The sequence below is a fragment of the Gossypium hirsutum genome, chromosome D05, assembly GCF_007990345.1.
Source record: "Gossypium hirsutum isolate 1008001.06 chromosome D05, Gossypium_hirsutum_v2.1, whole genome shotgun sequence".
NCBI classification, from domain to species: Eukaryota; Viridiplantae; Streptophyta; class Magnoliopsida; order Malvales; family Malvaceae; genus Gossypium; species Gossypium hirsutum.
The window spans coordinates 31,739,259-31,883,437 of record NC_053441.1 but is presented as its reverse complement, the minus strand read 5'-3'; the positions used below and the strand labels follow the sequence as shown (position 1 = coordinate 31,883,437).

At 34.2% G+C, this 144,179-nt stretch overlaps 6 protein-coding genes, 2 long non-coding RNA genes, 1 other non-coding gene and 1 pseudogene across 16 annotated transcripts in view; 5 read left to right on the top strand and 5 right to left on the bottom strand.

The window, feature by feature from the left end:
* Positions 1-4,570: 4,570 nt before the first annotated feature.
* On the bottom strand, positions 4,571-8,556 carry LOC107904219 (serine carboxypeptidase-like). The gene is made up of 9 exons (NM_001326932.2): positions 8,184-8,556; positions 7,366-7,534; positions 7,071-7,190; positions 6,805-6,948; positions 6,544-6,694; positions 6,243-6,331; positions 5,444-5,702; positions 5,013-5,146; positions 4,571-4,922 (listed from the first exon to the last, which is right to left on the bottom strand). The coding sequence occupies exons 1-9, from the start codon at positions 8,513-8,515 to the stop codon at positions 4,797-4,799; spliced, it is 1,524 nt and encodes a 507-aa protein (NP_001313861.1). The 5' UTR covers positions 8,516-8,556; the 3' UTR covers positions 4,571-4,796.
* Positions 8,557-9,012: 456 nt separating this feature from the next.
* LOC107902472 (probable protein arginine N-methyltransferase 1) lies at positions 9,013-12,967 on the top strand. Of its 3 annotated transcripts, XM_041094706.1 has the most exons (7): positions 9,013-9,387; positions 9,607-9,847; positions 10,152-10,258; positions 10,681-10,857; positions 11,104-11,436; positions 11,598-11,685; positions 11,847-11,917. In XM_041094706.1, the coding sequence occupies exons 3-6, from the start codon at positions 10,231-10,233 to the stop codon at positions 11,600-11,602; spliced, it is 543 nt and encodes a 180-aa protein (XP_040950640.1). In that variant the 5' UTR covers positions 9,013-9,387; positions 9,607-9,847; positions 10,152-10,230; the 3' UTR covers positions 11,603-11,685; positions 11,847-11,917. The 3 variants fall into 3 exon arrangements, with proteins under 3 accessions (XP_040950640.1, XP_040950639.1, XP_016686002.2); XM_041094705.1 differs by lacking the exons at positions 9,013-9,387; positions 9,607-9,847; positions 10,152-10,258; positions 10,681-10,857 and adding exons at positions 12,105-12,255; positions 12,373-12,967 and having other exon boundaries at positions 11,104-11,385; positions 11,847-11,962; XM_016830513.2 differs by lacking the exons at positions 9,013-9,387; positions 9,607-9,847; positions 10,152-10,258; positions 10,681-10,857 and adding exons at positions 12,105-12,255; positions 12,373-12,967 and having other exon boundaries at positions 11,177-11,394; positions 11,847-11,962.
* Positions 12,968-36,568: 23,601 nt separating this feature from the next.
* Positions 36,569-38,309, top strand: LOC121217948 (uncharacterized). Its single transcript, XR_005914221.1, has 2 exons — positions 36,569-36,695; positions 38,097-38,309. It is a non-coding gene; the product is annotated as an uncharacterized lncRNA (long non-coding RNA).
* A 21,563-nt stretch (positions 38,310-59,872) lies between these two features.
* Positions 59,873-59,946, bottom strand: TRNAN-AUU (transfer RNA asparagine (anticodon AUU)). The gene has a single exon. It is a non-coding gene; the product is annotated as a tRNA-Asn (tRNA).
* Positions 59,947-72,453: 12,507 nt separating this feature from the next.
* Positions 72,454-77,342, bottom strand: LOC107903012 (putative nucleobase-ascorbate transporter 10). Of its 2 annotated transcripts, none has more exons than XM_041094704.1 (13): positions 77,091-77,342; positions 76,315-76,412; positions 76,016-76,192; positions 75,736-75,836; positions 75,582-75,657; positions 75,274-75,333; positions 74,933-75,117; positions 74,598-74,694; positions 74,315-74,401; positions 73,946-74,004; positions 73,772-73,863; positions 73,268-73,500; positions 72,454-73,098 (listed from the first exon to the last, which is right to left on the bottom strand). In XM_041094704.1, the coding sequence occupies exons 1-13, from the start codon at positions 77,146-77,148 to the stop codon at positions 72,880-72,882; spliced, it is 1,542 nt and encodes a 513-aa protein (XP_040950638.1). In that variant the 5' UTR covers positions 77,149-77,342; the 3' UTR covers positions 72,454-72,879. The 2 variants fall into 2 exon arrangements, with proteins under 2 accessions (XP_040950638.1, XP_016684575.1); XM_016829086.2 differs by lacking the exon at positions 77,091-77,342 and adding an exon at positions 76,642-76,804.
* Positions 77,343-88,047: 10,705 nt separating this feature from the next.
* On the top strand, positions 88,048-91,759 carry LOC107904157 (uncharacterized). Of its 2 annotated transcripts, none has more exons than XM_016830427.2 (8): positions 88,048-88,417; positions 88,748-88,821; positions 89,505-89,546; positions 90,237-90,278; positions 90,615-90,698; positions 90,805-90,892; positions 91,247-91,344; positions 91,446-91,759. In XM_016830427.2, exons 1-8 carry the CDS (start codon positions 88,243-88,245, stop codon positions 91,470-91,472), a joined length of 630 nt encoding a protein of 209 aa, XP_016685916.1. In that variant the 5' UTR covers positions 88,048-88,242; the 3' UTR covers positions 91,473-91,759. The 2 variants fall into 2 exon arrangements, 1 of the variants encoding a protein (XP_016685916.1); XR_005914220.1 differs by having other exon boundaries at positions 88,113-88,417; positions 91,045-91,344; positions 91,446-91,561.
* A 910-nt stretch (positions 91,760-92,669) lies between these two features.
* Positions 92,670-94,439, bottom strand: LOC107904156 (U11/U12 small nuclear ribonucleoprotein 31 kDa protein). The gene has a single exon (XM_016830426.2). It carries the CDS (start codon positions 93,804-93,806, stop codon positions 93,039-93,041), a length of 768 nt encoding a protein of 255 aa, XP_016685915.1. The 5' UTR covers positions 93,807-94,439; the 3' UTR covers positions 92,670-93,038.
* A 3,386-nt stretch (positions 94,440-97,825) lies between these two features.
* LOC107902452 (protein FLOWERING LOCUS D-like) lies at positions 97,826-109,732 on the bottom strand (annotated as a pseudogene).
* Positions 109,733-110,279: 547 nt separating this feature from the next.
* LOC107904155 (uncharacterized) lies at positions 110,280-118,422 on the top strand. Of its 4 annotated transcripts, XR_001686143.2 has the most exons (7): positions 110,280-110,514; positions 110,763-110,891; positions 111,606-111,708; positions 112,294-112,424; positions 112,914-112,988; positions 113,631-113,894; positions 113,992-118,040. It is a non-coding gene; the product is annotated as an uncharacterized lncRNA (long non-coding RNA). The 4 variants fall into 4 exon arrangements; XR_005914218.1 differs by lacking the exons at positions 113,631-113,894; positions 113,992-118,040 and adding an exon at positions 118,059-118,422; XR_005914217.1 differs by lacking the exon at positions 113,631-113,894.
* Positions 118,423-140,389: 21,967 nt separating this feature from the next.
* Positions 140,390-144,179, top strand: part of LOC107904154 (uncharacterized) — a 4,285-nt gene continuing 495 nt past the window's right edge. The window contains exons 1-3 of the mRNA XM_016830425.2: positions 140,390-140,761; positions 140,998-141,052; positions 141,513-144,179. The exon at positions 141,513-144,179 is cut by the window's right edge and continues 495 nt beyond it. Of these exons, the coding sequence (XP_016685914.1) occupies positions 141,576-144,179 (2,604 nt within the window). The 5' untranslated portion in view covers positions 140,390-140,761; positions 140,998-141,052; positions 141,513-141,575. The remainder of the gene's footprint in view (positions 140,762-140,997; positions 141,053-141,512) is intronic.

Sequence of the window (144,179 nt, the reverse complement as noted above, 5' to 3'; positions counted from 1 at the left end):
CCCAATATTATTTGTGAGAAAGTGTCAGAATGCATCTAAAGGTTGTAGGTAGAGGATCAAGGCCTCTTTTATGAAGAAATCACAACTGTCGGAGATTCGAAAGTATGAAGGCCCTCATATTTGCACTACGACATGATTGACTGAATATCATTGAAAGTTAGATGTGAAGTTGATTAGTCAATGTATCAAACTTTTGGTCGAGGCAAAACCTACTATTTTGATTGTTGTGTTGGAGGTAGACATGCAAAACCCATTATCGGTACAAGGTTTCATATAGAAAAGCATGGTGTGCTAAACAACTTGCCATGAAGGAGTTGTACGGTGATTGGGATGAATCATACAACGAGCTAGAATAGTGGACGACAACAATGCAGTAGTATGTCCTCAGAATCGTGATTAAGACGTAGATTGTCAACCCGTGCAATCAGGATGGTGAAGTCGTACCAGAGTATCAAATCTTCCATCAACTATTATAGACATTCCAACCTTGTCTTAGGGTTTTCCCCCAATGTAAGCCCATAGTTCAGGTTGACGGTACATGGCTTTACGAAAAATATAAGCAAATATTGCTTATAGCAGTGACACAATATAGGAACTGAAGCGATTTATCGATCGCTTTTGCCATTATAGAAAAAGAAAATATGGAGTTGTGGGAGTTTTTCTTAACCAACCTACTACTATAGGTGCTTAAGGGGCGGGTTCGAGCATGATATTAATATACTTTATGTTTGTCTAAGTCTGGCTCAGCCAAAAATATAAGCCTAAAATTTTGCCTAAGCCCACCCATATTTGCAAAAGACTAACTCAAGCCCATTTTAGCCCCCTCATATTATTTTAATTTTTTAAAATTTTATATTATTTTAATTAAATATTTAATAAATTAAAATTTTTATTCATTTATTTTATAGTCATTTTAACATTATTTTAATGTTTACATTAGAGTAGTATTATATATTTAGTACATGTTTATTTTTTTATGTGTTATAAATTACATAATATATAAAGATAACATAATATAAAGTAGTCCAAGCCTGAGCTCGATCTATATTTTAAACAAGCCTAATTTTTTTGCCCAAACCCATTTTTCGAGCCTAATATTTTTATCCAAACCCTCCCAAATTTTGGGCAAGCCTTCGGGCCTAGGCAGGTAGCCTGACCCATGAATAGGTCTACTTGTAACGCAATATGCCATTTGCTTGATGTCTAATCAAGGAACTAAGATCAAATCGAATATAGACGAGAGGAAGTCAAATGAACCAAAACGATATGGGTTGTGCCGAATGGTTGGTCATAACTCGAATAAGTGCCCACATCATAGTATTAGTATGGGTCAGTCATCGAGGTCCTGATTTTAGTGCTTTTATGTTCTATGTATTAACCATATTCTATCTTAAAAGGCCTTTTGAAATGTTTGAACTATTTACCTGTATAAACTTATTATTGATATTAAATACTGAAGTTATCTTATACCTGTATAAATTGTTTAACACATTTTGCCAAAAATTTTACCTACACATACATATGAAAAAAAATGTTAAATATTAAAGTTAGCCAAAATAATAAGTCAACAATGTATTAACCCTATGTAATAAGTTTTTAAAAATACACATTTCCAAAACCCTAAACATCTACAAATTCCTAAAGATATGATTGAACAACGTCGTGTGAGGTGTAAATCACTATGGAGGCCTTCTTCAACTAGGGGAAGGAGGGTCGTAACAATTAACATGAATATTCTCATCCTCGTTATCCTCCTTTTCTTGAGTGGTCGGTGGTGGTATAACAAATAGATCTTGCTACCCTGATTTGGACCTGTAATCGAAAAAATCGGCTAGGTAATTAAAACTAAGAACTTTATCGAAAGATCCGGTACTAGATCCCAAAGGTGCATCTGTGTTGACTTTGATGCTGTGGACAAGCCTCTGGGTAGTAACTACTAGGCCCCAAATGTTGACTTTGATGCTGTGTTTACTATGATTGTATGAATCAATGGTATTAAGAAAGACATTCTAATAAATGCCCAAGTCCACAGTAATATAATACAACCACTCACTCCTGCATAACAGGATCTCGTTGCTAAGCACATCTCCCGATATAACTATGCCAGAATAACAGATCCCTAGCTATATCCTCCCACAACATATAAGTCATGTAGTAAAAGTAGGTAATGGCAGAAAACTCAATTGCCAGATTTATCTAGCATCAATGTGGTTTCAATGAAACTCAGTATTAATGCTTGGGTAGCATACTATACATCTATATTTGTCACAACCTTCGGCAACGCTTTAGGGAACTGCTCCAACCATGTATGTAGGATGAACTACTCGACACTCTTATCATCCGAAGGAACTGTTCCAAGGTAATCATTGCAAGCATCAATTAAGGGTCGTCCAATACCCTTTACTACAACCAACCCATTAATAGGTAACCCAAGAATAAAAGTGACGTCTTAGAGAGTGATAGTACACTCCCCTAACGGTAGGTGAAAAATATGCTTCTTCGATCACCACCATTCGATCAATGCAAAAATCAACTCTGGGGAAATTGTGCATGGCTTTAGGTTCAATACATACCCGAATTTGAAAAGGTTCATATATTCATGGATTCTATCATCTACCTGCTTTAAATCAATCTGAGTCTGGCTTCGGTTACAGGGGATGCGATCACCATCCTGTCAATTTATTTAGTCAATCAGTCCAATAAAAAATTTAAATATATTTTTAGAATCTTATAACTATAAATTTAAATTTACCGCATTCTACAATTCATCAAACATGTGATCCAATCTAAGCAATATCATACCCAAAGCTTGTTCCGCACAAACCCAACATTTTAGAAATACATTTTCCTTATCCTAAACCCTAAACATATATTTTATAATATTGAATTTCATAACATACTACACATAATAATTACTTAAATATTTACAAATCAAGAATTACTTAAAAATACACATTTTCTATAAAACAATTGTTTATTTAACATAATAAACCTAAACCCTAAACCAAATTTTCTATAACTTTAAAAATTAAATATGAAAAATTATATACCAATAAATTTATTTCAATATTTACTAATGGGAGTATATTAACAATATTTATTTCATTTAAACATATAATAACATAATTCCTACATTATTTACTACTTACTATATACCTATAATAATCCCATTATAAATAACATACAACTTATCATATTTTAAAATAAAATTTAACATATCATTTAATAAAAGTAATTTCTAAATTAAATTGAGATAAATTGTATAGACACTTACCTTATCACTTCAAGATTCTAAACTTGGAAATAAAAATTCAAAACATAATTAAAAAAATAGTTATATGTAAAATAAATTACAACTAAAAAAACCATATTTTTGAACAAAATCTAATCTCTTTTGGGCTTGTAAAAAAAGTTATGTATTTTTTAAGATGATTTTAGGGTTTCTAAAGGTAATTTAAGTTTAGGATTTTTATTATTTTTGGAGTGAAAATGGTTTTGACATTTTTGGATATTTTAAGGGCGGCTATCAATTTGGGGGAAGGGGGAGAGTGAGGGGTTTAGAAAATGATTTGGTGATATGGGGTATCTATAGGGGTTTGGGAGAGTTGACATTCATCAGATTTAATAGTATCTCGAATTACCAAGTCAACAGTTGTCATGTTAGTTTGGGGAACTTTTCCATAACAAAAATTGTGATTCAAGATCCCATTAAATCCAAAATTATTAACTGCATCGATTTCAACCCATTTGGGGTTCAACTTTCATCTTATATTATTTTCGTAAAAAAAACCTAGTAAAAACCTGTTTTGTTCAAGTAAATAACTATTCTTTTAGTATTATCTTTGAAAAAATATCCATTATTTAAACCTTTTAGTTATTTTTAAAATTTATATGTTGAAAATAGTTTAAAATTTTCATTCGAAGAATTGCCCTATCAACAGATGATGGAGCTATTCGTTCACCCTAGTAAACTATAATTGTGTTTATCTTTTATCACTTGTGTTTTATAAAAAAAATCGAGCTTTAACTTGTATTCTTTTATATAAAATATATTAAATAATAAAAATATTGTCAAAATAATATAATTTATTTTATAAAATAAAATATTTCCGTTTTCTTTAATTGAGCTCGATTAATTCATGACATTAACTCAATCAAAAGCTTTATAATAAGTATAGATAAATATTATAATTTTTTTTTTAAATTTGGTTCAATGTCATAAGCAGTGAACAGGACCAACTATATGCTACAAAGTTTGTTGTTGCATGTTCTGCCAATTTCTTTGCCATTGTTCCACCGTGACCAGTAGGAGCTGTGTCAAGGTTTACACATCAGAGCCTTCAGTGGTTCATATTACCAGCAGGGGCAGATAGTAACAACTTATTTAAAATCTGAAACTATTTATTATCCACATTAAATTTAAATTTAAATTTAAATATTAGTGAACCCAAATTAAATGTATTATTTATTGGATATCCGAATTTGTTAAATATCTTAAATATAAAAATTTTAAAAAATAAAGTAATTTTAGATATCCTAATTCATATCCAAATCCGAATTTGTATCCAAATTTATTATCAACAAAAGTTCTTTGATTCATATCAGTAGGTAATGTTCTTTTCAAGGTAAAAACAACAACAACATGATGAACATGAAGACAAGGATTCTATTGCATCCCCATGGAAATATTTACAGGTACTCAAAGAAACTACGCAGAAAGTCCAGATATTTTACACTATGCTTATTCCCATTATAAAGGCCAACAAGATTTGATTCTAGCACTGAAGTAATGGAACTCACATCTCGGCAACCAGTTTCTCTGAATCACTGGCGTCAGATAGTGTACCCTTGGTCCACCTTTTCAGCATCTCCAATGCTGCCTTGGGCTGGTCCATAGGAACCATATGACCCGCATCATGAACCTGTTTGAATATCATGTAGTTATATCAGCACCACTGCAAAGTTGATCGATATAACTATAGATTAAATAGACAGGTTGGTAGAGAGATGACCTTAAGGAAACCAAGAGCTCCATGAGTTTTCAAGACTCCGGCTTCTGCACCATCTACTATGAAAGGAACCTCAGGAGATGCTACAAACTCCTTCTGACCAGACCATTCCATTGCATGAACCCATCTTGAATTGCCTGTTAAAGTAAATTAATATGACCAACTATAAATCACCAAGTAATTTGCTTGATAATATGCTCCTGTGTTGCTCTAACTCTTCGTTTTTCTTGAAATAATTATGTTTGACACTCATATCCAATCCATACAAATAAGGTAAAAGGTATGAGGATATGACCTTTCAAAGACCTTCCAAATACACGAAAAAACTTGTGGAAAAAATAGTCATATGAGACACTCATATCTAACATTTCGACCTGAATCCAAATAACGTAGATATGCTCTTAACCCTAGAACATGAAACAGAAAATACTTACCAAGCCAGTTGCAGATGAGATCATATTCCCCAGCATACACGAGAAGCTTGATTCCGTCCTCGAGGAGAACAGGAATGCCAACTTCGAGATTCCTCATCCAGTCAACCAGCATGGCCTGATACACAGTAGGGCTGCAGGACACGAAATCTATATTCCCAACACCAAGGGCATCCCTAACAGATTTCTTGTTCAGAAATGACTCCATGTTTGAGAAGTCATAGCAAAGGCTCCCTTCACATTTCTTTCTAACGTCATAGTACTGCAGATGGAAAAGATTAGTGCATCTCAAATTTCACTCAAAGAATCACATCAGCAACTCATAATAGGTATGTTTAACAATGGGAAGAATTGCTGAGGAATCCTTTGCATGGAAATTTAGAGAAAAGCATAACATCAATGACATAAAGATCAATATCAGGCCCTACTCTATCACTAATAAAACTGTTCTCTTGTTTTTCTTTTTTTCTTTTCCCATCAGGCAAATTCTATTGTTTACAGAAAAACATTTCTCTAGACATTTTATACAAAGGATAGTTCAATACTGCTAGGAAATGAAGCATGATCTACTTTACAAGAATTATAACCAAGACAAGAATGAGCACAAACCATATATGCAGATATTTCATAATATCAATGTGTTTCTAACTGTTAAAAGGTAATTTTTATGTGTCACCTGAGCAAAGCAAATAACTGAATAAAATAATAATATTGTAAAAAAGATGACAAGCCATGGTTCCTTGCCTCCTCCCCAATCAAGACACCAAATCAAATTTTAAAAAAGGAAATTCATGTCTCTTACATTTGTATCGCCAGCAAGTGCCATGATGCCATTGAATATGTTATTGCAGACAAAATATGAAGCCATGCAAGAGATTGTTCCATCAGTGCCTGAAAATTTTTTCATTTCCGAAAAGGAAAAAGTGTTCAGGAGATAAGCAGCAATGGTTTAAGCTGAGATATATATTCATAAGTTAGAATAAAAGGTTGAAAAAACGTTAACAAACTATCAACTGCTATATCCAAGCTATAAGTTTGAAACAACAGGGCTAACATTAGAGAATGTTCTAGGCAAGACAAAGCCCTTTCAGATGCAAAATTACCGCAAAGCTTTATTGCCATTTCACAAACTGGGACCAGCTTGTTGATACGATCATGGTCAGACTTCTTAATTACCCCCATATCTAAAGCATAATCTGTGTAAGCTTTATACTGGATTGCAGGGTCAGTCAGGCCATTACCAATAGCAAATCCCTGTTAACCACATTGTAGTTTAAGTAAGCAAAAAGAAATAATTCCACACAAATTGTAGATTCAAGAAATTAGAAAGTAACATGTAAAAGATCATATAATTAGTAACATGCCTTAAGATTTATATGAATTCCCTCCTTGGCTTTGTTTCCTCGGTGGACTCGAGCAGCAAAAGCTGGAATGTAATGCCCAGCATATGATTCTCCAGTTATAAAAAAGTCATTCTTTGCAAACTCAGGGTGCTCCGCAAAGAATGCCTAACATAATAAAAGAAAGAAAAAGCCCAGTCAAAACAACAAATTTTCACACTATTGACTATAAATAATTCAGTAGATAGCTAACACTTAAGCTAAAATCATATTCCAAGATAAACAGACACCTGCAAGAAATCATATAGGTCATTGCTAACTTCATCTTCATTATGACGAATGTCCCTTTGGTCTGAACTGTAACTAAAGCCAGTACCAATAGGTTGGTCCACATACAGAAGGTTAGAAGCCTGCAATACAAAATGGAAAATAGGAGAAATAAGGGAAAGAAAAGGTTCATCACTCATTAGTATCTCGAAGTTAAAGCTTTTTAATATTACATTAATATCAGAAAGATTAGAAATTAATCATTAATTGCGCAAATACCAAATGCTAGAGAGAGAAAAATATCAAGAAGAAAAGTACCTTGTCCCAACCATATTCATTCCAAACAAGAGACATGTTATCAGCAATGGTGAAAGGGCCATTTTCATAAAACAAAGCCAATTCACTGCTACAACCTGGCCCTCCAGTCAACCAGATTACAACAGGGTCCTTTTTGCTATTGCGTGATTCGAAGAAGAAGTAGAACATTCTGTCAAAAACAAGATGTTAACCCACTACAAAGGTAGTTAATTAATGCTATGATTAGGAAGATGAAATTGAAGATTTGGATTTCGATGTCATTTGCTATATACATTTATGAGAAAGATCAGCATAAATAAAATAGTTGAGATTCAATATGATTATATTTGAAAAGTATAAAAACTTGAACTTCAAATCGCCAAATATCTAAAAGAATTTCAAACTAGTCACTAAATAAGCATCTAAAAATTCCATGAATTTGAGAAATAATCATGGATATTATGTTTATGTGTTTTATCAGACACATTATTTTCAAAAATCCAGATCCATCTTTTGAAATCAAAGTTCCCCAATCCTACCTAGTATTTTCCTCTTTAACTGGAAACACAATAATAAAAAAGTCATTGACTGGATAAAGTATAAACTCATAATAGAACATTAAATAAAGAATGCAAGTGCAGTTTTAAAGTTTAATTAGCAACATCAGAAGGGAGCTGAAATCTGGAAAACATTGTGATCGTGCACTTCATTGAGTTCACTAATTAAGATACCAAAATAACTAGAACTCAACGGCCTCCGAACTCCCCACCCAATGAAACAGAAAGACACTGAGAAAATGACCCAAATGAAAGAAATGGTATTTCTTCTTCTTCTTTTACCTGGCATCATGAGAATTAGGAAGCTTGTAATACCCAGCATGGTGACCCAAATCCTCAAAGGAAACTCCACCGGGCACTTCCAAAGTTGGGAACTTGAACCGCTTCTCCACCAGTTTGGGACCCTCCGGCAACGAAACCCGGTGTTCGTCAACGACATTGACTTCCCCTTTAGGAAACAAATTCAACTCCCTAATCAGCTTCTTCGCATGAACCGACGGGAAACTGGAATCGGTGAGACGTAAGTCGGCTGTGATGGAGGAATCGGCGGCGGAAAAAGAAATGAGACAGAGAAGGGAAAAGGAAAATAGAAATAAAAGTTGGGGTTTCGCCATTTTTCTGGTTTTTCCTCTTCTTTTCTTTTAGAGAGAGAAGTGAGGAGAAAGTAGCAAGGGAAATGGGAATATATAAGAAAAGAATGGGGTAACTGACAGTCTCACTTTGAACTTAACGGGGAATGGTAGTTTTCCTTCTTTTTCTTTTGGGGGTGATATTTGATATTTCATTTTCTTTTATATCTATATCATATATTTATACCTCTGGAATGTTTTAAAAAATTGAAAGTACAAGTGTTAATACTCCTGATGAAACTACTTCATACCTCTGGAAACATTTGTATCAAGTATTTACTTATATCTCTAGAAATACTTGTATTAAGAGTTAGATTGTATTTTGTTAAGCATTTTATTTAAAATTTTATTCATTTATACAATTAAAACAATAACACTATGTTTGGTTGGGTGTATTGGCTAATCCAATACACCCCTAATCGGTGGCCCCACCCAATCCCCCCTCATTCCTATGTTTGGTTCATACTATTGCCTAATACAGGCCTATTACATTACGCCCCTAATCCCCGAAATTCTTTGTTTTGTAATCCCTGCCTCCTCCTCAGATTACATCCGTTTTACATCTCACGCCCTGATTTGCCCTCCCAACTCGAAATCCACCTCCAGCCTCTCCCTCCCAACATCAAACAGCAGCTGCGAGCGAAGTCACCTCCACCCGACTCCACCGTCTCAGGTCTCCGGCCCCATTGTTTCGGTAAGTGCTTTTTCACTGTATCTTTCCATCCTCTTGTTCTGGGGTGTTTTTACTGTATTTCCCGTTGTGGGTTGTGATGTTCATGGCTGCTTTCTTTGGGTTTTTTGGCTATGCTCTTCAATGGCTTGTTATCAAACAAATCATTTCCCTGCCTTATTTCCTGGTTAGTTCTCCATCTTTATAGACTCTTTCATGGTATTAGTAACTTTGATAGACTTAAATTGCCTGGTTTCTCTTCTTCCTGGGATTTCTAATCTGTTCTATTTTTTTACTGAATTTTGCAGTTTTTTTTCCTTCCATTTTCTTTAAATTATTTATTCTATTTTCAGAATTTGCTGCTTTTGTAAGTTTAATTTTTTTTTATCTTCGTTTCCATGGGTAGGTTGGGGGGTTAGTGGAATAATTATATACTGAACCTCAATCCATACAAAATCAAACATTAGAACACAATGTAAAGAGATTGTAAAGGAAGAAGCGCCATCGTCCTCCTCCGGTGTCGTTCCTGCGGAAAGCCGTCCTTTTGGTAGCCTGAGAGGCGTTCAATGGCGTATCAATCTTGGGATTCTACCTCCTTCTTCTTCAATTGATGATCTTCGTAGGGTAACTGCTGATTTTCGCAGAAGGTAACCATTTCATCTTTACCTTTTCCTTTTTTTTTTAAATCCTAAGAAAAATTTAGCATCAGAGTGTGAATTTTTAAATTACAGCTTCTTTTTTTATTGTACGGATTACCTAAACTTGATTTAATTTTTTTTTTCTAATTTTATATCCATTTTGTTCATATTTTTATAAAGCATTTCAGCTAATTCTAGCTTAAATTTTATTTAAAATTGATAACTTTGTATCTCTCTTAGATTGTTTCAAAGAACATTGTTTTCCTTAATTAAATTACAATTTTTTTTTTGTAAACTAACTTCATGAATTTAGATATGCTGGTTTGAGAAGGCAACTGTTAGTGGATCCACATGTTCCCAAGGATGGAGCAACCAATTCCCTTGATCTTGTTATGGATAATCCACTTTCACAAAACCCAGGTAATTGTAATGTTTATGCTTTCTTTTTTGCTGTATTGCTTCGATTTTTAGTTCATTATTGATTAAATTAAACAATTTGCATTGTTGATCCATCAGCTTTTGTTTTAACTAGTATTGTTGTTTACTCCTTGTTATGTTATCTTGATTAATGTTGAATTCATATGGACAGTGATTATGGGTCCAATGTCTGTTTCGATTTCATAAAATGGAGAATCTCTTTTCCTGGATTTACACCTTATCATGGTTAGTTGGCTTTTTCGAGCCAGGAATTGTAACTGAACTTTGTCAATGGAAAATTAGATCGCCCTGAATGCTTGGAATATTTCTTCTATGAGCAAATTTACTATGGTTTCGACGTATTTTATGATTTTAGGTGTTTTTTGCTTGATCTATAGTTAAACCATAGTGAATTCTTCATGCAGACAGCACCTGGAGTCAATACTTTCGGAATGCTGAGCTGGAGAAAATGGTTAACCAGGATTTATCACGATTATATCCGGAGCATGAAAGCTACTTCCATACTCCTGGATGCCAGGGTATGTTGAGGCGCATACTATTGCTGTGGTGTCTTCGACACCCGGACTGTGGTTACAGACAAGGTATTTTTCTTAACTATTCTGCATGCATGTGTTATATAATTTCATGCTATCTCGCTGTAGGTTTTGGAAAGCTAAATCAGCAATGCCTTGCAATTCTAAATATTGACTGTGTTTTCACGATTTTGAATCTGAATGCTTTTAGGGTAATTGGAGTTGGTAATTCAAATTTTATTCCATAGTATGGAATGAAAAACTTGAGGCGTCAAGCTGGCACTTTATCTGTTTCCCTTACTTGTTTATTTGTAGGAATGCATGAACTCTTGGCTCCTCTTTTGTATGTTCTTCATGTTGATGTCGAGCGACTGTTGGAAGTGCGGAAGCTATATGAAGACCTCTTCATTGACAAATTCGATGGATTTTCATTTGAAGAAAATGGTGTCGCTTACAATTTTGATTTTAAGAAGTTCGCAGATTCCGTGGAAGATGAGATTGAATCTCAGGGCAATTCAAAGCAAGTTATGAGTCTTTATGAGCTTGATCCTGAGTTACAAGCGGTTGTATTGCTAAGTGATGCTTACGGAGCTGAAGGTGAACTCGGTATTGTCTTGTCTGAGAAATTTATGGAACATGATGCCTACTGTATGTTTGATGCTCTGATGATTGGGGCACATGGTTCAGATGCTTACGGGCTGGGCCTTTTAAATTTATTTTTACTCTTGCTCATCAAAGCAAAACTTTTGTTGGGTTCTTATAAGCTACATTCTTTACAATCAAAGTTCTTATTCCTTCGCCCGTGTCAGGTTGATGATGGAGTTGTGCTACCAGATGAAGCTTCTCTTTACTTGACAGCAATTGAGGATGCCGAGTACAAAGACGACAAGATCGAATGTGAGTATAACAGACTGCTAAATTGATATAAATCTAGGTATTCATGTTCATATGTATTTGTATAACTTTCAACGAGTTTTTCTATTGTGTTTCATTGCAATTCAACTTTTTGTATTCTTATATATACCCCATCTTTTCTACATGGCATCATCTTGCTACAGTTTGGAATAATGTTTATGGCTTTGACATGAGTTGTATAAAAAAGCAAGCTATGATGGAACCTCTTGTTGACACGGTTGACCAGAAACAAATTGTAACAAATTGCCACCTTCTCAAGGTGAGAAAATACACAAGCATATTCCTGTATGTATGTATATATCATTGGGTATCTATATATATGAACACTTATTGGAAATTATTTTACAAAATAATGTGTTTGGAGTACAACTGAATTATTTATTTTGGTTTTCTGGTTTCAGACAATGGATATTTCTAAGATGGTTCTTGGGGATGCTTCTTTCACTGCACCTTTCAAGCTTATTGCAGAGCGTGATGATTACATCCATGCTTTCGTTGCATATTTTGATGTTTCGTTTACCAAATGCCACAAATTGATGGGTTTCTCTACAGGTTTGTATCTACATCAAAATTCTCCATCCTTTGTCCTTTCCATTTTATCTACGAATAGAAATCAGCAAGCCAGCCTAGAAGAACTTTGCCTTGGCTAATGGCAAATACAAAATGCAGGAACAAGATCGCGAGCTACCCATTGGAAGCAAACAGTCCTATATCTAGAGGATGTGTTAACCATCTGTGAAGGGGAGACAATAATTGGGAGCATGACTGTTGCACCAAACAAGAAGAATCCCCGAGACGTTGATATAATGGTTAAATATTCATTGAGCGGACGACGTTGTGTGGTTTCGAGAGTTCAATTCTATAAGATGCGCTGATTTTGTTGCAGAGTATTTCATCACCACTACTAGCTGTAGGATATCTTGTTTGCATGTTCCTCAAATGTTTCACCAACATTTTTTTAATTCCTTTTCTACTTTCTTTTTTCTCGAAAGGTTTTCCCTGAGAAAGAAAAACACATAAGATGCATGTACTTCATTAACTCAATCCAACTGTTTTCTTCTTATGTATGCTTCATATTGAGTCTTGTGTTTTGTGCTGATGTGAGGGAGCATATATACAAATGACATTGGATGTATGACATAGGACTAAATAGATTTTGAGCTTTGACAAGCTGCTTATAAGCATTGTTTCTTATAGAAGAAACACATTATTGGAGAAAGCTTTTGAATCTCCCAACTATTGGATTTGGGTTTCTTTTTGACAATTTGTTTATTGTGCTTTTGTTTAGATGATGAGAAAGGAAAGTCAAGAATTATATTTACTCGTTAAGTTAAATGAAGATATTTGTAATTTAAAAAAATAAAAATTCAATATAAATTTAAAATAAGAGTTTAACTAAAAAATAAGAGTTAGTGGCAAAAATTAATAAAATTTAAATTTTAGTGGTAAAATTCAATAACATAAAAATTAAGTTACAAATTTACTCATTTTTTAAAAAAATAACGGCAAATATAAATAAAAATAAAGTACAGTGACAAATTTCAATATTTATCTATAGTATGATGATAAATTATATATTTTTATTAACTTATATTTAATAATAATTATGTTAAATTATATTTTATAGTATTATATATTATGATTTTAGAAAATTCATATAAGAATATTTAATATTAAGAATTTTATTAAATCATATATTTTAATTAAAATATATTTAATATTAATTATTTCAAATTATATTTTATAGTATCATATATTATGATTTGAGTAAATTTATATAAGAATATTGATTATTAAGAATTTTATTATAAATTATATATTTTAATTAAAATATATTTAATAATAATTATGTTAAAATATGATTAAATTATTTATTACTGATAATAATAATCTTATTAAAATTTAAATAACAATAACAATAATCATTTACCAAAACAATTTTATGCTAAGGGTATTCTAGTCATTTTAGTTTTTTCCATTATGCTATTACACCTCTATTCCATTCAACCAAACACAAGATTACTATTACGCCTCTATTCCATTACATTCAACCAAACAGTAGATTAGCTATTACACCTCTAATCCAATACACCTCTAATCCCAATACACCTCTAATCCAATACAGCGAACCAAACGCACCCTAAGTTCTCATATATTAATATGAGGTACATATAATACGTCATAAATTACCATTGGGTTAATCCGTCAACTATGTCAATTTTAAAAAAATAAAAATAAAATATTTATGGGACTCGGCCGATTGAATGAAAAGTTTTTTAAAAGTTATAATTTCTGAATTTGATATTTTATTTTAAAATTGGACAGCATAAATCACACAAACCTGAAAGTGTGAGAAGGAAGGTTGCGTTGCTTTTGTATAAAGAAAACAGAAAAAGATTTGTGCTGTGTTGCTTTGGATTGTAGGATAAACGGAAAAGGAAAGGTGGAGATTTCGTGTAATGATGTCCACCGTTAAAGCAAACACTACACGACACATTCTTCTCATTTTCTTATTTCCTTTTCTCTCATTTGACTCCAATTTTAAATATCAAATTTGAAGTTAGGTCAATTTAAACTTTCTTTTCTTATTATTTTTTAATAAAATTATATAAATAGTCTTAAATGTAAACAAATGAATAATCTACTTTGATTATTTCACTATTAATCAAGTATAATGATAATTTTAACTTATACTATGTGTGTGTGTTTTTTTTGTTAATTTGACCCATATTCTTTTTAGATCCTTCAATTTTCAAAAATTAATTAAGTAATATTTTTTTACACGAAAATATGACTATCTTATTAAAATTTTAACAATATTAATGTGATAACCTAAGTAACAGTCCCCTTATACTTCACAAAAATTTTAAAATATATATATTAAACATTGAACTAGCTTCAAAAGAAGTTCATAATTTTTTTTTAAAAAAATCTACATATGCAATAAAGTACAAGTTAACTATCATGTGGCTTATCATATTAATACAATTAAATTTTAACATTACGTTTGGTTCGCTGTATTGGATTAGAGGTGTATTGGATTAGAGGTGTAATGGAATAGAGGTGTAATAGCAAATCAATTGTTTGGTTGAATGTAATGGAATAGAGGCGTAATAGTAAAACTGTGTTTGGTTGAATGTAATAGAGGTGTAATAGCATAATGGAGAAAACTAAAATGACCAGAATACCCTTAGCATAAATTTGTTTTGGTAAATGATTATTGTTATTGTTATTTAAATTTTAATAAGATTATTTATTATCAAAAATAAATAATTTAATCATATTTAAACATAATAATTATTAAATATATTAAATATATTATAATTAAAATATATAATTTAATAAAATTCTTAGTAATTAATATTCTTATATGAATTTACTCAAATCATAATATATGATACTATAAAAGATAATTTGAAATGATTAATATTAAATATATTTTAATTAAAATATATGATTTAATAAAATTTAAAATAATTATAACTAATAAATTATCTTATATGAATTTGTATAATTTAAAATAATTATTATTACATATAATTTAATAAGATATAATTTCATAAAATTATTGATAATAAATTTTCTTATATGAATTTATATAATTTAAAATAATTTATATAATAAATCTATTGTATAACTTTCTCAAAGAGGTTCTTTCATCGTCGGGCATGGGTGTTGAAACCAAATACTTTAAGAAAAATGAATACTCTGACAGGGGTATAAAAAAGGGATACTTCAAGCAAAATGAAGAGTCGGAGAAACATAGCTCTGTATATTCTCTCAGTTGCTATATTTTTTGGTTTTCTTACCTTATTCTCTGAATTTTCTTCCTCAATGAGGTTCTTTTTTATTTTTTGATTTTAGCTTTGCCCCTATGGCATGAACCTTGTGATGAATTAAAAAATTAAAGAAATATATAAAAATGGGTAAATTTACAATGAATCATTACTCCAAAGTTATAAACTAGTTATTCTAATATGATATTAAAATGCCAAGAGTGCAAAACAAATAATTTTCCAAGGATACCAAATCAGAAGGGACTTAAAAGGCCAACTAGACAGAGAAATTCAAGCAGATGCATCGCCGTATTTCATCATTGATATGTTGCATTTTGGATCATAATTCAAATTCAACTACAAATTATAGGTTAATGGGTTTGAAGCAGCACCAACAACTGTAGCCATGGGATTCGACAAATTGGGAGCAGCAAGAATTGCAGTAGTGGTGTTTGATGGAACTGTAGTTCCTACATTCAAACAAGTTTAGTCAGTTAAGTATCTAGCATTTCAATATGATTCAACAAGCATACAATTCAATGTTATAAGAGGTAAAAGCATAACATTTGCCACTCTAAGTCATGTCAATTGCCGGAAGGTAAATGAGCAGAACTGCTAAAAGCTGGTGACCTTTAAAGCCATTATCAAGCCCAAAAGAACAGCAAAATAAAATAATTCGTTGTACATATCAGATATAGATTTTAAACATCCGACCCCAGCCTCTCTCAAAACCTTCCCTCTTCTATCTCGATGAGGAAATTACACAAAAAAGGGAATGGAAAAAAGAAACAATGTAAAATCCTAACAGCTATAATTCCTTAAAAGTTACACCAAGGAGTATAACTGCACCGCATCACATGATCAACCAGCACCGTTTCTATTGAAGTTAATATATTGAAAACGGAAATATAACTACACTGCACCACACGATCACCCAGCATCATTTCTCTTGAAGTTAATACAATACTGTTTTCAACAAAGTTATAAGCTAGTTAGGGGTCACCACTTCTAAACGCATAATAGTAGCATAGGAGATACATGTTTATGTTTGACCCGTTCTAAGCCAACACCCTTGACTTTGAAAATTGGAGAATCTCTATGGTTCCTTTTCCTTTTCAATGCCTGGCCCTTTGGCTAACTTGAGCTTTTCTCTTTATCGTTTACCATTCTAATACATTTTATATTTCTTTTCTCTTAATACTCATATTTGGTTTGCCATTTCCAAGATTCACGACGGTAGTTATACAAAGATGAATAGGCATATTCCTGGACATATATGACAGTTTTAAGTAAAACTGCTTTGCTATTTATAGATCAATGATTTAGGCTTGATTTATAAATTACTCGGGCGCATGCACATCTCATAATCCTTCGTATTCACCAGTGTGCATCAAAGACCATCTAATAAGATAAATCCCAGAATCAGCCATATGACCTCACCTAAGAATGAAGAGCTCGATCAGACAAACAAAACCTACGGAGCATTTTAATTGCTCTCATTTCCCGTATCACTTACATGAATAACAATAGTTTTGGTTAATTTCATTTCCAAGTCAAATTACATCAGATGTTCACTAGAAAGAATCAGAAGAGTAAATTTGTTAATCACATCAAAGCAGTGCTTGAATATTCATACACAGATGACCACATAATTCTCTAAAAAGGACTTCTTGAAAGCTTCTATTGCAATCTCGCTAATGACCAAAGCAAATAGATAAGACTTTAATTAAAACAAAGACAACAACCTAAAGTAGCAAAGGAAACTAAAAAACTATTGGAAACAACCACACGATTATTGAGGCAATGAGGTCTAATTTTTCTACAGAATCATATGCCTATTTCATGCATAAATGACTGCATAAGTCTACGCAAAGGATATCTTTAGTTTCAAGTTCAATACTGCTAATGACCAATGTATATGAACAAGTCAACACCATAATTAAACAAGATGACAAAATGAGATACTCCATCCATTCGTGGCCCAATGAAGTTGCTAAAAAAAATAGAATACCATTGAAAAAATCAGAGGCATATATTTTTACTCAAGCAAAAGCTTGTACCATGATGCTGTCTTGGATCATAAATCACCATCTGAGATGTATCTGGACGAAGGACTTTAAGAGAAGCAGTCGGAACACCTGATGGTGCTGATGTACTCTTATCTGCACAAATGAAAACAAAAATTAGCCCAATGAGTATTAATAGTAACCTGGAACAAGAAACGGTGTACCTGTCATTGCAGATCCATTAGAGAGAGCTGACTTATCCACCTTCTTACCAATGTTTTTAGAGAGCCACTGAAGAGAATATCAATGAGTTCAAAAATTAGCAAATGCAATTTCAATGATTCAAACATAGAGGTACAGAAGCAATTTTAAGAGTTATACTTACAGTTTTCAAAGGAAAAAGAAATTACACATAAACAAGTCCCAAATTTTTTCATATCTATTGCTGAGACATGAGCAACAAATTTGCGGTTTTATGAAAGAACAATAAAGCATGTTCAAGCTTAAAGCATCTAAAAAGTAGGTGTTAATCATGTTATCCGGACAGGTTTCAATAATCTAGGGCAAGAAAAGATCATAACATTTCATTTTGACTCGAGGTTCCAAAGGCAGATGTGCATCCGGTACAATCAGAAACTCTAAAAGGAGCCAAATTATGCATCGGCCTTTGCAATGACATTACAATGACCATAACAAACACCAAGGTTATGACTAAAATAAAAGAATAACAGCCCTAGTTGCTGATACGTTATAGAAAAAGTTGGAAATGCTACATGGTTATCTTGACATGGAAATTTCCGACCTCATTACATCACTGAACTTCAAAATTTCCCATCAGTTGTAAACATAGCATATTACTTTTATTTACGACATACTTCTCAAATACATCAGATCAACCTAAATAGTCATCAATTGTATAACACTCACTGCCACCCTCAAGATATTGATAGATATCTCTACAACTATCTTTATCATGGAAGATTAAGAAGAAGGCCCTTGTTGCAAGACCAAGTACCAAATAAGGCTACACAGCTATGGCTCATTCTTCTGTGGACTTATTTGGCTAAGATACTTGCTAGAGGAACTTCATTCTTCTTCTTAGGTTTGCACCTACACGATGTGTGTGTATGTGTTTATCTTTGTCCCCTTCTAAAATTTTCAATACTACTCAAAACTGCTACCAAGCATAAAGCCTCCATTCTTTTGGCTACTAGCTTCAACATAGATGCCAAAATGCTGCTTGCAAAAACAGGCATAAACCAAAATCAGGTAATCATCAAAATCCCCACCTAAAGAGCAAATCACCATTCACAGACCAGGGCGGCACCAAACATACAACTAATACAGTTTTCTTAATACTATTAACCCTACATCCAATTTTTAAGAAGTCTTACTAACAAATATTTCTACCTTCTTGCACACAAATAGTTATTAGTCCTAAGCCAATGTTTAATGAATGTCCTAGTCAGACCCTCCTGCAGTCATAATCGAAAGTTGTACTGCTTAACCATCCTCTTTATTACCAAAAATTACTACTCTCAGAGGGTATCACCAAACATAGTTCCTGTTCTAACTAATAGTCTGCATTATGTCACAAGTTTTCTCCCTCAAGATTTCTAAGATTAACCCAGTTAAATATGCAAACCAACAACCTTAGTAATTTTCCTTCTCATGCAACTGATTTCTCTTTTCCATTTTCTGATTGAAATGTTCCATTTATGAGAAGTGTGAAATCGAAAGAAAGAGAAGAAAGAGGGGCTGCTGCTGGTTACTGTTTTGGCTGCTGCTGCTGCTAGAATTTCCAATTTTGTGAATATATTGAAGAGAAAAAGAGAGGGTTTTGGTGTGCGGAGCAGATAGTGTTGGGAGGAAATGGGGAAGGGAAATTTGATGCCGAGACGAGAAGAAACGATGACGACAGATTAATCAACGGAATCAGTGGGAAATGGGAGGAGAAAATGATTAGGACGGAAGAGGAGAGGGTCGGGTAGGGAGGGAGGGTAAAACAGAGAGATGGGGAGGGAGGCCGGGCGTAATGGCTAATACAACGATTTGGGAACGGATTGTAAAACACGGGAATTTGGGGATTAGGGGCGTAATGTAATACGCGCGTAATGGCTAATACAGCGAACCAAACGCCAGATTAGGGGCGTAATGTAATACGCGCGTAATCGAGGCGTAATGGATTGGGTAATACGGCGAACCAAACACGCTGTAAATGATTCAATCAACGTTTCCATAAATCCTTATTGGTTAATAATTAAAGTAGAAATAAATCAACCAACCAACTAATATATATAAACATAATTACAAATAAAAAAATTAAATCAAATTCACATATTCTAAAAAAATAAAGTAATTTATATGGGCCAAATCCTCAATATAATTGTAACACCCCAAAATTTAAGAGTTTAATTATGAGAATTTATAGTAATTAGATTCTTGTATCTGTGGTCCTGTGTTTTGTTTTTGTGTTTAAGGTCTGGAGTTTGAGTTGTGCTACTAAAAGTTTTGTTATTTTTAAAACAACCCTTATCCATATGTTAGGTGGTTAAGTGCAATTCTGAGTAAATCAATGTCAAGAATGAGTTTACTAGTTTGTTGGTTAAGCATATGTTTGTATTTTGTTTGGTTTTGAGTTCGAACCTCCTTGTATGCATTAAAAAAATACATTTTTGCAGATGTCGGAAGGGGTGGTAGTTATTTTAAAACATTCTAAGAAAATGTTATTGTTCTTTTTTATTTTTCAAAAAATTTTAGTTCTTTGTTTTTTTTTCCTGCCCTTCCTTTTATTTTTCTTCTTTTCTGCAATTGATTTTATGTGAATTGGGAAGTCTTGTTGCCTGTAAGGTCGATATTGAGTAAGTTCCGCTGTGATTTTTCTTTCGTTTGCAATTTCTGTTGTGTTAGTACTTTTCTGTCAAAACAGGATTTTACTCGTTTACTTGACGTTCTGCTAAACACTCGATTGGTTACTTTGTTTAGGGAAAGATATTGCAAGAGACGTTAATCCACCGTGTTAGTCTGATTTCTCCTATTTCGTGTGTGAGGTGAGTGTGCAAACTGAGTTGGAATTGCGTCAAACCTTTCGACATAATCTTAACAGTGGGTTGATTTTGCTAAATATTGAAATTGATGGTGTAATTGGTTGTTGAATGATTAATTAGGTTTCGGGTAGTCTCTGTGTTGTTTCCCCGTTAAAACGAAACCAGGTGCATAACGAAAATCTTAATTTTACAAGTTTCAGGTTGCCGAAAATGGTGGCTGTTGACGCCACACAACCAGACACAGGGGCGTGCGACCAGGCCGTGTGAGCCACACGAGCGTGTAACTCATTGTTTATTGAATTGGGGCCACAAGGGCTAACATACGGGCGTGTGTCTAAGCTGTGTGTGGCGATGTTAGTGCAGAGTTCACACGGACAACGGACACGGGCATGTGTCTAGGCCTTCTAACTCACTGTTTGTGGTATAAAAGCCACATGAGCAAGGACATAGGCATATACCCAGGTCGTGTGAGTCATACAGGCGTGTGTCCAGGCCGTGTAACTCACTATTTATGCTTAAAAACCACACGACCAAGGCACACGGGCGTGTGACCCAACCGTGTAGCAGCTTATTGGGCCCGAGAACTGTCTTTTGAGTCTGAGAATGTTACTTAACCATGATATTGGTTTCCTTAATGTACGAATAACTGAATTTGATTATATGAGAACTGTTTAATACACTGAGACTGATCTGTGAGCAACATAATTATAGGTGCACTGTAATACCTACTCTGTTATTGAATTGTCTTATTTAATTGTATACTAAATTGGTATGACTAAACATATGTTACGGGTAATTGTGTTATGTATTGGCATATGGTGGGATAATGTGAAGGGGGAAGGAGTCTGTTCCGAAATCATGGCTACGCCACAATGAGTATTACTCTGATTCTAGCGCTTGTCGCATAATAATCTAACAGCTACGCTACATTTCTGTGAAAGTGTCAATGAACACTTTAAAGGTGTGCAGGGATGGCTGGGCACTAAATGCCCATAGTGGTGTGTTGGAATGGTCGAAGATGGTGTGTAGCAGACGTAAATAGGAATATATCATCTGAATCTGATCTGAACCATATTTGAACTGAAATTGAATATATGTACATATATGTAACACCTTTGAATCTGGATTGAATATGTTTCTATATGAAATCAAATTTCTGAATTGGAATTTCTTTATAAAAAACTATTGTTGAATTAGATTCCTTTTATGCACTGAGTTCACAACTCACCCTTTTTATTGATTGGATTTTAGGTGGTCCCCAATCTTGATCGGGTTGGTGTCGCAGGAGCTCGGTCAAACTTCTATATTTTCGTTTAAGCATTACTATTAGGGATTTATGTTCTATGATGTTATGGAATTTATGAAGATTATATGTTTTAAATTATCATTGTCCCGAATGTTACGTAATGAATGGTTTAGTTCGACTATGTTATGATAGTATGAATTTTAGTGCAGATGACGTAACTCTCTAAACTTGGTCTAGACGTCTAGGCCGAGTTTAGGGTGTTACAATAATATGTTTTAGTTAGTACTATAGAAGCATTTATATTAAAATTCAGATTGTATTTTGTTTCCTTTATTCAAGAAATGAGCAAATTAATCTCAGTATATTAAATCAAAGAGCAAATCGATCCTTCTGTTAAAAATTCTATCCATTTCTACTATTAAAAACTGATCATTATACGTCAGCATGAGGTACATGTGGCTCGCCACATGTAACTGTTTGATTATTTCGTCAGTCATGCCAGTCTTTAACAATAGAAATTGATGAAACTTTTAACAAAAAGATAAATTTACTATTTATCTAATGTATAGGAATTAATTTATCTATTTTTAAAGTAAAAAGGATAACATATAATTTGACACTTAGTACATAATACTTTTACTAAATTATAAATTGATAATGAATTACTCTCGCAATGAATTAAAGAAGGCGTAGGTGCAATAAGTGAAAATAATATTAAATCTCATTAAGTAGGGGCGGTTTTTTATTTAAATTTGATTTGAGTTAATTTTTTTAATTTATTTATTATTTAAAAATAAAATAAATATATTAATATTTATATATTTTTAATTAAATTTAAGTAAAAAGACGAGTAAGGTTGGAACACTCCAAATTATTTTTAGATTTGTCTAGTGATAACAATAATTATATATTAAAATCAAATGAACCGGATTAAATTTGGATCAAATTATTTTATATTAAAAAATAATATGCAGGATTTTATCTATTCGCCAAAGTATAAGCTTCTTTATAAAAAAAAAAAATAAATCCAGCCAAAATGTAAAGAGAATAACAAAAATGAAAACGTATAAATGAAGGTTGAAACAACGTGGCTTGAACGTTTAGAGTTTGTTTGTTGCTGGGGATGACATGGCTTATTCCATATTTAGAACATAAATTGCGCAGCGTATGGACATTAAAAATATGTCATCAAATTAATCATTGCAACTGTTTCTTGCACTGCTTCCCCTCTCGGCAACACCAACCTTGCTAATAATAACGCAATTGAAATGAGGTGTACTTGTATGGTTATTATTGGAATGTAATATATTTGGTTGAAATGTAAAATTTTATTATTTGATTGATAAAATATAAAATTATTTAAAAATAAATTTTATTAACTTATCGCTTCTTCTTTTCTTGATTGTTTCTACACAAAAGTTGAGACTTATAATCTTTTATCTTTTTACGAATATATTTCTTTATTGAATTAATTTCATATCTCTTTTATTAAATAAATAAACTGGAATTTAGAGATGAATAATAAACAACTATAGCTTCCTTTTTAATCAAACAGACAGGGAAATGATAAAAAGGAAAATATGTATTTTTTTTATTAAAACATGTTATTTATTATGGCTTAAGGACAGTTTTGACCAAAATGATTAAAATAAAAGGTACGTTATTATAGAAGTAATATTTCGACTTGAATGTAATAGGTAGAGGTGTCCATGGGCCGGGCCGGGTTGGGCCCAAAAAAATTTCGGCCCGGGCCCAGCCCGAAATATGGCCTGAAATTTTGTCCAGGCCCGGCTCGGGAAAAAATTCCTAAGCTCGAGCCTGGCCCAACCCACTTTTTAATAAACACCAAAAATTTATTTTAAAAATATTTTAAAAATAAAAAATATATTTATTATATTCGGGCCGGGACGGCCGGGCCCGGGCCAAAAAAGTGGTGCCCGAGGCCCGGCCCGTTTTTTAAACAGGCCTCATTTTTTTGTCCAAACCCATATTTCGAGCCTATATTTTTACTCGAACCCTTCCATATTTCAGGCGGGCCGTCGGGCCGGGCCGGGCAGCCCAACCCATGGACACCTCTAGTAATAGGCAAAATGTTATTTATTAAAATATGTATTTTCTCTTCCGTTTAAAAAAAACCGACTAAAGACTCTCTCACACTAAACTAAACCAACCCTACCAACTGTCGTTCAAAGTTGCTTGGGTTCGATTCTAATAACAAACAAAACATCTTTCTCTCTTCTCCTTTCTTATGACTAACTTAACTCTAAATGACAAAAATCCCTTTCAAGTTTAACCCTTAAATGGAAAAAAAAGTAAAACCTTACGATTTCCTATCATGCTTGTTAGATCAAGCTTTGATTCAGACTATGTTTCGGCTCAAATCTCTCCCTCTTTTCACTGTTGGATTCCTAAACAAAGGTACGTAACATCAAAACCCAAGAAGGCAAAAATGATTAATTTGAGTTTATCTTTATCCCCCATTTTTAATTTTTTCTTGTTGCATTTGTTGGATCATTTGGTAGGTTTTACTTTTTCACTTCAAAGTTGAAAAGGATTCTTTATTATTATTATTTGGTTTCTTTCTTTTCTTTGTATGCCCTTCTTGTATGATTGTCGAGCTTGAGTTGGTTTCGAGTGTAAAGAAGGGTTGTGGGTTGAGGGGGGATGAGCTGAATAGTAGAAAAGTTTGATGGGGCTAGATTTCCAACATTGGAGATGGTTGATATATGTGGTTCTAGTGTTTGACGAATGAGGATTTGCTCTTTCACTTCAAAGTCAAGTAGGTTTTTTTTTTGTTTCTTTCTTTTCTTTTTATGTACTTCTTGTATGATTTTCGAGCTTGAGTTGGTTTCGAGTGTAAAGAAGGATTGTGTGTTGAGGGGGGATAGTGGTTACTGAATATTAGAAGAGTTTGATGGGGGATAGAGTCCTAACATTGGGGATAGTTGGTATATGTGGTTCTAGTGGTTTGAAATATGAGGATTTGGTCAGGTTTTAGGTATGGATATGGTTTTGAGTAGCTAATTGTAACACCCCAAAATTGAGCTTAAAAGTTTCAAGGGTATTTTAGAAATTTTAACTTATATGTCCTCGGAATTTCATAAGGTTGGTAATTGATAATGTTTTCAACAATGACTATTAGGAAATTAAGTTAATTTCTGAAAATGAGTTTTAAATACATTTAATTTTGAAAATAGGATTGGTTTGTAAAAGAGTCAAAACTGATAATTTTATGAAGCAATTTACCTAGAATTTTAAAATCAACCTAAAAACTTCACTTTTCTCCAAATTGTTCACAATAAAACTCCTTACAAAAGCTCTTATCGTCCCTTTTGTTTTCTCTTGATATTTCATTCTATTTTGATTTCCAAATCCTAGTTACTCTTGATTCCCAACATTCGTTGAATCATAAATCTCCATTAGAACCAAGAAAACACCCCAAAACCTCATTAATTCCATAATCTTCTTCACTTGTGGGTTTTTGGGATTTGCATCGAAAACTCATTTATTCTTCCATTGAAGGTAACGGTTAAACTTCAAAATAGTTTTAAATGTTAATTAGTTATTTAAATTGAATTTTTAGTCATTAAAACACATGTTTTAAATAAAAGTCGAAAATTTGGTTGTTAATGGTGGATTTCGGGATTGTGGATTAAAACATTGTTTCAAAGTGTTTTTCAATTTATTTTAACATGATTAGAAGGTTTCTAAGGTTACATTGAAGTTCTGTTAAGAATTTATCAAGTTTTAATGAATTTTCGTCATAACGGCCAAAACTTGTCGAAAAATGTTGACACCTTGAAACATGTAGTTTCGTGTAGCTTAAAGGTTGGGAATTAGTCATAGATAATTATGTAGATAAATGGAATTTGTTTCGTGCGAAAAGATTAAGTGTAGGTCGAGATATTCAAATTTAAAGTTTCTATATCGAAGGTTTTGGTTAAAAGAGAATGTAGCTTAAACTATTATTTTTGATTGCTGAAGATGAGTTAATAACTGATTATTGATTGTATGTTTGTGTGGTTTATCTTGTCGAAGTGTCGGAGTCTATAGGACCTTCAATAAGTAGAGACAAAGGCAAAGAAAAGCTTGTCTGAGCTTTCAGCTTTTCGATGAAAGCATACTTTGATGAGTGTTTTGGAAATCGTTGTTCATAGATTATTCATTATGTAATTGGGAATTTAGAGGTAGCCTAAACCCCTACTCTAAATTTCGAGTGTAAGTGTTCTCAAACCTATGATTAAATGTGATATATGTTTGCTTGTGCAATTGTGAAAATATGAACATATATGAGATGCTATGACATGTGTCATAAGCTTGAGATAACTGTAGTAAAAGAGATTATGTGGGAATGTTATTCATGCCATGTGACAGTAAATATGTGGGTATTTTTCATACTATGTGACATTAATTATAATGTGCTAACGATGTGAATATGCAGTAAATATGTGAGAAAAATCAGTAAGTAAATATGTGATAATAATGTGGATATTTTGGCCTTGTGATATTATGAGACCATTGGATATAGTTGGCATGCCATATGATTGTGAGTATTCAGCTTTGTGATGTGATTTTTGGGGCGTTGAGGCCCAGTGACAGTTCTCAGAGAGATAAGAGAATTTGAGCTAAGCTCCATTCACCGGGATATGTGTGTTTGGCATGTTGAAGAGTGTTAATTATATGCTTAACTTATGGGAAATGTTCGACTCTATGAGTCATTTTGGTGTGTTGGAGATCCGTGTATCCGATGTGTGGTGATAGAATCCACTTTATGTTTCATAACCACATGAGCCAAACTATCATAAAATGTGATTGAATGTGATTAAATGTGATTGATATGTACTATGATATATGTTTAAATAATCCTGTGGCTAATGTAATAAATGCGTAATAGTATAAATGGAAGATGATTAAACGTGTGAAATATGATATTAGAGTTAAATATGTATGAATATGTGACATGTCTGCTTGGTCGGTGTATAATGACTTGTTTGCGTAGTTGTTGTTCTGAGCATTCACTGAGTTTGTTAAGCTTACCCAGTCCTTTTTAACCATTGTAGATAAGTAGTACTGGTGTGAGCAGTGTGGTCTCGAAGGGTGATCCAAGGCAGAAACTTTAGTTGCTATTAGTAGGTGTTCTTTTATTTATTTGTGTTTTGGGAATAAAAGGTAATGTGGTAGATGTTATGTTGGCTTTTCCATGATTTTTAGTTGTTTGCATGTCTATTATACTTAGAAATTGTTAACTTTAAATATGGTGTTTAGGATTGTTATTTGAGACATTTCGGTGTTTATTTTATGAGAAAATTGATGCATGATGTTTAGAACCTATTTGGAATGATCTAAGTGATGACATATGCTATGTTTTTATGGTCTGGAATAAAGGTATCGATATTCGAGTTTTAAAATGATACCTCTGCAATTTTCAAAGTGTAGGAAGTCATTTTCGCTAGTTGGTATCGATATTTTGCCACGAGTATCAATACTCAAGGTAAAGTTATCAATACTTTTTCAGTGGTATTGATAATTTTCGAAAATTGAGTTTTGGAGACGAGAAATAGTAAGCTATTTGGGTATCAATTTTCCAAGCGATATTGATACCACTTGAGAGAATTATCGATACCATTCTACCAGTATTGATACCTACGTAACGGTTTTAAGCTCTTTTGCTAAGTGATCCTAATGCTTGTTTAGTGCTTATTTTATGATTGTACAATGTCTGTTAGCACATTTTATACACCCTAGAGTAAGTATGACTACAACTTGTATGAATGCCATAATAATAAAGGAAGCAAAAAGATGATGTTTAATAATGTGTCGACTTATGATGTATGAGATGTAAGACGGTGGTTCAGCATCCTGTTCTCAAGCTCGGTGACTGGGTCGGGTATAGGGTGTTACATTTGGTGGTATCAAAGCCTAGGTTCATAAACATTCGGACTTAGGTGATTATTGATGATATGTTGATTGGGGTTTCACAACCCATGAGTTTAGAAATTCAAATGATTAGATTATTCTGATTGCTTGAATTGCATGTGATATCTCTTGTTTGTAATGCATTTGGGGTATGAATGGGAACACATTACCTTTAAATCCTAAAGTCAACGAGACTTGGATCATTTCCTCTGCCATTCACACCTTTTTATTTGTTTATGTATGTTAGACTAGTTCGATATTCCTCCTATATATGTGAATTAGAGGGCTAATACTCAAGGTAAAATTATTGATACTTTTTCGGTGGTATCAATATTTTCTTTAAATTGGGTTTTTGGGACAAGACACAGTAAGCTATTTTGGTATCGATTTTCCTAGCAGTATTGATACCACTTAAAAGAATTATCGATACCACTGTACCAGTATCGATACCTATGTAACAGTTTTAAGATATTTTGCTAAGTGATCTTAATGCTTTTTTAGTGCTTATTTTATGATTGTAGAATGTATGTTAGCAAATTTTATATGCCGTAGAGTAAGTATGACTACAACTCGTATGAATGCCATAATAATAAAGAAAGCAAAAATATGTATGTTTAATAATGTGTTGACTTATGATGTATGCGATATGAGACGGTGGTGTAGCATCCTGTTCTCGGGCCAGGTATAGGGTGTAACACTAATGGTGGACATGCCTTGAGTTAGGAAGGTGATTGATGTATACACGGATGAGGTGAAACTTATTCAATTAAGTTCAATATAGTTGATTTTTTTCAGGTTTAGAAGATTTGCTGACTTGTGATACTTTTTTTAGATAGGATTCATTCATTTCTAGGTTGAGATGTCATCATGCAAATCAAAGAATTGTCTTTTAGTTTTGAAATGCACTTTGAAGCACCTTATTTTAAGTTTGAGAGATCAAGTTATGTTACAAGTTTTAAAATTTGGTTTATCTTTAAATTATATTGGGTTTAATTTTAATGTTTAATTTTGATAAGCCTAATCATGTATTTTAAAGGTCTTATATTTTAAGGATTCATTTACTATGAATTTTAGATTGTTTCTAGATTACTTCTTGTACAAGAATGGCTTTGGTTGCACAAGCAATTTTTTTAGGACTTTCTATCAACTTAGGATTTCTAACGTTTATTTCACATGCCTATATGAAGATTCCGTAACCACTATTATTTTTATATTGTGTAATCTTTTATTTTTGAATTAATAAAACACTCTAAGGGAGTTCTTTTCTTATAAGAATATAACTTTTTGTTATTTTCTTGATAATCTTTTGCTTAAATTCTTTAAGGATTGTTGAGGAAGTTTACCATAAATTCAATTTTCCTTATTCTAGTTGATTAGGAGGGTTGATCAAAAGCCATTATAGTTCTTTGTTAGTACTTGTTCATGGAAGCCAACTATTTTTGTTTCTTAACCTACCATATGTAACACCCTCACCCGACCCGATCGCTGAATTCAGGTACGGGGTGCGACAAATGAACACACAAATTCTTAACTTAACACATTTAAAGACTAGTTGTATCTCTTCTTCAGAGTAGTCAAAGAAGAAGATAGAGAAGAGAGGAAAATGAAATAGAATTAAATAGAAATATCTATAGGAAGTCACTTCTCAGCTATTTATAACTCTTTACGCACGGTCTTAAACTGTATAAAAACCATCTATTTACAATTATTTTGAATGACCTTCAACTTGTTCTTTTCTCTAATTGGAGAATCTTCACCCTCATTTATTACACTAGTTCTTCTTTATTTTCATTTGAATAAGAAAAGTTTTCTATGCACACCTCCCTCACCTTATCATCATAAAATCTTTATGCCTCCTAGTACCCAAATCACTTACAAGCTAGACAACCTTATTGCTAGATATTTGTCCTTTAAATTCGAGTATAGCATAACACCTAAGTTCAAAGTTTTTCTCAAAGGGCTCTTCTAATGATGGAACTATATGAAAATCATCTTCAAAAGTAGCCAAAACATTCTTTATATCACACTCAACATACATTACTAGTTAACCGTAGATCTGGGCAATTTTAGTCTTATGCTTCACCCATAATGTCTTATAAGTGACAATGATAAGTACTTATCATATCTATATTTTTAGGCCCTTTTCATTTTGTTTTTTTTATTTGATTCTTGAATGATATGTTGTGCATTTGAAGTTAATGATAGTTTTCATCATTTTTATTTATTTTGTACTATTTTCATTTTCTTTTATTTTTTGTTATATTTTAAGTGTTTTAAGTATTTAGAATTTAACAAGTGTTGTATGGCATTTTGTAGGTTAAATCAAGATTGGGGCATGGGATTGAGCATGAATGAAGGCAAAAAAGGAAGCAAAAACAAAGAAAAAATGGACTAATGGCAAATGAAGAAGGCATCACAGCGGTGAAGGGATGTGTCTTGCAGTGGCGAAGGCATGTGCATCGCAACGGTAAAGGCATGTGCTAGGGTTACTGTGATGGTCAATTTTAGCCCAATTTTTCTTATTTCTAATGCTTTTTTGAATCTTTGGAATTAAGAGCAAGTTGTAACTGTTACACACTGAAATTGGGCTTGGAAGAATTAAGGTTTGCAAGTGAGTCATTGGTTACTAGTAGACTTTTATGTTCTCTTTTGTGTTTGAGAGATAATGATGAGCCTAATGGTTTAGTGGTTTAGCGTTAGTTTTTCCCCTTAAGTTTTGGGTTCGAGTCCTCGTGTGAGCTTAGAGGGGGTTCATTTTTTTTATTTTGTTACTTTAATTCTGTTATATATATTTGGATAATAAATTCTAATAGGTTAGTTTTATCTTATTTGTCATATCTCCTAATTCTAATCACGTCGTTCCCTTTCATTTTTTTTGTTTTTTTTGCAAACTTGGTTTTGACTTTTTTAGTTCCTGCACTTTTCTTTTCAACGTCATCAACTCCTTTCCTTTTTGTTCTTTAATTTTTGTTTTTGATTTCAACATTGTTATCGTGGATACTTGCTGTTTTCAAAGTCTTTGTTGTGCTTTTATTCTTTGCTTAATCGAACATCAAATGGGGTCAATAGAGTATATGCGAGGCTATTAATTCTTAGTTCTTTAGGAATGTCTATCATGTGTGTTTATGAAACTAATGTAATTAGGGGTCGGATTGATGATGAATTTCAGGAGTTTTAATCAATTTTTGGGTGGTTTACGAACCACACAGGTAATCACATGGGTGTGTGCTGCACATGGGTAGTTCACACGGCCGTATGCTGATTAGTGATTAGGTAAATTTGTAAGTCATACGACCTGGGGTGTGTAACACGGGTAGGCCACATGGCTGTGTGACCCTTGTAGGAAAAAAATTGTCAATCGTGCACGGGCGTGTCTTCCAGTCACACGGTCGTGTGCCTTTGTCACACGGGCGTGTTATTCAGCCACACGGCTGTGTCTCCGCTACTCCTAAATTATGAAGTTTTAACACATAGGGTCAGAGAGCTACACGGTCTGACTACACGGCCATGTACCTCGGTCACACGAGCATTTCTCTCAGCCACATCATTGTGTCCCTCAATCACGCAGGTGTGTGCCCCAGTCACACGATCGTGTATTCCTGTCACACGGTCTGGACCCTCCCACACGGCCTGGCCACATGGCCGTGTGGCTCTGTTTTGTAGTTTTGACACGGTTTTTGCAAACTGATTCATTTTAGTCCCTGGTTGATTTTTTGCATGTTTAAGCCTTTGTAGACATGTTTGGAACACCCTTACGACTTGAATCGATTTATGTATGTCTGCTTATAAGATTAAATTTTATTGTTTGCTCAAGTATTTATATGATGTGTGTCAAAACTATTTTTTGAAATCTACTTTTATTTAAAAACGAAAATGGGAGTTGCCACCAATCCTTTTTCATGAGGTGTGATCGGATCACCTCGTAAATTGATCGTTTTTAATAAATTACTTGATTTACTAAAACAATGATTTTGGTCTACAAAATTAAGGAAATGGGTTTGGGAGTCAGTTACGTACGAGGAAGGATTAGCGCCCTCATAAGACCCAAAATTCGTACCAAATTGATTAATTAATGTCTTAATATCGAAAGTTCAAAACTCAAAAAGAAATTAAAATACGATCCCTTTTTGTATTAATGTATATATATTTTTTAAGTAAAATCCCTTAAATAGATCAAAACGCATGTAAAAGGCTTTCTTATCTTAAGGTAACAAAAGGTCGCATCCCGTAAGTTAGAACACGACGTCTCTAATTCTCGAAAATAAGCTTGCCCTTTATTTTTTATATTAAATCTCACGTATTTTAATTTTAAAAAGATATTTGATCATTTAGATTCAACGAGAAAATAGAAAATCCCGTAAGTTAGGGCATGACTCCTTGAATCTCCAAATATGAAATATTGCCTATTTTTAAAATTTCCCCTTTTTTTTATAATAACATATGTACAATTTAAAACGATGGGTATTTATCTTATTTGGGGGTATAGTATAAAAACAACTTTGGGTAAATATGTTTAAATGTGATTCATGACATGGTTTTAATGAAATAAGATAAAATGGTAATGTAGAAAATGGAACGATGATATACGAATAAAATGTCGCGCTAATAAATGAAAATAATATGAATATACTAATAAAACAATTCATAATACATATAATGGCGATAATCACATAATATATACTACTTTAATACTAATATGAACAATCAAAGGAAAAAATAAATAATAAAATAAATAATAGCAATGATAATAATAATAGTGACAAAATATGCACATAAAAAAAAAGAAGACAATACCTATTTTAATATAATAAGGACAAGGAAATAAATAAATAAAGAGGAAAATAGTTTATAAAATATTGAAAATAAAGGACCAAATTAAAATGTAAATGAAATTAAGGGTGCAATTTGTAATAAAATAGATAATGATAATAACAATAGATAAAATAATAACAATAGTGAGAAAAAAATGGAAAAAACACAAAAATAAAAAAAGAAATAAATAGATAAATGTATAAATAAATACAAAGGAAAATAAAATATAAAAGATCGAAAGTAAGGGACTAAATCAGGATCTAAACAAAATTTAAAGTAAAATTTCATAATAAAATAAATAAATTAAACAATAAAATAAGGCAAGGGATTAAAATCAAATGCGCGAAGGAAAGACAGGGATCAATTAGGGAATAATCCTTTTCTCTCTTAAACGCAGCATTCCCTAGAGACTAAATAGTCGGAGGACGAAAATAAAAAATAACAAAATCAAATGGGTAAATTTAAAAAAGGAAAAAGCTAAAATAAGGACTAGACTGAAAGAGAGTCCAAAAGCGGAAGGACTAAATCAGTAAATAGACCCTTAGTCCAAAAACATACGGATCGTGGCTCTCGGGTCAGATCGGACGCGGGTCGTGTCAAAACGACGTCGTTTTGGCGTCTGAAATGAAAATCCAAAACAACTCCTTTTTTTAGATAAAACCTAGATCTAAGGCTAAAATGCCCAAAAAAACCTCAAAATTCAAAAAGAAATGAAAGAGCCTTTTGGTTCTACCTTCCTCTTTCACGACCCTTCGGCGAACCCCCAAGGGTTCGTCGGTCTTCCAAAATGGAGGGAGAGGCAACGGCGTTAAAGGTAAGATTTTGTTTTTGTTTTTTATTTTTATTTTATATTTTTCGAAGATAAAAGATGAAAAAACGGAAGTAAAAATCACCTTTCTTTTTTTGAATCTGTCTAATTACAAATTTTTGTATTCGGTTTTCTCTGTCCAAAATTACAAGCTATTTTCGTGGCTTTTATAGCCATGATTACACTATTCATCTATGTTTTACTACTGTTTATTGCCATTCTTGTCTGCTTTGGCTTTCCTTTTTTGTCCTCTTTTTTGCAAGCACTGATAGTCAATGAAGGCAGAGGTTTGCTATTTTGGTGCAAAGCAGCAGGCACGCACCAGGCCTCAGGACGAGGTGCACTGACGTAGGACAAGCGGAGGGAGGGGTGCGGCGCATAGAACAATAGGGTTTCAGGGTTTTCTGAATTAGTTTAGGTTTTTGGTCCAATTGGCTTCTTTTGTATTTGGGTTAGGGTTTGGGCTAATGTAATTGGACTTGTAATTTTATTTTTTAATTTATTTCTTGGTTTATTTTTTATGGGCCTGGGAAAATTTGGGCATTTAGAATGTGATAAATGGAAAATTTTGTATATTGTTGTTACCGCTATTTAGTGATTAAATATGAGCTTGTCTGATTCTGATATCAGTTAAACGAAACTGGCTATGAATATGTGTATTGAATTTTGGAAATCGAAAGTGAGCGTGTCTGATTCTGTCTATCTGAATGCAAAATACTATTTGTATTTGCATTTTTGGTTGGGGTTTGGTTACGAAGAGAAGGAAGTTTGATTCGGCAGTTAAACTACATTATAATTTCTTTAGCAGCTTGAATGCATAATTATAACGAGGCAAATGACCTCTTTGTGGTGTGAATTGTTGGATGGGTCCACCATAATCCGATAGTGGTGTGTAGAGATTGGAAAGGGTCTATTATACCCTTAATGGCGTGTGTGTTGGTATTTTTGGGAGATGGTGTGTAGAAGTTGGATAGGTTGGCTTTGGTATTGGTTTCATTTGAGCATGGATTGCATTAACATAGTCTGATTTGGTTGTGATGATTTATTTGATATGATTAGACAATAACTTTGTTTCTGAACATTCGTCAGAATGATAATGTTTTATGATGCTCTACTCTGAATTGATAACCAACTATGATACAGATTTGGTTTTTGTATTTTTTTGTTTAATTATTATAAAACTTCATATTTACATTTGTTTAATACTCACATTGAGCTTTCGTAGCTCACACCCCTAGTTTCTCCTTTTCAGGTAACCCTCGTGTTTAGGTGTTGGACTTGGCGGATCGGAGATCTTAAATTTTCTTATCTCGGTTTGATTTTAATAAGTTTTCATAAAATATAATTAGTGGTTTTTATTTGGGTTTTGAAAAATTTTATATGATGTGTGGTATGAATTTTGCCTTTGGACTTCGTTAAGCTTTGGGTTTTTGGTTTTTGAACTAAAATTGTAATTTTCATGTAAATTTTTTTAGTGATCATTTATGGTTTTCTATTAAAAAGTAAGATAGATTTTCCGCTGCTACAGAAATTTTGAAATTTTGATTTCCAATTAGCAAAATTGAAGTGTTTGCAAACCAAATGATAGACATCAAATTGGCTTTACTTTAAGCTTGTAAAAGATTTACTCACTATTCTTCGAAGCATAAAATAAGTTTTAACTGAATTTTATTAAGCTTAAGGAGGAAATGATTTTCGACAAGGAATTTAGTAATTTTAACAATATTTTGTTTTGAGTCGTTTCCGTGGCCAATGTAACCTCGAAATCCTGTCGAAACTTTTGGGCCGAATTTTTGGGTGTTACATTTAGTGATATCAGAGCCAGGTTTGCAAAAACTCGATCAGTGTTTTTAATGTTTTTGCATGCATGGATTTTGAAAGAGTTCTTTATCCTTGAAATTTGTAAGTTGACATGCCAGTACCATGTGCTTGTGAATGGTAAGTCCTGTAGAATAGACCAGTATCAACGGTGAATACTGCAATCTTGAAACGAAGATTGATAATGACATAAGATGCTTTAGTGATCTTGGTTTAAGCTATAAGGGGCCGTGATGGGTTATAAATACGAGTGGCATACTGTTCTTTTGTGTCTACCCAACCATTATCGGTTCCTACTAGAATGTATGCCTTCCCAGTTTGCTTGTAAAACCTGGGGATGAAGGAACTCTCACACTTGCCAAATAAAGGAAGCAGAGATGGCCAAAAAATAATATTAATAATAAAAGAAAAAGAGCAATCTCTGTAACACCCCAAACTCGACCTAAGCGTTACAACAAGATTATGAAAGTTACATCGATTCATAAAACCTTGACCATTTATTTTCGTGCAAACTTAAGTTTAAGTCAAAAGTAAATAAATTAAGTTAATTTAACGATAAACATAAATACCAGAATTTTGTATGAGTGCCCTTTTAAGAAAACCTTGTTTTGTTAATTATTTAAAAACAAGCTTATTCACTTTAACTCGATTTGAAAAATAACATTTTCAATTTCAAAACTTTGCACTGGAAAATACTTTAGATTTTTTAATTTTTAGAAAACATGGTGTTTCATCAGTTATGTCGTCTTTTCTAAAAATACCAATTAAAATTTATATGTTTGCAAAATAAAAACCAAAACCAAAAATAAATGTCCTAAAACAAATTAAAAGTTCGAAAGTTCGTAAAGTCCAAAATAAGCCCAATCACACTTAAAGATAGAAATGTTTGAACTGATCTACGGAATCGCCACAAAATCCTAAGTTTGAGGATCACCTGAAAAGTATCAAACAAACAAGTGAGCTAAAAGCCCAGTGTGTGACTTGACCTATATATAGAGTTTTATTTATAATATGAAAATATCATAACATACATAACAAATTTTCATATATTCAGAAGTAGATATCATAACAGAATAAATCCTACCTCCATCTGTTACACTCCAACTCCGTCCAACCAATCTTACCAAATAGGACTACAAGAGTCATTCCAACCAATCACACTGGTACATAGTGGTATGTAGAGGTGATCATGGGCCGGGCGGCCCGGCCCGGCTCGATGGTCCGCTCAAAAAATGGGAGGGTTTGGGCAAAAATATAGGCCCGAAATATTTGTTTGGGAAAAAAACATTGCCCGTTTAGAAAATGGGCTGGGCCTCGAGTAAAATATTTTTGGCCTGGGCCCGGCCTGATTTATATATTAAATGTATATTTTTTATTTTTAAAATATACTACTTTTTGTTTAATTGTTTTTAACTTTTGTTTCACTTCTAAATATCCAAAATCCCTAACTCAGACGTGCCCTCTTTTTTTTTCCCAATTCCAAAAGCAATCTTCACCTCCACCGACCCACCTCCGGTCGTCCACCCAATTCCAGAATCAGAGGTTAGAGCAGACGTATTTAAGGTAAATGAAGCTCTATTTCAAACTTATTTATATAAACTTATCAGAGGACAGAGGTTAGGGCCCTCACGCGAAGAGAACTGGAGACGTTGCAGTTGCAGACATGTCCTTTTTCTGATGAACTTTTAATGGAAGTAGGGATTTATAACTAATTCTTAGGCTATCCCTTCGGGGATGTAGCATAGTTCTCCTAGTCCGAAATCGAATCTATAATCTGTCTTGAGCCTTTGTTCGAGCGATGGAAAATACCAGTCTTGATATCTTACAAGTTTTCCAAAATTTGAGAGGATTTCTCTTTTATTTTAGCATTAAAAGACATGTGTACCTTCGAATCTCGACTTCTTAATCATTAAAGTATTTAACATTTCGTATCAACAGTACCTTAGAAATAACACTTTATCTTTTATTTACCTTAAAATATATCATGTGAACAAAGGAGACATGAATTACCTCGGTAGAGATATGGTAGTACAGTCCAATGGTGATGGCAATTGTTATTTGGTGGGGTATGCCGTTGACGAGAAGTAATTGTAGGGCGCCCCACCCTGGACTATGTGGGTATATATGATAAGTTCAGAACCTATGATGGCGTGAAAAAAGTAAATAGCTAATGCTTACTAATAAGAAGAAAAACAATATGAATGTGTGACCTTTTTTATCTTAATGCCGATTTTCATCATTATCAAAGATTGTTATAGAAATATGGATGTCATTGTCTTTGTAAAAACATTATTGTTTATCATGATTAAAAAACCAGTTACGATGTGAACGCTATAAGGACTGTTGACCCCTTTCGTGTGTGTGTGCATGTTTTTGGCAAGTTTATGGGTTGAGCCTAGTGTTGAGCCTAGTGTTGTAACTTTGTCCACTTTGATTAATGTGATTTGTAGGCAAAGTAAGATTTCTCAGGCTAAATGGTTGAAAAAGGTTATCAACTTAATTTAATTGTTTATAGTACAATACTGAATGGGTTGTGTAAAACCGGGTCTAGAATACTGATCGAGCTGTTAGGTTTCTAAGAATGATGGAAGAAAGAGGTTTTGAACCCAATATTGTAGCATATAACACTTTCATTGGCTATTTTTGTAAGAAGGGATCACTAAATGAGGCTCTTGATCTCTTTTCTCATGTGACGGTTAATGGCATTAGACCAAATACCTTTACTTACAATTGCTTAATTCATGCTATGTGTAATTCGGGGCAGCAGAGGGAGGCAACAAGGTTTTTGAATAATTAAGCAGCAAACCATTTGTTTATATGTTTATATCTGGAAATGAAGTTCTCAGAATTTTGAAATTGCATCGAATTCGAGTTGAATGTAATTATTATTATGTTTACTGATATCACAAGCTTAGTTTCTTCATTTAATCTCATCTTTTGTGTTTTTGCTTTGTTTTATTGCAGAAACAAGCTACATTGAAATCGATTTGGCTTACCTTAGCTTCCTTTCCCGTAAGCTTTCATTTACATTTTCTTTTTAGAATTTAATTTAATTTAATTTGATTTTCTTTTATTTTACTTTGTACAAAATTTTACAATTAAATGCAGGATTAGCGGATTTTCTAGATGATAATTTGTTTTCTGATTAAAATTGATTGATTTATTTTTTATAGAGCATGTACTTTGCATTTAATTGATGTTTGGATGAAATTAGCCCTAAAGAGGAGCTCTTAAACTTTAAATATCGAATTAAAATAATCATTTTATGTACCACCTTTTACTAAAAAATGTCCATAATATATTTTTATACAATTTTGGTGTTTACTAAAAAAAATGGGCCGGCCGGGCTCGGGCTTAGGAATTTTTTCTCGGGCTGGGCTTGGACAAATTTCTAGGTTCATATCTCGTGTCAGGCCGAGCTCGAGCCTAGAAAATAGGCTTAAATTTTTTTCTGGGCCCGGCACGGCCCATGATCACCTCTAGAGGTATGCCACTCAAAAAGGTACAACTGAGCGACTAGACTGATATTATGGTTAAACCGCCAAAAAATGCAGTAAAACTGCCAGAATACACTTCTTCTATCACATATCAAATCCCACTCCAATGCACATGCAAAATCATGCTACCATATAATCATATCAATTAGGATGTATGACATGCATACTTAAACGTTTTCTTATAGATCATATCATATCATATTGCTTATACAGAATTTATCATACCAAACATACTTCCTAACATACTAACATATAACATACCAATATATGATTTTATAACCTTACAAAATAGCCACAGATCCGACTTTAGAGTTTCCTAATCGGTCCCAAATTGGGCCTACAATTTGACCAAATTGGGCCGAAACGTCTGTGTGGTCCACACACCAGCTTGTGTGGCCCACACAGCTTACTTGTTTTGCCCATCTAATCGCACACGCCCGTGTGGTGCACACAGCCAGCCACACGATCCTGTTATGCCCAACAATTTCGAAAACAACCCCTATTTTCCAGATTTTTTGAGTTCTAATCGAGTTTTCGGGTTAGATTCACTCATCTGATGATATTTCAGATTAACCACACAATAGTGCACTCCAAATCCTACATACGATATTAGATCGCATCGATTAACAAGTAATTATCAACACTGAACTTGAATTCCTTAGTTAAAACTTAATACCTAAATCCCCAAATCTGATATTCGAATGCTTACGTCGTAAAAATAGTGGCCAACAGTAACTAATCCGCTGGATGGTTGGCCATTCCACAATCAACACCTAAACAATTCCAACAAAACTATGATTAAAAACCCAATCTCAATCCCAAATCGCCACTTATCCACTTACCTTCCCATGAATAGCATAACAACACCAAAAGCTTACAGAAATATTACTATCACTTACTCATAACAACATGACAAAAAGGTGAAAATTTGACAACACAACTAGTTGAAGAATCATAGAAGAATGGGAAGAACAATAGAGGCGTAACGACAAGGAAAGAAGAAGCAATTTGACAGAAACTACAAAGCAAAATGATAGAAAGGAGTAGTGGGGAAAGAAACAAAAGAAAGAAAAAGTGAACAAGGGAGTGGAAAATATTAGACGGTGAAAGACAGAGAGGTTTTAGGGATCAATTGTTATATTTTTTTTCAAAAAGAACAAATAATAACAAATAAGATATTAACTAACCAAATATGACCAACAAATATCCTATATACAACTAATAAGAGTCCAAATTCCACCAACATTCTGCTACTAAGAACGACACAACTAGAGGACAAAAGTAAATTTTGTTTGACACATATTAAGACTCAAACACAGGACCAAAGTATAAGCTAAAGCCTTACCACTAAATCAACAAGCTCATTCTTGTCAGTAAACTCACGAAATCATAAGATAGGCCCAAAGACTCAAGTTGGGCATAATTCAAAATTAATAGGGAAAATCGAAAATAGGGGAATTGAACTCAAGACCTAAAGCAAACATCCAAGGCATTCAACCACCATACCAAATTAAGTTATTCAACATAATTTAACAATCCAAACTTAAGAAAATTTTGGAGTTACAATGTCAAAACAGTAAAGTAGGCCTAAATTAGAAATAAAATTAACTTCGTTAGAAGGATTGTGAACCGACGTTCCAATAACAAGTATTTGTGAAGGTAAGGCCTGGAAAATAAACCAACATTAGCGGTGAATATTTTGTGGTTGAGATAGGTTTTTAATACTAATGTCATACCATTTTTCTGTGTCTACTTGCCTATTCTAGGTTCTTACTATGATGTCGGCCTACCTACTTTGCTTGTAAAACTTAGAGGAGGAACTGTTACGCTTGAAAAATAAATGGAAAAAAGAAAAATAATATTAAAAATGTGACACTCCAAACCCGACTGGGACGGACTGGCCCGAGTTTAGAGCTTTACATTAGCCACCGAAGTGACTCTCCAGCCAAAGACCACCTTACGCACACCCCAACCTTATAACACCTCATTTATGACTAGTTAACTATCATTTATTAATGCAGAAGCAATTTGTGAACCATTTTAAAGCTTTTTCTATGTATTTAAACCTAAGGGTATTTTGATTATTTTACCACCTAAGGTTAAACTATCCTAATTTTATTTCTAAATAGTTACCGACCTTCTTTTAGTCAAATTATGCAAGACTTAAAAATTTTAGCTTAATTCGAGTTCATTTACTATGTCTAATTCAAGTTTTATTATTAGGGACTAAATCGTAACTTTTACAAACTTTTAGTATAGTTTCCAAATTAAAAATTAAGGGTGTTTCTACCAAATATTAGCAGTACAAGTCTAATCCTGAAATATTACCAAGTTTCCATATCATTAAAGGCTTCAGCTAATCTAATCAAGTTTTAAGACTAAATTATAAATTAAGCAAATTAGAATACTAGATTATAAAAACCAAACCCTTAAAAACCCACACACCCGTGTGAAAAGACACATGCCAGTGTGCAAACCACTACACCTATTTTGTCAAAAAAAATCATTTTAATTTCCTTATATTACATATTTTATTTACCCATTAAACTTGAAATAGCTACAATTAATTACCATAAACATCCACACATCTCAAATTTAATTTATTTACAAAAAATATGCAACAATTAATAAAAACTTTAACACCCAAGTACACACTCAGCAAACACCAATTAATTCACACAAGCTACATGCCTTAGTTGCAAGCAATCCACTCCATGGTAAGCTTTAATTAAACATTATTAGTATAAAATACATGTTTCATACACCGTGTTATCAATCACCATACGAACACTCAACAACATACCATAAATCAAACATCAATTAAACATAAAATAATGTATTAAAGCAATTATAAAATCACCAAAATTAAAGTCCAAAATTTAATGTCCAATGTCCATTACAAGTAAAATAACACTAGTCTCAAAAGCATCATAAGGCCCCTATATAGTCTCTAAAGTAAATTTTTTAAGCCACTATCAAGCCTTATTCTTGGATTGCCCTTGCACTCGCTTCTCGACTCCTTACACTCGAAAATTCTCTACACGAAATGTGAGGGTGTGAGCTTAAAAAGCTCAATGAATGATAGTGAAAACATCAAGTAACTAGCACTTAATCATGCATAAATCAAAGCAATTAAGCATTAAATTTTCACTCACAACCTGTTAACATTTCACCATAACATCACATGTTATTTCAAGTATTAAGAATCAATTTTTCCATGGCATGTAAAATAATCTTTCAACACATAAATATTCAATTATATTGGCATAATCAATCGATTATATTAGCATAATACATCGATGGCAATAAGTAAATGTGTGATCATACAATTGATAAACGGATCTCTGAACTCCCACAAATCAAATACAGTTGTCCTAATTGAGCGAGCCGAAGGCACACGCTCCCTTATAGTGCCTCATAGAACCTAATAAGTGGAGACTTAAGCTCAACACTCCCTTATCTACTTCAAACAAATCAGTACACCAAGAGCCATATGCTTACAATATCACAAATAATGGCGAGTACTCACAAATCCTATGGCATGCCAAATATATCCAATTGATCCACATGCAATGTTGTAACACTCCAAACCTAGCTTAGACGTTATGGCCGAATTTGGGAATGTTATGAACAAGGGTTTTGAAATCAATCTTAAGTTGAAATTTCTCGTGTTAATTGTTATTATTGGAGTCCACATTTTAGGAAAACGTATTATTAAACTTTTTTATAAAATCGTCAATTGTTTGTCTTTTTAAGTAAAATGTAACATTTGTAGTGGAATTATTTTTGAAATTTGAACTTGTATTTTCGAAAAAACCTGTTGCGTAAAACCATTTTTGCCAAATGTAGCAGTTTAAAACTCAAAATGCATCCAAAACCAAAATTATAAACAAACAATCCAGAAAATCCCAAAATTACAAAACTCTCTGAAAAACTCGACAATTAAAAAAATTACTAGTTAAAAATGATGTCCGGACTACTGGTCACTGCTGAGCTTCTGTCGCACCGACCCACCTATGCCTGAGGATTACCTAAACAGAACAGACAAACAGATGTGAGTTATCAAAAACTCAAGGTGTAGTTTACAGAGACATGCATGCACACAAACTTAGATTTCTCAATATATCATAACAGAAGCGCACATAAGTTCTTAACATAATTAGATCATATCATAATCGAATTATCGGGACATACAAATATGCAAAATCCTACCCCCATCCTCTATACACCATCTTCGACCATCCCAACACACCATGAGGGGTTTAAAACACCCACCCATCCCAACACACCACATAGTTTCTTTACGACACTTATCAAAATAATTAAAGTGAAGCTGCCAATATATCGGTGAAATGTCGCCTCATAGAACACTTCCTCCACATATACAAATCCCACCACATAGATAGATACGAAAAATAGATAACCGATATAACAAAATTAACATGTCTCGCATGCTTATATATAGATAACATACATAATATTACGAATCATTCAAATCATACATATCAATTTCTAAATGCTCAAATCAGTCTATCAGAATTGCAGATATAATGCATTAGGGTTTGTTTTGCCCTTACCGACCCTACGGAAGGCCTACAGTCGATCAAAACGACATATGTAACCCTAGGGAAAATTTTAGAATTTTGGGCCAACATGCCCAAATAGGCCTAGCCCGTGTAACCCACATTGCCACACTCTCGCCCGTCACACGGTCGTGTGATGTCTAAAGGCCACTTTTTCAACTTTTGTCGAAACTTGATTTCTCGTGTTTTCATTACACACCTATTTCATTTTCGATACAAAATTAACCCCGAGACCATCGAACCCTAAAAACAGTATTTGAACGACCAATTTCAGTAAACATTTACGAAACTCAAACAAAATTATTCCAAAAAAAGCCTCGAAATAAAATCTAATCGTATTGGCACACTTACCGCCGACAAACAGGAAATAACTATCACGGATTAGGCTGTTAGAGCGTAATTCTCTGCTTCACAACTTGCTCCTAAAGGCAAAACCCACTAATTAAAAACTACAAAAACATTGCTAGCAACCTAAAATACTGATCGTTAAAGATAAGTAAAGCTCTACTTACCAAGCTGATTGAAGAACCAAAAAATCCAAGTTGCAACGATTGAACAGATGATTCGCAAATAGAATCAAAGAAGAAGAAAACGAATTTTGTAGAGAAAAAGGAAAAACGTTAGAAGATGGAAAGAACATAGAAGAAAAAAAAGTCAAAACAATGGGAGGAGTATTTTGGGGAAATTATTATTATTTAATTCAAAAAAAAATAAAATCCTATTAACATCCTAACTCCCCACTAACCAACCACAATCCCATAGAATCTAACCCACTAACCTCATCCAACTACCACAGACTTTTAGTCCCACCGAACCTCTTATCAGCCAACCGAAGCAAAAATTATCATCCACACTCACGCAGGAATTTGAACACGAGGCCCTCGACAAGCTAACACCTTACCACTTGAATGAGCATGCTCATTTTGATATGAGCTTACCAAAAATATAACATAAGCCCACTTAGGAGAGATAAGGCTAAGACCAAAAATAACATATTTTTCAAAAGTGAGACTTGCACTAAAGACCTGAAACACAAACACAGAACACTTAGCCACTGAAGCAGAAGATACTCACTTATGACAAAATTCACAAAAAAATTTTAAATAATTTAGGGCATTAAAACTCTACTCCTCTAAAAGAAATTTCAGCCTCAAAATTTACCTGATTCGAACAGATGAAGATATTGCTGACGCATTAAGTCCTCAAGTTTCCATGTGGTTTCTCCAATGCCATGATTCTTCTATAGGACCTTAACTAACGGAATAGCTTCCTCTTTAGAATCATTAACTCTCGATCCAAAATATGAATCGACTCCTTCTCAAATGTCAAATCTGGTCTAACCTCAATCTCTTCAACAAAAACAATGTGAGATGGATTAGTCTGGTACCGCCTCAACATAGAGACATAGAATACATCATGGATATGTTCTAACTCTAGAGGTAGCACTAATTGATAAGCGACCGGTCCCACACACCTCAGAATCCGACACGGCCCAATGAACCTAGGGCTAAACCTGCCCTTACGTCCGAACCGTAGAACTTTCTTCCATGGTGATACCTTAAGAAAGACAAAGTCACCCACAGAGTACTCGATATCCCTCCTTTTCAGATATGCATAGGACTTCTGTCGATTAGAAGCTTCCTTAAGATGATCTCGAATTAACCTAACTTTGTCCTCAGTCTCGAAAACCAACTCAGGAACCAAAACCTGTCGTGCACCCAACTCAATCCAACACAGTAGAGTACGACACTTATTACCATACAGAGCTTCGTAAGGTACCATCTAGATGCTAGACTAGAAACTATTGTTGCAGGCAAACTCACCTAAAGGCAAAAAATCCTCCCAACTCCATCGAAAATCAATAACATAACTCTGAAGTGTATCCTCTAGTATCTAAATCATCCTCCCAGATTGACCATCGGTCTGAGGATGGAACGCAGTACTGAAGTCCAATCTCGAACCCAGAGCTTTATGAAGTCTCTTTCAAAATCGAGAAGTGAAGCGAGGATCTCTATCGAAAATATTTAAACCGAAACCCCGTGAAGTCTCACAATATCAGAAATGTAGAGCTTGACCAACTTCTGCAGAGAATAATTTGTCTGAACCAGAATGAAATGGGCGGACTTGGTCAAACGATCTACAATGACCCAAACAGGATCCTTCTTAGTAGGCGTTAAAGGCCACCCACTAACGAAGTCCATAGTAACACGTTCCCATTTCCATAAGGGAATCTTAACGAGTTGGGGCAAACCTGAAGGCAACTGGTGCTCAGTTTTAACTAACTGGCACGTCAGACATCAAACAACAAAATCTGTTACCTCTAGTTTCAAACCTAGCCACCAGTACAGTTCACGGAGATCTCGATACATCTTATTTCCACCAGGATGCATAGCATAAGGGCTAATATGTGCTTCCCTTAGAATCGACTGTTTCATATCAAAATTGTTCAGTACACAAACCTGTCCTTGAAAACACAGAACCTCATCATTATTCAGCCCAAAATCAGACGTACTGCTACTCTCAACCTGACGAAAAGGCAGAACCAGAGAATCATTCCCCAATTGCTTTTCTCGAATCTTATCAAACCAAGTCGGCTTAACTTGCAGCTCAGCTAATAGACTCCCATCCTCAAATAGACTTAGGTGAGCAAATATCACACTGAAATCAGTCATTGCTCTACGATTAAGAGCATCAGCCACCACATTGGCCTTACCGGGATGACACTTTATCATGCAGTCGTAATTTTTAAGTAGCTCAATCCATCTACGCTGCCCAAGATTTAACTCCTTTTGAGTAAGGAGGTACTTGAGGCTCTTGTGACCGGTGTAGATGATGCACCTCTCACCATACAAATAGTGCCTCCAGATCTTTAAAGTAAAAACCACGGTAGCCAACTCGAGATCATGTGTTAGATAATTTCCCTCGTGTGACTTAAGCTATCGGGACGCATAAGCCACAACCTTATCTGTAACACCCCTAACCCGTATCCGATGCCGGAACAGGGTTGTAGAGCATTACCAGACTTATACCTCAATCATTCAAACATTTCATGTACAATTCTTATTCAAATCAAAAACCATTCATAAGGTCTCTAATACGAGCCCTTGAGGCCCAAAATAAACATTAAAAATGGTTTAGGACTGAACCGAGTACTCAAGAAATTTTTAGGAAAATATTGAAATTTTTTAAAGTACAAGAAACACACGGCCATGTGGCCAGACCGTATGGGCATTCGACATGGGGACACATGGCCATGTCCCAACCCGTGTTTGACCCTATGTAACTCACTGACATAGGTCACACGGCCAACCCACGCGCCCACGTGCCAGGCTATGTACCCTTTGAAATGGCCTCACACGCCCGTGTGCTAGGCTGTGTTCTAGGCCATGTGAAGCTACTGACTTGGTTTCTAAAGAAGTATCAGGGGACATACGATCATGTCACCTGGTCGTGTGTCACACACGGCTGAGACACACGCCCGTGTCTTTGCCTATATGGATAAAATAGGTCATTTTCCAAGCCACATTTCTCACTGAAATTGGCATCAAACTAACCATAACCATATGCATACAACCATGGCATAATTAGTCATTCAAACCAACCAACATCAAGCTTATAGTATGTAATATCCACACATAACAACATGATGCCCATAAGCACCCAAATTGACCACTTATAATCAAGCAAACTATGTATCTCAAACATACCTAAATGGTCAAATACATATATGACTCATTGTGCTTAAAGCTTAACATGTATGTCACTTACAAAACCAACCATTTGATACTCAAAACACCAATTCACAAACAAGGTATTAATATGACAACCATACACCACATATAATAAGGCCATTTACACATATATACATACACAATATACCTCAAATATAAGCCAAATCAAATGGCTACAAACATAACAAAACATGTAGCCTATCATTAGCCAAAATGACCTATACATGCTATTATAACCAAAATTATAAAACTATAAATACCAAAATAGTCGATAGATAGTGTGATGAAATCTCCACAAACTTTTAACCCGAACGAGCTTCTGATATCTAAGTAAACAAAGAAACTAACACAAAGTAAACATGTAATGCTTAATAAGTTCGTTATTCAAAAATAAAGCTTACCACTTCAATTTATAAGCATAATCCACTTTAGTCAGTCCAACATATATTGGCCTTAGCTTAAACAACATTAGCCTCTCAATTTTAATTATCACATAAAATAACAATTTATCTCAAAATATTATGACATAAATACACACTACTTATGTGCATTTATAATTCAAACATATGGCTAAACATATATCAATCATCCAAATTAACCATGTATTCATATAAAAACCAAGAATCACGTATGAAATCAACAATTATCAAATTTCATGTACATGTAGCATCTATACTGTATATTTGTATATCGTATATCGTATATGAACCATTTCCATGTAAATACCTGTAACACCCCAAACTCAGCCTAGATGTTATGACCGAATCTTGCGATGTCACATGGAAAGGGATTTGAAGACAAGATTGTCGAGTTTAAAAAATGTTACAGTAAGTTAGCTTTTATTTAATTTTAAAAAAAACTAGTTCATTTGCTTTAAAATTTGTCTCTTAGCGGAAGCTTTTGTAACCAATTAATTTAGGGAAAATCGTTTCTATTTACGAAAAGCCTTAGTTGTTAGAAAAAAAATCGTGTTTTGTGGAGTTGCAATTTAAAAAAAATCCATAAAAAATAGTATAAAGTCCCAAATTTAAAGTCAATTAGTCTATAGTCCAGAAGATACATCAAAAACCCCAAATAAGTAATAAATTTTAGGAATTAACAGAAAACAATCTAAAATTTACGTGTGGCCACCGTCAAGTCCTCCGCTGCACCGACTCGTCAAGTTTGGGGATTACCTGTACAGATTAAATAGAGAAAAGGTGAGCTTTCGCAAACTTAGTGTGTAATCCCTACAGAAAACATGCATACAGATAATCAACAGAATTCAGTTAGATACAGCCTGGGGCTTGTGCCCATCACAAAATCAGTATGGGCCTTACCCCGTTCAGATACAGTCTCAGAAATACATTAGGGTCTTAGCCCATATCAGATACAGAATGTAGATACAGTAAATCAAAATCCTACCCGCCAGCCTCTACACACCATCTCCGTCCAACTTTACATACCATGTGGGGATTAAATCAACCCAGCCATCCCTACACACCATGCTGTACCGAAATGCGACACATAATCAGAAGGTTACAGCTGAGCTGCCAGATAACAGGCTTAATAGCCTTTCAAACACTTCATCCAAATATCATCAATCCACCCCAATACAATGCAACATACAAAATATGTCATGCCATTATGCAATTAATAGTACATACATTCAGATATCATAAGTCATGCTCGGTATAGAAATCAGACAGACAGATCACACATATAGGGGTCTAAGTAAAGCTTACTGACCCTACAATAGGTCCACAGTCGACTTGGGCGACCCGTGCAACCTTACAGAACTTTTCAAAAAAATGGGCTCACATGCCCATGTGGCCCACTCGGCCTAAATTGGCCTTTGCCATATGATCCATTTTTAATGTAAACCGTGCTATTTAATTATTCATATATGTTTTCACTATTTACTTATATGTTCCTTCAAAGTTGTCTACTTGAGTCACTATTACAAAATTATTTATACCTTGAGCTATAGAATTTTGAATTAAGATCCGCTTGATGTCTTTGAAACTAGGCTCAAATACCTTTCTACCATACAATTTTCAGAATTTTTGGTTCAACCAATAAGTATAGTAAAATCTTCAAACTTACCCCTGTTATAGTAAAATCTTCAAACTTACCCCTGCTCTGCTGTCTAACAACTTTGACCCTTCTTTGCTAAAAATTAATTATCTCTTAGTACAAAATTTGGATGATGTTTCCATTTTATTCTATTGAAAATAAACTCATTAGTAATTTAAATATGTAAATTTTAACCCCTAATTATTTTTCTCCAATTTTTGATGATTTTCCAAAATCAGAACAATGGAACCCAAATTCATTCTGACCTTGTCTCACAAAGTTTATTATACCTCACGATTTACAATTCCATTACTTACACCGTTTCTTCTATTAGAAACTAGACTCAATAAGATTTAATTTCATATTTTTTTCATCCTCCAATTTGATTTCCACAATTTATTATAATTTTTCAAAGCTAGCCTACTGCTGCTGTCCAAACAACAAAAAAATTTGGCTTTTCGTCGAATCTTTTTTTTTTTACGTTTCAAGAACACACCTAGTTTTTTTTTATGCTAAAACAGTCTCCGAGCACTCCAAATCCTATAATCAAGATACTCAACATCAATTTGATAGATTTACAAGTGAATTGGCAACCAAGAACGAACAGAAACCCAACTTACCACCAACGATAACCCTCAATTTAACTATTGTTAAGATGAGAACACTGAATTCACCAGTCCGAGCCTCCCCCTATGCCCAAATCGCAGAGAAAAAACAGTACCAGTTCAATTGCTAAGATATTCAAGACAGAAACGAAGAGAAACATTTACCAAAACTAAGCAAGCACCAACTGCGTGCGAAAACGAAGGAAAATAAATAAATTAGGGAAAAATAAAGAAGAAAAAAAGAAGAAGAGGATGGAAAAACTCAGAGAATTTTGGCAAGAGGAGAAGAAGAAGAATAGACGGCATAATTTTTTTGGAAAAGAGAGTCAAAAGTTGGTTATGGGAAAAAATAAAAATAAAATCCTAATAACCCCCAAAATCCCTTAATCTTCTCCCCTAATTCCCACTACACATCCATTACTCAGAATCCCCCTATTACACAACTCTCTCCCAAAATCTGAGCAAAAAAAAATACCCTTGCCTGCATAGGGATTCAAACACAAGACCTCCACCATAATAACACACCATTTAACCACCAGACCAACAGGCCCATTCTGATGTAATTTACCCAACAATCAAATAAAAGCCTACTAAACAAGAGTAAGGCCCAGTTCATTCAAAATACCAAAATTTGCCCAAGCGAAGGCTCGAACTTGGGACATCCCAAACACACCCAGAACACATAACCACTAAAGTTGACAGATATTTGTATCATATTTTCACAATATCGAAATTAAAAATTTTAGGGCGTTACAATACCTATACTAGTTCGTATTGAACTTGTATAACCATGTATCATCATTGTGTCCGTTAAACCACTTGGAATACTATCAGATACTCGGGTATCTCGTACACTAAGTGCCAATACGTAGTCAAAACCACCTCTATCACATAACTCATATCGAAGGTCACTCTCGAGCCATAACTGGGTCTGCTCACACAAGCTGTCAGTCAAGACGTGGCTACATGGTGCTGCTCACACAAGCTGTAAAGTAACTGCAACACATACCGAAAACTCAGCCACTGGTAGGGCATACGAGACCAACACCCAAAACACGGTAACCCCTAATGACATGTCATTTGTATCCTATCTATTCCTAAGGTTCAACCAGGATTCAATCCATAAATCGTCTAATCTTCGTTGAGTATTTTCGCAGAGTCATATCATTACAATTATAATAAATCATTTAAAAATGTATAATTTAATTCTTATTAACATACGAACTTACCTCAAACTCGTACGACGAAAAACGATCGTTTAATCGATAACTTTTTCTTTCCCTCGATCTAATTTTGTACGTCATTTTTCTTGATCTATATAATCAAATTTACCTCATTTAATCATTATTCTATTCAATTCAATCCAATTTCATGTTATGACAAAATTACCATTTTGCCCCTAAATATTTGACTTCTTTACAATTTAGTCCCTAGGCTCGTAAAATGAAATTCATGCAATTTCACTACACCCAAGCCTAGTTGAATTTTATATGTGCTTATTGTAGCCCATATATTCCACAAATTCACACATTTAACACATAATTCTCATATTTCTCAATTAAACCCCTAATTAACAATTTCATCAAAACTCACTTAACAAAAGTTGTTTATTTAACAACAATGGTTCATTCTCTTCCATTAAACTTCAAGAAAAACTAAAATGCTCTCATGTAAAAGTCCTAGACTTTCCATCATATCACAAATTAGTTCCCTATTTAGCTAGATTAAGCTACAACGATTTCGAAAACATAAAAATCATCAAAAATGGGCTTAAAAATCACTTACATGCAAGAGATTTATTAACCAAAAGTTTCAAGCTCCCAAAGCCTTCTTTGTTGCTATAAATTTTGGTTGGGGAATATGAATAAAGATGGTAGCTTTAAATTTTTTTGTTTATTTACCAAATTAAGTTTTTTGTTGCTATAAATCCCAAAGCATTCTTTTTACCAAATTACCCTTACCTAACTTTAATAATTTAATATTTACCAAACCATGCACATCCACTAACTCATTTAATGGTCTAATTACCATATAAGAACCTCCACTTTAAAGTTCTATAGCTATTTAATACCCTTAGCTAATAGAACACAACTTTCTCACTTTATGCGATTTAGTCTTTTTTCACAAATTGAGCATGTAAACGTTAAAATTTCTTAGCGAAATTTTTATACTATCGTATTATCATGTTGTAGATATTAAAATAATATTAAAATAAAATTTTCTACTTCAGATTTGTGGTCTCGAAACTACTATTTTGATTTCACTGAAAACAGATCGTTACATTATCATCTTGCATCAGTAAACATCCCAAATCGATGTGCGACGCATCACTATAAACCACAAAATTCTTACTAGGTTTAGGCTATACCAGAAAAGGAGCCTGAGTCAAAATAGATTTGAGCTTCTCAAAACTCGATTGTTACGCATCAGTCTAGACAAAAGGAACATTCTTGTGTAGAAACTTAGTTAGAGTAGCTGCAATTAACTAAAACCCCTTAACAAACCTCCGATAATAAAACTCAAGACCCAGAAAACTGTGGATTTCAAAAACATTCTTAGGTTGTTTCCAATCAAGTACAACCTCAATCTTTCTAGGATCAACTCGGATCCCCTTAGCAGAAACCACGTGCCCAAGAAAAGTTACTTCCCGTAACCAAAACTCACCCTTGCTTAACTTAGCATAAAGTTGTTTCTCACACAGTGTCTGAAGCACTAGTCTAAGATGCTCATCATGCTCATCCTCAGTCTTAAAGTATACCAGAATATCATCGATAAAGACTACGACGAACTGATCCAAATACGACTAGAAAACCCAATTCAGCATATCCATGAATGCAGCCGGAGTATTCGTCAAACCAAAGAGCATGAGTAGGAACTCATAGTGCCCATAACGAGTCCTAAAATATTTTTATGAATATCAACATCCTTAACCTTATGTTGATGATACCCGGAACAGAAATCTATCTTTGAGAATATTGAAGCCCGGCGAAACTGATCAAACAGATAGTTGATACTCGAAAGTGGGTACTTATTCTCCATGGTTAACTTGTTCAACTATCAGTAGTCAATACACATTCTCATGGTACCATCTTTTTTCTTCACAAACAAAACCGGTGCCCCCACAGAGACACACTAGGATGAATGAACCCACAATCTAGAAGCTCTTGAAGCTGAGTCGTAAGTTCCATAAGCTCCTTCGGTGCCATTCAACAAGGAGCGATGGACACTGGAGCTATACCGGGTAGAAGCTCAATGCCAATATCAACTTCTCGATTCGAAGGTAAACCCGATAACTCAATAAAAAATATATCCAAAAATTCCCTCACAGTTCTGATACTCTTGAAAGAAGAGCCCCCGGCCACTAAAACACTTACGAAGGCTAGATACGTTTCACAACTTCCACATCGTCCTCGTTTCTTAGAACTACCCTTTTAGTTGTGCAATCCAAACTAACTCGGTCCTCTACCAGTCAATCCATTCCCAGAATCATATCGAATTCCCCAAATGATAACTCCATCAGATTTACCGGAAACACAACCCCTTGAACTTCCAGCAGTACATTCCTATACAGTCTATTTACTCGAACAGATTGACCCAATAGACTTAGTACAAAAATCTCACCAGAAGTTTTCTCAACAGTAATCCCCAAGTTTTTAGAGATAGAACTAGCTACATACGGGTGTGTTGGCCATATATCTATCAAAGCAGTATAAAGGGCATCAAAAATAAGGAATGTACCTGGAATCACATCAGGGGCATCTCTATCCTCTCGGCGTCAAGCAGAATAAACTAGTGCAGGTTGCATCACCTCAATCTAATTTGCACCTTTGCCCAGTGCTCTCTGTCTTCTGCCTAAACCATTACCACCCCTGGTCAGACCACGACCCTAAGCGGCTGCTGTACTGCCCACTGTGGTTGAACAAAACCCAAAACTAAAGCTTACATCTGATCAGAATGTTGTGGGCACTCACTAATACAATGCTCAATTGACCCACAATGCAAACATTCCATCAATCTCCTCCAACACTCGCCCGCATGGCAACTACCACAGTCGTTGCATGGTTGAACCCCAATAGGAGCAATTAAGACTCTCACTCCAATAGGCCCATCAGGTCTGACCAGTTCCTTAGGCCTTTGACTAGAATTAGAGGGCTCCAAATCCCTCATATTATTTCTTCTCTCATGATCCTTATTCTACCGCTCCACACGCTTAACCTTTTCGGTGAACTCTCACTCCATCTACGGAGCAATCAAATCCCTCAAATTGTCCCTCAAACCATCCTCAAAACAGACACACTTTTTGTACTCAGATGCCACCACCCCTCGAGCATAGCGGATCAATCTCAAAAATTCAGCCTCATACTCGGCCATAGTCCTATCCTATTGCGTGAGATTCATGAACTCACATTTGCGAGCATCCATATAAATAACAACCACATACTTCCTTTGGAAGGCAGTCTTAAAATACTCCCAACTAAGATGATCCGGTTAAGTACCATCCTCAACCACTAACCACCATTAGTATGCCTCATCGTGAATCAAAGAAACTGCACCCTTCAGTTTCTGCTCAGAAGTGTAGTCGATGTCATTCATTATTCTCTCGATGGCCTCCAAATAGTAATCAGCAACGGTAGGGGTGACTCCAGTGACAACCTTAAACAATTCAGCTTTATTGGACCAAATTCGTTCAGCTACCGACCCACGGCCCTTAGATCCATAATGGGGTCCAGCGATACTTTCGAAAACTCTCAACATGGCTTGGGACAGTATGTCGTCCCAAGTTGAACGGCTTTGAGATCCAGTCTTAGTAGTAGGTGAAACTAGTGTCTCGCTTGTACCCAAATTTGGCATATTGTCTAAATAGGAAGATTCTGCTCGAGTCCCCTTACGGCTCCCACCACGACCACACGTTCCACGAGCGCTCATTATTTCAAAGTTTTATCTACATTTCAAAATTTTATGCATCAGTTCTAGTGTTTATTAGCAGATGTTTTATGCTTGAGAATTTTATCAGAAGTTTCAGAAATCTTTCAGAATTTTTAGTCTCTAACTAACTCAGTATAATTTCAGACAATTTTAACTACAACATTTCTAAGTTCAAAAGTACTTACAGGATCAACGTCAGAGACTCGGTGTACCACATACTTTACTCCTAAAAAACTATCTTGTTTGAAATCGTTTACAAATTCAATTTTGAACCCAAAATTCACAGCCTGAGTTTTGTAACTTGACTCTAATACCACTAAATGTAACACCCTAAACCCGGCCTAGACGTTCTGGCTGAATTTGGGAATGTTACGAAGAAGGGTTTTGAAATCAATCTTAGGTTGAAATTTCTTGTGTTAATTGTTACTATAGAAGTCCACATTTTAGGAAAATGTATTATTAAACTCTTTTATAAAATCGTCAATTGTTTGTCTTTTTAAGTAAAACGTAGCATTCGCAGCAGAAGTTTGAAAGTTGTTATTTTTTAAATCCGAACTTGTATTTTCAATAACATTTGTTGCGTAAAAATGTTGTTTGCGAAACGTAGCAGTTTAAAAAATTCAAAATGCATCCAAAACCAAAATTATAAAAAAACAATCCAGAGAGTCCCAAAATTACAAACCTCTTAGAAAAACCTAATAATTCAAAATTTTACTAGTTAAAAATGATTTTCAAACTAGTGGTCACCGTTGAACCTCCGTTGCATCGACCCGCCAATGCTTAAGGATTACCTAAACAGAAAAGAAAAATAGATGTGATTTTTTAAAAACTCAGTGTGTAACTTAACAGAGACATTCATGCACACAAACTTAGATTTCTCAATATATCAAAATAGAAGAGGACATAAGTCCTTAACAGAATCAGATCATATCAGAATCGAATTATCGGAACTTAAAGATATAAAAAATCCTACCCCCATCCTCTACACACCATCTCTGACCATCCCAACACACCATGTGGGGTTTAAAATACCCACCCATCCCAACACACCACATAGTGTCTTTACGACACTTATCAAAATAGTTGCAGTCAAGCTGCCAATATATCGGTGAAATGTTGCCTCATAGAACACTTCCTCCACATATACAAATCCTACCCCATACATAGATACGAATAACATATAACCGATATAACAGTAACATGTCCCGCATCCTTATATACAAATAACATACATGATATTACGAATCAGTCAAATCATACATATCAATTTATAAATGCTCAAATCAGTCTATCAGAATTGCAGATATCATGCATTAGGGTTTGTTTTACCCTTATCGGCCCTATGGAAGGCCCACAGACGATCGAAACAACATATGTGACCCTAGGAAAAATTTCAAAATTTTGGGCCACACGCCTGTGTAGTTGTCCCGTGTGTGGCCCACATGCCCAAATCAGCCTAGCCCGTGTAACCCACATGGCCACACACTCACCCGTCACACGACCGTGTAGTGTCGATAGGCCACTTTTTCAGCTTTCATCAAAACTCAATTTCTCGTGTTTTTGTTACACACCTGGTTCGTTTTTATACAAAATCAACCCTAAGAGCACCGAACCCTGAAAACAGCATTCCAACGACCAATTTCAGTAAACATTTACGAAACTCAAACAAAATTATTCCAAAACGATGCCTCGAGATAAAATCCAATCGTTTTAGGCTGACAAATAGAAAACCAATATCACAGATTAGGCTATTGGACCATAATTCCTTGCTTCACAACCTTCTAAACGCAGAACCCACTTATTAAAGGCTACAAAAACATTGCTAGCAACCCAAAATACTGATCGTTAAAGATAAGCGAAGCTCTACTTACCAAGCCGATTGAAGAACCCGAAAATCCAAGTTACAACGATTGATCAGATGATTCGCAAATAGAATCAAAGAACAATAAAAGGAATTTTGTAGAGAAGAGGGAAAGAACAGAGAAGAAAAAAGTCAAAACAAGAGGAGTACTTTTGGGAAATTAAAAATAAAAATTGTTTAATTCAAAAAAAATAAAATCCTATTAACATCCCAACTCCCCACTAACCAACCATAATCCCATAGAATCTAACCCACTAACCTCATCCAACTACCACAGACTTTCAGTCTCACCGAACCTCTTATCAGCCAATCGAAGCAAAATTTACCATCTACACTCACGTAAGAATTCGAAGACGAGACCCTCAACAAGCTAACACCTTACCACTCGAACCAACAGGCTCATTTTGAGATGAGCTTACCAAAAATATAACATAAGCCCACTTAAGAGGGATAAGGTTAAGACCAACAATAACATATTTTTCAAAAGTAAGACTTGAACCTAAGACCTCAAATACACATACAAAACACTTAGCCACTGAAGCAAATACTCACTTATGACAAAATTTAAAAAAACAAAGTTAAATAATTCAGGGCGTTACAAATGTTGTCAATATAATCATACATGCAAGGCATAAAATTTGTTGTTTAATCACTTAATTTAGGATGTTAAAATGCAAGTAAAAGCATGTTGCTAAGTAATTTTAACATCAATAAAATTAAGCATAACAAATATCATTTTCCTAACATTCATATACCAATTAGAACACCTTTATAAAATTGTCAACAAAACAACAATTCATGCTCCAAATATCAATTTATTCCATACAATTTAATCATGCTAAAGACATAATACACAACTTACCAAACCAATTGTCATCTTGCTCTTTTATAAAAATAAACCTATTTTTGCAAATCCAACCATACAATATGCAATTAAGTCATTAATAACACCAATTAAACCTTTAATTTAACACATAATCAGGCCAATTTACCAAATTGCACTTTAAATCACTCACATTCACACTTAACTCCTTAAGCAAAAACATGTTTAAACAAGCAACTTTGAGTTTCAATTCTAATTTGCACATTCCTCTTGTTGATGTGGAGCTTTAACAGAGACAAAGTATGCATTACAAACTGACAATAGCAACAAGAAGTACATAATTTGATAAAGTATACGAATCTAAACCATTGCTCTAAACTACCTTACCGATGTTGCACAACTAAGCTGAAATATGGAATTCCTCAACTAATCTCCCTTTTCAGCACCTCAAACCACTTTTAGTATTCATTCCTAGTCCAATAACATGTGTTCTAAGTGTTAATTTCATCATTTAATCCCTTTCATAATTTTCTAGAAAATCATCCATGCTCTTGATCAAATTCAAATTTCTCAAAATTGATCCACAAAACGTGTTTGATCTTTTGGTTTAATATTGAAAACCTCTTATTAGACCTATTTTGAGCTTAGACATCCATTAATATTTGGATTCCAACTCAAAATTAAAGATCCACCATTGTTGATCCTCAAGTTCAAGAAAGAAGAAATTAAAGTTGAAAATCCATTATAATCACTTTAATTAACAAATTATGATTGAAATCAACACAAAAATAGGTTTAGAGATGGGATTACCTTCAATTGAACTCAAATAATTGATTTGGAAGTTTAAATCAAAATGCTTGAAGAAATTTGGATGACTTTTTGCCCAACTTTGAAAATTATTTCGAGAGATTTTAGAGAGAATTTTAGGAGAGAAAATGTTTAGATATGTTCTCTGATATTTGTTTTATGAACAAAAAAAAAGAGAGAAAAAGCTCTCAAATCAGGAGAAAAATGAATGAAAAGTGAGGTGGTTGCAGAGTTTTTAAAACTGAAAACCCCCACTTGATTTTCAATTTTTGGGGAATTTTCCATCAGGCCACTCACCCTTTTCCCTTATTTTACAATTTTCTCATTTCCCTTCGAAATTCCGAAAATATGATTTATTTGCTATAAAACCTCTTGCATATTTTCCCTTTTTTCTTTAAATTAGTCTCATTTAATTAATATTTTACATCTCCCAATTAAACCTCCATTTTAAATTATTTTTTAAGTTCCAATTTAGCCCAAAATATTTATTTTTACCCAAAAATTATTTAAAACCATAAAACTAATTTTTTTAAAAATTTTTATTTTCCAGATACTATTTACCGATTTTTTAGATGAAATTAAGCTAACTAATTAAGAATATAAATCGCTAATTAACCCGATTAATTCCCAATTTTCACTCAGAACCCGGTAAACTTACCTGAAACTACTAGACCTATTTTCATGGCCTTACAAAAAATAAAAGAGAAATAGCAATACCAAAATACTAAAGAGGGTTCAAATTAAAAATAAAAATTAATTTTGCTAGAAAGAGGGCAAAAAATAAAAACAATATTAATAATAAAAGTGAAAGAAAGAGCAACCTTGAAACACTAAAGAGGGTTCAAATTAGAAATAAAATTAATTTTGCTAGAAAGAGGGTTTCAACCTCCAATGTTGTGGTTAATAGCCACATGCTCTAAGAAACTAAGATATTCTAGCATATTATAATGTTTAATAATTAAATTTATAAAGCATATTGACAGCGCCCCAACGTGCGTGTGCCAAGGCTATGAACCAACACAAATACAATTATAACATTAAAACGGACAAAATTTCAAAACAGTAAAAGAAGTTCAAATTAGAAATAAAATAAATTTCGCTAGAAAGATTGTGAATCAACATGCCAATAACAAGTACTTGTGAAGGTAAGACTTACAAAATAAACCAACATCGACAGTGACTATAGTGTGGTGGAGATGGATTATCAATACTAATGTCACATCCTTTTTCTGTGTTTACCCGACCATTATAGGTTCCTACTATGATGTTTACCTTCCTTTTTTACTTGTAAACCTGAAGAATGAGGAATTGTTATACTTGCAAAATGAAAGGGAAAATAAATGACCAAAAAATATTAAAATAAAAGAGAAAAGGCAATGTGAAATAGTAAATAAAGTTCAAATTAGAAATAAAATTGATTTTGCTAGAAGGATTGTGAACCGACATACTAATAACAAGTACTTGTGAAGATAAGGCCTACAGAATAGACCCACATTGACTATGAATATTGTGTGGTTGAGAGGGGTTATAAATACTAATGTCACATCATTATTTTGTGTCTACTCGACCATTATAGGTTCCTACTACGATGTCTGCCTTCCTATTTTTCTTGTGAACCTGGGGAAGGAACTACTATACTTGCAAAAATAAAGGAAAAATAAATGGCCAAAAATTATTATTAAAAATAAAAGAGAAATAGCAACACCAAAACATTAAAAAGGGTACAAATTAGAAATAATTTTTAATTTTCTAGAAAGAGGGAAAAAATTAAAAATAATATTAACAATAAAAGTGAAAAAAAGAGCAACGTTGAAACACTAAAGAGGAATAAAATCAAAAATAAAATTAATTTCGCTAGAAGGAGGGTTTGAACCTCCAACCTTGTGGTTAATAGCCACATGCTCTAACTAACTGTGCTATTCTAGCATATTATAATGTTTAAAAATTAAATTTATAAATCATATTAATGGCACCCTAGTGTGCATTCGTCAAGGCTATGAATCAACACAAATATAATTATAAATATAGAGGTTTATGCTTGTGTATTTTTTTAGTGTTAGAATGGAACACTTCGAGTATTCCAAGTATCAAACCCAAAAGAGTTCTGGTGATAAGGTGATTAACAATAAAGATGCATGCAAACAAGAAGTCTAGCTAACTACTCACTAAATATTATAGTACGAAAATTCATATTCAAGGGGTGATTACACTATTTAACTATCTAACAATAAAAATGACTAAATTTCAAAACACTAAAGAAAGTTCAAATTACAAATAAAATTGATTTCACTAGAAGGATTGTGAACTGAGATGCCAATAACAAGTACTTGTAAAGGTAAGACCTACAAAATATACCAATATCGGCGGTGCATATCATGTGGTGGAGATGGGTTATCCATGCTAATGTCACATCATTCTTGTCTATCTACACGACCATTATAGGTTTCTACTATGATGTTTGCCTCCTTACTTTGCTTGTAAATAATCTATCGTAATTAGGTGTAGTAGATTAAACTAATTTCGCAATTCAGGAGCTTGAAAATAAGCATTATCATTAGGTTTTAATTATGTTGTAGTAAAGTTTAATTAAATTCAATAAAATTTTCAAATTGAGTCTTTTATTGACCTTAGGGGCTGAAGGAGGCCTAAAGGTGAGCTAATGAACTTTGTTAGTGTGCAGGAGACCATTAGAGTGCGTACTAAATTGATACTAATCACTATGTCACAACACGGAGGGTTTGATGTCGCAACATAGGGAGCAGAATGGAGAATTTCTGAGATTGCCTTCAATGTCGCGACATACCCCTGAAGACATCCCAAAGAAGAGTATACTGACTTCTATGTCGAGACACAAGTCCTAATGTGTCTCGACATCGATACTAGACGAGAATTAAATGAGCCAGAGGGCATTTTGGTCCGTACAGTCCAACTTAAAGCTCGAGAACGTCAGCTAACCTAGGGTTAAGGATGATGGCCACGTCAAATATATAAATAAGCTCATTTAGCACATGTTATGGACACCGATTACTTAGCTTAGAATCTTTCTTTTTAATTTGAGTTTAGTATTTCTCTTTTCTTAGGTTTTAGATTTATTTTAGTACTGTTCTTTGTTTTATCTTCGGGAGATCTGGTTTGTAGATGCGATTAAACTTTATGGGTTCATTCTTCTTCATAATACAAATCAAGCTTTTTCTTAAACTTTATACTTTCGATTCAATTATCATGTTTACACTTTATATCGATTTTATATTGTTTACAAAAACCATGAGGAACTAATCCCTTCATGGGGGATTAGCGAGTGGAGGCATGATTTATTAATTGTTTTGTAGGGTTATTCAACGAATCAACTGTGTGGGAAAGGAAGAACCTCAACCCTAGGCTTGACGACCTTAGGAAGTTATCAAGTTGAGAATTAACCCAATATTGGTATGACCTATTCGTGAACACCTTAACCCCAAATTGGTTTGGACTGTGAGGTTAGAAGATAAGTAGTCATGGCTGACTCGTTATACTAGTGGATGTATCGGAAGATCCTGCTAGGATCTGACAAGGAACTCGAAGTGATAGTTGATAAAGGTTACCGAAGCAAGCTAGTCACCCATAATCAGATTTGATCAATTTCACCTTTTAATTTCTCAATACATATTTATTATTACTATTATTATAAAAAAAACTCTAAAAATATTGATTAGCTATTTTTTCGAAATATAACCTATTTCAAGTACTAATTAGATCTTTTGGTGTTAAGGTTGAGATTGATCTAGTACTAGCCTCATTTGGGTACGATCCTCGGAGTACTAATTATAACCTAACCCGTATACATCCAAACACCATCTTTTTATATTTATATTTTGTTGCAGTATTCATACTCTGCATGTTAGTACGTCCAGAGGCGATCAAGTTGTTGGCGTCGTTTCAGGGAAGGCAATGTCACTAGTTCAATTTTAATTTTTGCATGTCAGTGAGAATAATTAGGAAAATTTTAGGCTATAGATACAATTCTAATTTTATCTTTTTGGGCTAGTGTATGACTCAAAGTAGGGGGATACCTATAAAGCCAGCCACAAATCTAGATAGAATAATTTGAAGAAATCATCGACAATAATAGCAACAACAATAGTAGATGCAAGATCCACCACCACCTTCTATAGGTAACATACCACGTGAGAATTCGATATTTGACGAGGTTAACAATTTAGAAAATCCACTACCACCACTACCACAATTGCCCACAAATCTAAATATGGCACATAACGAAAGGACTCTGAAGGAGTACACACTACCAAATCTGGATATGGAAGTTTCAAGCAGAGAAGAAACAGTATTCGGTTTCTTTTAGAGAAAAGAAGCAAAACTAAAGCTGAAAAGGAGAGACCAAACGGCAACATACAAAAGAGCCAACCAAGGAAACCACACTGGCACTTCGGATCTACCTAACAAAAGCCCCTAGCCGAATTTCCAAGAGCAATAAACCTATTTCGGCACAACTCTCAAGCCTTCAAACTCCTTGAAAATCTCCACCCCCTCTCCTTGATTTTCTCCTATTATCCCTCATTGATATCCTCCACATCAAACTCACAAGACCAATTCAAACTCTCCAACAACAGAGTTCAAATCCAACACCAACTCTTGCCTCCTCATGAACAAAATATATAATCTCATTTGTATACAGTGAGACTCGAACTCCAATCCCCTACCAGAAACAGCATGCCACCTTGCCACTAGACCATCCCCTCTCTTTGTGTCATAAAACAACCACAAATAATTATAAATCCTGTAAGCTAACATCCAAGTTCCCTTAAGAGCCCAAAAATTAAAATTTTACCAAAGGCCAGACTTGAGCCCAGGCTTCTCAAGCACTCCCAAATACGCTCAAATCACTTAGTCACTCAATCAAACATGTAATTTGTGTTACTCACTTGCACAACTAAAATATCTAAGAGCAGTCTCCTATCTGCTTCCAAGCTCAAGGCCCAATCCTTCTAGGCCCAAAATTTGGGGCGTTACAACTCTACCCCCTTAAAAAAATTTCGTCCTTGTAATTTCTGGCTATCAGAATAGTCACACATCCTAGCCTAGCATACTACGCTCTCGTTACACACTCTGATTCTAGTAATACAAGTACGTACCACACCATCTATCCATCGAAGCGGATGGATACCACACACATATCATTTCCAGAATACACATAGAATAAATACCAACTCTAACTTTAAGTTTAGCAATACAGTCTAATATCTATCTACTACTTTTCAATGAAAACAAACAACAGTTTTAGAAACTTACGGATTCGATGTCGGAGACTCGGTGTGCCACACTTTTCAGAAAAATACCTTAAAACACTTCACATATTTGAAACCAACCTCTTGTAGTACAAAATTTTGAAAACCCATTCCACAGCCGAGTTTTACAACTCAGCTTTGATACCACTAAATGTAACACCTCAAACCTAGCATAGACGTTATGGTCGTATCTGGTGTGTCACGTTGAAATTTTAAACTTCTTTCCATTTAAAACTTGTATAAAACCTTAGTTTGCGTTTGTTTATTTCCAATCGAGGTTTATTAAAAAGTTATTACCTTCAAAACCTTATTTTTAAAGAAAGCTTAATTTAAAGCAAATGATTTACAAGAATGTGATATTTAAAAATTGAGGTGCGAAAACATAATGTTAGAAAATAGTTATTGTTTGGAAAACCGTGTTCTACTTCTAGCAGATATAAATCACAATCACATCAAATCCCAAATTTAAAATCCAGAAATTATAGAGGCCCTATTACAACCCGAATCAAAATCAAATTACTTAAGTAAATGAGCAAAACAGAATAAAACATGTGCAGTTCTGTGGCCCTCCCTAAGTCCCTTACAGCTACGAATCGTCTAACGCTAAGGATTACTTGAAAGGTTAAAAATGGGGTGAGTTTATGAAAACTCAGTATGTAATCCCCTTATTAAAGAAACAAAATCAGTCTAGGCCCGAGCCCTTAATAGTAACAGTATCAGTGTGGATCATAGCCCATTACGGTATCAAAATCAGAAACAGAATACATGTGGACCTAAGCCCAATACAGTGACAGAACCAGTAACAGAAATGCAACAATGCAATCATGCAACCCATCCCAATCCAGCCAACACACCACCCGTACCAACCAACACACCATGTAAGGATAAAATCGACCTACCCAGCCAATACACCAATATCAGCACCGGTTGCGGCACTAATCAGTATCGCAGTAAAGCTGCCAGTAACCAGAATGGCTAAGAGTCATGAATAGGATAGCTATAAGCTATAAACAGAATGGCTACAAACCATAAGTACTGTAATATTATTGGCACAAAGCCATCAATAGCAGTGATATGATCGGCATAAAACCATCAGTAACGGTAATATGATCGGCACAAAGCCATCAATAACGGTAATATGACCAACACAAAGCCATCAGTAACGGTAATATGATCGATACAAATCCATCAATAGCATCGTAGCAAAGCTGCCAGTAACAGTATCGTAGCAAAGCTGCCCGTAAAAGTATATGTGGCCAAGCCACCAGTAACAGTGATTGTGGCCGAACCACTAGTACAATACTTCCTCCATAACAATATCCCAACCCCATACAGTATGTCGTATATGCAGAATGCCATGCTCAAAATCAGTCATACAAATCAGTTATACCAATCGCAGACAAATCAGTCATTTAAATCACAGACAAATCAGACATTTACATTACGGACAAATCAATCATTTACACTCGTGGGGCAAAATAGTCATTTACCCTTTAGGAGTATTACAGCCAATTTACCTTACAGGGGTATTTCGGTTATTTAACCCTATGGGAGTATTACGTTCATTTTACCCTACAGGGGCATTACGATCATTTTACCCATGGGGGTTTTTCTGTCATTTTATCCTACAGGGGTATTACGGTCATTTTACCTTATAGGGACATTACGGTTATTTTACCCTATGAGGGTCTCGGTACTTATTACGACCTCCTAAAATGTCTATTGTTGCTTTGAGCAAATCAGATAGCCTACACGGCCAGAACAGTGCATATGGTCCCAAAACCCGCTATTGGCCCATTTAGTCCAAATTCACATACAACATCGCGAACCTCATAAACTAACCTATCAATGATCACTTACCAAGAATTTTACTCGTGTAGGTCCATAAACCCATTGGGCCCATCCAGCCCATTTCGACCCATTGAGGCCCATAACAGCCCAAGACCACGAGAGCGCTTGTGGTGGCCTCTACAGACTAACGTCCATGTTCGTGAGCTTGGTTCACCACACGCACGATCACACGCTCATGTGACATCATAGCCATATTTTTAACTTTTTGATATTTTACCGATCTACAGTCATAGCAGTGTAACAACACATACTTTCGGCTTTTCAGCTGATCATCGAATACCGCATACAAATACACACTTGATTGCAACAACGAAAAGTGCAAATAATCTGGAGCACAAAACCTATAACCAACACAACACAAGATTAACGCATACTCTTAATCTATAAACTTTATTTACTAGACCACAAACACTCACATTGCTAGATCTAACTGATACTAGCACCTCACTACTGATCAAGGGCGAATCCTCCTCCTAACATGATTCGGTAGATCAAAAGTTGTTAGAAAAAAACCATACATTTGAACCCCAAGAGATAGAAAAGGGAAAACCGAAACTTGTTAATAGAGCCAAAAGAAATTTGACTAAAAATGAAATAATAAAGTGGTTGTAACACCCCCTTACCAATAAAATAAACGTATTTTGGCAATAGTCAGTCAGGAAGATTCGACCCGAAATAAGAAGAACAAAGAGATTTAAGAGGGAGAGAGTATGAGAATTCGGCCTAACAGAAAAAGGAAACACGAAATTGGAAAAGAAGTAGATATGAAAGTAAAATAAATGGTTGGCCATAGCAGAAAATGATTAAAGAAGAGATGAGTAGGAAGTTTCAAGCAGAGAAGAAATAGTATTCGGTTTCTTTTAGAGAAAAGAAGCAAAACTAAAGCTGAAAAGGAGAGACCAAACGGCAACATACCTATTTCGGCACAACTTCTCAAGCCTTCAAACTCCTTGAAAATCTCCACCCCCTTTTCTTGATTTTCTCCCATTATCCCTCATTGATATCCTCTACAACCAACTCACAAGACCAATTCAAACTCTCCAACAATAGAGTTCAAATCCAACACCAACTCCTGCCTCCTTATGAACAAAAAATATAATCCCATTTGTATACAGTGAGACTCAAACTTTAGTCCCCTACTAGAAATAGCACGCCACCTTGCCACTAGACCATCCCCTTTCTTTGTGTCATAAAACAACCACAAATAATTATAAATCCTGTAAGCTAACATCCAAGTTCCTTTAAGAGCCCAAAACTTTAAAATTTGCCAAAAGCCAGACTTGAGCCTAGGCTTCTCAAGCACTCTCAAATACACTCAAATCTCTTAGCCACTCAACCAAAAATGCAATTTGTGTTGCTCACTTGCACAACTAAAATATCTAAGAGTATTCTCCTATCCACTTCCAAGCTCAAGGCCTAATACTTCTAGGCCCAAAATTTGGGGCGTTACATTATGGCCAAATCTGGGAATGTTACGAAGAAGGGTTTTGAAATCACTCTTAAGTTGAAATTTCTCATGTTAATTATTACTATTGGAGTCTACGTTTTAGGAAATCACATTATTAAACTCTTTTAGAAAACCTTCAATTGTTTGTCTTTTTAAGTAAAACGTAACATTTGAAGTAGAATTTTGAAAGTCGTTGTTTTTGAAATCTGAACTTGTATTTTCAAAAACATTTGTTGCGTAAAACCATTGTTTCCCAAACGTAGCAGTTTAAAAGTCAAAACGCATCCAAAATAAAAATTATAAACAAACAGTCCAAAGAGTCCCAAAATTACAAAACTTTCAGAAAATCCTAATAATTAAAAAATTTACTAGTTAAAAATGATTTCTAGACTAGTGGTAACCGTTGAGCCTCCGTCGCACCGACCCGCTTATGCCTGAGGATTAACTAAACAGAACAGACAAACATATGTGATTTTTTAAAAACTCAGTGTGTAACTTAACAGAGACATTTGTGTACACAAACTTAGATTTCTCAATATATCATAACAGAAGCAGACATAACTCCTTAACAGAATCAGATCATATCAGAATCAAATTATCAGAACATACAGATATGCAAAATCCTACCCTCATCCTCTACACACCATCACCGACCATCCCAACACACCATGTAGGGTTTAAAACACCCACCCATCCCAACACACTACATAGTGTCTTTACGACACTTATCAGAATAGTTGCAGTCAAGCTACCAATATATCAGCGAAATGTCGTCTCACAGAACACTTCCTCCACATATACAAATCTCACATCATACACAGATACGAATAATAGATAAGCGATATAACAGAATTAACATGTCACGTATGTTTATATACATATAATATACATGATATTATGAATCAGTCAAATCAAACATATCAATTTCTAAACGCCCAAATTAGTCTACCAGAATTGCAAATATCATACATTGGGGTTTTTTTTTGCCCTTACCGACCCTACGAAAGGCCCACAGTCGATTGGAATGACATATGTGACCCTCGAGAAAATTTTAGAATTTTGGGCTCACATGCTTGTGTGGCTTGCCTGTGTTAGAATGGAACACTTCCAATATTCCAAGGATCAAACCCAAGAGAGTTCGGGTGATAAAGTGATTAACAATGAAGATACATGCAAACAAGAAGCCTAGCTAGCTACTCACTAAATATTATAGTACGGAAATTTATATTCAAGGGGTGATTACACTAATTAACTATCTAGCACAAAAAAAAAGAGACTAAATTTCAAAATTGTAAAGAATCTTAAAATTAGAAATAAAATTTATTTCGCTAGAATGATTGGAACCGACATGCCAATAACCAATACTTGTAAAGGTAAGGCCTATAGAATATACCAATATTGGCAGTGAATATTGTGTGGTGGAGATGGGTTATCAATACTGATGTCACATCATTCTTCTATGTGTACCCGACCATTATAGGTTTCCAATATGATGTTTGCCTTCCTACATTGCTTGTAAACTTGGAGAAAAAGAAATTGCTATATTTTCAAAACAAAGGGAAAATAAATGGCCATAAAATATTACTAAAAATAAAAAGAGAAATAGCAACACCAAAACATTAAAGAAGGTTCAAATTATAAAAGAAAAAATATTTTTTCTAGTAAAAGGGCCAAAAATAAAAATATTATTAATAATAAAAGTGAGAAAAAGAGAAAAGTTAAAACACTAAAGAGTGTCCAATTTAAAAATAAAATTAATTTCACTAGAAGAAGGGTTTGAACCTTCAAACTTGTGGTTAACAGCCACACACTCTAACCAACTAAGCTATTCTAGCATATTATAACATTTAAAATTTTAATTAATTAACAAAGGATATTGATCGCACCCCACCGTGCTTGCGTCGAGACTATGAATCAACACAATTATAAATGTAGTGGTGTCTGCTAGTGTGAAAAGTAATAATTTTTATTGTTAGAATGGAACACTTCGAGTATTCCAATGATCTAACCCAAAAGAGTTCGGGTGATAAGGTGATTAACAATGAAAATGCATGTAAACAAGAAGTCTAGCTAGCTACTCACTACATATTACAGTACGTCAATTAATATTTGAGGGGTGATTACACTATTTAACTATATAATACTAAAAGGGACTAAATTTCAAAATAGTAAAGAAACTTCAAATTAGAAATAAAATTGATTTCGCTAGAAGGATTGCTAACCGATGTGCCAATAACAAGTACTTTTGAAGGTAAGGCCTATTGAATAGACCAACATCGGCGGTGAATATTGTGTGGTGAAGATGGGTTATCAATTCTAATGTCACATCATTCTTCTATGTCTACCCAACCATTATAGGTTCCTAATATGATGTTTGCCTACTTACTTTACTTGTAAAACCTGTAGAAGAAGGAACTGCTATACTTGAAAAATAAAAGGAAAATAAATAGAATAAAATAATATTAAAAATAAAATAGAGTTACACGGCCTGGCAAACGGGCATGTGGCTTGGCCATGTGAACCAAGTCAGAGAGTTACACGGGCCGGGACACGGTCGTGTGTCCCTACTTCGAATGTCCACATGGCCTAAGACACTTACGTGTGTCTCAGCCATGTTACCCTTGCAGTGTGAATTTTTCCATCTTTTCCCATGAAGTTTTAAATGTTTTTGATTTAGTCTCAAATCATTTCTAAAGTGTTTTTAAGGCCTCAAGAGCTCGAAAAATGGACATTATGCATGTGTTTGAATGGAATATGATGTGTTTTATAAAATGATTGTAATTGAATGTTTTAAGTTAAAAGTTTTTGGTAATGCTTCGTAACTCTATTCCAGCGATGGATACAGGTTAGGGGTGTTACACTTCTTTTCTTTGTTTTTTTTTGTATTTTGCTTCATTCTTTGCTTGTCATCTTGCTATCGATTCTTGTTCATCTTTCTTACGAGCATGTTGTGGCGATATTAGTTTTGAGCGTAAGTAATTTGGTGTAAGTATTTTTGTTTTGTCTTTGGTGATAAAGGTTTTTGGCACTCAGTTCGCATTTTACTGTGTTACGGATTTCGTGTTTGACAGTTTTTACATTCTGATAGGAGGGGAATGTGTGGCGTTAGAAGAACTTTTGGCAAATTAAGTACTTTGAACGACTTTGGTTGTTGTTAGTTTTGTGGTAAGTGTTCACATGTTTATTTAAGGACTGTTTTTCCTTTAGAAAATGGGTAAATTTTGGGTTATTTAGTGTTGGTAATCGATTTGATTTGGTTTCGTGTGTAGGATTCAGAGTGCGCTATTGTGTGGTTTGTCAAAAATAACATCAGGTGTGTGTGTTTCTAACCCAAAACGTTGTTTAGAACTCAAAAATTCTGGGAAAACAGAGGTTTTTGAAACTGCTCTACGTCAAACGGTCGTGTGTTAGGCCGTGTGCACCACACGGGCGTGTGGTCGGTCGTGTGTCAGGCCGTGTGGAGCACACATGCGTGTGAGATTACACGGGCAATTTGGGTAAGCCGTGTGGGACACACGGGCGTGTGTGATCATGTGGACAGATTAGGTAGGTCGTGTGCACCCAATTTTCAGAAATGTTCACTTAGGCACGTTTGACTCAAAAATTCGTAATTAAACCTTCTGTGGGGTATGTTTGGCTTAATTAAGACTCGAAATGTGGCATATGTTAATATGTGACAGTATGTGATATGATTAAAGTATGTGAAAAACTTATGTACGATTTGTGTTCTAATATCTTTAAAAGCATAATTACGTGTAAGAACATGCATGACACCTGTATCTAGAATAACTGTTAGTATAAGCAATATGATATGTTATGATTTGTAAAAATATATTTAGGTATGCATGCCATACCATTCATGTGATATGTACGTATGTTATTATGATTATGCATGTGCATTGGGGTGGGTTTGATATGATGGAGGAAGTGTTTTTTGGCAATATTACTGCAATTTTTGCAATTTCAGTGGTTAAACCGCAATATATATCTGGCAGCTCAGCTGCACCATTATGAGTGGCATACCACCATGACTTAGTGTGATTGGATGGACAAACTCTTGTAGTCCTATTTGGTGTGATTAGTTGGACAAAGTTGATGTGTAGTGGATGGGGGTAGGATTTGTTCTGATTTGATATGACATCCTGATATGATATATGCATTTGGAAATATGACATTCTGATCTGATATATGTTTTTGGTAATATGAAATTCTGATATGATATTTGTATAAGTGCATGTTAGAAGTAAACATTATGTTTGTGGACTGACTCACACATTGGGCTTCTAGCTCACCCGTTTGTTTAATACGTTTTAGGTGATCTTTAGACTTAAGACCGAACGGCGTGCAGGAGCTCGGATTGATTTTCCACATAAGATGGTTTGAATTGTTTTAATTAATATCTCTGGACTTTTGATTTTTGGACTAAGTTTTCAGGTTTGGTTTTGTTTTTAGGTTTTGATATATTTGTCGATTTTTGGGTGTTCTTAAACATAAAACTACAAAATCATATGAATTTGACAAATTGGAATTTGGTTTTCAAAACTTAAAAACTCTAAAAATATCCACTGCAAAATTAAGTATCAAACTAAATGTTTTTCCGTAACATGAGTAAGTCCCGTGCATGAGTTTTTCTAAATAACAATGCAAAAGTTTTTCCAAAAATTAATATTTTCAAATCATGTGATTCCTAAAGTTGGAGTGAAATTTCTGAAAGTTTCTGCTGTTTTTTATAAATAAATGTTTAAGGGATCATGCTATGAAATAGGTATTTTCAAACTTGAGAATTTCTTCAAACTCATATGAGCTTAGTTAAATTTAAGATTTCAGGTCACACGATTTATAAGCTAGATTTTAAATTAGTTTTTCAAACGAGTTGATTTAACTTCTCCAGATTCGGCCATAACATCTAAGTTGGATATGAGGTGTTACTTACCTTGCTTGTAAACTTGGAGGAGGAGGAATTGCTATACGTGCAAAATAAAGGGAAAATAAATGGCCAAAAAAATATGAGAAATAAAAGAGAAAGAGCAACGACATAAATAGAGTGATAACTTATAAAAAAAGCCCTTATCATCCTAAAGTTTATGTCAAGTTGACTTGTGATTCTACCTCAACCAACGACATTATATATATACACATGATGTGGGTGAATTTTGTATAAAATATTAAAATTTATTTTAAAAAATTGGTTAAAGCAGTAGTGTTGAGGTTTTATAGATGTTGATTCATGGGCTCAAACTTCAAATCTTAGCATATGCAAGTTTTTTTTATTGATTTTATTTAAAATATAAGAAATGAAAATACTCTTATAATAATAATAATTTATTTTAGTTGAAGAAATGTGTTTTAATTATTTTTCCAATTGAGTTAGTATCCAATTAATTTGCAACAGCAACTTGATCAGAAGTTTAAAGTTAATAAAGATTGTATATTTAGCTTATTAACACATGGCTAGGCTTATGAATTTATCGATACAAATATCATAGCAGCCTTATACCATATGCAACATTGCATTTTAGTCTTTTTATTGAAAAATAAATAAATTTGTCCTTATATATTAGATAAAAGATCAAAATAGTCAATTTATTAAAATTGTGCTATTAAATAAATATAAGAATAATAAAAATTTTAACCCTTAACTTTTACATATTTATTCAATTTAAACCCTACTCTTTTACTTTTATTCATACAACATTAGCTCCCAATCTTATCCTTGCTAATGCAATATTATTTGGTTTTATGTTATATCAAACATATATCAACAATTATAAAAAAAATTCAGAAAACTATAAATAAAAATTATAATTCTAAAAATTAAGAAAAATGCCTCTTCAAAATTAAAAAAAAATAAAGTTAAAAAATCTTAAAAAAATGATAATTCCTTTTTCAAATTTACAATTAAAAAAAACCATCTACCCTCAGTGAACTGTTAAAATTCTAACATAATATCCCCACAAACCCTATGATAAGTCTAGCCATGTTATCCTTAAGACAAGCGAAGGTCAATTACAAAACAAAACTATGTCACCATATTATGATCGAAAGCCAGTTGCCCCCAGACCTCAACTTCTTTTATACAAAAAGAAAAATGAAAACACAGATAGATAAAGGAAAAAGAAGAGAGAGTGTAACATGAGGTAAAAGCAGCTGCTAGATTAGCCAAGGTGACTCAAAAACAGCTTATTGAATAAAGGTGCAGGATGAAAAGGAAAATTAGGAAGATAAATCTAACTTGGAAAGCATATAATTTGTCACAGTAAATATTTATTTTTCAAAAGGTTAAATTGATGGGAAAAGCTTGTTAAGCCTGAAGGGTAGTGCATAGAATTCATCATTCCTAACATCTGATTTGTAAAAGCTAAACTTCTCCCACCAGTTCAATCCAATGTCCTTTCTGCTTTCATCATTTTCTCGACAGAGTGTTAAATCAAAGAATAAAGCAACCAAAGCAGCAACTGTTGTATGAGACATGAAGATCACAACCACTATGTCACTGAACTGCAATTCATTAGGAAAAAAAGAAAGAAAGAAAATTGTTCAGTTGCTAATAAACAGGGAGTGATTAATTTATTAGAAAATTGTTCAATTTGGAGCATCATATCTCTATTTAAACCTAGGTTGGCATGAGTCCAAAAATTTCAGACATGGATATTTCAAGGAATCTTACCAAACCAGTAGGGTGGGCTGATCTCCAACCACCATGAAAATATTCTCTGAAGTACTGTGGAACTGATAAACCCATGAAGAAAGAGAAGCCTAAAATGAATTTTGTTTTGAAACTATTCAAGTTACAGAATTGGAGAAAGCTAAGACCAGCAGAAGAGACAAAGCTGAAGAGAACGCAATATACTGCTGCCACAATTGGTAATGGTACAGAAGCGAAAAAGGCTCCAAATTTTGCTGGAAAAGTTCATAAGAGAGAACAGATGAGTAATCATTAAAAGAAAGAAATTATAGTGCTGCATCTATGGAAAAAATATGAAATGAAAACGTACTTAAAGCTCCTGTTTTTGACATGGAGTGAAATGGAAAATAACATTGAGTTTTGGTAGGGAGAAAAATGCAGTAAATGAAAAGGATGGACAAGATGGTAATTTTTCCATCCATTTACTTCCTTCCTTCCATTTTCTCTCCTACCAAACAGTGTTAGCGTTGAGCTTTGTGGGCTTACCAAATATAGAAAAGAAAATCATAAATCCAGCTGATATTTGAATTACTCTGCGGCTTCCAACTCTTGTCAATGCCAACAGGCCTACATTTTCACTATTGAAGAGCAAAGTATAGAGGTCAGCCTAACAGAACCAAATTTCAATTATGTTTAATGATAAGTTTCAAGTTTTATTACACTGATGCAGTATTGCCTGTAACAGAGCCAAGACAACCATTGAGCAATACCCCAATTCCCTGAAAAAAAAATAAGAGGAAAAATTGCATTGAATGTACAAAACAGGAAAAGTCTAGTTTGATTACGTAATGACCTGGCTTTCAGGGTGTCTCCCCCGCATCGCTTATGCACCGGTACCTCAATGGGAGACCTTTTCAAAACACAAGCAACTTTGATGACAAAGTCTTGAGGAACCGACAAGTACTCAAAGAGGACAATACATCTAATGGAAGAGCATTCGAGGCAATGGATAACTCACGGTGCGTAAGAGGAGGCAGAGGAGAAGTCCCAGAACACCAGTCATTACCACATTTAAGAAACAAACCGTACCAGCCAACCAGCACCTCGACTAATAACAGAAGGTGGGACAGGTGTAGCACTACCATATCTTGCAGCTGCAAAGAATGTACCAGTTGACTGTGCAAATAAGAACATGATGATCAGTGAAATCTAAATATTTTCACTCTTGAGATCAAATCCACAACTTATGTTATTCAGACTCTGCATTTCATGTTCACTACATACTTCAGTAAAATTAAGTTATGACCCTCCAAATATATTAAAGAACTTAAAATGGAAAATTGTGAGTGAGACTTTGAAGGATTGCTCAAACCTCAAATAGAGAAACAAAAGCAGGAGCCATCATAACAATGGCATCTCCAGCATTAAAGGTGGGGCTTCCCCATTGAAAAGGATAAGGTAAATATATCCTGCAGTTAAGGACATAATTTGGGAGAAAGACCAAGTCAGAAAATAAAAATTAACATATAAAAGAATATTTAATCTTTGACAGGTTCAAGTATCCATATTCAACATATTCGGATATTAGAAAATGGGTATGGAGATGTAATTCTCCAAATATATGGTAAAGTTTTTAAAAAAAATTGGGCATACTTTTGACAGACACATAACCGTATCCGACACTCAATATGAGTCAAAATTACATACCAAGGAGCTGTGCTAATGAGTCCAGCACGATCAGTTCGACAGCTAATCTGGGTGTTCTCAGGTTTGTGCTTGTATACAGTAGTTGAGGTTAAAAGTTGAGCAAATAACCACGTAATTGAGACTGAGAAAAGGATTGAAAATCTGCCACAGAGGGAGCGCTTTGATTCTAAATAACGAGGAAGAAACTGCAAAATCATGAGAAATTCAGTGAAATGGAAATATCAACAGTAAAACAGTATAAACATTTGGATTATTTGGTTAACTATGAAGCTTAAGAGGGAATTTGTAAAGCTTTTAGTTCTTTAGTGTTTGACAAATTGTTTTCTAAAGAATAAACATACCTGTGAAATAAAAACCATGAGAATAATCCCTGGAAGGCCAACTTCTACACACTTTGCGAGCTTAATTAAATGGGGGAAAAGAAAGGAATCAGCTAAAATCATATAGCAAGAGATGGCTGCAGTAGCACTGAAATTATCAACAACTGAGAACAAAACAATGAAGGATTTTAACAATACAGTTTTAAGATATTTTCCATGTGCTATCATAGATACTGAGATTTGATCGCCAACCTTGCGCAAGTTTACATCAAAAGTAAATGTAAAGATGTCACAGAACCTGGTCATTACAAGGATATAGAAGAACTTACCATGGGGAAGCCAAGATGATAAAGTCCAAGCCCAGTAAAAGTCACGTATGGAACAACAGACAGAGGGCTAAGAAATCTGTAGAAGAGATAAAGTAGTGAGGATGATATATGCCAAACAATACAAGAATTAACCTAAATACTTTGAAGAGCTAACCTCACAGCATTTCTCCATAATCCCAAAAATCCTATCGTACACTGGAAAAATGCAGCACCTATGAGTGCACCCTGAATCCCTCTCATTGTTCGAACGAACCTCTGTAAAATGATCCAATTTATATGAAATTGAATTTCAAGGCTCCTAAAGTAAGAAGGTAAAAAGCTAGCTGCACTTTTAAGTAAGGTTACTCGAACTCGCTGTATGTGTTCAATACGGGAACATATCTACTTGAAGAAGAAAATTAAGAGGTGGTTAAAATGATGCAGTTGAAAAGAACCTCATAAGGATCTGAATAAGAAGTGTATCTGCTTGCTTGGATAATGGAAGTTACAGGAATCAAATAAGCATATGAACCCACTACTACTATGGGGAGTCGGGTTCCGAAAAATGACTGGAAAAGTGTGCTTAGCCCTGAAACAAAGAGTAAGTTCTGGATCACTGCTGCCTTCTCAGTCTGTGTTTAAAAAAAGAAAAAAGGGGTGGGGGTTTAGCTAGATTTAAATCACTTGCATAACATATCAAACAAAGAATAAAAAAAGGAAGAATCAAGCAAGATAAAACCAATTAAATCCTCACATTTCCACCGCCCATTTGAGGAACAATTATGCTTGGAATCAAAACAGTGATGCCAAGAGTGAGTAGATAATGCTGGAACCCCAATATAATTGCTTCGGCTGCATAAAATATTGAAAATATAAAGCAAAGAAGAGGTTCAATCAATTCAAAGTTTTTTCAGGTGATTCAATTCTATGTTTAGGTTCTAAAAGAAAAACCAAGGGACATTGCATGAAAATCATAAACTGTGACCAGAAGCCATTAGAACTAATCTAGTAAAAAATAACAAATGAAACTAGAGTCTGCAGATAGAAAAATAATTAGATGTATGAGATAGTTTCTAGATACGCCATGAAGGAGAGCTGTTGATGCAATATTGAATTCCGGGCAATTGCTCCTTCACTGAATGCGGTTGTGGCGCCTCAAACTTCTTACTATAGGTGGCAGCTCCGCCACCATCGTTACCATCGCCACCATTTTGGGCCATGTTTGCAAATGCGAATGAAACGAGGCATTGCTTAAAAGGGAATGGAAAGGCTAACGTTACATAGTTTATAAAAATTAAATATTTATGGGAGATTTAAATGTTTGTAGCCTACATTCAATTTAAATCATTCTAATTTGACTGTAATGAATACGTTTTAATTGTAATTGTTCTAATAATTCAACCGTCATGTTGATTTTGAAATTTATTAGGCGTTAAAATTTTATAATTGTGAAATAGTAAAAAGTAGAGAAACATTCTAATTAGTATGAAAGAAATGAAATGAAACATTTATTAGCAAAAAGAATCTTACTAATAGCCAACTTCGTCCAGTTTCGGACCCTCCGACAGCAACGAAACCAAGTCTTCATCAACTTCAAGTCCCTTATCAACTTCTTAGCATGCACCGACGGACAACTCTATCCGCCGAGAAGAAGGACGTCTGTAACGGAGGAAGTGGTGGCGGACAACGAAATCAGACAGAGAAGGGAAAAGAAAAATAGACATAGAAGTTTCAATTTCTCCATTTTTCTGGGTTTCTTTTTCTTTTCCTGAGAGAGGGAAGTGAGGGGAACGTACAAAAGAAATAAACATACACAGCATGAATGAGAAAGTTATAAGGAAAAAATTAGTTAATTGACAGTGTCACATAACGATAAATGGCAGTTTTGAAAATTTTGTATAATAGATCTCTAATATAATAATACTAGATTTAGAGGAGTAAAACTTCACTCAGTTTCGAAAAAATTAAAAAAAAATTAATTTTAACTTAATCAAATTAAGTTATTTGAGTTATTCGAATTGTCATAGTATCTCGAATAACTTATTCGAGTTTGAGTTGAGTTAAATTTTACAATTTAAATAATTCAAATAACAGATTAATGTAAATATTTTTTTGGTTTCTGTAAACTTTGAAAATGAACAAATTGATCACTCTCCCAACTAAAATTCAAAATATTTTCAAAATTCAAAATATTTATAAAAATTTCAAAAATTATATATATTTTAAAAGAATATATAATAAAATTTAAATTTTAAAAATATATTAAAATAATAATTTTAGAGACTTAAATAAATTAATTAATGATTCAAGTTTATCATACTAAAAGTATTTTTTTTTCTTTGAAAATTTTGTAATTATATATAATTTTAAATTTATATACTTTAACATGAAATTAGTTATATTATAACAATATAATGTTAGTTGTTAAGGATTTAAATCCAGGCATAAAAGCTGAACAAACCAGCAAAGCAAAATACTGTGATATTTGGCTTTCATCTACTGAGCAAATCATTAAGTAAACTACCAATAACTTCGGTACCGTTGGACATAGCTTAGAGAAACATTTTGGATGTATTTTGATGCATCGTTTAGCGTTTATAGCTACTTTCTAAATATTTTCTATACATTGATTTATAGACTAATTTCAATCTTCTTCTTTTTTAATTTTTAATCGGTGATCATCTTTTATTTCTAAATATAATTTTAATTTAAAATATTAAAAAAATCAATACACACCATATAATTGTTCAATACCGAAAGTTTTTTTTAAGAGCACAAATATAATATATAATTTGCATTCAAATTATTACAAACAAAATTATTCAAAATTAATCATTACAAAACATAATTATAATTTAAACCAAAATAAGTTTGGACAATAGCAATTCAAATTGAGGCACTTAAAATCTCATTCTAAGCATAGCATTTTTTTCATCCTGGAACATGTTTGTACTGACAGTACCGACCAGATTGGATCAAAAACTTCACTAATAGTTTTCATTTGTTATCTTCAATCTAAATAAACTCAAGGGCAATGTTCTCAACGATTTTAAATTAACTTTATGATATTTTACAATTTATGTAACCGTTTAATTAAACTAAAGATAAAATTAATGTTATGTCAAAAATTCACAACTTATCTTATTTAATGTAATTACGAATCATATTAAATAAAAATTATCAAGAAAAATGTTAAAACTCAACCATTTTCTCCTAATTCATAACAAATCAACATTGCACAATTCCCCACCATATCAATGATCAAATTCAATCCCAAATCTTACTTTTAATTAATATTACTAATTATAATCATACCTTTAAACAATGAATATTTTGTTACCATTATCACGATAGAATTCAATCCCAAATCTTACCAATCACTATTTGCATCCATACCTTTAAACAATGCACAATTCGTTACCATTATGATGATCAAATTCAATCTCAAATCACACTTTTGAACAATATAACTTATCACAATCGTATTTCTAAAAACTACACAATTTATTACCATTGTCAGAATCAAAATCAAATCTAAATCACCCTTTTAAACAATATAACTAATCACAATCATACTTTTAAACAATCAACCCATTGCCACCATTATCACAGTCAAATTCAAGCCTCAATCATAATCATGCTTCTAAATAATATAACTAAATTATCACAATCAAATTGGAGGTCAAATATGCTTAAACAATGTCCGTAATCACAATCACAATCATACTTTTCAACAATGCACAATTTGCGACCATTATCACAATCAAATTCGAGCTAGAATCTTACTTAATATAATCAGATAATCTAACACTAAATGCATATCTCAAACTCAAATTTATCTGACGTCAAATTTTACCCCCAACAAATTAATGTCATTTCCCTCATTAAATCACCCTTCCTAATCACTGATCAGAAAAAATTAAGCAAATATCCACACTAAAGATACAATAAATACACTGAAAATTAAGCGACGTCCATTATCAACGGCGATGGAAGCGCTGAGGGTTCTACCGTTGAGTATTTTCTTGTGCATAACACTCATCGCGGATAGCGCGTCCTCGCGGGAAACAAACTGGACAAAGGCGACCCCCTTTGAATTCCTTGTGGCGCGGTCTTTGAGGACTGTTACGCAGGCAATTTTGCCAAAGGTGGAGAAAAGAGTGTGAAGGTCGGAGTTTCTGAGGGAGTAGTCGAGGTTGGAGACGTAAAGGGTTGGCTTCGATTAGGGAAGGCTTTTTTAGAAAAGTGACCCTTTAATTTTAAAAAATTATAAAAATGACTCAACTTCGAGATTAATTATGGGAATGACTTAGAATCTATAGTGGACACTAGTGCTGCTACTTCCCAAGGTGGCACCACCCAAAAATTTCACTCAATCATCAGTCAATCATTCAATTACTAGTTACATTTAAAAAAATAATATATTTTTATGGTGCCGCCACTTTCCCAAGCGGCACTCGTATGTATTTTTTGAAATATCCGTATCTTTACGAGTATTCCCGAAATAGAAAAAAAATTAATTTTGGTGACAGCTCCAAATGTGGTGGCACCAGTGTCAATAAAGTTTTTATTATTTTTGGATGTCGCCTCTTTATGTGGAGTCACCAAAATTTATAAAATAAAAAGTTCTTGGTCCCAGCTCCAAATGTGGCGGCACTGATATTTTTTTTACTTTTTCGGTGCTATCTTTTCATGTGGAGACACCAAAATCTATAAAGAATACTTTATTTTTCTAGTGCCAACTCCAAATGTGGCGACACCAGCAATTTTAATTTAAAATTTTTCGATGTCACATTTTCATGTAGAGGCACCAAAACCAATAAAAAATTCCCCCTAGTGCCAACTCCAAATGTAGCGGCAGCAACATTTTTTTTTTTTGAATTTTTCAATGCTCTCTTCATGTGGAGGCACTAAATTCAATAAAAAAAATTTTGGTGCCAACTCCAAATGTGATGGCACTAGGTAAATTTTTTTAAAAATTTTAGGTGTTGCCTATAAATATGGCAGCAGCAAAATCAATATGTTTATATAATCTCCCATCTTAGGCAGAATTCATTTATCTTTGTTTGTTTTGTCACATTTATTGCTAATTGTTGAAGAGAGGAGAAAAAAAAGGCAAGTCTTTTTTTATATAGAAAAGAGAAGGCACAAAGAGCCTTAAATCAACATATTACATGTGGAAATTCCTAATTTATCTTCTAGAATCAACTTCCTAACAAAAAATATAGGAAAATCAATGATTTCAAGTTCAGTCTCACTAGACGGACAAGTTCACGCCAGCCAATCAACCACTATGTTACCACCTTCCCTAGGGATGTACTGAAATGTAACTGCTTGGAAATAACAACACATCATTTTAACCTTTTGAGCAATAGTCAGGGTCTCCTTCAATATTTCAGTAGCCATTCGACAATCACTTTCAGTAATAACTTTAGTATACTTCTTGAGCCGAGCAACTTCTAATCCATAGAGAATTGCCAAAGTTCAAAGTTTAAAGTGGAGCCTCTACCAAGGACTCCTCTAAATCCTTCCACCCAATTACCACGAGTCATGAACCACCCCACCAACAACAGACCAATTTTCATTCCTACTTGTCGCACCATCAATGTTGATTTTTATCCAATCACAGTCAGGTGGTTACCATCTTCTCCATTCAATCTGATCACTTCTTTTTTTGTTTTGATTAATTACCATATTATAGGCATTAGTAACTAAACATTCAGATCTTTTAATCAATTCATCTATTGTACTAAATACTTGTTGGAAAATGAAGGTGTTTTTATTCTTCCACAACAGCCAACACAAGGTCGCAAAAAAAATTTGAGGATTTAATTCTCCTACTTTAAGTTTAAATTTATCTCTCAAATTGGCCATCACCCAATCAATTAAATCCAAGTCTATGAACCGCGAAAAATTATTAATCAGCACCACCTTCTGCCAACGTTCAATCGCAGTCCTATAGTCCCTTAATACATGTCAATTTGTTTCTTAGACACCACCACAAATCAAGCAACCAGGATCATTCGACAGCCATATTTTAACCCTTTCAACATTCGTAAGTAATCTTCAATGCATAACCAACCATAGAAAATGTTTAATCCTTGGTGGTAAGTCATTCCCCCAAACCTCTTTCCAAGCAAAATTATTTTCGGTATCATAAATTTTGACTAAACTTTTATAAGCTTCCTTAATAGAAAACTTACTAGAAGCATTATATCTCTAACAACATTTGTCCTCTCCCAACTTATCACATGGTGGATGACACGTCACTAGGGGTGAGCAAAACTCGATTTGACACGAAAAATTCGAAAATAAATTCAAATTTCTAGTTAAAAGATTCGAGTTATTTGAGTTAACTCAATTTTTTTTTTGAATTTTGAGTTCAAATCGATTTTATTTTTCAAATTCGAATAATTCGAATAAACTGAATATCAAATTATAATATTTTACATTTTTACCTCAAACCCCCAAACCTTTTTACTTTTCCCCCAAAACTTACTCCTTCCCACTTTCCCCCAAAACTTTTACTTCCCTCTAGAGGTGTTCATGGGCCGGGCCGAGCCCATAAAAAATTTGGCCCAAGTCCTAGGCCCGGGCTCGGCCCAAAATATGGGCCTGGAATTTTGTCCAAGCCTGGCCCAGGGAAAAATTCCTAAGCCTGGGCCCGACCCGGCCCATTTTTTAAATAAACACAAAAAAATTTAGAAAATTAAAAAAAGTATTTTAAAAATATTTTAAAAATAAAAAATTATTTTAAAATATTTTTAAAAATAAAAAATATATATTTATTATATTCGGGCCGGGCCAGGCCCGGGCCAAAAAGTAGTGCGGGCCTGGCCCGTTTTCTAAACGGGCCTCATTTTTTTGCCCAAGCCCATATTTCGGGCCTATATTTTTACCTAAACCCTTCCATATTCGGGCGGACCGTCGGGCCGCCTGGCCCATGAACACCTCTACTTCCCTCCCCTCCCAACCCTCTATCTACTCCAAAGCTATTTCCCACCAATTTTTTTTAATATTTTCCCTCCAAAATTGTACTCTCCTCATTTACTTTTCCCCAAAATTTTACTCCAAAAAACCCTTAAAAGTTTTTATTTTCCCCAAAAAAACTTTTACTTTCCTCCCATCCCACCCCCCATCTATCCCAAACACATCCCCTCCCCCATTTGTTTTTTTAAATATTTTCCCTCCAAAATTTTTCTTCCCCAAAACTTTTTATTTTCCCCTTAAACTTTTACTTCTCACCATTTACTCCCAAATAAAAAATCAAAATCATTCAAAAAAATCTCTAAACCTAAATAGTAATAATTTTATTTATATATACTATTTATATTATTAAATTAAATTTTACATTTTGTATTATTTATATTATTGAATTATTTAATCAATTGAATTAGTAATGATGTCATAAAATTTTCGTGTTAAAATTTTACGTTGGTATCAATTTCACATTTATCTTTAAAATAACTTTTATTAAAAAAATCACATTTTTACATTTAATCTATTTTTTAATTTCAAAATACATAGTGACAAGAATCAGAAGATAATTGAAGCAACTAAGCAAGCAAAAAAATTAATAAATAAATTATGAGGTGATGAAAGTTAATAACAAATTTGATTATGATGGACAAATTTGATACGGTAAGTGACAGTGGTTACAAGGACCCAAAATTATTTTTTTTTAAATTGAACTCGAACAAATATATTCGTTCTATTCAAATTTCATCTCACTCAACTCGATTCGAGAAAATTTCAAATCGAGTTAGGATGATAAAATATGATCCGTCAACTTGATTAACTCGAAATTTTTTCATTCGATTTGATCGAATGCTCACCTCTACACGCCACTATGTATTCCAAAACCTCCATGCTAAAAAATCGATGCAAGTCTATCCATTTCCATTTACCATCAGTATCCACAAAATTGGTCACTTTCGCTTGTGTAGGAATGTTTGGTACATTAAGCAAACGGTTACTAAGCAACCCCAAATTAGAGATCAAAACATCGTGAATGAGACTAACAGATTGGCCATCGCCTATACTCCAACAAAGATTTTCCCTAAACCATTCCCAAATTTTAGACAACAACCGCCACACATAAGAGCTGTTAGTCCTGTGAATTGAAACCGGACAAATCTCACACATCCTGTACTTACTTCGCAAAACTTTAACCCATAATGTTTCAAGGTTAGTCACTAATTGATACGCTAGCTTCATAAGGAATGAAACAATCTGAGTAACCACTCTTCTCAAACCAAGCCCCCCAAACTTTATCAATTGACAGCAAATGTCCCATCTGACCAGGGGCAGCTTCCTTTCATCATTTGTAGATCCCCAAATAAAATTCCTCACAATTTGTTCAATCCTCTCACATAAACCAATTGGAATCATTGTCCATTGCATGAAATAGCTTGGAATAGCCAAAAGAACTAACTTAGCCAAAGTCACTCTTCCAGCTAGGTATAAAAGTTTGGCATTGAATCCATTTAACACCTTGTTAATTACAAATTGAAATGTACTTTTAGTAATTCTTCTGTGAAATAGAGGAATTCCTAAATAGATACCCAAATCTTCCACCTCTTGAAAATTCAAGACTCTCCTAATGAACCTCTTAACTGAAGCTTCCGTGTTAGCCGAATAATAAATCTTTGACTTACCGACATTCGTTTTTTGGCTTGAATATTCGCAAAACTGTTCAAGAATCTTCTTCATAGTTTCAGCATTATCCAGACTGGCCTCTCCAAATGAAACTAAATCATTAACGAAGAAGAGGTGGGAAAGGTTTGGGCCCCCTTTCCCCAAATTTATAGGTCTCCACATCCTATTAGAAACAAAGCAGTCTTTTTTTTTAGTTGGAGTATAAAACATAAAAATTTTTATTGAAGATTAATAATCAAATCCTCATTTATGTTCATTTTGACGGGGCCATTTTACAAAGGCCGATTTGAATCTCGACAAAAGGTTAGAATGAGGTTAGATAAAAATGTAAGTGTGCTAGAAATGAAAGAAATGATTGGTACCACAATAGCTTGACGTTGTAGGAGGAAAATGTCTAGACTATTCTACAGATTTTCAATTTCTTTCAATCCATCGAAATTTCAGCAAATGAAACTTGTAGGCAAAGAACACTTGGGCTAATGGCGGGAATTTATTGCTCAAATGGGGATGACAACACTGAACCAATTCAATTGCTGAGTTAGTCAATCCCGAGCCTATTAAAAATGTCACTCTATTAAGTCAACAATACGAGTTTGACTTTGATCTTAATGTCAGATGGACAGAATAATCATGTTATAGAGGGCCATCAATAGGGGCTGAAAATACACAGCATAGGTCGATAACGTATAATAACCCAATTCTAGTCCGTAATTTAAAGATACGTCCTAAAGTGAGGGGCACCGATGCAAACGGTGAATGATGGCCCTATAATGATAGTCATTCTCACCATGATGGTGAAGAATATGGTGACCCCGACCAAGATGAAGTCTCAGATGATATCGACGATGAAGGTGTGAAGGAGGGTGAAAATGTACACCCCCTTTGGTCGAGCACCCAAGTCGTAGGATTATTATACAAAATGATCCTGGGGCAGACATGTTGAGTGTAGACCCCGATGCAACACATGCACCTGAGTTCCTTGAATATAAAGATATACTACCTGCTCATCGATTGATGGCATATTTGAAAACGGAAGATTTGTTCGAAAAATTCAAAAAAAATATTACTGGTGTCACCACATTTGGAGTTGGGACTAGAGAACTAAATTGTTTTTATAGATTTTGGTGCCCTACATGAAGAGGCGACACTAAAAAGTAAAAAAAAAACATGGGACTAGAGAACTGAATCGATTGTTGGGGATGTTAGTGGTGCATTGGATATATGGTCGTTAGGTTGCATTGTGGTTCAAATGATTATAGGAAAATTACCATGGGACACTCATGATCAAGATGAATTAAGGGACAAGCTTTTGAGGGGAGAATCACCCAATATCCCTAAAAACATGTCGGAGCTAGGAAAGAGTTTCTTAAGAAAATGCTTTACCATTGACCCAAACAAAAGGTGGAATGCCAGCGACCGACTATATCACCAATAATCTTCACTATGTTTTCAAATGCAAAAAGTATTATAGTTTCGAGATATTCTACCATCTCCAGGTTTTACCATTCCTAATAAAGTCTTGTTAAGTTCTTAGAGGAAAAAAAATTAAGAAAGAAGATGGGTTCCTATCAAAACAAAGTGACGGGGTAGTATTTATGCTTTCTTTTGATTTAAAAATCAATGTGGAAATTTCATCAATTCTGAACTATGGTTAACATGGATTAGATTTTTCCTCTTGTATTACATTATACTTGAAAAAGAAAAACTATATTTCACGTGATATGTTTTGTATGGGCTTTTCATTACTTCAAATTATTATTATATATCATATATTTAGTTTTTAAATTTAACTCGAACAATTTTATTTAATTCGAAAAAAATTTCAATTCAAATTTGGATGATAAAATAGGACTCGTGAACTTGATTAATTCGAAAATTTTTACTTGATTCGATCAAGCGCTCATCCCTAACTAAATTTATGTGAAAATTTTATATAACAAATATATTTATTATTTTTCTTATAAAATTATAAACTACGCTAAAAGCAAAAGTTTTATACCTATGATATTATATATATATATATCTCAATGTGGATAAACTTTTATTGATTTATAAAAATATTAAAAGATAAAAACACTCTCCTAATCATATAATTTATTTTTTGATAATTCTCTAATTGAGCTAAATCCTGTTGATGGATGATCCCAATTCAATAAAAAAACTTTATAAATAGTATACATAAATTTGGAATCATGGCTCTCCAACTATTTTTTGAGTTGTGTCTAGTTCTTTTTGTTCAACTCATTTTTTGATTTGTTCTCATATTATGAGTTTAACTTTTTTGGTCTAAGCTAACTTCTAAAATTAACAATTATTCTCACATTAAAGCTTGAATTTAAGATTTTGAAAAAAAATATCAGAAAATAACTTCAAAAAAAAAATTCAAATCTCAATATATAAACAATTACCGAGTTGAAACCTAAAAAATTATACTAACTTATTCATTTTCCTCTTGTACTTTGTTTTCTTTGATTTTAACTCTATTGTTTGTTATATGCATAAATTATTTCATAATTGTGTTGATTTAAAATAATCATCTCGTGTCAAGTAAAAAATCCTAATTTTATTTCTCCAAATTGTTTGCTTCTTTTTGTTTTTGCCTAGCGATGGTGTTAGTCTCCGGGTTAGTTATCGCCCACCTTTTTCTCTTGCCCATTAACCCTCTTTTTCTTTCGTCTTCTCATTCACTCCATACGTTTTCTCTCTTTTTGGTTTACAGATCTATTTTGTGAGTATTTTTGTTGTCTTCACAAGTTTCTTTTAAAAAGTGGGTAACTCTTCATTGGCTTCTTAATCTGTTTCTATTTTGAGAGTTTTAGAATAATAAATGATTTCATGAGTCGGTTTGGACTCGTGTTATCTTAAATTTTATATGTTTTTTGTTTGTTTTTTCATTGTTTAATAAGTTTTCACTTTTAGAAGTTTTTGTCTACTCTTGTAGTACGCTTTTTAGTCTTGCTTATACATGTAGTCTTGCTTTTACGAGTAATTTTTGGGTTGATTTTGTTGTCATCCCCTCTAGTTTGGTAGATGCTCAATTCTTTTGTCGATTTATACCCGCCACTTTAGACCATCTGGGGTTGATTTCCTTACTGTTTAAGTAATTACAATCAATTTTGATATGTTGAACTTGAGGTGTGACAGAACCGATTGTTAACGTGCCATAATATTTAATTGATGCTAAAGCTGAAGCTTTTATTATGTTGATGAAGATTGTCATTTAGCGCGTATAACGGATGTTTGTTATTTCCTCTTAAATCATATAATTTTGTTCATTGAATGAATTAATAAATTTCTCTTAAAAAAACTATATCGTTTATTTGCTCTTTCAAATTTTAACTTAGATTGTGAGGGAAATGAGCATAGGTTTCAATTTTGGACACCTCCGTTGCAAATACGAGATTGTGAAGTTTGATGTATTTTATCGACACTTGTTTATTTTTTTTCTATGTATTTATCAAGTAAATTTATGAACTGTTGAACGAATGAGCTGTTCAATAGTACCACATGTTTATAATATTCTTGGAAAGAGATTTTTTTGTTACCTTTCATTTATTAATATTCTATTTTACTTCTCTATAACTATAACCAACATAATCTATATTCTTACATTATTATTAAACTAGATCATTTTAAAATAATTTTGAGTTGGAGTGGGGTTAACCCAATTTATTCATTTTATTATTTAACAATAAAAATATTAAATATATAATTTTATATTAACATTTTTATAATTTAAATTTAAATACAATATATGGACTTACTGTATCGTAATTCTATTCACATCTTGTACGCATTAATCCTCTCCAAGTTATTAAAAAAATAATTCGGGCTTTTGCTCGGGCCGACACAGGACCGGTCTAAGATTGGGTACTATTTTGGTTTTCACGTGTTGATAGGTGGGTGATTTGATTAGAATGGTGGCCACTCAAACGGCTTATCAACTGAAACAGAACGCTATCAAGAAAATTGAGAGCCAAAGTTTCTGAACCCTGAAAAGAACTGAGGCAAATTAAATTAAAAGATGGCTTTTAGTGTTGGGTTTCGTTTCAATCTTCTGGGAAAGCCTCAATCTTCGCTGATTCCTTCAGTTTCTTCAATTTCTTTTGCGGTTTCTTCATTTTCAGCTAATAATGTTGTCTTTGATGGCTTCAAGAAACAGAACAACTCCATTACACAAACAAGAGCATCAGCTGAAGGTTTGCTTATCCTTTGAGACTCCATATCTGCTTTTCTTTTTTGGCTTTAATGAAACACTCTTTTGGTTTAAAATGGGTACCCATTATTTTGAACTTTGGTTAAGGCTATTGATTTCTTCTTTCTTGTTTTATTGGTGTTAATTATCATGAATTTTGGACATTACAAGAGTTACATAGAGGAAATTTGGTCCACCGATACTTGTTTTCGAGTCTGAGTAACATAGACTGAGTCAATTCAATGTAATTTGTTAATTTGTATGCAAATTTCTTATGCTTAAGAGTTCTTCTTTGATGTGTACGTGTCGATATTCATATATTCGTGCTTTGCAGGACTTCCCAGTGAATTAGCCGAGGATTCGAAGTTCGTTCCATTGAATGCCGATGATCCCACATATGGTCCACCTGTAAGTTCCGGTCAGTTTCTTACCTCATTCTTGAGTGAATCTTTGCACTAAAAGTGTCAAATAATAACCATTCTCAAGAGGAACCATTTACACTTTGGCTCCGAGCGTAACTGTTGGATATTTATATGCATCTTATATAAGCTTTTTCTAAAAATAATTCTATTTTTTCTCATTTTTGGAGTCTTTAGAGGTTCATTTTCCAATATATGTTCTGCTTATAACTTCAAACCTTTTAACTCCAAAAGCACTTTTGAAGTTATAAGTAATGTTAAACAGATAATTTTTGGAATCAAAAATGTTTTTGGACCTAATTGCAAAAACGCTTTTTCACAGCATTTTTAAAAAACAATGTTAAATTAGCCCAATAGTCAAAGTAACATAAAATTTGTTATGGAGAAAAATCCTTGTAACCATTCTCATCAAGCCTCATGAACATAGCCTATGTTGCTTATACTTGGGTACAAGTGTGTCTGATATTTGTACGTATCTAAAAAGGGCATGTTCTTTTTTTTTCTAAAGTTTCTCGCATATTTGAAGTCTATCTAATATACATATTCATATATATGTCAGCATCCTTAAAAGAAAATGAAGAGTTTGAGTAATATAAAATGTAGAACATAGATTATAAATACATTGTCTGAACCCATTTAACATTTGGGATTTTAATCTTTATTTGCTTGTAGGCTTTATTGTTGCTCGGATTTGAAGTCGGTGAGGCAGAGAAGGTAATGTTTGGTAACTTTTTACTTGTCTTTTTGGATGAAACTTCATTATCTGTGGTACATTGTTTCCAGAGCTTGAATAGGTTATATGCACAATGTGAACAACATAGATTGTTGCATCCAAAATTTCATTAGGGTTTTCATAATCTTATAAAGGGAAAACTAATGGAGGATAAATTTTCTTTCCCCCATTTCTTGGTGTGGTTTAATACTAAGTTATTCAGACATCAATTCTTGCAATTTTTTTTTCTATGTATTTAGAGGATTGTACTTCCATACCTACGTCTGGATACGTGTCGGACACAAGCATTCAAGGAAAATAAAGAGTCGAATTAAGGTTTGAGGAAGGTTGAACATGAATTTACAACCCCTTTCTTGGAAGTTGGAGGGGGCCTGCAAGGGGGAACAGGTGTTGGATTACATCCTTTTCAAGAATTTATTTGGAGTCACCTTCTATTATATACTGTGAGTAGTACATTAGCTCTAAATCAACCTAGATCTCATTTAGTGTTGTGGGCGTGTCTGTGCCTAAGGTAATATAAGGGTCCTAGCGTCTACAATTCACCCTGCGTCCTTGACAACAGTCGCATTTGTAAATAGTTGTTTTGCAGCTTAATGTGTGTTTGTGTTGGACTAATTCTTAGAATGACGGCCTTACTCGCCTTGCAAATTCTCCATGTCTTCTTTGAACAGATACGACAGTTCTTGAAAGAATTGGACGGTGACTTCATGGAGGTAATACTTATTTACTTTTGTTGTTTTGACTCTTTATTTCCTTAAAAGTGTTCCTTTTTTACGTCAATATCCAACAAAATGTGCAATGTGCCCGATACGGGTATGTTCAACTTTTTCAAGATTTCTGTGTATGTGAAGGGTTTCTTTTAGTACCATATCCCATTTTTTTTTTCTGTTGATAAAAACCATATCCCATATTTATGTCCGAATATATGGTGTACATTTCTTCTACTTTAACATAAAAGAAAAGGGTGACATAAATTAAGATTGCTGCTTCACATATCCTTTGAACATGTTGCAATATAATTTATCTCATTTGAATGGTTATATGTTCAGATTATTTATTGTACTGAAGACATGATTAATGGTTCTCTTTGGGAGGCCGTGAATACAAGGCAACCTAACTTGGAACAAGTGAAGGTTGATTTCTTACCATCTTTTTTTACATTCAAGTCACTTTCCTTCCTTCATCATCATAAGCATGCCAATCATGTTTAAATGTGATTTACACCATTACATTCTGCAGATTGCAAAATCACTGCCAAGGATCTGTTTTTTCTCTGGTCTTAGTGGGGAGGAGATGATGATGTTCATTGATGCTTTCCCTGAGACTGGTATCCTACACTTTTACCCCTATTGAAGTCTTATGTTTCCAATTCCCCCCCCCCCTAAAGTTCCTCTGTCCAGTATATATATTCGGATATAGCTATGGGGGTATGATCCTCCAAATGTTTGAGAAAACTAATAAAAGTTTAAACATGTGCAGGATACATAGCGTATCCGACACTCACCTCGAGTCTAAGCAACATAAGTTACAGTTGAATTCTATATTACACGGTCACATATTTGGACTGATATGAAAGTATAATTCTCCAAATACCGGAGAAAACTTGAAAGAAATTTGAGCATGTTAAGATCCAGGACTGAAATTATCAGACATTGCAATGGTTGCTTATATTTGCATGCAGGATTAGAGCCAGCTGTATTTGCTGCACTAGTTCCCAACAGTGCTGATAAACCGGTAGCGGAGTTGATAGATGAAATTATGGGAGATCATGAAATTCTGGTGAGTTGGTGTTTCCCTAGTTACCTTTTCTACATTTACACCCAAATCCGAATAATATTATCCAGCAGCATACCTTACGCTTTTAAATGTCTTTAATGCAGACTGCACAACAATCAGGGTCAACATAACACGTTGACCACTGCAACCGCAATGTTGGTTCTTAAGGATTTAAATCAAATCCCCTGATTCAGGCATAAAAGCTGAACAAACCAGCAAAGAAAAATACTGTGATATTTGGCTTTCATCTGCTGATCAATCCATTTGGTAAATTACTAGTCACTAGGGTACCGTTGGACATACCTTAGAGATGCATTTTGGATGTATTTTGATGGATCGTTTAGAGTTTATAGCTATTTTCTGTATATTGATTTATAGACTAATTTCAATCTTTTCTTTAATCAGTAACTTAATTTAATGATCATCTTTTATTTCTAAATATAATTGTAAACAAAATAAAAATGATCAAAATAGAAAAAGGAAACATTGAAAATTAATTTAAAATATAAAAAAAAATCAGTACATACCAATATAACTGTCCAATACCAAAACCTAATAAATTGGTACAGGTTCTTTTTAAGTGAACAAGTACGACATATGATTTGCAATCAAATTACTACAAGCAAGCATGATTATGTTCTAAACCAAAATACCTTTGATTCAAAACTTCACTAATTGTTTTCGTTTGTTATCTTCAATATAAATAAACTCAAGTGCAACACTCTCAACAATTTTAAATTAACTTTATGATATTTTACAATTTATGTAAAGATAAGATCAATGCTATGTCAAGAATTCACAGCTTATCTTGTTGAGTGCAAATACGAATGGTATTAAATAAAAAAATATATATCAAGATGAATGCTAAAACTCAGCCATTTTCTCCTGCTTCATAACGAATCAACAATGCACAATTCGCCACCATATCAATGATCATATTCAATCCCAAATCTTACTTTTAAACAATATAACTAATCACAACCATGCCTTCAAACAATGCATAATTTGCTACCATTATCATGTTCGAATTCAATCCCAAATCGTACCAATCACTATTTGCATCCATACCTTTAAATAATGCACAATTCGCTACCATTATCATGATTGAATTCAATCCCCAATCGTACTTTTAAACAATATAACTGATCACAGTCACACTTTTAAACACTGCACAATTTACTACCACTGTCACAATCAAATTTGAGTCTAAATCACACTTTTAAACAATATACTAATCACAATCATACTTTTAAACGATGAACACATTGCCACCATTATCACAATCAAATTCAAGCCCTAATCACAATCATACTTCTAAACAATACAGCTAATCACAACCATACTTTCATTCGCCACCATCATTATCACAATCAAATTCGAGCTCGAATCTTACTTAATATAATCAGATAATCTAACACTAAATGCATGTCTCAAACTCAAATTTATCTAACATCAGATTTTACCCCAACAAAGCAACAACATCTCCCTCCCCAAATCACCCTTCCTAATCACTCATCCGAAAAAATTAAGCAAATATCCCACACTAATGATACAATAATACACAAGTGCAAGAACTGTTACAATCTATTCAAGCTTAAAGTCATAACAATAGTATAATGTACCTCAAATTTCAAATGATTCCAGGTTAAATTTGGGTGTGAAAAAGCAACCCCCTTTTCTCCATTTCCACCATTGAATCATTCTTCCTCATCACTCTCGTCACTAAAATAACTGGCTTTTCTTGTCATCTTCTTCTTCTTTTCCTCCGCCATCTCCGATTTCCTCAACCTCTCCTCCGCCGCCCCATCCACCACTGACGCCCAATTCTCCTCTTCAAACCCCTCTCCACCCTCTGATTCTTCCTCTCCCCAATCCCCACCATCCTCCCTCTTCTCTCCAACGCCGCCACCTCTCCGCCCTTTCTTTGGCACCGGTCTCTCCCTTGGCCCCAACTGATTCTTTGGACACTCATAAGATAAATGCCCACCAGCCCCACATTCATAACATCTAGACTTATCCTTATAAACCCTTTTCTTAATAAACTCCGGGGCTCGTCCATTATCGACGGCGATGGAAGCGCTGAGGGTTCTGCCGTTGAGTATTTTCCCGTGCATAACACTCGCCGCGGATAGCGCGTCCTCGCGGGAAACAAACTGGACGAAGGCGACCCCCTTTGAATTCCTTGTGGCGCGGTCTTTGAGGACTGTTACGCGGGCGATTTTGCCGAAGGTGGAGAAGAGAGTGTGGAGGTCGGAGTTTGTGAGGGAGTAGTCGAGGTTGGAGACGTAAAGGGTTGATTTCGATGGGGCTAGACCGCCGGACCCGCCGCCACCGCCGGTGGATTTGGAGGTGGCTAGATTGGGATTAGAGGAGGAGGACGAGGGTGGGGCGACGGCGGAGGAGTAGCGGAAATAAAAGGTTTCGTCTTCGTCACTATCGCTGTTTTTGGTGGATTTTCTTTTCATTTTCTTTAATTTGGAAATTCTAAAGGGCAAAGCTGTGAGTATAAAGACGGGTAAATGCACATTTACTCAATCATCCTTCAACTTTAAGTCGCATATTATTTAGATCCAAAATTCAAAATTACCTTATTTTCCTCTTCTTTTTTTGAAATTAAAAATACAATATTTTCTAAACACGTTATAGCAATTCAATAATTAATTCAGAATAATTAGAGAATTGAATAAAAATAATAATGAAATTGCAACACACAATTGAATCATACAAACAACACAAAACAAATGTCATTTGTGCAAATTAAATCACCCACACATTCTATGCAAAACATATAAATTTCAATCATTTAAACATAAATATGCTAAAAATCATTGTCATATTAAATATTTTTTTATTGCATTGCAGATGACGTCATGGTTATACCTTTGCAGCAATCTCCTCTCCCCTGCAACATGTGGTTGGAACTCAAGGGACCTCAAAGCAACATGTTGTCATAATAATACTTGACTTTTGATGGGAATTATGAAGGGGGGGAACTGGGTATTTATTCAAGCTAAGTCGAACCAGAAAGTGGAGTTCCATTCATGAAGAAGACAAAAGGAGAAGAAATGGATAGAAGAGTGTAAGGATTGAGTGTTCACCGCAAGTAACAAGTTTTTATGAAACTAGTTTTAGAGAAATTGAGGTTAGGAATTTCGTTATTTTCTTGTGAAGGAAGATACTTTGATTGGATTGAATGAGTTCTTTTCCTAACACACTGCCACATGCTAACTGGGGATTGGGCTACGCGTCAAGTGAGGTTAGAATTTAACATTGTCAATGAGTGTAACAAAAATAGCAAATTGAGAGTACTATGTACTACATTCACCATTATTATTCAGCATGTATTTACACCCACTGTAATTGAATCATATGAAACTTTCCAAAAATAAATTCCTTAAGCCTAACCTTTTTTTGTTAATCAAACCTTATTATATCAACAAAAACGACACTCTTACCCATGGAAACAGGAAGAAGTATAATTTTGCATTAAAACTTACATGTTGGTATTCATCACAAATGAACCAACCTGCATTTTGAATAAAGAATTTATGCTACTATTCCTATACAATGAACGGTTTAGATTAACAGTTAATTTCACCTTCTTCAATCTCTTCATCACGTGTTTGATGAACAACCCCAGTCCCAGGCGATGAAGAAGATCCAATCAGAATCTCAAATTCCCTCTCAGCTTCCCAATTGATCTCAATCCCAGCCGTGTTTTTCATGTTCTGTAATGCAATCCCAGCGGCTTTTCTGTCTCTTTCCCGTTGCCTTTTTAACTCCAACAACTCAGCTTCCAGCACCGACTTTTCGTCAACTAGTCTTCGTTCGAATCTTTCCTTTTCTTGTTTCAACTTTCTGGGATCAGCATTCTCGCCTTCACCCTTCATCTTCTGCTGAGCTTTGAAGATGGTGTCTGCAAAACGACACTTCAGCATTGCCGCCCGTAGGGCCTTGGGTTTTGATGTTGTAAACCCTAGACCTTCGCCCTCTGCTTTGGCTGCAACATCTGTTGAAAACCTCAGGCCTTTTTCCGTTTTCGGTCTCTTCTCCGACGGAATACGGGTGACGACCGCCGTCTCTGCAATATCATCGATAAGGGTTAGATCATATAATATGTGAAATTTCAAAATCCAAGAGGTTATCAAAAACTCCTCGACGTACCTAGGGTTGGATGTTGCATGAGGGCTTTCACTACGGCCGAACACTGCGGACGGTCCACTACCGTCTTCGGCCTCTTCTCGGGCCGGCCACCTTCTAAAACCTCCGCTTCGAATCGGCGCTTGGAAGCAATTGGCGCTGAATTCTCTTTTGAAAATCGGAACTTGAGAGAGTGTTTTACTGGAATCATCTCCGTCCTGATTTCTTGATTCCAGAAAAGCTGAAAGCTTGATGAGGTGTGTAGTTGGAATGGGTTCTCCGACGAAAAGAACTAAAATTGCATGTGAATGGAAGTAGAAGAAGCAGGAAATAAAAGAGAGTAATGAGCAAGAATGTTAATCACTACTTACTGAGACGTTCTAATTTGGGTAAGTCTGTCTTGATTTATATATATATATATTTAAAAAAAGAAAAATAAAAGAAATAAAATGAGAGGAAAATAATGTTGTAAAATAGAAAGCGGATAAAGGAATGAAAATAATTTTATTTTAAGTGAAAAAGGTTAAATTACTAATTCAGTCTTAATAGTATGTGGTGTTTGTAAAAACAAACATTAAAATAACTCAAAAAAGTTATTAAAATCTAAAAGATATTTAAAATTGTAAAGAAGAAAATCTAAAAAAAAAAAAGACTTCCATTATCGGGATTGTCATCATCATCTAACCCAAACCAAAGTTTCTACTTCCTAAATCTTCAATTATAGTCTCCATTTTTGCCCATCATTTTAGTTCCTTACATCTAAAATTTTGATCCTACAAGGAGTCAAATGGCGTCAAGAACAAGTGCTTAAGATACGATCAGTGAGCAAGATTTTGTGTAGCAGTAGAAATAGGGTCGTAATGGTGGTCATGACCAAGTCAGCCAACCGTTGATGTCCTCCAGAGGTGGAATTTCAGACATGTTTTACAATAGGTATAATTAATGTTTGTTAAATTGGATATAATCCCTGGTGTGGATGGTTGTTGATTTCTAATGAACTTGGTTTATCCCTTCTGGCAGAGTTTAGTTATATATCTGTTATTCAATTTCCATTTTTCACATTCTTTAAAAAAACCATATAATTTTTAATGTATTTATGCTTTTTTATTTTGATTATATTTTGTATTTATATTTAATCATTTCGTCATTACTGTCAACAAAATTTTGGCCCATTCTAGAATATTAATTCATGTTTAAGTGCTTAAATCCGCAAGTACCAATTATAATTATACATAGTTGAAGTCATAAGTTTCCTCGACTAGGTAAGTGAGAATACAACTACTCATGCCTCGGATCATTCATCCAAGTTCGAAGCCTCGTCCGAATAATGGGATGTTTGAACAAAAAATTACGAAGCTCAAAAAATGGACTTTGATCAAATTTAAAGCCCATTTTCTATACCAATCGAGTCTTGGCCAAGAATTTTTGTCCCAATCTAGGCTCAAATATAGTAATTATATATTTATATTTATATTTATATTTATATTTATATTAAATCACTAACCCAACAATAATTAAACACTTTTCTCGAAACCTAAAAAAAAAACTTATCCAACTAAATAATCCAACCCAATATATAAAATTTTAAAAAATATATTTAACACGATAGAACATCTATTATATTTATTTGTGTTTTTTTTAATATAATAAAACATTTATTATATTTGTGGTAGTGTTTTTTTATGTAAATTTTTTAATGGGTCAAAAAACTTTTATTTTAGCGCTTTTTAATATATTTAGTGTAATATTTTTTTAAAAATAATCTGAAAAAATCAAATATGGGTGGATCAAGGCGATTATAAATTATTATCTTAATATAATTCAAAATTTCACCTGCATCATTCTTTGTAGGTATGCTTCAAGCAAAATTATTATCTCAAAAATTCTAAAATCGATTATAAAAAACTATATAAAGTTAACATTTAGGTTTTGAAAATATTCATTATGACAAATTTACAAATCTTAAAGCCATATAAAAATAATTCAACATCTCGTTGAGTTAAGATTTCATAAAACTATATGCATCATGCAAAACTGAAAATAAAATAAAATATCCAAAATTTGAAAAAAAAGATAACTAGAAAAATTCATCTAAACTAAATTGAATGAACTCTCCCAAACTTAAATCAAACATTATCCTCAATGTTCCAAAAATAAATGAAGAATTAAAACTTATTGTTAAAGTGCTCAAAAAATATATCGAAGTTAACTCATCATTTGCTCTTTTTGAAGCACCAACAACTCGTATTGTTAAGGTGTGGTGATACTTATGACACAAAATCAAATAAAAAATTAAAAATAATAAAAGCAACTAAAAAAAATTTAAGTGAGGGTAGACCAAGAATTAATTTCATAATCGTATCTATCTTTTGTCCACGTGTTCATCAAACAAGTCCAACAAAAATGAGAAAAAATCACATAACAAATAAAAACGGTCTTACCAAATGTTCGAAGTCACTCCCTTTATGTACATTCGAAATTGTTCTTCTATTGTGATTGGTTTTGAAGAAAAATAGAAAAGCAACTAAAGTGAGTAAAACGGATATAAAATTTTGAAATACCAAAATATCCTTAAAATGTTCGGGGTGTCCACTCCACCAAAAAAACACTAAAAAGATTGAGCTAGGAGGGTTTTCGTCGGCACTACGGCGCCGGATAGAGGCCGAGTTTCGAAGTTTGTGGCGTAGGGGCAACGACGTACCATCCTACAGTCGCGCACTAGGCGTTAACTCCGAAGCTAGGGCACTTTGTTTTGATGATTATACAAAATCTGAAAAACAGTAAGTGCACCAAATAACATACCATGTACATGTATATGTATATGTATATTATATATATATATACGTACGTGTATGTGTAAAGAGCTTACAAATTTCTCGCCAAGGAGGTGGCTGCAATTCACCACGGGTAGACAGTTGACAAACCTACGAGTCATTGTATGGTCTTCCTTCGCATTTACACTATTTTTTTCTCAGCCAAATATAATTATATTAATAAACCCAGGAAGGGTGAAAAACTAACCAAAAGGTTAGTAAACAAGATAAGCTAAATACAAACACCTTTGAAGAAATCAACATCACTGCATCAAGGACACAACGGTACACCTAAATGAAGGACACTCCTAAAAACACCCAAGACACTCTTACGAGCATCCACATAAAACAGCAGTGTCTCCAAAAAATCAACAAAATTGTGCGGCAATGGCCACCTTAATAGATTGTGAAGGCATAAAGAAAACATCAAAATACAAGCTGCGTTGGAAGTCATTGATCAAACAAATTAAAGCCATCCATGTGATCTTAAAGACAAAATACCAAATAATGAGAGTCAAAGCACCATTTAGACAAATATTTAAAGAATTAAATTACCACCCTGAGTAATTACCAATACCAACTCCTAGGCCATAGTCTCTTCACCTAAACCATACCCTTTGGACAAAGGTGAAGCCTTCAAATCACTCTTTTGTTCAATGTGACTCAATCAACTTCAACAAAATGGAGCCTCAAGCTGCTCTCACAACTCATCTCGGACCAGAGATTTGAGTGAAATCCAGCTAATTTTTAAGGTAGTCTCGGACTAAAGCTAAAAAGCATCCTTGTTCTTTCCAATGACAGCATCAGTGGTTGAAGCCCCTCATCTTAGTTGGAATAAGTAGCTGCTCACTTTGTCTGTCGTGGTGAGGATGACTGTAAATCCTATAAAAAAAATTGATGTATGTTTTCCTTCTCAGTGTCTAACCAGAAAGCCTTAGTCACAGAAGAACATTTTCCTCCATTTAATTTTCCATCGCGACCGGCTTCACAATTGAAAAACAGTTTGCCTCCTATCACAAGCTTCGGAATTGCTGATGTTAGTGAGGAGATTCAGAAAATCAAGTTAGCGGCAGAGAGTGGCAGGTACATCTTCAACAAGGATATTAATGAGTGCATCTCAAGACCATTGACAGCATCTGCCTCTTGCTCAATGTACATCATTTTTAACCTTTCAGAAGAAAGGCAAACTGTGGAAGGACATCTTTACGGTGATAATGATCGAGCCAACAGTACAATAACCTAATGGTGGGAATAGCTATTTTGCTCCAATTCTTCATTTTTTTCAAGCAACCATATGTATCCAATGCATATATGGACGTAGGTACAAGGATAGGACTCTCCAAGAATCCTCCAAATACATTATGTTTTTAATAAAATAAAAAAATTTAAAAATCCCTATAGGCTGCATAGCTGTATCTGATCCAAATCAAAGTAATATAGGGGAATAGAAAACATTTGATTCCACCTTGTGTAGCAACACTTTGAAGAACTCAGATAGAAGCTCCAACTATTTAAAGGGCATTTGCAGAATATTCTGACTTAGTCAATGTCGCTGAACTGTGTAATGTTGCAGGTCAAATTTTATATGGTTTTGTGTTTGAGGATAGTAAATGGGATTGGTATGTCAGTATAGATTGTTAACATTGGGCTGTCTGGTACCCAAGTGTTGGGGGTCATTAGGCAGGCCTTAAATGGCATATTTGGAATTACATTAGCACAATATTATACGGGAAATGAGAAGTGGTGGCTGGGCAGGGTACCGAAAATTACAAAGAAAAACTTCCTCTCTAATATTCTATTTTCTCTCTAACATTTGTTCTTCTGTTTCTAATTCTTTTTTTTTTTCTGCTTCTATTCTTAAATCACTTTATTACTCGGATATTGGGCACGCATCATGTAACTCTTATTAGACCTTCAGTTTACATAATCAATACACCCACATATCCTTAGTTTTTTTGCCCTGTGAAATGGAAGATTTTTTCCTATATTTAGGTTCCCCCTTTGAAAAATATTAACATCTTCTACAACAACAGATGGATATAAGTGCATTTTGATAAAATTCATTATCTTGGTTTTGTTGGGTATGGGTCCCACTATGTGGGAAACCCATATTTTATGCTATAATGTTTTGTCCCTTCTTTGGTTTTGTCAAAAAGCCACTTTGGGGGTTTTTTTAACGGGTGTTGGGCAAAAATTTTAGCAGAGAGCTAAAGAAAAAATAGAGAGAAAGAGAATAGAAAAAATCAGATTTTCAAGCTTGGTGCAGCAGTGATCAACTCTTCGATCGAAGGTCCATCCGTGGTTCGATTGAGCTGATTTTTGGACAGCAGCTAGGTGATAAGGTGTTCTTGACTTTGTACAGTCGGATTTTTCATCCGAGTCTTGTAGCGTCGGAAATACCCATTTTTCAGCAGCTACGTTTTTGGTGATGTTCTCTCATTTTTCTCTCTTTTGCTAAAGATTACATGTTGTTAGCCTTGTCGGAGTTGAATGCTTGTTGTAGGCTTGATATTGTGATCTTGTAGTTGAACATTTGATGATAGTGGAGCTCTTTATCGGACTCTAAAGTCCCGTGGTTTTTACCCTTAATTTAGAGGGGTTTTCCACGTAAAAATATTGGTGTCTCTATTTATTTTTGTACTGGTTGCATTAGTTGATTTGTGGTTGATTAAGGTTGCTAGAGAACATATCTTGTGCTATTGTGCTTGCCATAATTTTTACAGGAGTTATAAGGAGAGAAAGAACACCGGTTGTGCTTTCGCTTTGTTTCGGTTGTTCGGTTTCTTCCCAACAAACTGGTATCAGAGCTTGGTTATTGTGTCAGATAATTATGGAAATTAATACGAGCAAGATGATTATGTTGAATGGCACAAATTATCAACTTTGGCGGAATAAAATGAAGGACTTGTTGTTTGTGAAGGCTTTGCATCTTCCGGTCTTTACTACTCAAAAACCCGATTCGAAAAGTGATGAAGAATGGGAATTTGAGCATCAACAAGTGTGTGGCTTTATTCGGCAATTTGTTGAAGAAAATGTTTACAATCACATTGATCAGGAGACACATGCTCGAACATTGTGGGAGAAGCTTGAAAGCTTGTATGCTTCGAGGTCGGGCAATAACAAGTTATTTTTGCTGAAGAAAATGATGGCGCTGAAATATAAAGAAGGAATGTCTATAGCTGACCATGTTAGTGAATTTCAGAGTATGATGAATCAGTTGCTTGGTATGGGTGTCAAATTTGATGACGAGATTTTAGGACTTTGGTTGCTTGCTACTCTACCAGACTCTTGGGAGACCTTTCGAGTCTCACTCATTAATTCTGCCCCACAGGGTATTATTACTTTGAATTTGGCTAAGAGTGGTGTGTTGAATGAAGAGGTTAGAAGAAGATCTCAGGGTTCTACATCACAGTCCGAGGTGTTGGTTATCGAGAACAGGGGGAGAAACAGAGACAAAGATGGAAAGGGTAGAGATAAAAGCCGAAGCAAGTCAAGATCGAGATACAAGAATCTTGAGTGTCATCATTGTGGTAAGAAAGGTCATATCAAGAAATATTGCTTCAAGTGGAAGAAAGAGAACAAAGGTGGTGGTGATAAACACGACCGGAATGACGATGAAAAATTCGAGCGTGTTGCTACTGTTACTCGTGAAGATTTGTTAGTTATTTGTGATCAGAATTTGGTCAACCTAGCATGCGACGAGACTAGTTGGGTGATTGATACTGGTGCATCACTTCATGTCACGTCGAGGAAGGAATTCTTTACATCTTATACTCCTGGTGATTTTGGGGTATTGAAGATGGGTAATGATGGTTTGGTTTCGGTTATTGGTATGGGAGATGTTAGCTTGGTAAGTAACAATGGAACAAAGTTAACTCTCAAGGATGTCAGACATGTACCGGATGTCCGTTTGAATTTGATTTCTGCAGGAAAACTTGATGATGAGGGATTCTGTAACACTTTCAGTGAAGGGCAGTGGAAGCTGACTAAAGGCTCCTTGGTTGTGGCTCGAGGAAAGAAGAGCTCAAATTTGTACTTGATGCAAGCTTTGACTTCTCGAGAGACGGTGAATGTGACACTGAATGACAACTCAACTGAGTTGTGGCATAAACGACTCAGTCACATGAGTGAGAAGGGGCTTAGCTGTTTAGCGAAGAAGAATCAACTTTCGGGTTTAAAGAATGCTACACTGAAGAATTGTGCTCATTGTCTAGCAGGAAAGCAGAAAAGAGTTTCATTTAGAAGCCATCCTCCTCATAGGAAATCAGAGTTGCTAGAGTTGGTCCATTCAGATGTTTGTGGTCCGATAAAAGTAAGATCACATGGTGGTGCACTTTACTTTGTGACTTTCATTGATGATTGTTCAAGAAAGCTATGGGTTTACACTTTGAAGTCTAAAAATCAAGTCTTTGAGGTGTTTAAACAGTTTCAAGCATCAGTTGAAAGGGAAACTGGGAAGAAGTTGAAGTGCATTCGTACTGATAATGGTGGCGAGTACACAGGGTCGTTTCATGAGTATTGTCTGCGACAGGGAATCAGACATCAGAGAACACCACCAAAGACTCCACAGTTAAATGGGTTAGCTGAAAGAATGAACCGAACATTGATTGAGAGAGTCAGATGTTTGTTGTCAGATGCAAAGTTACCAAGATCGTTTTGGGCTGAAGCTTTGAATACAGTGACACATGTGATAAATCTGTCTCCTAGTGTTCCTTTGAAAGGTGATGTGCCAGATAGAGTTTGGTTTGGTAAAGACGTGTCATATGATCACCTACGTGTGTTCGGTTGTAAAGCATTTGTTCATGTTCCAAAGGATGAAAGATCCAAGTTGGATGCCAAGGCTCGACAATGCATTTTTATTGGTTATGGTCTAGATGGTGAGTTTGGTTATAGACTCTATGATCCAGTTCAGAAGAAACTCGTGAGAAGCAGAGATGTTGTCTTCATTGAGGATCAGACCATTGATGACATTGATAAGACGGAGAAAGTGGATTCACAAGGTAGTGGTGACTTGATCGATGTGAATCCGGTTCCCCTAGACTCTTCACCAGATCCTATCCAGGATGATGTGCATGGTGATGTTAGTGGTGACCATCAGACTATAGGTGACTTTGATACTCCCATGGATGATGTTGTGAATGATCAACAACAAGCACCTATAGCTCCACCAGCAGTTCCACTTCGAAGGTCTTCCAGAGATCGACGATCTTCTGTCAGGTATTCTCCTGATGAATATGTTCTTTTGACTGACGGGGGAGAACCTGAATGTTATGAAGAGGCTATGGAGAGTGAATGCAAAGATCAGTGGGTTGAAGCGATGAAAGACGAACTTCAATCCTTGCATGAGAACCATACTTTTGAATTGGTGAAACTGCCTAAAGGCAAAAGAGCTTTGAATAATCGGTGGGTTTACAGGTTGAAGCAAGAAGAGAAGTCTTCATCTCCACGATACAAAGCTAGATTGGTCGTTAAGGGTTATACTCAGAAAAAAGGGGTTGATTTTGAAGAAATATTTTCTCCGGTTGTGAAGATGTCCTCTATCAGAACTATACTGAGTTTGGTAGCTTGTTATGACCTAGAGGTTGAACAAATGGATGTGAAAACTGCTTTTCTTCATGGTGACTTGGAAGAAGAGCTTTACATGGAGCAGCCAGAGGGTTTTGTTGCACAAGGGAAAGAGGACTATGTGTGCAGATTGAAGAAGAGCTTGTATGGTTTGAAGCAAGCTCCAAGGCAATGGTACAAGAAGTTTGAGTCTGTTATGGGGGAGCAAGGCTACAAGAAGACTACTTCTGATCATTGTGTGTTTGTTAAGAGATTCTCTGGTGATGATTTTATTATTCTTTTGCTCTATGTTGATGATATGCTTATTGTTGGTCAGAATGCTTCTAGAATTGAGAAGTTGAAACAAGAGTTGAGTAAATCCTTTGCAATGAAGGATTTGGGGCCAGCAAAGCAAATTCTTGGCATAAGACTGACACGTGATAGAAAGGCCAAGAAATTATGGTTATCACAAGAGAGGTACATTGAGAAAGTACTTCAAAGGTTTAGTATGGACAAAGCTAAAGCGGTGAATACTCCCTTTGCTATGCACTTTAGATTGAGTGTTAAGCATAGTCCTTCCACAGAAAAGGAGAAGGAAGAGATGCAGAAAATTCCTTACTCTTCAGCCGTGGGTAGTTTGATGTACGCAATGGTTTGCACGAGACCAGACTTGGCTTATGCCGTTGGTACAGTTAGTCGGTTTCTTTCTAATCCAGGCAGAGAGCATTGGAATGCAGTGAAGTGGATTATGAGATATCTTCGTGGCACTTCCAACATGAAACTTTGTTTCGGCAATGAGAAACCTGTTCTTGTTGGGTATACAGATTCAGACATGGCCGGAGACATTGACTCGAGGAGATCTACTTCAGGTTACTTAATCACTTATGCAGGGGGAGCTGTGGCATGGCAATCGAGACTGCAAAAGTGTGTTGCATTGTCCACCACCGAATCAGAGTTCATTGCAGCAACCGAAGCGTGTAAGGAGATGCTTTGGATGAAGAATTTTGTGCATGAGCTTGGTTTTACTCAGGAGAAGTATGTCCTGTACTGTGATAGCCAGAGTGCTATTCATCTTGGTAAGAACTCAACTTTTCATGCTAGATCTAAGCATATTGATGTGAGGTACCATTGGATACGAGATGTTCTTGAAGCTAAGCTGTTAGAGCTTGAGAAGATACACACTAATGATAATGGTGCTGATATGTTGACGAAGGCCTTACCAAGAGGAAAGTTTGAAGCATGTTGTTTGACCTCCGGTATGGAGGCATTCCCCACATAGTTGGAGGGGGAGATTTGTTGGTAACCCATATTTTATGCTATAATGTTTTGTCCCTTCTTTGGTTTTGTCAAAAAGCCACTTTGGGGGTTTTTTTAACGGGTGTTGGGCAAAAATTTTAGCAGAGAGCTAAAGAAAAAATAGAGAGAAAGAGAATAGAAAAAATCAGATTTTCAAGCTTGGTGCAGCAGTGATCAACTCTTCGATCGAAGGTCCATCCGTGGTTCGATTGAGCTGATTTTTAGACAACAGCTAGGTGATAAGGTGTTCTTGACTTTGTACGGTCGGATTTTTCATCCGAGTCTTGTAGCGTCGGAAATACCCATTTTTCAGCAGCTACGTTTTTGGTGATGTTCTCTCATTTTTCTCTCTTTTGCTAAAGATTACATGTTGTTAGCCTTGTCGGAGTTGAATGCTTGTTGTAGGCTTGATATTGTGATCTTGTAGTTGAACATTTGATGATAGTGGAGCTCTTTATCGGACTCTAAAGTCCCGTGGTTTTTACCCTTAATTTAGAGGGGTTTTCCACGTAAAAATATTGGTGTCTCTATTTATTTTTGTACTGGTTGCATTAGTTGATTTGTGGTTGATTAAGGTTGCTAGAGAACATATCTTGTGCTATTGTGCTTGCCATAATTTTTACAGGAGTTATAAGGAGAGAAAGAACACCGGTTGTGCTTTCGCTTTGTTTCGGTTGTTCGGTTTCTTCCCAACAGGTTTTTCCATCACAATGCAATTCAAATCAAGAACAAACAAGTGCCAATAGCAACAGCTCCCCCATAATTTTTATAAGGAGAAAAAGACCTCTAACGGTATGTTCGGAAACATGTGTTTGAAAATTCGGATTTGGATTTCACTTGTTTCATAAATTATGAGAACGAAAAGTATACATTATATATAAATTAGTAATGGTTCAATGCGAATATACATGAAAGGTATAAACTATGAATTTCAAATTCACAAAAAATCTATAGGTATTTTAAGTTCAATACTAAATAGGCATTTACCCGATTTATGAGTTCGTGTTCCATTCACACAAGTTTTATTACACCATTACACTATTTTCGAAATTCAAAAGTTCCTAAACTAACTTAAATGAACTAGGGAAAGAATTTTGTTTTATTTTTTTAAACCTAGAGATTCAGGAAAGATGGAACAAAGGCAAAATTAGAACAATTAAGACATTTCACAGGAAAACAGTTGATATTACTTTAGGCATAGAGCATACAATATTATAATAATAATAATAATAATAATAATAATAAAACTACAGAAACAATTGACCGCATAACATAGAACTGCACCAACAAATTGTAGCTATAGAAGGAAACTAGAAAACTTCAGACATACCTGAACTAGAAGAGTCAGGAGGAGCTTGCTTTATCAGTTTTATTTCCTCTGACAGATTGCCATTCGCCGCTTTCACAACCGGAGGAATCAACCCTTTAGTTTTGCGCGCTATCTTGGCCTTTCTGTGAAAAATAATGACAAATAATGGGAAAGAAGGATCAAGTAATATTCCTCCACTAATCACATGGAGATCTTTAACATATATAAGAATAAAATTAAATGTTTTGGCTCTTAAGTCTTACCTGATGAACTTTTGCTTTAAAGTGCCAGTTTTCAGCATTGATGTCCCTTTTACCAAACCATAGGAATATTATTTCATGTGCAAATTTCATCTTTTGGGATAAAGATATAATAAAGGAATATCTTATAACTCTCACCTGATTTTGGAGCCAAAGGAGTTGAAGAAGGTTTTCGAACGCCCCTTTGTGCTTTAATAGAAGCAATGATGGAATCGGCAGTAGGTCCCAAACCCTTCCGTCCCACCAGCTTAATTCCCAGCTTTTCGCACAGATAGTTCAACCTCATCTCATCACCACCTCTCACTTCTCTCAGCTCAAATGCCTGTTTCTTTGATAACAATGTATAAACATGCGACTGTTGTTGCTGATTAAAATGTGATTGGAGCTGCTGAAAAAGCACCTTATTCGAATGTTGCAGATCCGTCTTTGAGCTTTCCAGATTCTTCTTTCGGGGCTCACTAATTGTCACCCTTAGAATGGCTGGTGACTTCGGATTAGCATTCTTTTGACAAAAAATAACAGAAAAACTCCCAAATTCCAGATCAGGCTCTCTGAATAAATCCATAAGGGCAGAAGCATAAGAATGAGCATTACTTGATGGACTCCTGTTGATCTTTTTCTTTGCAGTCCGAGACTTTGCATATTGAGCCATATTTGCAGCTTCCCGAAGTCCAGTAAGAAAAGCTCCATACATGGTAGCAGGGTATCGCCTTGTAGTGGCCTCCCCTGCAAAGAAAAGTCTTCCGTCCCCCACACTTTCAGCTAATATATCATAGTCATCTCCGGATGCTCCCACTGCAACATTAGAGTATGAACCTAGGCTGAAGGGATCACCACCCCATCTGGTACAGACAGTTTGGAGGGGCTCGGGGACAGTGATACCTTGTGGTTCATATATACCTGTATGCAAAAATACACAAAGCACCAGGATTGTTTCACACAACCAACAATGCTTAAATTTTGTCATACTAGATGCGAACCATTGGCGGTTAACAATTATACGACCAAATCCAAAACAAGTTAAAAATGAACATAAAGTTTACTACATTAACGAGTTCACTTGATTGGTTCACATACAAAGGACACTTTGCTCTTTCTTTATATACTATGCACATCAAACAATGAGACAATCTGTGCTGTTATTTAATACTCAAGAAAGTTGCAACTAAAATGAAGCCCCTGCAGGCAATACATATAAAAGATACAAAAAAAGTTATCATAATGCCAGCCCTCTCTTTATAGCATGTGCATATAAAACCAATTAGAAAGTGCCTGGCTTATCAACTATTCAAGGAGGTTGCAATTAATTGAGCCATACGAGTAACCAATACATAAAGAAGATAAAAACGCATTGTTGCAGCTAATAAATGTATTTAGTTTCAAGCTTAGATTAAAAAAGAAGCTGAATAGATAAAGCATGCTAAGTGTTGACACATAAAATCGAATTAAATACCCTTGAGAATTCGGAGAACCTGGGCCACAACATCTATAGGAGGCAGAGTCTCAAACCTGTGTGCAGCTTCTCCTGCTACTAAAGCAAGCAATAGAGGACCACCGGAAACTGTTGCATAGCTATAGAACAGAAAAAACTCCCCTCGACTGCTTGGATCATTAGTAAGATGCCCAAAGGTATCAAAGTCTGTACCCCAAAATACATAAGGAAAAAGCATTCCAACCTTATTCAATAACCCAAATCCCAACCTCTTTATTCCATCAAGCTTCCTCTGAGGCAACTCTGGGACAAACTTGATTGACCCACTCTTCAGAACTCCGAGAGGTACCGTACATAATGCCATATCACCTTCATACACCTGACTTCCTGTCATAACCTGCACTCCATCATTGCCATAATTGATAGTATGCACAGTTTTCTCGTACAAAATAGGCACATTCTCGGCCAGAGCTTGAACCAACCTTCCATTTCCTCCAGGCAAGAAACAATGATCCCCTCCCATATCATATGGATCATCTTGGTCCCAAAATGCAAGTGAAAGCTTTGAAACCAATCCGGCATTTGCATATTCTAAATTTGCAAGATGCCAATTGAACAAATTAATCTCTTCTTCAGTCACTGCATCCCTATAAACCTCTCTAAATGTCTCTAATGCGGCCCCAAGTGAAACATCCGTAGAAACCTCCCCATCAACTGCCTAAGCTCGCTAGCTTTATCCAAAAGCCTATTAAAGGCCATCTCCACCTTCATATCCATATCCGGATCCACCGGACTCCCATCTGTCCAGTAAAGTGGACATTTATCCCTCACCTTAAAAAGAGAAGAACCCAATTGTTTCGCCAGAATCCCTAACGGATTCCCCAAGGTACCCGTTAACACACTCCCACCTAAATCAGCAGCTGCACTCACTCTATTCCCTCCCTCCATCTTCTTCGTATAAACCCTCCCGCCGGCTCGTTTCCTTCCTTCCAGAACTGTCACCTTAAACCCAAACCTCATTAACTGTCTAGCCGTAGCCAGTCCTGCTAACCCGGCACCAACAATAACCACATTACTTCTACTCGGTTCCGCAGGAAATTTTTCCTTAATTGCAGGGGCAATCCCAAAATTTATATATCCATACGTAACTAAATAATTATATGCAGAATTTAAAATCGTGCTACAATGTTTCGGTATAGAATCAACAAACATGTCTTTAGTCACCCAATTGGATGGATTTTCGCGCCATTTTGCAATAATGTGATTTCGAATGAGAATATAATTTACCTGCTCGATGCCACCAATGGAGGAAATGACGCCGAAATCAATTTTTTTCCTCGGTGAGGGAATCTGCAGGGAATCCAGCAGAAAGAGCGGTGAGAGCCTCTGCCGTTGATTCCTTACTGATCACAATGATCTCGTCGTCAGTTTTGGGTTGTGTAGTTTGTTCCGTTGCCGCTGATGATGAGGGTATTGAATTAAGGTCAAGGTTAGGATTAGAGTTCGGGAGGTTGGGGCTGAAGGAGCCATTGGTGAAGGTAAGGAACTGATACGCCGACGTCGCGCCACTGCGTTGAGGTCGGCCGCGTCGTCGTTTTTGGGGTTGGAAAGGAAATTAGATGATCATTGAGAGGAGGAGCGGCATTCGGGTTAAGGATTGGGATTGGATGGAAATTAGGATTAGAGGTAGGATTTGGTAAGGGAGGAGTGAGAGTAAAATGGGGAAGAGGGAATTGAGAGAAATCATCCGGGGTTTGATTTGGTGGATTCATCGAGAGTTTTCTTTCACACTAGTTAATGTGAGAAGAGGAGTGGGAGAACAGGGTGGCAATGGCGGAAGAAAAGACGGTGTTTGTTTCCTGAGAAAACAAAGAATTACAGAAACAATTTTGATTATTGAGTCGCAATTCAAAACGGGCCGTCAGTCACGGAAAAAAAATTGTTAAAATTAGAAATAATAAGATCACTCCTTCTTGATACTAAACAGCCCGTATAACTAAAACGAAACTCACCGTTTTGACCCCTTTTAATTCCCCTAATAAACGCAGCGTAATAACAGTAACATACTATTTCAACGGCTATAACTGAATTTCAAAAACAAACAGAAATAAAAGGTTCCTAACATTCTTTCACTGATTCACAGTTCCAATTCTCTTCTTTTTCTTGTTCGTTCTTGATTTATAGATTTTATTTACTTTTCATAAAATGATTTGATCTCTTTTAGTTCTTTGAATCACATAATTTTCCGTGTTGAAATTTCAACTTTCTTTCGATTTCTTCTATTTATTCGGTGATTTTAATCAAACTTCGCATTGCTTGATATTTCGTCTGTTCTGGTGTTCTGCGTGCTGGATCTGAACTCGTTTCTCTTGATTTTAGGTTTTTAGTTAACTAATTTTCTGCCTGTTGTTTGGTCACCTGTATAATAATGGAAATTGATTGGAAAGGAATTTCTGAAGTTTATAATTTTCTTTTCAGTAATTCCTTATCGTTATTAGTAGCATAAAAAATTCATCCCAACTGTTCTCTTTCTTGCACTGAGCTCTAAGAACGTAGCTGGAAATGATAAAATGTTTACTTATTTTTAGGCGATTTTTATTTATTTTTGTTCGGATTTTTCTTTTCAGGTGGATTAGAGGTTTTGTTGCCATTAGTTGTGTTCACGCTGTTCTTCGGAGGGGTTTTAGCGTGGGAGAAATGAAAGGCTTTTTGTGATGGGGATTTTTGATGGATTTCCAATTCATCCAGATAAATAAGTAAGCTTAATTCACTCTTCTTCTGGTCCTCAGAGTTTAAGCTTAATTCCTATACCAATGTCCGAATATGTGTTGGACACTAATACTTCCACAAATTGAATCCAGAAAGTTTTAAGAGTATGAGCAACATAGGTTGTTGCTTTACTACTTTGTTTTTGCTATTGCTTGTGAAAGTTGTTGCTTTACTACTTTGTTTTTGCTATTGCTTGTGAAAGATTACCGACAAGCAGAATTCTGATTAGTTAGCCATGAATAAATGACCACAAAATAACATAATTCTAATATAGATTTTCTATATACATGTAAATGTCATGTGATTTGTTCTTGAGGAAAAAATGCACTAGTAGTATAATATATAGTTATTCTTGAAAGCAACACTCTTCTCATATTCAAACAATTTTTTTTTTTTTTTTTTGCGTTTAGAAATAAAAACCAAGTAATAAAAGTAACAGCAAAATGGGGTCATTATTATTGCAAAATTTGGCAATCATCTTGAGGCTGGTGGAGTTGGAACAGTATTCTGATTGTTGCTATGGTTTAGATTAGGATGCTTTACTTAGATGGTAATATTTTTTTGATTGGTAGGCAGCTTCATTTGCTGTTATCAAGCACCTGCTTTTGGTGAAGAACAGTATTCTTAGATTGCCCTATGTGTTTCAGACTTTCAGTATATTTTTCATGGTTCTTCTTCTGATTTCTTACGATTAATTGCAGCACTTAAGGGATGAACTTTGTAGAATAGATGAGAGTTGGGCAACTGCACGTTTTGATTCACTACCTAATGTTGTCCGTATCCTGACATCAAAAGATGGTGAAGGTGAGGTCCAGTTTTTAAAGGAACAAAGTGATGTTGTAGATGAAGTTGTGCATGCTTATCACGGGGGATTCAACAAAGCAATTCAATATTACTCTACAAACAGATGTTTCATTGTGTCGTAATTTATTGTTCAAGAGGGATTCTTGCTGAGTTAGAAATGGATAGGGTCAAACATATGTTTCAGAGAATTTCGTATTAATTTTTCTTGCCTTGTTTTTTAATCTTTTCGTATTAATTTATTGTTCAAAAATCACATGGGAAAACACCAAACGCTATCCAAATATAGTAGTTTAGGAGTTTTTTAGTATTAGCCTTTTTTTTTTTTAATCCAATTTGTTTGATCCAGCAAGCAGTTCGAGTAGGAGAATTTTGTTATGCTGATTGAATTTTTTCTCTCTCTATATATATTGCTTTTTCTTTGCAGTAGCCATTCATTATTTCTTTCTTTAAGTGTGGTGGTTGGAAACTTTTGTTTTCATTTCCTTGTTGGGTTGCAAATTTTGTAGGTGTAACTACTTTGACATGTTCAATTTGTTAATGGTCTCCTTATCAACATATATTGTTGTATGCATGTCTACCATATAGGTGTTGATCTCATTCGCCAAGGATGGAATAAGAAAGTTCCCAATGTTTCACAAGAAGGTTATGGCTCTACAACTGTATTGCCTGAACAAGGCATTTATCTAGCAGCACCTTTATAATGGCACGTTCATCAGGTTTGGGACCATGAGAATCAAATATCTGTGTTTTTAAACTTTTCTTTTGTTACATGTTCATATATGGGTCTGCAAATGCCTTCTATAATCTGATATATGGTGCAGTTTACTAAGTCTTTCCATGTTAGTCTGATTTGAGTTTCTTAGGAATAAACTTGGTGTGTATAGCATTTGAGTCAGGAGGAGAATGTTAGTGTCTCAAAGGCTGCAAAGTCTTTTTGTCATTAAGATGATTAAGTCTTAGGGAGACTGTTAGCTTGTTAGTAGGAGTAGGAAGTTAGGAGTTGTTGGAGTTTGTTAGCTTGAGTCATGTGTATAAACATTGTTTAATTAATGAATTTGATTATCTTTCCCCATTCTTGCTTTTTGTGCTTCCATTAGTTGTCTACTAAATTATCGCTTTGATTCTAATTCGATCATTATTCAGATTAGTTTTTATTTAATATATTATCTCTATTCCTCTAACAATATGAACATACATCTGATTAGGCTTTGGCCAACATGAAATCAATCAACTTGTTTGGAGTTCAGCAGATATGTTGGAATTCAATTGCTCTAGGACAGGTTAGTATGTCTTTTCATTTTCAGATGGGATGGGGTGGGGTAGCGGGATGTCATTTATTTTATCTTTGAAAGTGCTTGAAATAATATGACAGTAGTCCCTTTTTTTCTCTAGCTCATCCACTTTATTATGCAATTCTGTTGTGATTTTCTTGTCTATTGAGTCCATTCTCAAGTTTTCTTTATATGAAGATTACTGTTAAGGAATGGCTTACATGCAGCTAAGTCAATTTTTTGTTGCATGCATGTTGTAGCAAGACAACATGCTGACCTTGTTTGCATTTTGTTACTTAGTTACATTTGAACTAAGTTGGTAATGTGTTTGTTTTGATTAGGTGCTAACTGACTTGATCAAACCAGCTTATCTATGTGTACAAGTTAAGTTTTAAAAGTTTCAAGATGAATTAGTGGTGTAAGGTATTTTTTTAGTTAGTTGTTTTGTTTTTACTCAAGCTGATTGCTTTTTTGAAAGGATGTGAACTTCAGTTATCAATGATGTTGAATCTTTCAGTAATTTTTCTTCTCGTTTTGGTTCTAAGATAAGCAGTTTCATTCTTAGTTCAAAAGCCTGATTCATTTGTTGTGTACTACAAGTCATTGAAGCTTGTTGCTTAAGATTGTGCTTTGTTTTCATCTCTGTTTCAGAACACCTACAATTGGTATCTAAAGCCAACTTCTTAGAGGGCCCTTTTCTTTTTTCTGCTCTCAAGTCAACATGTCTTCATCTAGTTTCCCTCCAACTCCACCAGCAATGTTTAATAGTGAAAGCTACCACATTTAGGTAGTAAAAATCAAGACCTACTGTAAGCATTTGACTTGTGGGAGGTTGTCAATGTTGATCTTGAACCACCACCCTTGAGAGCTAACCCCACGGTTGCTCAAATCAGGCAATGTCCTGCCTTCAAAATAGTGCGTTGAACTTTATTCCAAGATTTCTTCATTGGAAGACTCGAGAGATTTATCAACAATCTCTTTAACTGACCTAATCAATGCTCTCTATGCTTAGGAACAAAGAAGAGCTAGCAGACAGGAGGAGCATCATGATGGTGCATTTCAGGCCAAAAGCAAAACAACCTCGTACTCCTCTAGTTACAAAAGGAAGAAGAGCTGGACAAACAACAAAAAGAAGTCTAAAAGAGATAGGGGAATGAGAAAATATATCATGCTCTCATTGTAAAAAGGCTACTCATTTAGAATCATACTGCTTGTTCAGTCTTGATGTGTAATGCAAAACTTATAAGCAGTTAGACCATGTTGAAAAAGTTTGCAAGAATAGGGGCCAACAAAAACAACAAGAACCACAACAACTTAAAACTCAAGCTCAAGTAGCTAAAAAGAGCCATGCTCAGGAGGAGCAAGTGTTTGATGTTTCTTGTTTAGCAATCAAGAGAAAGAACACAAAATGATGGTTGATTGATAGCAGCTGTACCAACCACATGACTCCTGATGCTAGTATCTTCAAGTGGATCGACAACAACTTTAACTTAAAAGTGAAAGTTGGCAATAGACAGTACATTAAAATAGAGGGAAAATGATATGTGTTGATTGGCACTCCTTCAAGTACCAAACTTGTTTCGAAGGTTCTCTTAGTACTTGAAATAGATAGAAATCTGCTAAGTGTTGCTCAGTTACTTGAAAAAGGGTATTAGGTTGTGTTTAAGAACAAAGAATGCATGGTTAATGATCCAAGTGGATCTAAGCTTATGTCAGTAGCCATGACTGATAGGAGCTTTGTTGTTGACTGAAATAAGGAAATTGCTGGTGCTTATGCAACTGCCTTAGATGAGTCTGAATTGTGGCATAGAAGGATGGGTCATGTCAATTATAGATCCTTACTTCAGTTATCTAAGGAGGGTTTGGTTGATAATTTTACAAAATTGGTTGAACAATAAGGTGTTTGTAAAGTGTGCCAGTTGGAAAAGCAAGTTAAGCTCCCATTTCCAGCAAACAAGGCCTAGAGGGCTTCTGAAAAGTTATATTTAGTTCACATTTATGTGTGTGGTCCTATGAGGACTCAATCCTTGAATGGCAGCAGGTATTTCATCCTTTTCATTAATGATTATTCTAGGTTTTGCTGGGTTTATTTTTTCAAGTTGAAGTTAGAAGTTGCTTCAGTATTTTGGAAGTTCAAATAGTAATTGAGACTCAATTAGGTTGCAAGCTCAGAACTATAAAATCAGATAACAGGACAAAGTACACTTCAAATCTGTTTCGAAGGTTTTGTAAAGAGTCAGGGGTTGAACATCAACTCTCCAACACCTACACACCCCAACAAAATGGTGTTAGTTAAAGGAAGAATCGAACCCTGATAGATATGGCTAGATGTCTGATGTTTGAAAGAAATTTGCCTAAAAGTTTTTGGGCTGAAGCAGAAAACACTGTTGTTTATCTTCAAAACAGGCTACCAATCAAAGCCTTGTTGGATAAAATTCCATTTGAATTCTGGTTTGGATGCAAACCATCAGTTGCATATTTGAGAATTTTGGTTGCATCTGTTATGTACATTTTCCTACTATTAAAAATGACAAATTAGAAAAAAAAGGCTCAACCTGGCATCTTTGTGGGCTATAGAAGTGTTAAAAAGGGCTATAAAATCCTTGATCCTTCAACTTACAAGGTGTTTGTAAGTAAGGATGTAGTGTTTGATAAGAAGTCAACATGAAACTAGGATAAAGTTGAGCCAGAAAATGTTACTGAAGACTTAGTAACAAGGCCAAATAAAGCTGATTAGATTGAGCAAGAAATGGATTTTGATGATGTGTCTGTCAAGGGAACCAGATTAATCAATGAAATGTATGAAAGGGTTGACATAGCTACTATTGAGCCAACTAGTTATGAAGAAGTAGAAGCATTACAAGGCTGGAAGGAAGCCATGTTGGATGAAATGGACATGATTCACAAGAATTAAATTGGGAGCTGGTTCAAAGGCCAGTCTATAAGAAAGTCATAGGGTGAAATGGGTGTTTAGAGCCAAACACTATGCTGATGGAACCTTGAACAAGCTAAAGGCAGAGGTTTTCAGCCAAAAGTATGGCGTTGACTACTTTAAGTCCTTTGCACCTGTGGCAAGATTAGATATTATCATACTTTTACTTTCTTTGGCAGCTTAGAGGCAGTGAAAGATACATCAACTTGATGTAAAGTCTACCTTCCTCAATAGATTCCTCAAAAAGGAAATATATGTTGAACAACCTGATGGTTTCAATGTGGCTGGTGTAGAAACAAAAGTGTACAAGCTTAAAAAGGCTTTGTATAGCTTAAAATAAACACCAAGAGCCTGGTATGACAGAATCTACAACTATTTATCAAGCTTGGGCTTTGAAAGAAGCATTAGTGAGCCAACTTTCTATGTGAAGAAAGCTAGAGATGAAACACTTCTAATAGTTTTCTTAAATGTGGATGATTTGCTAGTGACTGGTGGAAATGATGATTTGTTAGTTGAATTCGAAAAGGAAATGGAAAATGTATTTGAAATGTCTGATTTAGGTGAAATGTCTTATTTTCTTGGTATCAAGGTATCTTAAACTTAGCAAGGCATTTTTATAAGTCAAAAAACCTTTGCCTTGAAGATCTTGAACAAATTTTGCATGAAAAATTGCAAAGCAGCTAGTACTCCAATTACTATTAGTGAAAAACTTACTAGCCAAGGTGATTTTGAAAGGGTAAGTGAATCTGGTTATAGAAGCCTAGTGGGATGTTTACTCTATTTAACAACCTCAAGGCCTGATATTGTATTTGCTGTCAGCCTTTTGTCCAAATTCATGCACTATTGCAATGTGACTTACTTTCAAGCAACAAAAAGGGTTCTAAGATACATCAAAGGGACTCTGAGCTATGGAGTCAAGTTCAGCAAGGCTGATAACTTGAAGCTTGTTGGATTTGTATATAGTGATTTGTTTACTCTAGGATATGAATAGTATTTTAGGGTATCTGTTTACTCTAGGATCAATTGTTTTCTGTTGGAGTTCGAAGAAGCAAACTATTGTAGCTCAATCAACGTTTGAGGTTGAATATGTTGCAGCTACTGCAACTGTTAATCAAGCCATTTGGCTAAGAAAACTCTTGGTGATTTGAACTTGCACTAAAGAGAATCAACAGAGATTAAATGTGACAATCAATCTGCTGTTGTAATTGCAAAGAATCTAGTGTTTCATGGCAAAACAAATCATTTCAAGATTAAGTTTCATTTTTTCAGAGAAGTGGAGCAATCATATGATGTCAAGCTGATTCATTGCAGTTCTGAAGATTAGTTGACAGACATCTTGACAAAGCCTCTTGGAATAGCAAGGTTCGAGAACTAAAGAGTTAATTTGGGAGTTTGTAGCATGAAAGCCAATGAGGAGTGTTAAAGAATGGCTTACATGCAACCAAGTCAATATTTTGTTGCATGCATCTTGTAGCAGGACAACATGCTGACCTTGTTTGTATTTTGTTACTTAGTTACATTTGAACTAAGTTAGTAATGTGTTTGTTTTGATTAGGTGCTGATTGACTTGATCAAATCAGCTTATTTATGTGTACAAATTAATTTTTATAAGTTTCAAGATGAAATAGTGATGTTAGGTATGTTTTAGTTGACTGTTTTTTTTACTCAAGCTGATTACTTTTTTAAAAGGGTGTAAACTTCAGTTATCAATGATGTTGAATCTTTCAGTAATTTTTCTTCTCGTTTTGGTTCTAAGATAAGAAGTTTCATTCTTAGTTCAAAAGCTTGATTCCTTTGTTGTGTACTGCAAGTCATTGAAGCTTGTTGCTTAAGACTTTGCTTTGTTTTCATTTCTGTTTCGAAACACCAACAATTACAGTCTTGACTTTTCCCTTACAAGCAAACTCTCAGTATTGTCCTATGTTGCTCCAACTCTTCATTTTTCTTGAACCATGTCTGACACCCAAGTCATACATATTTTCGGCCATGTGAATATGACCCTCCAAGCAGTAAAAATTGTCTGAGAAAGTAACAGTTCCCTATTGGCAAAATTGTATGCTCACTTTCATCTTTTTTACCTTTACTTTTCTCATACAAAAGGATAATCGGTTCTTATGAAAAAGGCTATGCATTATTGTTGAAGTTAGTTTCCATGCATCATGTGGAGAAGCTAAGGTGGCCAAGCAGATCACATGCAGCAAAAAGCACAACATCCAGTCGAGCCAAGCTTTGCAGCAGCTGAAGGACAATGCTACTGTCCTGTTTGTTTTCTTTTTGGTTACTCAAATGATCATTTTGTAATCTAGCTAGGTTTAAAATTATTTGGTAAATCTTTTTTATGTAATTTCAGATATTGCTTAACTGAAATTCAGCAATGTAACTAGTGCAAGCTAGTCTAGCTACCTTTCAATGTATTAAGTGGTGTTAGGTAAATGTTTAGGTAGTATTTTGACTTGTAAGCTTGACTCATATTTGATATATGTAATGGCAACATGCCAATGTTTTGTTAATGAAAAAATTCAGCTTGTTTTCATTCATATACTCTATATTCTTTGCTTTCAATTTTTGTTCTTACAAAAAGGAAGGTTTCTACTTTGTTTCTTCTCCAAGTCATGAGGCTTGCTAACCAAGCAAAGCTAAATTAGCTTGCTTATTGCCTTTAACACCAATAATTGGTATCTAGAGCCTTTGTATTAGTGTACCTGTTACAAGTGAAACACAATTCGAATGGCTTCTTCAGGCTTTTCTCTAACTGCCTTACCAGTTTTTAATAGAGAAGGCTTTCATATCTGGGTGGTCAAGATGAAGACTTAGCTGCAGGCTTTTGATCTGTGGAAAGTTGTGAACACCGATACTGAGCCAGCACCACTTAGTGCCAATCCTACAGTGGGTCAGATCAGACAACATGCTGATGAAAGGACCAAGAGGCATAAAGCCATATCCTGTATTCAGAACTGTGTCTCAGATGTCATTTTCACCAGAATCATGGCTTGCGAGACACCAAAGCAAGCCTGAAACAAGCTTAAGGAGGAGTTCCAAGGCACAGAAAGGACAAGGCAACAACAACTGTTGAATTTGAGAAGAGATTTTGAAAACTTGAATATGAGGGAAGAAGAAACAGTGAAGCAGTATGCTGATAGGATCATTGCAGTGGTCAATAGCATAAGGCTCCTTGGTGAGTAGTTTGATGAAGCAAGAATAGTGGAGAAACTCCTCTATACCTTACCTGAGAGGTATGAGACAAAAATATCCTCTTCAGAGGATTCAAGAGACCTAGCTAACATCTCTCTAACTGAGTTAATTAACTCATTCTATGCTTAGGAGCAAAAGAGAGCTAGTAGAGTTGAAGACCACCAAGAAGGTGTTTTTCAAGCCAAAGCCAGAGAAGCCTCGGGCACCAATGCCTACAAAGGAAAAAAGGTGTGGAAAAACAGGCTTAAGCCTGATGCTACAAGAAGAGAATACCAACCCTGCAGACATTGCAAAAGGCCTGGTCATCTAAAAGAAAAATGCTGGTTTAGACCAGATGCATTATGTCAACATTGCAAGAAGAGAGACCATGTTGAAACGGTCTGCAAAAACAAAGGCAGGCCTAAGTAGATTCACTCACAGCAGAAAAATGAAGAAGTTCGAGTGGCTGAAGACAGTAGTGACCATGAAAAGTAGGTCTTTGTTGTGTCTTACTCTACTAATCAGAAGAAGGGATCAAAAGGCTGGCTGTTGGACAATGGTTGCACTAACCACATGTCACTAGATGTATTCATTTTCAAAACTTTGGATAGAAGCTGCAATACCAAAGTAAAGGTTGGCAATGGTCAGTTCATAAAGGCTGAAGGAAAGTGGGATGTGTTGATATGCACTCCCATAGGTGCCAAAGTTATTTCGAATGTACTATTGGTGCCTAAGATTGACAGAAACCTTCTCAGCATTGCTCAACTGCTTGAGAAAGGTTATTCAGTTGTATTCAAGGGTAAAGAATGTCAGATTGCTGATCCAAGTGGATCAAGTCTCATGACAGTCACTATGACTAATAAATACTTTGAAGTTAACTGGCCAAATGACACACATTCAGCTTGTACTGCCTCTACTGATGATTCCAAGCTTTGGCATCAAAGGCTTGGACATGCAAACTTCAAATCATTGGCTCAGATGGTCAGTGAAGGTTTAGCTAAAAATTTCACCAACATAATGAATAATGATAAAGTTTGTGATGTTTGTCAACTAGGAAAACAAGCAAGACTGCCATTTCCTGCAAATAGAGCATGGAGAGCCTCAGAAAGGTTGCAGTTGGTGCACACTGATGTGTGTGGCCCAATGAAGACTGAATCACTCAATGGAAACAGATACTTCATTTTTTTCATTGATGATTGTACCAGATATTACTGGATATTCTTCTTAAAACACAAGCCTGAAGTAGCTCAAGTGTTTATGAAGTTCAAAGTTGCAGTTGAAATAGAAACTGGATGCAAGTTAAAGTCTGTAAGATCAGACAATGGGACTGAGTACACCTTAGCCCAGTTTCAAGCTATTTGCAATGATACTGGTATTAAACACCAGTTAACCAATGTCTATACACCTCAGCAAAATAGGGTAAGTAAAAGAAAAAATAGAAGTCTGTTGGATATGGCAAGGTGCCTTCTGTTTTAGAAGAAATTGCCGAAGACCATGTGGACTGAAGCAGTCAATACTACTATTTATATCTAGAACAGACTAAAAACTAAAGCACTAGCTCCCAAGACACATTTTGAAGCTTGGTTCAGATTCAAGCCATCGTTAGCTCATCTGAAAGTCTTTGGTTGTCTGTGTTATACTCAGATTCCAGCTGTGAAAAGAGATAAGCTGTCAAATAGGGTCCAACCTCTATTCTGGTAGGCTATAGCTCAGTCAAGAAAGGTTACAGGATCTTGCATCCTTCAACCAACAAAATCTAAGTTAGCAGGGATGTAGTCTTTGATGAAAAAGGTTGTTAGAATTGGGAAAGAAATTAGCCAGAAGCTACTTCTGAAGAACTGATGGTTAATCAATTTGAACCTGATCACATTGGTTTTGAAATGGACATAAATGATGTGTCTGTTAGGGGCACAAGGCTCTTGGATAAAATTTATGAGAGGGCACAAGTAGCTACAGTTGAATCAAGCAGTTTTGAGGAAGTAGAAGCAGATGAATAATGGAAGCAAGCTATGTTTGATGAAATCAACATGATTCAGAAGAATCAGATGTGGGAGTTGGTTGAAAAACCTGTTAATAAGAAGACTATTGGTGTAAAATGGGTCCATCGAGCCAAACAGAATGTAGATGGCAGTCTGAACAAGCTGAAAGCTAGGCTTGTTGTCAAAGGCTTCAGCAAAAGATATGGTCTAGACTACATGGAGACTTTTGCACCAGTAGCTAAGTTTGATACAGTCAGAATGTTAGTTGCTTTGGCTACACAAAACCAGTGGACCATTCATCAGTTAGATGTGAAGTCAGCATTTCTTAATGGCTTCTTAGAAGAAGAAATTTACATTGATCAACCTCAGGGATTTGTTATTTTTGGGAAGGAACATATGGTATACAGGCTTAAAAAGGCCTTATATGGCTTGAAGCAAGCTCCTAGAGCCTGGTATGCTCGAATTGACTCCTATTTTCTCAGTTTGGGATTTGAGAGAAGTGTTAGTGAACCAACACTTTATGTCAAGAAGAATCAAGTTGAAACACAGCTCATCTTATCCCTTTATGTTGATGATCTCTTGGTGACAGTAGGAGACAAGATTATGCTAGTTGACTTCAAAAGCAAAATGATGAAGATGTTTGAAATGTCTGATTTGGGTAAAATGAATTACTTTATTGGAATGGAGGTAATGCAAACTGGAAAAGGAATCTTTCTCAGTTAGAGATCCTTTGCTATGAAGATTCTAGACAAGTTTTCTATAAAGAACTGCAAGCCAACCAGCACACCAATGGCTGTTGGGATGAAACTATCGAGATAAGGAATTGGTGAGCCAATTTTTTAGACAATGTATAAAAGCCTTATTGGTAGCCTACTGTATATGACAGCAATCAAACTCGATATCATGTTTGTTGTTATTGTGCTGTCAAGATTTATGAATTGTTGTAATAATCAGCACTTTCAAGCAGCTAAAAGAGTGTTAAGGCACATCAAATGCACCATTGGCCATGGTGTGATATTCAAAAGAGCTGAAAGCATAAGGCTAACAGGATATGCTGACAGTGACTGGGTTGGTTCGTGTGATGATATGAAAAGCACTTCTGGATATGTTTTTACCCTTGGCTCAGGCATGTTTTGTTGGAGCTCAAAGAAACAAAACCTTGTGGCATAGTCAACAGCAGAAGCTGAATATGTTGCTGCTGTAGGTGCTGTAAATCAAGCCATATGGCTTAGAAAAATTCTGGTCGATTTGAACCAACATCAAGAAGAAGCAACAGAGATTTATTATGATAACAAGTCTGCTGTTGCAATTGCAAAGAATCCTGTTTTCCATGGTAGAACAAAGCATTTTAATATTAAGCTACATGTGATAAAGGAAATGGAGCAAGTTCATGAGATCGAGTTGGTTCATTGCAATTCAGAGGAGCAAATCGTTGATATTTTTACAAAGGCACTTAATGTGTCCAAATTTGTAAATCTAAGGAACCAACTAGGTGTTACAAGCATGGAAACTAAGGAGGAGTGTTGAAGTTAGTTTCCATGCATCATGTGGAGAAGCTAAGGTGGCCAAGCAGATCACATGCAGCAAAATTCATAACATCCAATCGAGCCAAGCTTTGTAGCAGCTGAAGGACAATGCTACTGTCCTGTTTGTTTTCTTTTTGGTTACTCAAATGATCATTTTGTAATCTAGTTAGGTTTAAACTTAGTTGGAAAATCCTTTTGATGAAATTTCAGATATTGCTTGACTAAAATTCAGTAATGTAACTAGTGCAAGCTAGTCTAGCTACCTTTCAATGTATTAAGTGGTGTTAGGTAAATGTTTAGGTAGTATTTTAACTTGTAAGCTTGACTCATATTTGATATATGTAATGGCAACATGCCAATGTTTTGTTAATAAAAAAATTCAGCTTGTTTTCATTCATATACTCTCTATTCTTTGCTTTCAATTTCTGTTCTTACAAAAAGGAAGGTTTCTACTTTGTTTCTTCTCCAAGTCACGATGCTTGCTGACCAAGCAAAGCTAAATCAGCTTGCTTACTGCCTTTAACACCAACAATTATTCTAGCATCAGTTGATAACCCTATCCTTTCGTGTAGTATTGATTGGTTTTGCTTTATGTCTTAATGTTTTGCTGAGAGTTTGATTGAAAATAAGTTCCAAAGCTTTTTTGAAATACAACTGGTTCAGATGTATCCTTCTGATTTAGGTTTTGCATGTATGAAATGATCCTAATTTTACCATCACTGCTATTATTACAGGCCCTTGTAGCTATCCCTTCAATTAACAGCGAAGCTGTACAACAGAGACTTGATCATGTTCGAACTATTATGAACTGTTAAATATGCCATTTGAGGCAAGCTATTGGATCTCATAGTCCATTTTGTTGTTGGTGAATAAACTTTTTTGCCATTCCAATTGATTTCTACTTTCCTTTATTGCAAGCCTTCATTACCGAGCACGAGCACTTGTTAACAGCTGCAATGTAAGTAGCGTTAACTATTTCTTCTAGTTGAACCAAAATATTTCCCGTTAGTTTAGTGACAAATTATGCCTCGTTTCGACAGGTATGCTAATCTTCTAAAAGTCCAAGTCCCTGGAAGAGAGATACCCCTCTTGATGCACAAGATCAAATATTAGAGATTTTATCACGTTAGCAATCGAATTATATCTCCCAAACCATATGATTTTTGCTCACATGGTTAATTTCTGGTCTCCCTATCAGTACAGCAGAGTCTATCAGTCTTTTCCTTTGAAGTTATCGTCCGTCATGCTCCAACTACGGGTATTTTTTGTCGAATTCCAAAGATACGAGGTTTGTTTTATTGCATTCGTAATTACAATTTGCTCTTCGTGTAGTATCAATTTTGTGAGCTGCGTGTTTCTCCATTTTTCTTCATTGTTTTTGATTAGTATCGATCACCTAGGGATTAAAAGTGAAAATTTCATGTTATGTTGTTAATCACATGCTAGTTGTCTTGTTGTTGTGGACATCGTACCTTCTATTTTTTAACCCATGCTCAATCAATATGTCGATATGAATACTAGAATATGGGCTTTCAACATCCATCTAACAACTTCCCCAAAAAAGTCAACATACACGTTAGGTATATACATATCTCACATTTACACCTATAAATTAGTTATTAGATGTGTGGAAAAACCAAATCAAGAACCGGTAGCGTGTCTAATATATATGAACCGAAGAAATCATTAACTAGTTAAAGGCTGGTTCAACCGTTATAAAACTGGTTTGGACTAGTAAAATCTTAATTTTCTTATAAAATAAAAAGTAAAAAAGGTACAAAACAAGAGAAATAGGATAATAAAGAGAAGTATTTATTTTTTTATCAATACAAATATTTATTATGTTTCTTTACAAAACTTAGTTAAGAGAAAAAAAAGTATGTGCATCTATTTCCTTCATGATAATATCACATAATATCTCATATTTTACGTATTCAACTTAAAATATTAGTTTTTCAAATGATCATTTGGATTTTATAAACTTTTATCAAAACATTCTTTTGGAAGTTATGAGTGAGGAAGAATTTTGGAAAAATATATTTTGATGAGTTTTAACAATAATCATAACAAATGTTGACCATGATCCTTCAATAATCATAAACATGTTCAAATCAAATCAACCCAAAGATATCGTACAATCTCTTAAGAATTTTTTATATATTTCTAGCATTCTAAAACTTTTAAAATTATATAGTGATTCATATAAATATTGTAACAACAATTATTAGATGCATGTCAATTTTTTTTGTGAATTATCAAATTAATAAGATATCTAAAAATTATTGTATTCATTATAAATTGATTACCATATAATACTCAAAATTTTTATTAGATGAGTGGTTAGAATGAAGAAGATTTACTGATATCCTGATTTTTGAGTTTTTGCCCCATTATGTGCGAGACTTAGTTTAAAAGGATTATTTTAAATATTTAAAGGCGAATGAGCCTATTTATTAGTTTTGCTTAATGTTGTCTTGTTATATATATATATATATATATATATAAAATTTTTACATGAGGTGTGGGTTCAAAACCATTTGGGTTTAGAAGGAATTTTTTTGTTTTGGCAAATTTTCTTTGCTACTATGAGCTTAAACAAGAAACCCGTTTTAATGAAGCTCTTGCTCGAGTCCAAGAAATTGGAAAATACTTCCGGTTCTGAAATTTTGGCCTTAAAAAGAGGTCATCACTTCGAGTAATTGGGGCATGTAAATGTAGGTTATGAAGATTTTGAGGTGGGTTTTCTTCAATAGAATGACAATGGTTGTGGGGAAGTTGCAATTAATGGTGACGCTACAGCCATTGTAGAATAACAACAAGAATAAAGAATAGTATCTTGGGAATATTTATTTGCTAGAGAATTTTATAAACAATGTGCAAAATGAGAGAATAAAATGAAATATGCATTTTTATTTATCAATAGAAATATTTATAATACTTCTCCAAAGTTTTTATTTATAGACATAAAAAATATAAATAAAATAAAATTTTATTTCTAATGAATATTAAAGTTTTAAAATATATATATTTTATTTTAATAGACATTTACTTTATAATAAAATATTTATAATATTTTTTATTTTTTTATGTAATCAATAAGACTAACTTTTAAACTCTTAATTTGGTATGAAAGATAATGTCATTAAATCAAATATATAGTTTCTAGTTATGAACTTTATCTATTTCTTTTCAAGTTTTTAACATTGGCTATATGTTTATTAATTCTAACCGGTTATGATAGAGTAAATCTAATTGTTAGAATTTTCAAATTATTTGCTTATGTTGTTTGAAGTAATATTTGTTATGATACTCATTATTATTGACTCGCTATCGGTTTGGATCCTGATCCGTACTCTACACAGTTCGCACTTTGAGTTCGTGTGTAGGGCGCTCGCACCCTTCTATGAGATCGCACGATGTGGGTTCACACCATCATATAGGCGAACTCACATCGTAACAGGGTACATGTCGACATGCATGGTAACCTACCTATTATATCACATTCATGAACAGTAACTATATCATATAAATACATAGTTTAACCCATCTGAAGGGGACAAACACAAAAATAGTCAACAATTTGGTGCGATGAGCGTGGACAAACTTCCAATCTCTAGATTTTCAAATTGCTAAAAAACCAAAATGACTCACCCCAACGAGAATTTCCCCACTAATTTCCCATAGGACAGTTAGGAGTTTCTGGGACTGGTAATCAGCCCAGTGAGATGAACCTTTTGTTGACTAGTTTGTTGACCGACAAGAGAATTTGGGTAAACCAAGCCATGCAGGTGCTTCCAACTTTTTCGATCTCAATGCTCCCTCTAGTCAGGGATCGTCATTTCCCTCTGATCAGGGAGCATCGCCTCAACAATTGTTCAGTTTGTAGGAGTAGTTGAAGTTGATGAAGGAGCAAATGACTCGGCAAAGTGATAGGTTCGAACAATAAGTGTTTCAGTAGGAACTGTTAAGACAAAACGAAGAGTTGAGGAGGAAGATGTTGTTTGACAACTCTGATCTTCAAGATCATGTCATGCCTACCCAAGAGGAGGATGCATGAGCACATGTAAACCCGTGGCAAAAAAAAATTGGATGCTCTGTGTAGAGATGTGCGAGCATTGCATCATAATGTCCAGGACATGGATTTGTTGTTTTGTTCTAACAATCCACTAACTCCAGAGATAACAGCTGTGAGCCTACCAACTAAGTTTAAGGTTCCGAAAAAATGTTTGAAGGAAGAAGAGATCCTCGAGCACATCTCATGCAATATAACGATTATATGAATGTGCTAGGGGCATCCGATGCAACCAAGTGTAAAGCCTTTTCAAAAACCCTTAAAGGAAGTGCGAAATATTGTTATTTGTCTTTAACATAGGGCTCCATCTAGAGCTTCTCGCAGCTGGGCCAGATGTTCTTAGGAAGATTTTGAGCTCATAGAATAATAATGAGCTCTCCTATGGGTTTGATGTCAGTAAAATAGAGAGATAGAGAATCTTTGCAAGATTATATTAAACATTTCCATGCAGCTACGTTAAACACAAAGAATTTGGAGGATTAGTGGGTCATTGATGCATTTATCATGAACGTTCAAAATGAACACGTGCGATATTCATTTTCTTTTGCCTTCTCTAGAGTACTCACTTCAGGGCGTCGTGAAAGGACGTCCTGAATGACATGACCACTTCCTCTAGTCCTAACCATTGTGTTCTATAAAACCAGAAAAAATCACAAGAACTATAGAAATTTTAAGGAAATTACCTCTGAAATTATTCTTCTCAACAATGTCTTCTTCTCCAAAATCTTAGATTCAAACAGTGTAATTTTTAAGGCTCAAGTAACTTCCTTTTAAAAGGGTTTTTGCACTTTAACTATTCATATATCCGAGAATAAGGGCACAATTAGCTGTGTATAGCTGTATCACTTCTTAACACATGGTGAAATGTATGTTGCAAGTTAAAATATAAGGCGTATCTAATAAGTTTCTCCTTATGTGACCTCTCATCTCATAAAACCAGGTTCCAAAAAGAGTCACTTTATAACTCTTCTTTGAACCAGGTGGGGTCAAATTGTTATGATACTCACTATTATCGACTTGCTATCCGTTTGAGTCTTGACCCGTACTTTACACTGTTTGCACTTCGAGTTCGCGTGTAGGGCGCTCACACCCTTCTATGAGATCACATAATGTGGGTTCGTACAATCATATAGACGAACCCACATCGTATAAATACGTGTTAACCCTAGAGTAGGGTACATGTTGACGTGCATGGTAACCTACCTATTATATCACATCCATAAATAATAATCATATTATACAAATACATAGTTTAACCCATTTGAAGAGGACATATACCAAGAAATACTCAACAACACTGATTTTTGGACATAGATAAGTTGATGCATATAAGCATATAAAAATATACATTATAAAAATTTAAGGTAAATTACACTATTAATCATTTAATTATGCGTAAAATTACATTTTAATTACTCAATTATGAAAAATTACAATTTAATTATTCAATTATTCAATATTATAATTTTAATCACAAAATCGTATATGTCATAAAAAGATGATATGGTCTTTTTTTTAATTAGTATAATATCTTAATATTTACATATTATATCAATTTAGTTTTAATTTTAAAAAGTTCAGTTTTCATTGTTTATAAATTGTGTTGATTTTAATTTTAAAAAATTCAAAAAAATAATGTAAATGTAAAATGAATTATATAATTGAATTAGTATTTGATATATTGGTAATAGAATTTCTTTTTGGTGAATTATAATAACAGGGCAAAGCTCAAACAATAAACATAATTAATGCGACTCGAACCCAGATCACACCTGGAACAATGAACACTCTCAACCATAAAAAGTTACCTTTCTTTTTTTATATTTTATTTTTTACTATATCCTAAAAGCTGTGTTACTTTTTTTTTATTTTTTATGTCGCATCCCTTTAAACCCTATTTAGCTAATTTTACACCAACTGATTCAAATAATTTTGTATATAAGTTTCTGTATGAATGGACGAGATAACACTGAAAAATTTTGAGAATTAAAGCTGAAATAACCTAAATTGAAATTTCTTAAAGGAACCCACAATATAGTTGTTTTTTATATTTAAGTAAAAATTAAAATTTTAATTTAGTTACTGATTTTTAAGAGAGAATAAATATAGAATTTAAACAGTGGCTCGGTCCTGCTTCGGCCCCGTATATGGTATATATCTTACTTTGTTCTACAAGGTGAACAATTTATTTATTTATTTTCATTTTTTAAATATTTTATTTTGACAGAATTATTAAAATGCCATTAAAAAGAGTAGTTCTGAATTTTGAATAATAAAAGCTGATAGGTGTTTGTTTCGAGGATATATTACACAGGGCTCGAGCTTTCTTTATCATTTTAAATAATACAACAAACTTAAATTATAGGGTCAGGTAACTAAATAAATTATAGGACCAGGTTTATAGAATTTTATAGAGAAAATTAGACATGTCACAAAAAATCATTATTTCAACAAAATAAATAGGGTTAATTTATGTATATATGTCCAAAAAAAATCATTAATTGAGAAATTATGCTAAAATATTAGAAATTTATTGATCTATGTCATTTTTAGAGAGAGAAAGGATGGTGAAAACGCACCCTCTCTAAGATGCATTTTCACTTTGCTAAAAATTATTTCTTTTTTTTCTTGCGGTTGAAAATTAGAAATTTGTAGATTTATTTTTTATCCATGTTTGAGATCAACATAGTTATAATTTTAAGAAATATTTAATTTTACGATGGTGTCGTAGAGCTGGGTGACCTACAAATTTCATCTACCGTGTGAGTATGGAGTCATCTCTTGGGAAGCTGGATCGTGTTGCAACTCAAGGTCCTAGTTGATAGTGATTATACAGTCTGGGGGTTAAAGTAAAACTAGCACTTCAAGTTTACAAAGGTTATGTTGTCAATGAATGGAGTATAAATGGGGTCGTAGATGACGGTGGTTATGCGGGCACAACAACGAGTTTCTCATCAGCAGAGGATGCTTTATAAAACTCAAACATAAATATAAGAAAAATGCAGTGGAGTTTCAGTACAATCAAATAATGCGTCTTATCCACCACCACTGAAGGTGTTAACCCCGTTATTATAACCTATGGCAACATTAGGGTGTAACAGGTTATACTAACAAGGTCACCGCCTTCAATGGTGGTGGACAACACGAATAACTCGATTATATTGGAAGGCCCCTTGCATTTTCCTTCCTCACACCTATGTTTGAGTTTTATGAAACATGCTCTTCCGACGAGAAGACTCCTTGTCATGATTGCATTAGCATCGTTAACTACAACCCCATTTATGCGTAATCCCTTTACAACTTAACTTTTGTAAACTTGAAGCCTTACTTGCATTCAACCGAGACGAAATAATCACCGTCAACTTAGACCTCGAGTTGCGAAGTGATCCTGACTTCCTAAGTGAAATTTGTAGGTTACCGAGCTCCATGACATCACTGTGAACCCAAACATAACTTAAAGCTATGGCTACGTCTCCCTCAAAACGAAAGAGAAATAAATCTTTAAAACTGAAAATTTCAACATGCAAGAAGAAGAAAAAAATAATTTAGAGGAGATTGAGATGTGGTGAGTAGAGGGTGAAGAAGGGCGTTCATATAGAGGATGAGGCGGGGTATAAAGGGAGAAATTATCCTAGGAATCCTGGGTTGCAGGGCTCAAAAGCAATCAAGTTGGGGTGGTTGAAATGGCTAGAGAGAAAATGCTCCAATAAAGGGGGAAAATTATCTCGGGAATCCTGGGTTGCAGGGCTCAAAAGCAATCAAGTTGGGGTGGTTGAAATGGCTAGAGAGAAAATGCTCCATGCAGGGGACGTTTTCCTCAGACATGTGGCTTGAAAACGTATCCTGTAGGAAGCATTTTCACTGCCATGTCAGATGAAAATGCCCCCTGCAGGGAGCATTTTCTTTCTAGCCATTTCAACCACAAAACTTGATTGCTTTGACATCCTATTTTATCATCCTAACTCAATCAAATCGAATGAAAAAAAAATTGAGTTAATCGACTTGACAAGTCCTATTTTATCATCTTAACTTGACTTGAATTTTTTTCAAATCGAGTCAAGTGAAATGAAATTCGAGTTGAGTCAAACCGAATCGAGTGGAAGTGTTCGAGTTAAATTAAAAAAATTAAACATGTCAAGTTAAAATCTTGTGCTGGTATAACTAATTCCATATTACAGAATATAAATTTGAAACCATATATATTTGAAAACTTTTCCAAAGCAAAATAAAAAAAATACTTTAGTATGATAAAATTGAATCGTTAACTAATTTAGTTAGGTCCCAAAATTATTATTGTAGAAAGTTTTTAATTTTTTAACTTTCTTTGTATATTTTTTTATACTTTTTTTAATAATTTTTTTTGAAATTTTTATAATTTTACATATAAAATCTGTTATTCGAATTATTCGAGTTATCTGAGTTGTTCGAATTGTAAAATTCAACTCGAATTGTAAATTTTTAACTCACAACTTGATTGCGTACAAATCAAACAAAGTTAATAAATTTGTTTCCTACATTGTAAATAAGTGTACATTTCAGATTTAAAATAAAGTATATAAAAAATTACAAAATAATGTAATCATGGGCATAGCGAATGTGTGCCACAACTGGGTGGGCGTCGGGCACGTCTATGTTCTGTCGCACTATTTGATTTTGCGACTGTTTGTCGACTTCGGCTTCACATTGATGTGGACGTCGGGGTTGATCACTAACTTCGTCTCCTTCCTCCGTAGTTGAACCTAATCGTGTCTTAGCTGCCCATCATGGACCCCCTTGGGCTAAGTCGACGGTTACAAGCATGACCCACCTCGGTAGAACAATGATATTGGGGGTGTTTGTGACACTATTGGTGGGCCACTATATGGTGCCACCTAGCCTGCCTGCGGCTAGAATGAGGGAACTAAAGGCGATACCGGTTGCGTCGATGTTATTGGCAGGATCGGCATGTAATATGGCACAGTGGAAGACGGTCGTGCATAGTATATCCTTGGAAAATATGTTGATGCAGGGAAGGATGGGGCATGTTGTGGTGCTTGTGTAAAATAAACTGGTGTTGAGTGTTGTGGTGGTTGTGTAAACTAAATCGAAAGTTAAGGTGATGATGCGGGGAATGAGTGTGTGGGCTATGATGGTTGTGACAAAAAAAACTAGGTTAGAAGTAAAAATAAATCAACCACACTGATCGAGAGGTTGAACGACAATCAGCTCCTCTGATGCAGATGGAGCAGATGTTGATCCTGCCGTTTCTCCATCTCCTGACCTAAGATTGATGGGCCATTGTCTTAGCCTCCTACAACGACGTTGCTGAATCCTCTCTAAATCTGGCAGTAGATATGGCTTATCTTTAAACTTGAACCAACCCATGAAATCTAGAGACGTTGCCAACTCCGGTGTGAGAAATGGTTCACGTGTTGGCAAAAAATCATACCTACGCTCCTACATCTAGATATACTTATTGTGGAAGGACGACCAATCTTCCTTGAGTCTCCCCCGCAAGTCAATCTTGTGCAGGACATCGAGCTCTTAAGGTGGCGACGAAATACGTTGTGTACACCCGAACTATCGGATGACTGGTCGGATTCATGCATTTCGACCATTGCAAAAACGATCAATGGCAGTTTGACGTGCCAGATGTTGTGGTTGGCCAAAAATTCGATTAGGACGCATTCTTGAATCCTCAAATTCGCATATGGCACCCATACAAACTGCATTACGAATTTATAATTTTTAGTACATGCGTAATATTTAATTTCAAGTGTTAGAATACATATTATATAACTTTAAAATTCATAAACTAACCTCGTCTTTGGTTTCTTGATCTAGAGCTTGTAGGATATTCTCGAGCTCGGTCGGTATACCACTATGTCTCATGGGGTTGTTATACCTATTCAAATAATATGTTATTTCAAAATTACAGCAATGAAAAATAAAAACGATAATGATTTTGTGGAATGAATTTTACCATATGACGATTGAGAATTCGTAAGGGAGTTCCACTTGAGGGTGTAAAAATGGTAGTCGATACCATGCCCACGGTTGGAGAAGGAGCATGCAACCGTCGATTTTGGCTTTATTCAATATCGTGACTCGACACATTTCTCGATACAATGTTGCCAGCATCGCTGATTCCTGACTAAGTCATCTTGATTCCTTCAAGTCAACTAGTAGTAGTAGTAGTAGTAGTAGTAGTAGTAGTAGTAGTAGTAGTAGTAGTAGTCACCTTAAATGCACAAGATTGCGAGATTTATCTGGCAAATTATTCCTTTTCGACGACTAAAATAATGATAATTGTAATTAAGAATAATAAATCTAAAAAAATAGCTTTTGAATATTTAGTGGCTTTTCAAATAAGAAACACTACAAGCATAGGATAGTTACGACGACTAAAAGTGTTACAAAATGTCCTTAAAAACGTTGCTAAGTGTTTTGTATAAAAAAGATGCTATATGTTACCGATGTCTTTTTCTGTGATCCATTTTGCAATGGTTTGTAAATGCTACAAACTATTTTTGGTGGCATTTAGAAACGCCAAAAAACCAAAAAGTAAAAGACAATGTTGTTTCCTTAATTTGTTGTAGTGTATTCACATGCAATGCAAGTGATGTAAGAAATTAGTATATGTAAAAGTATGAGTTTAGAAAAAAAATTTGAACTGACAAAAATATTTTTTATTATTCATCATATTACTAAATTAATATTAAAATAATATGATACTTTTATTATTAAATATTAAAAATATTTCATTAAAGTTTAAATTATATTTTTGTATTCATGTTAAATTAGACATTATTATGATTAAAATTATTCAGCTCTGAGTTATATCTTTACTAATATTTTAATAATATAAAAATAAAACTTACCACTATAAAATAGATGCATTAATAAAGATATAAATCCTTGCATAATAATATTTGTTGCAAGTCAATACTTGCATAGGCTATAAATTTGTAGAAAGTGTTGGGTGTAAGAAATGGTAAGGCACATCGCACACCTAGAGAAAGAACTCAAGGTTCGAAGTCTGAAGGTGACATTATTGGGAGAGATAACAATGAACCGTGAAAGGATTAGTCATCATAGATCGTAAAACAAACATGGAAAATATCTTAATTATACAAAAATAATATAGATTAGCAATTTTTATTTAGATATTTTCATTCAATTAATAACTCTAAAAATTCATAAAGAAGTTTGAATTTTATTATTATTTTCATTCATGTTTGAATTTTATTACTATTTTCATTCCAACTATAATTATAGTTTAATTTTTTTTTTATAATATTTTAATTATCAAAATAGTTAATATATTTTAATTATGTTGAATAATTCAAATAATATCATTTCACATTAATTGCATAAAATAAAAATGTTTTATCTAATAAAATAAAAGAAATACACGTAAATCATGTCTAGTCATGTTCCATTAAGAATCAATATAATATAAACAATTAATTATTAAAATTTATATAAGTATATGAAAAATCTAACTATAACATGTAAAATACACAAATATAATATAAATGTATCGATTGCCAAATCTCATTAATAAGAACATAGTTTTGCTCTTTTAGGATTTCATTCCACAAAAAATTTTTCCTTTTCCGGATGAGAAACTTCATTGTTATGAAAAGCTTCAAAAAATAAAGAAAGAATGTCGGAAGGTTCCCGATACAAAGGAACTAGGGGTGAGCAAAACTCGGTTCGACTTGAAAAAATTGAAAAAAATTCGAATTTCGAGTTAAACGAATCGAGTTATTCGAGTTAATTGAGTTATTTGAATCAACTCGAATTTTTTTTTGAATTTCGAGTTCGAATCGAGTTGAGTTTTCGAATTCGAATAACTCGAATAATTCGAATAATTCGAATATCAAACTATAATATTTTACATTTTTACCCTAAACTCCCAAACTTTTTTACTTTTTCCTCAAAACTTTTACTCCTTCCCACTTTCCCCCCAAAACTTTTACTCCTCTCCCCTCCCCTCCCCTCCCAACCCCCCAATCTATCCAAAATTCATTTCCCACCAAAATTTACTCTTCCATTTACTTTTTCTCAAAATTTTACTCTTAAAAACCCTCAAAACCTTTTTTTCCCCCAAAATTTTTACTCCCTCCCACTTTTCCCCTAAAACTTTTATTTTCTTCCCATCTCACCTCCCACCTCCCACCTCTCATCTACCCCAAACCCTCCCCCCTCCAATTTTTTTTAATATTTTCCCTCCAAAATTGTACTCCCCCTATTTACTTTCCCTCAAACTTTTATTCCCCAAAACTTTTTATTTTCTCGCTAAACTTTTACTTCTCACCCTTTACTCTCAAATAAAAAATTAAAATTATCCAAAAAAAATCACTAAACATAAATAGTAATAATTTTGTTTATATATATTATTTATATTATTAAATTAAATTTCACATTTTATATTATTTATATTATTGAATTGTTTAGTCATATTGAATATTTATATTAAAATTGAATTCTTAATTATGCCATAAAATATTCATGTTAAAATTTTATATTGGCATCAATTTCACATTTTATTTTTAAAATAAATTTTATTAAAAATCATATTTTTATATTTAATATATTTTTTAATTTCAAAATACATAGTGACAATAATATGGAGATAATTGAAACAACTAAGCAAACAAATAAGCTAGCCAATATATAAAAAATTAATAAATAAATTATAAGGTGATGAAAGTTAATAAAAAATTTGATTAAGGTGGACAAATTTTATTACGATGGGTGACAACGGTTACAAGGACCCAAGATTATTTTTTAAAATTTAACTCGAACAAATATATTCGATTCGATTCGATTCGAATTCCATCTCACTCGACTCGATTCGAGAAAACTTCAAATAAAGTTAGGATGATAAAATGAGATTCGAAAACTCGATTAACTCGAAAATTTTCGATTCGATTCAATTCGATCGAATGCTCACCCCTAAAAGGAACAAATAAGCTCAAAGCTAAACATATAATAGATAATCGAATTTTATCGGGGTTGAAATAAAATTGTAAAATTTTGAGGATTCAAAGTTAAATATATTGTGTTAAAAATATTTAATTTAAATTATTTATTTTTTAGAAAAGCCAAAATTTGAATTTTTTTCATTTAACTAAATATTTAAAATGTTTAAATTTAATATTTTATTTATTGAAAGATCTTATATAGTAATTTCACCATTAAGCTAAAGAAGTTCAAAGCCCCTCGCTATGCCTCTTATTGCCTGACCAAAAGTCAGGTCATATCGATTGAACATGGATGAAGATGAAATCTTTATAGTAAAATTTTCTAGATATCAAAAGCATAGATAAAGTGACATAAACCTTCATGTGAATGATTGCATTTAATATAATTTTCATTAGGTCAAATCAGTTGAATCAGAAATAAGTTGGAGTACTAATTTAAATTGATGGGCCAAATTAGTTTATCTGTGAACCGACTAAATCGACCGGATCGACCGATCGATTCAATCATCGGTTATGTTTTGAAAACCTTATTTGTCATTGAAGAAACATATATAAAAATAGACCAAAAAAGAGAAAACAATTTAGAGAGAGAAGTATCATTTAATACAATCTACAATTTTCATCATCATCATCTTCTAATTTTACATTTGAAAACAACATTTTGGAATAAAAGTTTCTAAAAATACCTATGCATATTTTGGTTTTTAGCTTAAGAGTTGTTTAAGGTGACCATGAGTTGTTTCGGGTCATGACTTAATTGTTAAAAAAAGTGCTTAATGATAAATAAAAAAAAGTCCTCAATCAAAAATTAAAAAAATCAATTGAGCCATTATGAAAAAAGTGCACTCAACTGAGCTCTCAGTGACCTAAAAAAAATCTAGTGGCCTCTTCTACTAATAGAAATCATCAATTGATCGGTTTGATTGTTAACATCGCTGACATGGCCGATGAAAACCACTAGAAATTGAAGGCTCAATTGATTTTTTGGAGTCACTGAAGGCTCAATTGATTTTTCGATTTTTTACTAAGGGCTTTTTTTACCCTTAAGCCTTAGTAAAAAAATTGGGTTAAATTATTGTTTGGGGCTTGAACTTGACAACAACTTCCACATTGTATTTTAATTTTTTGTTGTCAAAATTAGCCATTGAACTCGGTAATTGTACCCATATTAGGGCTTGAACTAGGCAATTCTTCCCACGTTGAGGCTTTACTTTTTTTTTTAAGTTAGTCCTTAAACTTGACAATTGTTCTCATATTGGACCTAAATTGTAGGGTTTTCAAAGAAAATTTAGGGGCTAACTTGGATTAAAAAAAGGTATAGGCTCCAATGTAGAAACAATTGCCAAGTTTTTAGACTAACTTGAACAAAGAAAAGTTCAGACCCCAATGAGAGAGTAGTTGCCAAATTCAGGTATCAAAAGGTGATTTAACCCAAAAAAAAATGTGTAGATGCTAGAATCTAGCTATAATAACATGATACAAATATACCCATATGTCAAAATTTATATAATACAATTTGTTGTATCAATTCAAATATACAATGATAAACTATATTAACACAATTTGAATATATGAATGATTAAATTTACAAGTAAAATATTAATTAAGTGATTGAAAAAAGTTAAAGTCAAAAATTTTCAAATATTTTAACAAAATTTAAATTTAAATATCATCTTAGATCGTAAAACAGATAAAGAAATATATGATTATATAAAAACAATAATCTTCTAGTAAAATAGCTTTTATAGCTAAGTAATATAGATTTGATTTATTTCAAATATACATATAAATATGATATGGTTAGATTGAAACCCAACATGCATTCCATTTTGATAAGGTCGAAAAAGTTCCCAACAATTTTCCCAAATTATTGCAAGGTTGGTTGGGCCATGCTGCCTAAAGGTAGACAAATCTTAATAAATATATATATGATGTTGATTGATCAAACACTTATAATGTTGACAGTTTTATCTTTTCAATGCCCCACTTATCTTTGAAAATATTGTAATTCAACGCTCCAAACTTGTTTTGCCTCCAAAACAATATATATGAGGATAATTATTTTATTCACATTTTTAGTTGATATTCAAAAATAAAAATGAAATATATGATATTTTTTTAATTAATGTATTAATAGAAATTAAAAAACATCATAGTGTAAGTGAATTTTTATATAAAAATATATAAATCAAAATTTGTTCATAAATGAAGTGCGGGGATATTTGTAAATTTTAGGTTTTATCCTTAAATATTTTTTAAGTTATCTTATTTTAAAAAATTATAAAAATATTCAATTTTATAAAAATATTTATTACTTTTAAAAGTTGATTTTCAGAGTTTTTTTTAAAAAAAAAACTGAATTGATGCATGACATAACACGAATGTTTAAATATAGTAGTGATACATGAAAACTCTCTAGATGAGTTTGATTAGGGTGAATGTATCTAATAAGTTTTTCTATTTCAGGGATTTGATCAAATTAGTCTTTTTATTATTAAATGGGTCAATTTAGTTCTTTTACTATTAAAAAAGAATCAAATAAGATCAAATTGGAATGAAATTAACATTTATTGTTTAAAAAAGTTAATTTTTAAAAAAAGTTTTTCTAGTTTTATAAATGAAATCTTTTGTCTAGAATTAAGCTGCAATTGAAAAAAAGCTGCAATTGGAATGAAATCTTTTTTTTCCTAATCTCTAACATTTATTATTAGATTAACTTGGAGTTAAGATATATTTTTCTACTTGTCGATTGGTACTGATCTACCATACCAATCATCGAATCATTACTTGAAACTTGTTAGCGAAACTTAAAAAAGAAAAAGCTTAACAACTCAATGACTTATTAAATAAAAAGACATTTAAATAGTTCAATGACTTGAATGAAAACTTTAAAATAGTTTAATGATCAAATTATAACTCTTTTAATTAAGTGACCAAAATAAAAATTTATCCATCAATTTATTTATTTTTGGTTCTTTGTATTAGGAGACCAAAGAGGTTAAAAATAAACACTTTGAACACCAAATCTATTTTACAAATTACTGATTATTTTAAAATAATATAACACATTGCAAAATTCAGATACTATAAAAATGAAATTATTAAATGTAATAATAATTTAATTGTAATTTATAAGAAATTACATCACAAAAATAATTTATTTTTTTCTCTTTTACCAAGTTGCATTCAATGTGAAAGTAATTTTTTTATGACCATAAAAGAAGATTGGGTAGAGTTTGGTAACTATTTGCAGAATAAAGATTAGTGTGGTGTTCTGTTAAATTCCCCTTTTTTTTCTTTATCATTGTCATGTGATGTCATTCCTTTTTCCTCTATAAATTCTCACACACAACCCTCTACTTATATTAAATTTGTATAATTTCCCCCTGGGGAAATCCTTTTAAATGTTTTTCATAAAATTTTGTAGTAATAATGGCGTCTACCCAAACTATTTAATATCAATAATAAAATATTAATGAATTCCACTCAAACATATTTTTTATCCCTAATATTTCTACAATTAAATTAACCTTTTTATAGAAAAAAATCAAACGATAAATAATTGTGTTAGAGATAAATCGATTTAAATCAAATAATAGTTATGGTATGTTTACAGTGTTTCAATTTAGAATTCAATATCTATTCTTTAATTTGATATAATTTTGATTTTTGGTTCCTCTACCTAATATCATTAGTTAGTTAAAATAATTGATACCCTTAATTATTTTGCTTAAAATGTTGAGTTTGATTTTTTTTTTCTTAAAAATACCCATTCCAACTTTATGCATATATATATTGCGTTAGAAATGTGATTTCAAGAGAAATTCACATAGCCATTTTTATCGATATAGTTAAGGATTCTAATTATTTGAGCTAACTAATGTCATTATAAAAGTAAATGATCAAATAATATCAAATTAAAATATAATGACCAAATCCCAAATGTGAGCATAGTAAAAGGATGGAAGCTGCAACCATTATATTATAATGACTAAAGAAACCAATATCATATGTCATATGTCAAATTATACTATAATTTACATATGACATAAAAAAATTAATTAAAATAATTGAGAATGTTAATTATTTAGATTAACTAATATCATATGTTTAATTAAAGTACCAAAATCAAATCTAGAATGTTATTATAATAAAGAGACCAAAACTACGAATTTACCCCCTTATAATTATAATAAGGAGACCGTAGTTATGGAATGGTTTGTGAAATTTTCTGCAAATTATCCAATAATATATTTAAAAAAATCAACTTGATAAAGAGATAATGATTGACTGAAAGATGTCAATTATTAAAGGGCGAGTATCACAATGTTAACTTTTGCATTGTAAATTATGAATAAAAATCATCTCAAAAAGAGTAAAACGAAAAACACTTTTGTTGGGTTTCCAAAACCAAAGTACTATGTTTGGTTCCCTACTGGTAACCTTAAAACCAAAGAACATCTGAAAGCTAACAATACCACCGGCATTGGATACTCAGTTTCTTTTTTGATTTTATTTAATATTTTAATCTTTTGTTGTAAAAAAGAAATTACATCTTTCTAAAATTTTACAATTCATTTTATGAGATTAAACCTATTATTTGTTATAAAATTTTAATTAAAAAATATAAAAATACTTTTGTTAATTTTTTATGTATATCTTATAATCATATCCAGTTTAAATTACTGCATTTTTACCCACAGGACAACAGTGGACAAAAACAAAACCCCATACCATGTCCATGTTCAAATGTGAATCCAGAAGCCGTAAAACACAGTGGATTTTGTCTTTCCAGCCAAAAAAAAAAAAAACTTTTTTCTTTTATAAAGAAGAATGCAGTGAAGTGGAGTCTATCAACCCATACCTCGTCAGGTCATCTTTTTGGGTCCCATCCCCCCCCCCCTCTTCAACGCTGTTTCTTCTTCTTTGTTAGCCCCAAAAATACTATAGACAAAGACATAGAAAGAGAAAATCTTGTTTCTATAGACATTGTGTTCTTTAAAAAGACAAGAAAAAAGGACAGAGAAACAAGCAAAACAAGTGTGTGTGTTTTTAGGACAAGTTGAGGCTTTTGGTTTTCGGATGCCATTACCAAATCTTGGGTTCTTTCTGTTTCAACTTTTTAGTAAGGTAATCTTTGATTCTTGGCAACATTGTTCAAAATCTTTGCTTTGTTTAATCTGTTTCTGAGAATGGGTTTTTATCAAATCTAAGTTTTAATGGTTAAACTAATTCCTTTGCTTCGATTTAGCTTTGATAGAACTTTGTCTATTTCATTGTCGAACTCGAAAATGTTATCAATTTTGCCATAAAAAATACATCTTTTTTTATATATTTTTTGGCTAATTATTTGCTTTGTTTTGCAGTTTTGCGAAGCTAAATTTGTTTCTGATCGATTCGGCAGACATTGTTTGAAGCCAAGTAAGTTCCTCAGATCTGAAAATTGCTTCTTTAGATCTGTAATGTTCTAGAGCTTAAACTCTACTCATTACTTTCATGTTTTTCTTTTCATTTTTTTTGATTTTTCGAACTATGTTGGTTGTGAGCATCGGATATGAGTATGTTCTAATGTATCAAGAAAAATGACGAGTCTTTGAATAAATCTATGCTTCAATTTAGCGTTCTTTAAAGCCATTTTTGTTAGTCTGATTCATATTATTTGTGTTTCAAAGATTTGAAATATTTATTTCTGAGTTTTGCTTTGAAAATGTATGAATTTGGTGTCTGTAATTGTTAGTTTTTTGTTTACTATAATGACATTGATGTTTGTTAAACTAAAACATCGCTGGTATGGATTTGGTTTCTGACAAAAAAAATACATGTCTTTCTTTGGTGTTTTCATGTTTACTTATTGTTTAATTTCAATCCCTTTCTGTTTCAGATTGGCTTCTCATACATTGATTGCACTTATGGGATCTGGCTCGAGAGAGAAAGTGTCTTAAATATGGATCTCGGAGAAGGTAGCGGCCGGTTGGGGTCGCTACCGACGACGACGTCTAGAACTATGTCATCATCTTCGTCGGCATTCTTTTCTGCAAATCAGTCACCGTTCTTTTCTCCGAGATCATCGACCTGTCAGTTGTCTGAATCAGCACGGTTTGATGTTCAATGTGATAGTACTAATTTAAGTGCTGATCCTTCAAGTTCGAGCTCTGGAATTCCAGATCCTGAATGCCTTGCAAATGTTGGATTTGCTGTTTCGGACGAGTCATTAATGCCGGCTGCTTGTGTTTCAAGTGATTTCCCGAAATTCGACCACTCGTCATGCACTTATGGCCATTTGCATGACAATTGTTTTTCTGGTATTATAGAGAAACATAGAAGGCATATAAGAAGCCATGATATGATGTTTTCCCCTGTTCCGATATCATTATCGTCTTATCAGCAAAGTAGTTACGACGTTTACATTGGGTTACATGGTCGGAAACCTTCCTTCCTGAGGTTCACGAATTGGCTCCGTGCTGAATTGGAAGTTCAAGGGATGAGTTGCTTTGTATCCGATAGAGCTCGTTTTAGGAACTCGCGTAAGCATGGACGTATAGAAAGGGCAATGGATGCTTCTTCCTTTGGTGTTTTGATTCTAACAAAGAAGTCATTCAGGAATCCATATACTATCGAGGAGCTTAGATTTTTTTCGAGCAAGAAAAACTTGGTTCCGATCTATTTTGATTTGAATATGGGTGATTGTCTTGTCCGGGATATAGTTGAGAAGAGGGGAGAGCTATGGGAAAAACATGGGGGTGAGTTATGGATTTCGTATGGAGGATTGGAGAAGGAGTGGAAGGAAGCTGTTAATGGCCTTGTTCGAGCCGATGCATGGAAGCTGGAAGCTCTGGAGGGTTGTTGGAGAGACTGCATATTACGAGCTGTAACATATTTGGCAATGCGGTTAGGAAGACGAAGTGTTGTAGATCGGTTAACGAAGTGGAGAGAAAAGGTAGACAAAGAGGAATTCCCGTTTCCTCGAAATGAAAACTTCATCGGCAGGAAGAAAGAATTGTCTGAGCTAGAATTTATACTTTTTGGTGACATTTCCGGAGAATCTGAAAGAGATTATTTCGAACTTAAGGCTAGATCAAAGAGAAAGCATTTGACAATCGGGTGGAGTAAGAGCAAATCATTGGAGGAAAGACGTAGGGAATGCAATTGGGAGAATGGTAGCCGGAAGGGTAAAGAACCAGTCATTTGGAAGGAGTCGGAAAAGGAGATCGAGATGCAAAGCACCGAAAGGCAGCGCTATCAAAGACCAAGAAGCAGTGGACGGAATTCACGAAGAAAGAGACCAGCGAAATTCATATATGGAAAGGGTATTGCCTGTGTAACGGGGGACTCCGGAATAGGGAAGACTGAGCTTCTTCTCGAGTTTGCCTACAGATATCACCAGAGGTATAAGATGGTTCTATGGATAGGTGGGGAAAGCAGGTACATTAGGCAGAATTATCTAAATCTCTGGTCCTTTTTGGACGTAGATGTCAGGGTTGAAAACGGCATAGACAAAAGGCGAATGAAAAGCTTCGAGGAGCAAGAGGAGGCGGCCATTTCTCGAGTCCGAAAAGAGCTAATGAGAAACATACCTTTTCTGGTGGTGATTGATAATTTGGAGAGTGAAAAGGATTGGTGGGATCAAAAGTTTGTAATGGATCTTCTTCCTCGTTTTGGCGGAGAGACTCACATTCTAATATCAACTCGCCTTCCCCGTGTGATGAATTTAGAACCTTTAAAACTCTCGTACTTGTCTGGAGTAGAGGCGATGTCATTAATGCAGGGAAGTGTAAAAGACTACCCTATTGCAGAGATCGATGTTCTCAGAGTCATTGAGGAGAAAGTCGGAAGGCTAACTTTGGGCCTAGCGATTGTAGGCGCAATCTTATCCGAGCTACCTATAAATCCGAGCCGGCTACTGGATACCATCAACCGGCTGCCCTCGAGAGACTTCTCATGGAGTGGTAGGGAAGCTCATTCATTGAGGAAAAACATATTCCTCCTGCAACTCTTCGAGGTATGTTTTTCGATATTTGATCATGCGGATGGACCAAGGAGCTTAGCAACGAGAATGGTTCAGGTGAGTGGTTGGTTTGCACCTGCTGCGATTCCGGTTTCCCTGTTAGCACTAGCTGCTCACAAGATACCTGAGAAACATAAAGGAACCAGGTTTTGGAGAAAACTATTACGTTCCTTGACTTGTGGTTTTTCTTCGTGTTACTCCAAAAGATTTGAGTCTGAAGCATCTTCCATGTTGCTAAGATTTAATTTAGCAAGAAGTAGTACCAAGGAAGATTATATCCATTTCAACGAAGTCATCAGGATGTACGCTCGGAGGAGAGGAGTTACTGGAGTTTCACATGCCATGGTTCAAGCTGTAGTCAGTCATGCGTCATTATCCCACCACTCAGAACATATATGGGCAGTTTGTTTCTTGCTATTCGGATTTGGAAATGATCCAACAGTTGTTGAGCTCAGGGTGTCGGAATTATTGTACATTGTCAAAGAAGTGATTTTGCCTCTTGCAATTCGGACATTCATGGTATTCTCCCGGTGCAGTGCTGCT

Excerpts from the sequence above, each read along its gene's own strand:
- LOC107904219 (NM_001326932.2), bottom strand. The coding sequence starts at position 8,515 with ATGGCGAAACCCCAACTTTTATTTCTATTTTCCTTTTCCCTTCTCTGT. Across the intron at positions 7,535-8,183 it reads CCTAATTCTCATGATGCCAG|AATGTTCTACTTCTTCTTCG; the intron begins GTAAAAGAAGAA and ends TGTTTTTGACAG. Across the intron at positions 7,191-7,365 it reads ATGAATATGGTTGGGACAAG|GCTTCTAACCTTCTGTATGT; the intron begins GTACTTTTCTTC and ends TTTGTATTGCAG.
- LOC107902472 (XM_016830513.2), top strand. The coding sequence starts at position 11,368 with ATGCTTACGGAGCTGAAGGTGAACTCG. Across the intron at positions 11,395-11,597 it reads CGGAGCTGAAGGTGAACTCG|GTTGATGATGGAGTTGTGCT; the intron begins GTATTGTCTTGT and ends CGCCCGTGTCAG. Across the intron at positions 11,963-12,104 it reads CAAATTGCCACCTTCTCAAG|ACAATGGATATTTCTAAGAT; the intron begins GTGAGAAAATAC and ends TTCTGGTTTCAG.
- LOC107903012 (XM_016829086.2), bottom strand. The coding sequence starts at position 76,780 with ATGGCCCAAAATGGTGGCGATGGTAACGATGGTGGCGGAGCTGCCACC. Across the intron at positions 74,402-74,597 it reads CTTTTGTTTCTCTATTTGAG|TCAACTGGTACATTCTTTGC; the intron begins GTTTGAGCAATC and ends TTATTTGCACAG. Across the intron at positions 74,005-74,314 it reads GTCGAGGTGCTGGTTGGCTG|GGAATTGGGGTATTGCTCAA; the intron begins GTACGGTTTGTT and ends TTTTTTTTTCAG.
- LOC107904157 (XM_016830427.2), top strand. The coding sequence starts at position 88,243 with ATGGCTTTTAGTGTTGGGTTTCGTTTCAATCTTCTGGGAAAGCCTCAA. Across the intron at positions 88,822-89,504 it reads ATCCCACATATGGTCCACCT|GCTTTATTGTTGCTCGGATT; the intron begins GTAAGTTCCGGT and ends ATTTGCTTGTAG. Across the intron at positions 91,345-91,445 it reads TGGGAGATCATGAAATTCTG|ACTGCACAACAATCAGGGTC; the intron begins GTGAGTTGGTGT and ends TCTTTAATGCAG.
- LOC107904156 (XM_016830426.2), bottom strand. The coding sequence starts at position 93,806 with ATGAAAAGAAAATCCACCAAAAACAGCGATAGTGACGAAGACGAAACC.